Source organism: Capricornis sumatraensis, chromosome 6 (assembly GCF_032405125.1).
Source record: "Capricornis sumatraensis isolate serow.1 chromosome 6, serow.2, whole genome shotgun sequence".
NCBI classification, from domain to species: domain Eukaryota; kingdom Metazoa; phylum Chordata; class Mammalia; order Artiodactyla; family Bovidae; genus Capricornis; species Capricornis sumatraensis.
Genome location: NC_091074.1, coordinates 4,982,194 through 5,125,743, shown reverse-complemented (window position 1 = coordinate 5,125,743; position 143,550 = coordinate 4,982,194).

Below are 143,550 nucleotides of genomic sequence, written 5' to 3'. Positions count from 1 at the left end.
CGATGGTACCGCCCACATCCAGAGGAGCCCCGTTTCCCCCTCGGAGCTCGAGATGAGGGATCCTTTCCCTGCTTTCAACGGGAAAGAATTCCCGGCGTTCCCGACGCATCTCAAGAGGAGGCACTCTCAACAGGAAAGGCGAGAGGAACTCCATGGTCGTACCACCATTCCAAGAGTCCCCCAGATGTCTCAGTCCATTCCAGAGGAACCTCTTTGCCCTGCACTGGCTCATCTTTCACACCGAGGTTCGACTCACACCACGGTGGCATGTGGGACAGCCCTGTGGTAAAGCCTCGAGGGAAAGCCTTGAGGGAAAACCACAGATCCTTTGATCCACGCCACAGGAAGCGTGACATTGCTGCTACAGCCTGGAAGGAAAGCACACGTGCATGCCCCCACTCGAGACGAGGCCTGACTCCCCTGGGGAGACTCCAGAAGTACCCAAAGATCCATGTCAGCCCCTGAGAGGAATCCTCGGTTCCGGCCCTGACTCCACACAAGGTTTTTGGCCCCGGTATCGACGGGAGAGGAATCCCGAGAGGCCCCCTAGCACCTCGCATGGGGACTGGCCTCTCCTGAGGCCACCAGGGCGGGTCCCTGAGGTCCCCATCGTAACTCGAGTACACCTGCCGCAACTCGAGAAAATCCAGGAAGTTCTCCCTTCCAGGCGAGATGAGGCCTATTTCCGATGAGGCGTCTGGAGACTAATGAAACCTAACCTCTGGAACTTCGAAAGGGTCTTTCACACCCTTGCTGCAACTCAAGAAGTTCACCGCCATACCCGTCTCCACTCGAGAGGAAGTACGATGGTCCCGCCCACATCCAGAGGAGCCCCGTTTCCCCCTCGGAGCTCGAGATGAGGGATCCTTTCCCTGCTTTCAACGGGAAAGAATTCCCGGCGTTCCCCTCGCATCTCAAGAGGAGGCACTCTCAACAGGAAAGGCGAGAGGAACTCCATGGTCGTACCACCATTCCAAGAGTCCCCCAGATGTCTCAGTCCATTCCAGAGGAACCTCTTTGCCCTGCACTGGCTCATCTTTCACGCCGAGGATCGACTCACACCACGGTGGCACGTGGGACAGCCCTGTGGGAAAGCCTCGAGGGAAAGCCTCGAGGGAAAACCACAGATCCTTTGATCCACGCCACGGGAAGCGTGACATTGCTGCTACAGCCTGGAAGGAAAGCGCACGTGCATGCCCCCACTCGAGACGAGGCCTGACTCCCCTGGGGAGACTCCAGAAGTACCCAAAGATCCATGTCAGCCCCTGAGAGGAATCCTCGGTTCCGGCCCTGACTCCACACAAGGTTTTTGGCCCCGGTATCGACGGGAGAGGAATCCCGAGAGGCCCCCTAGCAACTCGCATGGGGACTGGCCTCTCCTGAGGCCACCAGGGCGGGTCCCTGAGGTCCCCGTCGTAACTCGAGAACACCTGCCGCAACTCGAGAATATCCAGGAAGTTCTCCCTTCCAGGCGAGATGAGGCCTATTTCCGATGAGGCGTCTGGAGACTAATGACACCTAACCTCTGGAACTTCGAAAGGGTCTTTCACACCCTTGCTGCAACTCAAGAAGTTCACCGCCATACCCGTCTCCACTCGAGAGGAAGCACGATGGTCCCGCCCACATCCAGAGGAGCCCCGTTTCCCCCTCGGAGCTCGAGATGAGGGATCCTTTCCCTACTTTCAACGGGAAAGAATTCCCGGCGTTCCCATCGCATCTCAAGAGGAGGTACTCTCAACAGGAAAGGCGAGAGGAACTCCGTGGTCGTACCACCATTCCAAGAGTCCCCCAGATGTCTCAGTCCATTCCAGAGGAACCTCTTTGCCCTGCACTGGCTCATCTTTCACGCCGAGGATCGACTCACACCACGGTGGCACGTGGGACAGCCCTGTGGGAAAGCCTCGAGGGAAAGCCTCGAGGGAAAACCACAGATCCTTTGATCCGCGCCACGGGAAGCGTGACATTGCTGCTACAGCCTGGAAGGAAAGCGCACGTGCATGCCCCCACTCGAGACGAGGCCTGACTCCCCTGGGGAGACTCCAGAAGTACCCAAAGATCCATGTCAGCCCCTGAGAGGAATCCTCGGTTCCGGCCCTGACTCCACACAAGGTTTTTGGCCCCGGTATCGACGGGAGAGGAATCCCGAGAGGCCCCCTAGCACCTCGCATGGGGACTGGCCTCTCCTGAGGCCACCAGGGCGGGTCCCTGAGGTCCCCGTCGTAACTCGAGAACACCTGCCGCAACTCGAGAAAATCCAGGAAGTTCTCCCTTCCAGGCGAGATGAGGCCTATTTCCGATGAGGCGTCTGGAGACTAATGACACCTAACCTCTGGAACTTAGAAAGGGTCTTTCACACCCTTGCTGCAACTCAAGAAGTTCACCGCCATACCCGTCTCCACTCGAGAGGAAGCACGATGGTCCCTCCCACATCCAGAGGAGCCCCGTTTCCCCCTCGGAGCTCGAGATGAGGGATCCTTTCCCTGCTTTCAACGGGAAAGAATTCCCGGCGTTCCCGTCGCATGTCAAGTGGAGGCACTCTCAACAGGACAGGCGAGAGGAACTCCATGGTCGTACCACCATTCCAAGAGTCCCCCAGATGTCTCAGTCCATTCCAGAGGAACCTCTTTGCCCTGCACTGGCTCATCTTTCAGGCCGAGGATCGACTGTCACCACGGTGACACGTGGGACAGCCCTGTGGGAAAGCCTCGAGGGAAAGCCTCGAGGGAAAAGCACAGATCCTTTGATCCACGCCACAGGAAGCGTGACATTGCTGCTACAGCCTGGAAGGAAAGCGCACGTTCATGCCCCCACTCGAGACGAGGCCTGACTCCCCTGGGGAGACTCCAGAAGTACCCAAAGATCCATGTCAGCCCCTGAGAGGAATCCTCGGTTCCGGCCCTGAGTCCACACAAGGTTTTTGGCCCCGGTATCGACGGGAGAGGAATCCCGAGAGGCCCCCTAGCAACTCGCATGGGGACTGGCCTCTCCTGAGGCCACCAGGGCGGGTCCCTGAGGTCCCCGTCGTAACTCGAGAACACCTACCGCAACTCGAGAATATCCAGGAAGTTCTCCCTTCCAGGCGAGATGAGGCCTATTTCCGATGAGGCGTCTTGAGACTAATGACACCTAACCTCTGGAACTTAGAAAGGGTCTTTCACACCCTTGCTGCAACTCAAGAAGTTCACCGCCATACCCGTCTCCACTCGAGAGGAAGCACGATGGTCCCGCCCACATCCAGAGGAGCCCCGTTTCCCCCTCGGAGCTCGAGATGAGGGATCCTTTCCCTGCTTTCAACGGGAAAGAATTCCCGGCGTTCCCGTCGCATCTCAAGTGGAGGCACTCTCAACAGGAAAGGCGAGAGGAACTCCATGGTCGTACCACCATTCCAAGAGTCCCCCAGATGTCTCAGTCCATTCCAGAGGAACCTCTTTGCCCTGCACTGGGTCATCTTTCACGCCGAGGATCGACTCACAACACGGTGGCACGTGGGACAGCCCTGTGGGAAAGCCTCGAGGGAAAGCCTCGAGGGAAAACCACACATCCTTTGATCCACGCCACGGGAAGCGTGACATTGCTGCTACAGCCTGGCAGGAAAGCGCACGTGCATGCCCCCACTCGAGACGAGGCCTGACTCCCCTGGGGAGACTCCACAAGTACCCAAAGATCCATGTCAGCCTATGAGAGGAATCCTCGGTTCCGGCCCTGACTCCACACAAGGTTTTTGGCCCCGGTATCGACGGGAGAGGAATCCCGAGAGGCCCCCTAGCAACTCGCATGGGGACTGGCCTCTCCTGAGGCCACCAGGGCGGGTCCCTGAGGTCCGCGTCGTAACTCGAGAACACCTGCCGCAACTCGAGAAAATCCAGGAAGTTCTCCCTTCCAGGCGAGATGAGGCCTATTTCCGATGAGGCGTCTGGAGACTAATGACACCTAACCTCTGGAACTTCGAAAGGGTCTTTCACACCCTTGCTGCAACTCAAGAAGTTCACCGCCATACCCGTCTCCACTCGAGAGGAAGCACGATGGTCCCGCCCACATCCAGAGGAGCCCCGTTTCCCCCTCGGAACTTGAGATGAGGGATCCTTTCCCTGCTTTCAACGGGAAAGAATTCCCGGCGTTCCCGTCGCATCTCAAGAGGAGGCACTCTCAACAGGAAAGGCGAGAGGAACTCCATGGTCGTACTACCATTACAAGAGTCCCCCAGATATCTCAGTCCATTCCAGAGGAACCTCTTTGCCCTGCACTGGCTCATCTTTCACGCCGAGGATCGACTCACACCACGGTGGCACGTGGGACAGCCCTGTGGGAAAGCCTCGAGGGAAAGCCTCGAGATAAAAGCACAGATCCTTTGATCCACGCCACAGGAAGCGTGACATTGCTGCTACAGCCTGGAAGGAAAGCTCACGTGCATGCCCCCACTCGAGACGCGGCCTGACTCCCCTGGGGAGACTCCAGAAGTACCCAAAGATCCATGTCAGCCCCTGAGAGGAATCCTCGGTTCCGGCCCTGACTCCACACAAGGATTTTGGCCCCGGTATCGACGGGAGAGGAATCCCGAGAGGCCCCCTAGCAACTCGCATGGGGTCTGGCCTCTCCTGAGGCCACCAGGGCGGGTCCCTGAGGTCCCCGTCGTAACTCGAGAACACTTGCCGCAACTCGAGAAAATCTAGGAAGTTCTCCCTTCCAGGCGAGATGAGGCCTATTTCCGATGAGGCGTCTGGAGACTAATGACACCTAACCTCTGGAACTTCGAAAGGGTCTTTCACACCCTTGCTGCAACTCAAGAAGTTCACCGCCATACCCGTCTCCACTCGAGAGGAAGCACGATGGTCCCGCCCACATCCAGAGGAGCCCCGTTTCCCCCTCGGAGCTCGAGATGAGGGATCCTATCCCTGCTTTCAACGGGAAAGAATTCCCGGCGTTCCCGTCGCATCTCAAGTGGAGGCACTCTCAACAGTAAAGGCGAGAGGAACTCCATGGTCGTACCACCATTCCAAGAGTCCCCCAGATGTCTCAGTCCATTCCAGAGGAACCTCTTTGCCCTGCACTGGCTCATCTTTCACGCCGAGGATCGACTCACACCACGGTGGCACGTGGGACAGCCCTGTGGGAAAGCCTCGAGGGAAAGCCTCGAGGGAAAACCACAGATCCTTTGATCCACGCCACGGGAAGCGTGACATTGCTGCTACAGCCTGGAAGGAAAGCGCACGTGCATGCCCCCACTCGAGACGAGGCCTGACTCCCCTGGGGAGACTCCAGAAGTACCCAAAGATCCATGTCAGCCCCTGAGAGGAATCCTCGGTTCCGGCCCTGACTCCACACAAGGTTTTTGGCCCCGGTATCGACGGGAGAGGAATCCCGAGAGGCCCCCTAGCAACTCGCATGGGGACTGGCCTCTCCTGAGGCCACCAGGGCGGCTCCCTGAGGTGCCCGTCGTAACTCGAGAACACCTGCCCCAACTCGAGAAAATCCAGGAAGTTCTCCCTTCCAGGCGAGATGAGGCCTATTTCCGATGAGGCGTCTGGAGACTAATGACACCTAACCTCTGGAACTTCGAAAGGGTCTTTCACACCCTTGCTGCAACTCAAGATGTTCACCGCCATACCCGTCTCCACTCGAGAGGAAGTACGATGGTCCCGCCCACATCCAGAGGAGCCCCGTTTCCCCCTCGGAGCTCGAGATGAGGGATCCTTTCCCTGCTTTCAACGGGAAAGAATTCCCGGCGTTCCCGTCGCATCTCAAGATGAGGCACTCTCAACAGGAAAGGCGAGAGGAACTCCATGGTCGTACCACCATTCCAAGAGTCCCCCAGATGTCTCAGTCCATTCCAGAGGAACCTCTTTGCCCTGCACTGGCTCATCTTTCACGCCGAGGATCGACTCACACCACGGTGGCACGTGGGACAGCCCTGTGGGAAAGCCTCGAGGGAAAGCCTCGAGGGAAAAGCACAGATCCTTTGATCCACACCACGGGAAGCGTGACATTGCTGCTACAGCCTGGAAGGAAAGCGCACGTGCATGCCCCCACTCGAGACGAGGCCTGACTCCCCTGGGGAGACTCCACAAGTACCCAAAGATCCATGTCAGCCTATGAGAGGAATCCTCGGTTCCGGCCCTGACTCCACACAAGGTTTTTGGCCCCGGTATCGACGGGAGAGGAATCCCGAGAGGCCCCCTAGCAACTCGCATGGGGACTGGCCTCTCCTGAGGCCACCAGGGCGGGTCCCTGAGGTCCGCGTCGTAACTCGAGAACACCTGCCGCAACTCGAGAAAATCCAGGAAGTTCTCCCTTCCAGGCGAGATGAGGCCTATTTCCGATGAGGCGTCTGGAGACTAATGACACCTAACCTCTGGAACTTCGAAAGGGTCTTTCACACCCTTGCTGCAACTCAAGAAGTTCACCGCCATACCCGTCTCCACTCGAGAGGAAGCACGATGGTCCCGCCCACATCCAGAGGAGCCCCGTTTCCCCCTCGGAACTCGAGATGAGGGATCCTTTCCCTGCTTTCAACGGGAAAGAATTCCCGGCGTTCCCGTCGCATCTCAAGAGGAGGCACTCTCAACAGGAAAGGCGAGAGGAACTCCATGGTCGTACTACCATTACAAGAGTCCCCCAGATGTCTCAGTCCATTCCAGAGGAACCTCTTTGCCCTGCACTGGCTCATCTTTCACGCCGAGGATCGACTCACACCACGGTGGCACGTGGGACAGCCCTGTGGGAAAGCCTCGAGGGAAAGCCTCGAGATAAAAGCACAGATCCTTTGATCCACGCCACAGGAAGCGTGACATTGCTGCTACAGCCTGGAAGGAAAGCTCACGTGCATGCCCCCACTCGAGACGCGGCCTGACTCCCCTGGGGAGACTCCAGAAGTACCCAAAGATCCATGTCAGCCCCTGAGAGGAATCCTCGGTTCCGGCCCTGACTCCACACAAGGATTTTGGCCCCGGTATCGACGGGAGAGGAATCCCGAGAGGCCCCCTAGCAACTCGCATGGGGTCTGGCCTCTCCTGAGGCCACCAGGGCGGGTCCCTGAGGTCCGCGTCGTAACTCGAGAACACTTGCCGCAACTCGAGAAAATCTAGGAAGTTCTCCCTTCCAGGCGAGATGAGGCCTATTTCCGATGAGGCGTCTGGAGACTAATGACACCTAACCTCTGGAACTTCGAAAGGGTCTTTCACACCCTTGCTGCAACTCAAGAAGTTCACCGCCATACCCGTCTCCACTCGAGAGGAAGCACGATGGTCCCGCCCACATCCAGAGGAGCCCCGTTTCCCCCTCGGAGCTCGAGATGAGGGATCCTTTCCCTGCTTTCAACGGGAAAGAATTCCCGGCGTTCCCGTCGCATCTCAAGTGGAGGCACTCTCAACAGTAAAGGCGAGAGGAACTCCATGGTCGTACCACCATTCCAAGAGTCCCCCAGATGTCTCAGTCCATTCCAGAGGAACCTCTTTGCCCTGCACTGGCTCATCTTTCACGCCGAGGATCGACTCACACCACGGTGGCACGTGGGACAGCCCTGTGGGAAAGCCTCGAGGGAAAGCCTCGAGGGAAAACCACAGATCCTTTGATCCACGCCACGGGAAGCGTGACATTGCTGCTACAGCCTGGAAGGAAAGCGCACGTGCATGCCCCCACTCGAGACGAGGCCTGACTCCCCTGGGGAGACTCCAGAAGTACCCAAAGATCCATGTCAGCCCCTGAGAGGAATCCTCGGTTCCGGCCCTGACTCCACACAAGGTTTTTGGCCCCGGTATCGACGGGAGAGGAATCCCGAGAGGCCGCCTAGCAACTCGCATGGGGACTGGCCTCTCCTGAGGCCACCAGGGCGGCTCCCTGAGGTGCCCGTCGTAACTCGAGAACACCTGCCCCAACTCGAGAAAATCCAGGAAGTTCTCCCTTCCAGGCGAGATGAGGCCTATTTCCGATGAGGCGTCTGGAGACTAATGACACCTAACCTCTGGAACTTCGAAAGGGTCTTTCACACCCTTGCTGCAACTCAAGATGTTCACCGCCATACCCGTCTCCACTCGAGAGGAAGTACGATGGTCCCGCCCACATCCAGAGGAGCCCCGTTTCCCCCTCGGAGCTCGAGATGAGGGATCCTTTCCCTGCTTTCAACGGGAAAGAATTCCCGGCGTTCCCGTCGCATCTCAAGATGAGGCACTCTCAACAGGAAAGGCGAGAGGAACTCCATGGTCGTACCACCATTCCAAGAGTCCCCCAGATGTCTCAGTCCATTCCAGAGGAACCTCTTTGCCCTGCACTGGCTCATCTTTCACGCCGAGGATCGACTCACACCACGGTGGCACGTGGGACAGCCCTGTGGGAAAGCCTCGAGGGAAAGCCTCGAGGGAAAAGCACAGATCCTTTGATCCACACCACGGGAAGCGTGACATTGCTGTTACAGCCTGGAAGGAAAGCGCACGTGCATGCCCCCACTCGAGACGAGGCCTGACTCCCCTGGGGAGACTCCACAAGTACCCAAAGATCCATGTCAGCCCATGAGAGGAATCCTCGGTTCCGGCCCTGACTCCACACAAGGTTTTTGGCCCCGGTATCGCCGGGAGAGGAATCCCGAGAGGCCCCCTAGCAACTCACATGGGGTCTGGCCTCTCCTGAGGCCACCAGGGCGGGTCCCTGAGGTCCCCGTCGTAACTCGAGAACACCTGCCGCAACTCGAGAAAATCTAGGAAGTTCTCCATTCCAGGCGAGATGAGGCCTATTTCCGATGAGGCGTCTGGAGACTAATGACACCTAACCTCTGGAACTTCGAAAGGGTCTTTCACACCTTTGCTGCAACTCAAGAAGTTCACCGCCATACCCGTCTCCACTCGAGAGGAAGCACGATGGTACCGCCCACATCCAGAGGAGCCCCGTTTCCCCCTCGGAGCTCGAGATGAGGGATCCTTTCCCTGCTTTCAACGGGAAAGAATTCCCGGCGTTCCCGTCGCATCTCAAGAGGAGGCACTCTCAACAGGAAAGGCGAGAGGAACTCCATGGTCGTACCACCATTCCAAGAGTCCCCCAGATGTCTCAGTCCATTCCAGAGGAACCTCTTTGCCCTGCACTGGCTCATCTTTCACACCGAGGTTCGACTCACACCACGGTGGCATGTGGGACAGCCCTGTGGTAAAGCCTCGAGGGAAAGCCTCGAGGGAAAACCACAGATCCTTTGATCCACGGCACAGGAAGCGTGACATTGCTGCTACAGCCTGGAAGGAAAGCACACGTGCATGCCCCCACTCGAGACGAGGCCTGACTCCCCTGGGGAGACTCCAGAAGTACCCAAAGATCCATGTCAGCCCCTGAGAGGAATCCTCGGTTCCGGCCCTGACTCCACACAAGGTTTTTGGCCCCGGTATCGACGGGAGAGGAATCCCGAGAGGCCCCCTAGCACCTCGCATGGGGACTGGCCTCTCCTGAGGCCACCAGGGCGGGTCCCTGAGGTCCCCATCGTAACTCGAGTACACCTGCCGCAACTCGAGAAAATCCAGGAAGTTCTCCCTTCCAGGCGAGATGAGGCCTATTTCCGATGAGGCGTCTGGAGACTAATGACACCTAACCTCTGGAACTTCGAAAGGGTCTTTCACACCCTTGCTGCAACTCAAGAAGTTCACCGCCATACCCGTCTCCACTCGAGAGGAAGCACGATGGTCCCGCCCACATCCAGAGGAGCCCCGATTCCCCCTCGGAGCTCGAGATGAGGGATCCTTTCCCTGCTTTCAACGGGAAAGAATTCCCGGCGTTCCCGTCGCATCTCAAGTGGAGGCACTCTCAACAGGAAAGGCGAGAGGAACTCCATGGTCGTACCACCATTCCAAGAGTCCCCCAGATGTCTCAGTCCATTCCAGAGGAACCTCTTTGCCCTGCACTGGCTCATCTTTCACGCCGAGGATCGACTCACACCACGGTGGCACGTGGGACAGCCCTGTGGGAAAGCCTCGAGGGAAAGCCTCGAGGGAAAACCACAGATCCTTTGATCCACGCCACGGGAAGCGTGACATTGCTGCTACAGCCTGGAAGGAAAGCGCACGTGCATGCCCCCACTCGAGACGAGGCCTGACTCCCCTGGGGAGAATCCACAAGTACCCAAAGATCCATGTCAGCCCCTGAGAGGAATCCTCAGTTCCGGCCCTGACTCCACACAAGGATTTTGGCCCCGGTATCGACGGGAGAGGAATCCCGAGAGGCCCCCTAGCAACTCGCATGGGGAATGGCCTCTCCTGAGGCCACAGGGCGGGTTCCTGAGGTCCCCGTCGTAACTCGAGAACACCTGCCTCAACTCGAGAAAATCCAGGAAGTTCTCCCTTCCAGGCGAGATGAGGCCTATTTCCGATGAGGCGTCTGGAGACTAATGACACCTAACCTCTGGAACTTCGAAAGAGTCTTTCACACCCTTGCTGCAACTCAAGAATTTCACCGCCATACCCGTCTCCACTCGAGAGGAAGCACGATGGTCCCGCCCACATCCAGAGGAGCCCCGTTTCCCCCTCGGAGCTCGAGATGAGGGATCCTTTCCCTGCTTTCAACGGGAAAGAATTCCCGGCGTTCCCGTCGCATCTCAAGATGAGGCACTCTCAACAGGAAAGGCGAGAGGAACTCCATGGTCGTACCACCATTCCAAGAGTCCCCCAGATGTCTCAGTCCATTCCAGAGGAACCTCTTTGCCCTGCACTGGCTCATCTTTCACGCCGAGGATCGACTCACACCACGGTGGCACGTGGGACAGCCCTGTGGGAAAGCCTCGAGGGAAAGCCTCGAGGGAAAAGCACAGATCCTTTGATCCACACCACGGGAAGCGTGACATTGCTGCTACAGCCTGGAAGGAAAGAGCACGTGCATGCCCCCACTCGAGACGAGGCCTGACTCCCCTGGGGAGACTCCACAAGTACCCAAAGATCCATGTCAGCCCATGAGAGGAATCCTCGGTTCCGGCCCTGACTCCACACCAGGTTTTTGGCACCGGTATCGCCGGGAGAGGAATCCCGAGAGGCCCCCTAGCAACTCACATGGGGTCTGGCCTCTCCTGAGGCCACCAGGGCGGGTCCCTGAGGTCCCCGTCGTAACTCGAGAACACTTGCCGCAACTCGAGAAAATCTAGGAAGTTCTCCCTTCCAGGCGAGATGAGGCCTATTTCCGATGAGGCGTCTGGAGACTAATGACACCTAACCTCTGGAACTTCGAAAGGGTCTTTCACACCTTTGCTGCAACTCAAGAAGTTCACCGCCATACCCGTCTCCACTCGAGAGGAAGCACGATGGTACCGCCCACATCCAGAGGAGCCCCGTTTCCCCCTCGGAGCTCGAGATGAGGGATCCTTTCCCTGCTTTCAACGGGAAAGAATTCCCGGCGTTCCCGTCGCATCTCAAGAGGAGGCACTCTCAACAGGAAAGGCGAGAGGAACTCCATGGTCGTACCACCATTCCAAGAGTCCCCCAGATGTCTCAGTCCATTCCAGAGGAACCTCTTTGCCCTGCACTGGCTCATCTTTCACACCGAGGTTCGACTCACACCACGGTGGCATGTGGGACAGCCCTGTGGTAAAGCCTCGAGGGAAAGCCTCGAGGGAAAACCACAGATCCTTTGATCCACGGCACAGGAAGCGTGACATTGCTGCTACAGCCTGGAAGGAAAGCACACGTGCATGCCCCCACTCGAGACGAGGCCTGACTCCCCTGGGGAGACTCCAGAAGTACCCAAAGATCCATGTCAGCCCCTGAGAGGAATCCTCGGTTCCGGCCCTGACTCCACACAAGGTTTTTGGCCCCAGTATCGACGGGAGAGGAATCCCGAGAGGCCCCCTAGCACCTCGCATGGGGACTGGCCTCTCCTGAGGCCACCAGGGCGGGTCCCTGAGGTCCCCATCGTAACTCGAGTACACCTGCCGCAACTCGAGAAAATCCAGGAAGTTCTCCCTTCCAGGCGAGATGAGGCCTATTTCCGATGAGGCGTCTGGAGACTAATGACACCTAACCTCTGGAACTTCGAAAGGGTCTTTCACACCCTTGCTGCAACTCAAGAAGTTCACCGCCATACCCGTCTCCACTCGAGAGGAAGCACGATGGTCCCGCCCACATCCAGAGGAGCCCCGTTTCCCCCTCGGAGCTCGAGATGAGGGATCCTTTCCCTGCTTTCAACGGGAAAGAATTCCCTGCGTTCCCGTCGCATCTCAAGAGGAGGCACTCTCAACAGGAAAGGCGAGAGGAACTCCATGGTCGTACCACCATTCCAAGAGTCCCCCAGATGTCTCAGTCCATTCCAGAGGAACCTCTTTGCCCTGCACTGGCTCATCTTTCAGGCCGAGGATCGACTCACACCACGGTGGCACGTGGGACAGCCCTGTGGGAAAGCCTCGAGGGAAAGCCTAGAGGGAAAAGCCCAGATCCTTTGATCCACGCCACGGGAAGCGTGACATTGCTGCTACAGCCTGGAAGGAAAGCGCACGTGCATGCCCCCACTCGAGACGAGGCCTGACTCCCCTGGGGAGACTCCAGAAGTACCCAAAGATCCATGTCAGCCCCTGAGAGGAATCCTCGGTTCCGGCTCTGACTCCACACAAGGTTTTTGGCCCCGGTATCGACGGGAGAGGAATCCCGAGAGGCCCCCTAGCAACTCGCATGGGGACTGGCCTCTCCTGAGGCCACCAGGGCGGGTCCCTGAGGTCCCCGTCATAACTGGAGAACACCTGCCTCAACTCGAGAAAATCCAGGAAGTTCTCCCTTCCAGGCGTGATGAGCCCTATTTCCGATGAGGCGTCTGGAGACTAATGACACCTAACCTCTGGAACTTCGAAAGGGTCTTTCACACCCTTGCTGCAACTCAAGAAGTTCACCGCCATACCCGTCTCCACTCGAGAGGAAGCACGATGGTCCCGCCCACATCCAGAGGAGCCCCGTTTCCCCCTCGGAGCTCGAGATGAGGGATCCTTTCCCTGCTTTCAACGGGAAAGAATTCCCGGCGTTCCCGTCGCATCTCAAGAGGAGGCACTCTCAACAGGAAAGGCGAGAGGAACTCCATGGTCGTACCACCATTCCAAGAGTCCCCCAGATGTCTCAGTCCATTCCAGAGGAACCTCTTTGCCCTGCACTGGCTCATCTTTCACGCCGAGGATCGACTCACACCACGGTGGCACGTGGGACAGCCCTGTGGGAAAGCCTCGAGGGAAAGCCTCGAGGGAAAACCACAGATCCTTTGATCCACGCCACGGGAAGCGTGACATTGCTGCTACAGCCTGGAAGGAAAGCGCACGTGCATGCCCCCACTCGAGACGAGGCCTGACTCCCCTGGGGAGACTCCAGAAGTACCCAAAGATCCATGTCAGCCCCTGAGAGGAATCCTCGGTTTTGGCCCTGACTCCACACAAGGTTTTTGGCCCCGGTATCGACGGGAGAGGAATCCCGAGAGGCCCCCTAGCAACTCGCATGTGGACTGGCCTCTCCTGAGGCCACCAGGGCGGGTCCCTGAGGTCCCCGTCGTAACTGGAGAACACCTGCCTCAACTCGAGAAAATCCAGGAAGTTCTCCCTTCCAGGCGAGATGAGGCCTATTTCCGATGAGGCGTCTGGAGACTAATGACACCTAACCTCTGGAACTTCGAAAGGATCTTTCACACCCTTGCTGCAACTCAAGAAGTTCACCGCCATACCCGTCTCCACTCGAGAGGAAGCACGATGGTCCCGCCCACATCCAGAGGAGCCCCGTTTCCCCCTCGGAGCTCGAGATGAGGGATCCGTTCCCTGCTTTCAACGGGAAAGAATTCCCGGCGTTCCCGTCGCATCTCAAGAGGAGGCACTCTCAACAGGAAAGGCGAGAGGAACTCCATGGTCGTACCACCATGCCAAGAGTCCCCCAGATGTCTCAGTCCATTCCAGAGGAACCTCTTTGCCCTGCACTGGCTCATCTTTCACGCCGAGGATCGACTCACACCACGGTGGCACGTGGGACAGCCCTGTGGGAAAGCCTCGAGGGAAAAGCCGAGATCCTTTGATCCACGCCACGGGAAGCGTGACATTGCTGCTACAGCCTGGACGGAAAGCGCACGTGCATGCCCCCACTCGAGACGAGGCCTGACTCCCCTGGGGAGACTCCAGAAGTACCCAAAGATCCATGTCTGCCCCTGAGAGGAATCCTCGGTTCCGGCCCTGACTCCACACCAGGTTTTTGGCCCCGGTATCGACGGGAGAGGAATCCCGAGAGGCCCCCTAGCAACTCGCATGGGGACTGGCCTCTCCTGAGGCCACCAGGACGGGTCCCTGAGGTCCCCGTCGTAACTCGAGAACACCTGCCGCAACTCGAGAAAATCCAGGAAGTTCTCCCTTCCAGGCGAGATGAGGCCTATTTCCGATGAGGCGTCTGGAGACTAATGACACCTAACCTCTGGAACTTCGAAAGGGTCTTTCACACCCTTGCTGCAACTCAAGAAGTTCAACTCCATACCCGTCTCCACTCGAGAGGAAGCACGATGGTCCCACCAACATCCAGAGGAGCCCCGTTTCCCCCTCGGAGCTCGAGATGAGGGATCCTTTCCCTGCTTTCAACGGGAAAGAATTCCCTGCGTTCCCGTCGCATCTCAAGAGGAGGCACTCTCAACAGGAAAGGCGAGAGGAACTCCATGGTCGTACCACCATTCCAAGAGTCCCCCAGATGTCTCAGTCCATTCCAGAGGAACCTCTTTGCCCTGCACTGGCTCATCTTTCAGGCCGAGGATCGACTCACACCACGGTGGCACGTGGGACAGCCCTATGGGAAAGCCTCGAGGGAAAGCCTAGAGGGAAAAGCCCAGATCCTTTGATCCACGCCACGGGAAGCGTGACATTGCTGCTACAGCCTGGAAGGAAAGCGCACGTGCATGCCCCCACTCGAGACGAGGCCTGACTCCCCTGGGGAGACTCCAGAAGTACCCAAAGATCCATGTCAGCCCCTGAGAGGAATCCTCGGTTCCGGCTCTGACTCCACACAAGGTTTTTGGCCCCGGTATCGACGGGAGAGGAATCCCGAGAGGCCCCCTAGCAACTCGCATGGGGACTGGCCTCTCCTGAGGCCACCAGGGCGGGTCCCTGAGGTCCCCGTCATAACTGGAGAACACCTGCCTCAACTCGAGAAAATCCAGGAAGTTCTCCCTTCCAGGCGTGATGAGCCCTATTTCCGATGAGGCGTCTGGAGACTAATGACACCTAACCTCTGGAACTTCGAAAGGGTCTTTCACACCCTTGCTGCAACTCAAGAAGTTCACCGCCATACCCGTCTCCACTCGAGAGGAAGCACGAGGGTCCCGCCCACATCCAGAGGAGCCCCGTTTCCCCCTCGGAGCTCGAGATGAGGGATCCTTTCCCTGCTTTCAACGGGAAAGAATTCCCGGCGTTCCCGTCGCATCTCAAGAGGAGGCTCTCTCAACAGAAAAGGCGAGAGGAACTCCATGGTCGTACCACCATTCCAAGAGTCCCCCAGATGTCTCAGTCCATTCCAGAGGAACCTCTTTGCCCTGCACTGGCTCATCTTTCACCCCGAGGACCGACTCACACCACGGTGGCACGTGGGACAGCCCTGTGGGAAAGCCTCGAGGGAAAGCCTCGAGGGAAAACCACAGATCCTTTGATCCACGCCACGGGAAGCGTGACATTGCTGCTACAGCCTGGAAGGAAAGCGCACGTGCATGCCCCCACTCGAGACGAGGCCTGACTCCCCTGGGGAGACTCCAGAAGTACCCAAAGATCCATGTCAGCCCCTGAGAGGAATCCTCGGTTCCGGCTCTGACTCCACACAAGGTTTTTGGCCCCGGTATCGACGGGAGAGGAATCCCGAGAGGCCCCCTAGCAACTCGCATGGGGACTGGCCTCTCCTGAGGCCACCAGGGCGGGTCCCTGAGGTCCCCGTCATAACTGGAGAACACCTGCCTCAACTCGAGAAAATCCAGGAAGTTCTCCCTTCCAGGCGTGATGAGCCCTATTTCCGATGAAGCGTCTGGAGACTAATGACACCTAACCTCTGGAACTTCGAAAGGGTCTTTCACACCCTTGCTGCAACTCAAGAAGTTCACCGCCATACCCGTCTCCACTCGAGAGGAAGCACGATGGTCCCGCCCACATCCAGAGGAGCCCCGTTTCCCCCTCGGAGCTCGAGATGAGGGATCCTTTCCCTGCTTTCAACGGGAAAGAATTCCCGGCGTTCCCGTCGCATCTCAAGAGGAAGCACTCTCAACAGGAAAGGCGAGAGGAACTCCATGGTCGTACCACCATTCCAAGAGTCCCCCAGATGTCTCAGTCCATTCCAGAGGAACCTCTTTGCCCTGCACTGGCTCATCTTTCACCCCGAGGATCGACTCACACCACGGTGGCACGTGGGACAGCCCTGTGGGAAAGCCTCGAGGGAAAGCCTCGAGGGAAAACCACAGATCCTTTGATCCACGCGACGGGAAGCGTGACATTGCTGCTACAGCCTGGAAGGAAAGCGCACGTGCATGCCCCCACTCGAGACGAGGCCTGACTCCCCTGGGGAGACTCCAGAAGTACCCAAAGTTCCATGTCAGCCCCTGAGAGGAATCCTCGGTTCCGGCTCTGACTCCACACAAGGTTTTTGGCCCCGGTATCGACGGGAGAGGAATCCCGAGAGGCCCCCTAGCAACTCGCATGGGGACTGGCCTCTCCTGAGGCCACCAGGGCGGGTCCCTGAGGTCCCCGTCATAACTGGAGAACACCTGCCTCAACTCGAGAAAATCCAGGAAGTTCTCCCTTCCAGGCGTGATGAGCCCTATTTCCGATGAAGCGTCTGGAGACTAATGACACCTAACCTCTGGAACTTCGAAAGGGTCTTTCACACCCTTGCTGCAAATCAAGAAGTTCACCGCCATACCCGTCTCCACTCGAGAGGAAGCACGATGGTCCCGCCCACATCCAGAGGAGCCCCGTTTCCCCCTCGGAGCTCGAGATGAGGGATCCTTTCCCTGCTTTCAACGGGAAAGAATTCCCGGCGTTCCCGTCGCATCTCAAGAGGAGGCACTCTCAACAGGAAAGGCGAGAGGAACTCCATGGTCGTACCACCATTCCAAGAGTCCCCCAGATGTCTCAGTCCATTCCAGAGGAACCTCTTTGCCCTGCACTGGCTCATCTTTCACGCCGAGGATCGACTCACACCACGGTGGCACGTGGGACAGCCCTGTGGGAAAGCCTCGAGGGAAAGCCTCGAGGGAAAACCACAGATCCTTTGATCCACGCCACGGGAAGCGTGACATTGCTGCTACAGCCTGGAAGGAAAGCGCACGTGCATGCCCCCACTCGAGACGAGGCCTGACTCCCCTGGGGAGACTCCAGAAGTACCCAAAGATCCATGTCTGCCCCTGAGAGGAATCCCCGGTTCCGGCCCTGACTGCACACAAGGTTTCTGGCCCCGGTATCGACGGGAGAGGAATCCCGAGAGGCCCCCTAGCAACTCGCATGGGGACTGGCCTCTCCTGAGGCCACCAGGGCGGGTCCCTGAGGTCCCCGTCGTAACTCGAGAACACCTGCCGCAACTCGAGAAAATCCAGGAAGTTCTCCCTTCCAGGCGAGATGAGGCCTATTTCCGATGAGGCGTCTGGAGACTAATGACACCTAACCTCTGGAACTTCGAAAGGGTCTTTCACACCCTTGCTGCAACTCAAGAAGTTCACCGCCATACCCGTCTCCACTCGAGAGGAAGCACGATGGTCCCGCCCACATCCAGAGGAGCCCCGTTTCCCCCTCGGAGCTCGAGATGAGGGATCCTTTCCCTGCTTTCAACGGGAAAGAATTCCCGGCGTTCCCGTCGCATCTCAAGAGGAGGCACTCTCAACAGGAAAGGCGAGAGGAACTCCATGGTCGTACCACCATTCCAAGAGTCCCCCAGATGTCTCAGTCCATTCCAGAGGAACCTCTTTGCCCTGCACTGGCTCATCTTTAAGGCCGAGGATCGACTCACACGACGGTGGCACGTGGGACAGCCCTGTGGGAAAGCCTCGAGGGAAAGCCTAGAGGGAAAAGCCCAGATCCTTTGATCCACGCGACGGGAAGCGTGACATTGCTGCTACAGCCTGGAAGGAAAGCGCACGTGCATGCCCCCACTCGAGACGAGGCCTGACTCCCCTGGGGAGACTCCAGAAGTACCCAAAGATCCATGTCAGCCCCTGAGAGGAATCCTCGGTTCCGGCCCTGACTCCACACAAGGTTTTTGGCCCCGGTATCGACGGGAGAGGAATCCCGAGAGGCCCCCTAGCAACTCGCATGGGGACTGGCCTCTCCTGAGGCCACCAGGGCGGGTCCCTGAGGTCCCCGTCGTAACTGGAGAACACCTGCCTCAACTCGAGAAAATCCAGGAAGTTCTCCCTTCCAGGCGTGATGAGCCCTATTTCCGATGAGGCGTCTGGAGACTAATGACACCTAACCTCTGGAACTTCGAAAGGGTCTTTCACACCCTTGCTGCAACTCAAGAAGTTCACCGCCATACCCGTCTCCACTCGAGAGGAAGCACGATGGTCCCGCCCACATCCAGAGGAGCCCCGTTTCCCCCTCGGAGCTCGAGATGAGGGATCCTTTCCCTGCTTTCAACGGGAAAGAATTCCCGGCGTTCCCGTCGCATCTCAAGTGGAAGCACTCTCAACAGGAAAGGCGAGAGGAACTCCATGGTCGTACCACCATTCCAAGAGTCCCCCAGATGTCTCAGTCCATTCCAGAGGAACCTCTTTGCCCTGCACTGGCTCATCTTTCAGGCCGAGGATCGACTCACACCACGGTGGCACGTGGGACAGCCCTGTGGGAAAGCCTCGAGGGAAAACCACAAATCCTTTGATCCACGCCACGGGAAGCGTGACATTGCTGCTACAGCCTGGAAGGAAAGCGCACGTGCATGCCCCCACTCGAGACGAGGCCTGACTCCCCTGGGGAGACTCCAGAAGTACCCAAAGATCCATGTCTGCCCCTGAGAGGAATCCCCGGTTCCGGCCCTGACTGCACACAAGGTTTCTGGCCCCGGTATCGACGGGAGAGGAATCCCGAGAGGCCCCCTAGCAACTCGCATGGGGACTGGCCTCTCCTGAGGCCACCAGGGCGGGTCCCTGAGGTCCCCGTCGTAACTCGAGAACACCTGCCGCAACTCGAGAAAATCCAGGAAGTTCTCCCTTCCAGGCGAGATGAGGCCTATTTCCGATGAGGCGTCTGGAGACTAATGACACCTAACCTCTGGAACTTCGAAAGGGTCTTTCACACCCTTGCTGCAACTCAAGAAGTTCACCGCCATACCCGTCTCCACTCGAGAGGAAGCACGATGGTCCCGCCCACATCCAGAGGAGCCCCGTTTCCCCCTCGGAGCTCGAGATGAGGGATCCTTTCCCTGCTTTCAACGGGAAAGAATTCCCGGCGTTCCCGTCGCATCTCAAGAGGAGGCACTCTCAACAGGAAAGGCGAGAGGAACTCCATGGTCGTACCACCATTCCAAGAGTCCCCCAGATGTCTCATTCCATTCCAGAGGAACCTCTTTGCCCTGCACTGGCTCATCTTTCAGGCCGAGGATCGACTCACACGACGGTGGCACGTGGGACAGCCCTGTGGGAAAGCCTCGAGGGAAAGCCTAGAGGGAAAAGCCCAGATCCTTTGATCCACGCGACGGGAAGCGTGACATTGCTGCTACAGCCTGGAAGGAAAGCGCACGTGCATGCCCCCACTCGAGACGAGGCCTGACTCCCCTGGGGAGACTCCAGAAGTACCCAAAGATCCATGTCAGCCCCTGAGAGGAATCCTCGGTTCCGGCCCTGACTCCACACAAGGTTTTTGGCCCCGGTATCGACGGGAGAGGAATCCCGAGAGGCCCCCTAGCAACTCGCATGGGGACTGGCCTCTCCTGAGGCCACCAGGGCGGGTCCCTGAGGTCCCCGTCGTAACTGGAGAACACCTGCCTCAACTCGAGAAAATCCAGGAAGTTCTCCCTTCCAGGCGTGATGAGCCCTATTTCCGATGAGGCGTCTGGAGACTAATGACACCTAACCTCTGGAACTTCGAAAGGGTCTTTCACACCCTTGCTGCAACTCAAGAAGTTCACCGCCATACCCGTCTCCACTCGAGAGGAAGCACGATGGTCCCGCCCACATCCAGAGGAGCCCCGTTTCCCCCTCGGAGCTCGAGATGAGGGATCCTTTCCCTGCTTTCAACGGGAAAGAATTCCCGGCGTTCCCGTCGCATCTCAAGAGGAGGCACTCTCAACAGGAAAGGCGAGAGGAACTCCATGGTCGTAACACCATTCCAAGAGTCCCCCAGATGTCTCAGTCCATTCCAGAGGAACCTCTTTGCCCTGCACTGGCTCATCTTTCACGCCGAGGATCGCCTCACACCACGGTGGTACGTGGGACAACCCTGTGGGAAAGCCTCGAGGGAAAGCCTCGAGGGAAAACCACAGATCCTTTGATCCACGCCACGGGAAGCGTGACATTGCTGTTACAGCCTGGAAGGAAAGCGCACGTGCATGCCAACACTCGAGATGAGGCCTGACTCCCCTGGGGAGACTCCAGAAGTACCCAAAGATCCATGTCAGCCCCTGAGAGGAATCCTCGGTTCCGGCCCTGACACCACACAAGGTTTTTGGCCCCGGTATCGACGGGAGAGTAATCCCGAGAGGCCCCCTAGCAACTCGCATGGGGACTGGCCTCTCCTGAGGCCACCAGGGCGGGTCCCTGAGGTCCCCGTCGTTACTTGAGAACACCTGCCGCAACTTGAGAAAATCCAGGAAGTTCTCCCTTCCAGGCGAGATGAGGCCTATTTCCCATGAGGCGTCTGGAGACTAATGACACCTAACCTCTGGAACTTCGAAAGGGTCTTTCACACCCTTGCTGCAACTCAAGAAGTTCACCGCCATACCCGTCTCCACTCGAGAGGAAGTACGATGGTCCCGCCCACATCCAGAGGAGCCCTGTTTCCCCCTCGGAGCTCGAGATGAGGGATCCTTTCCCTGCTTTCAACGGGAAAGAATTTCCGGCGTTCCCGTCGCATCTCAAGAGGAGGCACTCTCAACAGGAAAGGCGAGAGGAACTCCATGGTCGTACCACCATTCCAAGAGTCCCCCAGATGTCTCAGTCCATTCCAGAGGAACCTCTTTGCCCTGCACTGGCTCATCTTTCACGCCGAGGATCGACTCACACCACGGTGGCACGTGGGACAGCCCTGTGGGAAAGCCTCGAGGGAAAGCCTCGAGGGAAAACCACAGATCCTTTGATCCACGCCACAGGAAGCGTGACATTGCTGCTACAGCCTGGAAGGAAAGCGCACGTGCATGCCCCCACTCGAGACGAGGCCTGACTCCCCTGGGGAGACTCCAGAAGTACCCAAAGATCCATGTCAGCCACTGAGAGGAATCCTCGGTTCCGGCCCTGACTGCACACAAGGTTTTTGGCCCCGGTATCGACGGGAGAGGAATCCCGAGAGGCCCCCTAGCACCTCGCATGGGGACTGTCCACTCCTGAGGCCACCAGGGCGGTTCCCTGAGGTCCCCGTCGTAACTCGAGAACACCTGCCGCAACTCAAGAAAATCCAGGAAGTTCTCCCTTCCAGGCGAGATGAGGCCTATTTCCGATGAGATGTCTGGAGACTAATGACACCTAACCTCTGGAAGTTCGAAAGGGTCTTTCACACCCTTGCTGCAACTCAAGAAGTTCACCGCCATACCCGTCTCCACTCGAGAGGAAGCACGATGGTCCCGCCCACATCCAGAGGAGCCCCGTTTCCCCCTCGGAGCTCGAGATGAGGGATCCTTTCCCTGCTTTCAACGGGAAAGAATTCCCTGCGTTCCCGTCGCATCTCAAGAGGAGGCACTCTCAACAGGAAAGGCGAGAGGAACTCCATGGTCGTACCACCATTCCAAGAGTCCCCCAGATGTCTCAGTCCATTCCAGAGGAACCTCTTTGCCCTGCACTGGCTCATCTTTCAGGCCGAGGATCGACTCACACGACGGTGGCACGTGGGACAGCCCTGTGGGAAAGCCTCGAGGGAAAGCCTAGAGGGAAATGCCCAGATCCTTTGATCCACGCCACGGGAAGCGTGACATTGCTGCTACAGCCTGGAAGGAAAGCGCACGTGCATGCCCCCACTCGAGACGAGGCCTGACTCCCCTGGGGAGACTCCAGAAGTACCCAAAGATCCATGTCAGCCCCTGAGAGGAATCCTCGGTTCCGGCTCTGACTCCACACAAGGTTTTTGGCCCCGGTATCGACGGGAGAGGAATCCCGAGAGGCCCCCTAGCAACTCGCATGGGGACTGGCCTCTCCTGAGGCCACCAGGGCGGGTCCCTGAGGTCCCCGTCATAACTGGAGAACACCTGCCTCAACTCGAGAAAATCCAGGAAGTTCTCCCTTCCAGGCGTGATGAGCCCTATTTCCGATGAGGCGTCTGGAGACTAATGACACCTAACCTCTGGAACTTCGAAAGGGTCTTTCACACCCTTGCTGCAACTCAAGAAGTTCACCGCCATACCCGTCTCCACTCGAGAGGAAGCACGATGGTCCCGCCCACATCCAGAGGAGCCCCGTTTCCCCCTCGGAGCTCGAGATGAGGGATCCTTTCCCTGCTTTCAACGGGAAAGAATTCCCGGCGTTCCCGTTGCATCTCAAGAGGAGGCACTCTCAACAGGAAAGGCGAGAGGAACTCCATGGTCGTACCACCATTCCAAGAGTCCCCCAGATGTCTCAGTCCATTCCAGAGGAACCTCTTTGCCCTGCACTGGCTCATCTTTCACCCCGAGGATCGACTCACACCACGGTGGCACGTGGGACAGCCCTGTGGGAAAGCCTCGAGGGAAAGCCTCGAGGGAAAACCACAGATCCTTTGATCCACGCCACGGGAAGCGTGACATTGCTGCTACAGCCTGGAAGGAAAGCGCACGTGCATGCCAACACTCGAGACGAGGCCTGACTACCCTGGGGAGACTCCAGAAGTACCCAAAGATCCATGTCAGCCCCTGAAAGGAATCCTCGGTTCCGGCCCTGACTCCACACAAGGTTTTTGGCCCCGGTATCGACGGGAGTGGAATCCCGAGAGGCCCCCTAGCAACTCGCATGGGGACTGGCCTCACCTGAGGCCACCAGGGCGGGTCCCTGAGGTCCCCGTCGTAACTCGAGAACACCTGCCGCAACTCGAGAAAATCCAGGAAGTTCTCCCTTCCAGGCGAGATGAGGCCTATTTCCGATGAGGCGTCTGGAGACTAATGACACCTAACCTCTGGAACTTCGAAAGGGTCTTTCACACCCTTGCTGCAACTCAAGAAGTTCACCGCCATACCCGTCTCCACTCGAGAGGAAGCACGATGGTCCCGCCCACATCCAGAGGAGCCCCGTTACCCCCTCGGAGCTCGAGATGAGGGATCCTTTCCCTGCTTTCAACGGGAAAGAATTCCCGGCGTTCCCGTCGCGTCTCAAGAGGAGGCACTCTCAACAGGAAAGGCGAGAGGAACTCCATGGTCGTACCACCATTCCAAGAGTCCCCCAGATGTCTCAGTTCATTCCAGAGGAACCTCTTTGCCCTGCACTGGCTCATCTTTCAGGCCGAGGATCGACTCACACGACGGTGGCACGTGGGACAGCCCTGTGGGAAAGCCTCGAGGGAAAGCCTAGAGGGAAAAGCCCAGATCCTTTGATCCACGCGACGGGAAGCGTGACATTGCTGCTACAGCCTGGAAGGAAAGCGAACGTGCGTGCCCCCACTCGAGACGAGGCCTGACTCCCCTGGGGAGACTCCAGAAGTACCCAAAGATCCATGTCAGCCCCTGAGAGGAATCCTCGGTTCCGGCCCTGACTCCACACAAGGTTTTTGGCCCCGGTATCGACGGGAGAGGAATCCCGAGAGGCCCCCTAGCAACTCGCATGGGGACTGGCCTCTCCTGAGGCCACCAGGGCGGGTCCCTGAGGACCCCGTCGTAACTGGAGAACACCTGCCTCAACTCGAGAAAATCCAGGAAGTTCTCCCTTCCAGGCGTGATGAGCCCTATTTCCGATGAGGCGTCTGGAGACTAATGACACCTAACCTCTGGAACTTCGAAAGGGTCTTTCACACCCTTGCTGCAACTCAAGAAGTTCACCGCCATACCCGTCTCCACTCGAGAGGAAGCACGATGGTCCCGCCCACATCCAGAGGAGCCCCGTTTCCCCCTCGGAGCTCGAGATGAGGGATCCTTTCCCTGCTTTCAACGGGAAAGAATTCCCGGCGTTCCCGTCGCATCTCAAGAGGAGGCACTCTCAACAGGAAAGGCGAGAGGAACTCCATGGTCGTACCACCATTCCAAGAGTCCCCCAGATGTCTCAGTCCATTCCAGAGGAACCTCTTTGCCCTGCACTGGCTCATCTTTCACGCCGAGGATCGCCTCACACCACGGTGGTACGTGGGACAACCCTGTGGGAAAGCCTCGAGGGAAAGCCTCGAGGGAAAACCACAGATCCTTTGATCCACGCCACAGGAAGCGTGACATTGCTGCTACAGCCTGGAAGGAAAGCGCACGTGCATGCCAACACTCGAGACGAGGCCTGACTCCCCTGGGGAGACTCCAGAAGTACCCAAAGATCCATGTCAGCCCCTGAGAGGAATCCTCGGTTCCGGCCCTGACTCCACACAAGGTTTTTGGCCCCGGTATCGACGGGAGAGGAATCCCGAGAGGCCCCCTATCAACTCGCATGGGGACTGGCCTCTCCTGAGGCCACCAGGGCGGGTCCCTGAGGTCCCCGTCGTAACTCGAGAACACCTGCCGCAACTCGAGAAAATCCAGGAAGTTCTCCCTTCCAGGCGAGATGAGGCCTATTTCCGATGAGGCGTCTGGAGACTAATGACACCTAACCTCTGGAACTTCGAAAGGGTCTTTCACACCCTTGCTGCAACTCAAGAAGTTCACCGCCATACCCGTCTCCACTCGAGAGGAAGCACGATGGTCCCGCCCACATCCAGAGGAGCCCCGTTTCCCCCTCGGAGCTCGAGATGAGGGATCCTTTCCCTGCTTTCAAAGGGAAAGAATTCCCGGCGTTCCCGTCGCATCTCAAGTGGAGGCACTCTCAACAGGAAAGGCGAGAGGAAGTCCATGGTCGTACCACCAGTCCAAGAGTCCCCCAGATGTCTCAGTCCATTCCAGAGGAACCTCTTTGCCCTGCACTGGCTCATCTTTCACGCCGAGGATCGACTCACACCACGGTGGCACGTGGGACAGCCCTGTGGGAAAGCCTCGAGGGAAAGCCTCGAGGGAAAACCACAGATCCTTTGATCCACGCCACGGGAAGCGTGACATTGCTGCTACAGCCTGGAAGGAAAGCGCACGTGCATGCCCCCACTCGAGACGAGGCCTGACTCCCCTGGGGAGACTCCACAAGTACCCAAAGATCCATGTCAGCCCCTGAGAGGAATCCTCGGTTCCGGCCCTGACTGCACACAAGGTTTTTGGCCCCGGTATCGACGGGAGAGGAATCCCGAGAGGCCCCCTAGCAACTCGCATGGGGACTGGCCTCTCCTGAGGCCACCAGGGCGGGTCCCTGAGGTCCCCGTCGTAACTCGAGAACACCTGCCGAAACTCGAGAAAATCCAGGAAGTTCTCCCTTCCAGGCGAGAAGACGCCTATTTCCGATGAGGCGTCTGGAGACTAATGACACCTAACCTCTGGAACTTCGAAAGGGTCTTTCACACCCTTGCTGCAACTCAAGAAGTTCACCGCCATACCCGTCTCCACTCGAGAGGAAGCACGATGGTCCCGCCCACATCCAGAGGAGCCCCGTTTCCCCCTCGGAGCTCGAGATGAGGGATCCTTTCCCTGCTTTCAACGGGAAAGAATTCCCGGCGTTCCCGTCGCATCTCAAGTGGAGGCACTCTCAACAGTAAAGGCGAGAGGAACTCCATGGTCGTACGACCATTCCAAGAGTCCCCCAGATGTCTCAGTCCATTCCAGAGGAACCTCTTTGCCCTGCACTGGCTCATCTTACACGCCGAGGATCGACTCACACCACGGTGGCACGTGGGACAGCCCTGTGGGAAAGCCTCGAGGGAAAGCCTCGAGGGAAAACCACAGATCCTTTGATCCACGCCACGGGAAGCGTGACATTGCTGCTACAGCCTGGAAGGAAAGCGCACGTGCATGCCCCCACTCGAGACGAGGCCTGACTCCCCTGGGGAGACTCCACAAGTACCCAAAGATCCATGTCAGCCCATGAGAGGAATCCTCGGTTCCGGCCCTGACTCCACACAAGGTTTTTGGCCCCGGTATCGACGGGAGAGGAATCCCGAGAGGCCCCCTAGCAACTCGCATGAGGTCTGGCCTCTCCTGAGGCCACCAGGGCGGGTCCCTGAGGTCCCCGTCGTAACTCGAGAACACTTGCCGCAACTCGAGAAAATCCAGGAAGTTCTCCCTTCCAGGGGAGATGAGGCCTATTTCCGATGAGGCGTCTGGAGACTAATGACACCTAACCTCTGGAACTTCGAAAGGGTCTTTCACACCCTTGCTGCAACTCAAGAAGTTCACCGCCATACCCGTCTCCACTCGAGAGAAGCACGATGGTCCCGCCCACATCCAGAGGAGCCCCGTTTCCCCCTCGGAGCTCGAGATCAGGGATCCTTTCCCTGCTTTCAACGGGAAAGAATTCCCGGCGTTCCCGTCGCATCTCAAGAGGAGGCACTCTCAACAGGAAAGGCGAGAGGAACTCCATGGTCGTACCACCATTCCAAGAGTCCCCCAGATGTCTAAGTCCATTCCAGAGGAACCTCTTTGCCCTGCACTGGCTCATCTTTCACGCCGAGGATCGACTCACACCACGGTGGCACGTGGGACAGCCCTGTGGGAAAGCCTCGAGGGAGAGCCTCGAGGGAAAACCACAGATCCTTTGATCCACGCCACGGGAAGCGTGACATTGCTGCTACAGCCTGGAAGGAAAGCGCACGTGCATGCCACCACTCGAGACGAGGCCTGACTCCCCTGGGGAGACTCCACAAGTACCCAAAGATCCATGTCAGCCCATGAGAGGAATCCTCGGTTCCGGCCCTGACTCCACACAAGGTTTTTGGCCCCGGGATCGACGGGAGAGGAATCCCGAGAGGCCCCCTAGCAACTCGCATGGGGACTGGCCTCTCCTGAGGCCACCAGGGCGGGTCCCTGAGGTCCCCGTCGTAACTCGAGAACACCTGCCGCAACTCGAGAAAATCCAGGAAGTTCTCCCTTCCAGGCGAGATGAGGCCTATTTCCGATGAGGCGTCTGGAGACTAATGACACCTAACCTCTGGAACTTCGAAAGGGTCTTTCACACCCTTGCTGCAACTCAAGAAGTTCACCGCCATACCCGTCGCCACTCGAGAGGAAGCACGATGGTCCCGCCCACATCCAGAGGAGCCCCGTTTCCCCCTCGGAGCTCGAGATGAGGGATCCTTTCCCTGCTTTCAACGGGAAAGAATTCCCGGCGTTCCCGTAGCATCTTAAGAGGAGTCACTCTCAACAGGAAAGGCGAGAGGAACTCCATGGTCGTACTACCATTCCAAGAGTCCCCCAGATGTCTCAGTCCATTCCAGAGGAACCTCTTTGCCCTGCACTGGCTCATCTTTCACGCCGAGGATCGACTCACACCACGGTGGCACGTGGGACAGCCCTGTGGGAAAGCCTCGAGGGAAAGCCTCGAGGGAAAACCACAGATCCTTTGATCCACGCCACAGGAAGCGTGACATTGCTGCTACAGCCTGGAAGGAAAGCTCACGTGCATGCCCCCACTCGAGACGAGGCCTGACTCCCCTGGGAAGACTACAAAAGTACCCAAAGATCCATGTCAGCCCATGAGAGGAATCCTCGGTTCCGGCCCTGACTCCACACAAGGTTTTTGGCCCCGGTATCGACGGGAGAGGAATCCCGAGAGGCCCCCTAGCAACTCGCATGGGGACTGGCCTCTCCTGAGGCCACCAGGGCGGGTCCCTGAGGTCCCCGTCGTAACTGGAGAACACCTGCCTCAACTCGAGAAAATCCAGGAAGTTCTCCCTTCCAGGCGTGATGAGCCCTATTTCCGATTAGGCGTCTGGAGACTAATGACACCTAACCTCTGGAACTTCGAAAGGGTCTTTCACACCCTTGCTGCAACTCAAGAAGTTCACCGCCATACCCGTCTCCACTCGAGAGGAAGCACGATGGTCCCGCCCACATCCAGAGGAGCCCCGTTTCCCCCTCGGAGCTCGAGATGAGGGATCCTTTCCCTGCTTTCAACGGGAAAGAATTCCCGGCGTTCCCGTCGCATCTCAAGAGGAGGCACTCTCAACAGGAAAGGCGAGAGGAACTCCATGGTCGTACCACCATTCCAAGAGTCCCCCAGATGTCTCAGTCCATTCCAGAGGAACCTCTTTGCCCTGCACTGGCTCATCTTTCACGCCGAGGATCGCCTCACACCACGGTGGTACGTGGGACAACCCTGTGGGAAAGCCTCGAGGGAAAGCCTCGAGGGAAAACCACAGATCCTTTGATCCACGCCACAGGAAGCGTGACATTGCTGCTACAGCCTGGAAGGAAAGCGCACGTGCATGCCAACACTCGAGACGAGGCCTGACTCCCCTGGGGAGACTCCAGAAGTACCCAAAGATCCATGTCAGCCCCTGAGAGGAATCCTCGGTTCCGGCCGTGACTCCACACAAGGTTTTTGGCCCCGGTATCGACGGGAGAGGAATCCCGAGAGGCCCCCTATCAATTCGCATGGGGACTGGCCTCTCCTGAGGCCACCAGGGCGGGTCCCTGAGGTCCCCGTCGTAACTCGAGAACACCTGCCGCAACTCGAGAAAATCCAGGAAGTTCTCCCTTCCAGGCGAGATGAGGCCTATTTCCGATGAGGCGTCTGGAGACTAATGACACCTAACCTCTGGAACTTCGAAAGGGTCTTTCACACCCTTGCTGCAACTCAAGAAGTTCACCGCCATACCCATCTCCACTCGAGAGGAAGCACGATGGTCCCGCCCACATCCAGAGGAGCCCCGTTTCCCCCTCGGAGCTCGAGATGAGGGATCCTTTCCCTGCTTTCAAAGGGAAAGAATTCCCGGCGTTCCCGTCGCATCTCAAGTGGAGGCACTCTCAACAGGAAAGGCGAGAGGAAGTCCATGGTCGTACCACCAGTCCAAGAGTCCCCCAGATGTCTCAGTCCATTCCAGAGGAACCTCTTTGCCCTGCACTGGCTCATCTTTCACGCCGAGGATCGACTCACACCACGGTGGCACGTGGGACAGCCCTGTGGGAAAGCCTCGAGGGAAAGCCTCGAGGGAAAACCACAGATCCTTTGATCCACGCCACGGGAAGCGTGACATTGCTGCTACAGCCTGGAAGGAAAGCGCACGTGCATGCCCCCACTCGAGACGAGGCCTGACTCCCCTGGGGAGACTCCACAAGTACCCAAAGATCCATGTCAGCCCCTGAGAGGAATCCTCGGTTCCGGCCCTGACTGCACACAAGGTTTTTGGCCCCGGTATCGACGGGAGAGGAATCCCGAGAGGCCCCCTAGCAACTCGCATGGGGACTGGCCTCTCCTGAGGCCACCAGGGCGGGTCCCTGAGGTCCCCGTCGTAACTCGAGAACACCTGCCGAAACTCGAGAAAATCCAGGAAGTTCTCCCTTCCAGGCGAGAAGACGCCTATTTCCGATGAGGCGTCTGGAGTCTAATGACACCTAACCTCTGGAACTTCGAAAGGGTCTTTCACACCCTTGCTGCAACTCAAGAAGTTCACCGCCATACCCGTCTCCACTCGAGAGGAAGCACGATGGTCCCGCCCACATCCAGAGGAGCCCCGTTTCCCCCTCGGAGCTCGAGATGAGGGATCCTTTCCCTGCTTTCAACGGGAAAGAATTCCCGGCGTTCCCGTCGCACCTCAAGTGGAGGCACTCTCAACAGGAAAGGCGAGAGGACCTCCATGGTCGTACGACCATTCCAAGAGTCCCCCAGATGTCTCAGTCCATTCCAGAGGAACCTCTTTGCCCTGCACTGGCTCATCTTACACGCCGAGGATCGACTCACACCACGGTGGCACGTGGGACAGCCCTGTGGGAAAGCCTCGAGGGAAAGCCTCGAGGGAAAACCACAGATCCTTTGATCCACGCCACGGGAAGCGTGACATTGCTGCTACAGCCTGGAAGGAAAGCGCACGTGCATGCCCCCACTCGAGACGAGGCCTGACTCCCCTGGGGAGACTCCACAAGTACCCAAAGATCCATGTCAGCCCATGAGAGGAATCCTCGGTTCCGGCCCTGACTCCACACAAGGTTTTTGGCCCCGGTATCGACGGGAGAGGAATCCCGAGAGGCCCCCTAGCAACTCGCATGAGGTCTGGCCTCTCCTGAGGCCACCAGGGCGGGTCCCTGAGGTCCCCGTCGTAACTCGAGAACACTTGCCGCAACTCGAGAAAATCCAGGAAGTTCTCCCTTCCAGGGGAGATGAGGCCTATTTCCGATGAGGCGTCTGGAGACTAATGACACCTAACCTCTGGAACTTCGAAAGGGTCTTTCACACCCTTGCTGCAACTCAAGAAGTTCACCGCCATACCCGTCTCCACTCGAGAGAAGCACGATGGTCCCGCCCACATCCAGAGGAGCCCCGTTTCCCCCTCGGAGCTCGAGATCAGGGATCCTTTCCCTGCTTTCAACGGGAAAGAATTCCCGGCGTTCCCGTCGCATCTCAAGAGGAGGCACTCTCAACAGGAAAGGCGAGAGGAACTCCATGGTCGTACCACCATTCCAAGAGTCCCCCAGATGTCTAAGTCCATTCCAGAGGAACCTCTTTGCCCTGCACTGGCTCATCTTTCACGCCGAGGATCGACTCACACCACGGTGGCACGTGGGACAGCCCTGTGGGAAAGCCTCGAGGGAGAGCCTCGAGGGAAAACCACAGATCCTTTGATCCACGCCACGGGAAGCGTGACATTGCTGCTACAGCCTGGAAGGAAAGCGCACGTGCATGCCACCACTCGAGACGAGGCCTGACTCCCCTGGGGAGACTCCACAAGTACCCAAAGATCCATGTCAGCCCATGAGAGGAATCCTCGGTTCCGGCCCTGACTCCACACAAGGTTTTTGGCCCCGGTATCGACGGGAGAGGAATCCCGAGAGGCCCCCTAGCAACTCGCATGGGGACTGGCCTCTCCTGAGGCCACCAGGGCGGGTCCCTGAGGTCCCCGTCGTAACTCGAGAACACCTGCCGCAACTCGAGAAAATCCAGGAAGTTCTCCCTTCCAGGCGAGATGAGGCCTATTTCCGATGAGGCGTCTGGAGACTAATGACACCTAACCTCTGGAACTTCGAAAGGGTCTTTCACACCCTTGCTGCAACTCAAGAAGTTCACCGCCATACCCGTCGCCACTCGAGAGGAAGCACGATGGTCCCGCCCACATCCAGAGGAGCCCCGTTTCCCCCTCGGAGCTCGAGATGAGGGATCCTTTCCCTGCTTTCAACGGGAAAGAATTCCCGGCGTTCCCGTAGCATCTTAAGAGGAGTCACTCTCAACAGGAAAGGCGAGAGGAACTCCATGGTCGTACTACCATTCCAAGAGTCCCCCAGATGTCTCAGTCCATTCCAGAGGAACCTCTTTGCCCTGCACTGGCTCATCTTTCACGCCGAGGATCGACTCACACCACGGTGGCACGTGGGACAGCCCTGTGGGAAAGCCTCGAGGGAAAGCCTCGAGGGAAAACCACAGATCCTTTGATCCACGCCACAGGAAGCGTGACATTGCTGCTACAGCCTGGAAGGAAAGCTCACGTGCATGCCCCCACTCGAGACGAGGCCTGACTCCCCTGGGAAGACTACAAAAGTACCCAAAGATCCATGTCAGCCCATGAGAGGAATCCTCGGTTCCGGCCCTGACTCCACACAAGGTTTTTGGCCCCGGTATCGACGGGAGAGGAATCCCGAGAGGCCCCCTAGCAACTCGCATGGGGTCTGGCCTCTCCTGAGGCCACCAGGGCGGGTCCCTGAGGTCCCCGTCGTAACTCGAGAACACTTGCCGCAACTCGAGAAAATCCAGGAAGTTCTCCCTTCCAGGGGAGATGAGGCCTATTTCCGATGAGGCGTCTGGAGACTAATGACACCTAACCTCTGGAACTTCGAAAGGGTCTTTCACACCCTTGCTGCAACTCAAGAAGTTCACCGCCATACCCGTCTCCACTCGAGAGAAGCACGATGGTCCCGCCCACATCCAGAGGAGCCCCGTTTCCCCCTCGGAGCTCGAGATCAGGGATCCTTTCCCTGCTTTCAACGGGAAAGAATTCCCGGCGTTCCCGTCGCATCTCAAGAGGAGGCACTCTCAACAGGAAAGGCGAGAGGAACTCCATGGTCGTACCACCATTCCAAGAGTCCCCCAGATGTCTGAGTCCATTCCAGAGGAACCTCTTTGCCCTGCACTGGCTCATCTTTCACGCCGAGGATCGACTCACACCACGGTGGCACGTGGGACAGCCCTGTGGGAAAGCCTCGAGGGAAAGCCTCGAGGGAAAACCACAGATCCTTTGATCCACGCCACAGGAAGCGTGACATTGCTGCTACAGCCTGGAAGGAAAGCGCACGTGCATGCCCCCACTCGAGACGAGGACTGACTCCCCTGGGGAGACTCCAGAAGTACCCAAAGATCCATGTCAGCCCCTGAGAGGAATCCTCGGTTCCGGCCCTGACTCCACACAAGGATTTTGGCCTCGGTATCGACGGGAGAGGAATCCCGAGAGGCCCCCTAGCAACTCGCATGGGGACTGGCCACTCCTGAGGCCACCAGGGCGGGTCCCTGAGGTCCCCGTCGTAACTCGAGAACACCTGCCGCAACTCGAGAAAATCCAGGAAGTTCTCCCTTCCAGGCGAAATGAGGCCTATTTCCGATGAGGCGTCTGGAGACTAATGACACCTAACCTCTGGAACTTCGAAAGGGTCTTTCACACCCTTGCTGCAACTCAAGAAGTTCACCGCCATACCCGTCTCCACTCGAGAGGAAGCACGATGGTCCCGCCCACATGCAGAGAAGCCCCGTTTCCCCCTCGGAGCTCGAGATGAGGGATCCTTTCCCTGCTTTCAACGGGAAAGAATTCCCGGCGTTCCCGTCGCATCTCAAGTGGAGGCACTCTCAACAGGAAAGGCGAGAGGAACTCCATGGTCGTACCACCATTCCAAGAGTCCCCCAGATGTCTCAGTCCATTCCAGAGGAACCTCTTTGCCCTGCACTGGCTCATCTTTCACGCCGAGGATCGACTCACACCACGGTGGCACGTGGGACAGCCCTGTGGGAAAGCCTCGAGGGAGAGCCTCGAGGGAAAACCACAGATCCTTTGATCCACGCCACGGGAAGCGTGACATTGCTGCTACAGCCTGGAAGGAAAGCGCACGTGCATGCCCCCACTCGAGACGAGGCCTGACTCCCCTGGGGAGACTCCACAAGTACCCAAAGATCCATGTCAGCCCATGAGAGGAATCCTCGGTTCCGGCCCTGACTCCACACAAGGTTTTTGGCCCCGGTATCGACGGGAGAGGAATCCCGAGAGGCCCCCTAGCAACTCGCATGGGGACTGGCCTCTCCTGAGGCCACCAGGGCGGGTCCCTGAGGTCCCCGTCGTAACTCGAGAACACCTGCCGCAACTCGAGAAAATCCAGGAAGTTCTCCCTTCCAGGCGAGATGAGGCCTATTTCCGATGAGGCGTCTGGAGACTAATGACACCTAACCTCTGGAACTTCGAAAGGGTCTTTCACACCCTTGCTGCAACTCAAGAAGTTCACCGCCATACCCGTCGCCACTCGAGAGGAAGCACGATGGTCCCGCCCACATCCAGAGGAGCCCCGTTTCCCCCTCGGAGCTCGAGATGAGGGATCCTTTCCCTGCTTTCAACGGGAAAGAATTCCCGGCGTTCCCGTCGCATCTTAAGTGGAGTCACTCTCAACAGGAAAGGCGAGAGGAACTCCATGGTCGTACTACCATTCCAAGAGTCCCCCAGATGTCTCAGTCCATTCCAGAGGAACCTCTTTGCCCTGCACTGGCTCATCTTTCACGCCGAGGATCGACTCACACCACGGTGGCACGTGGGACAGCCCTGTGGGAAAGCCTCGAGGGAAAGCCTCGAGGGAAAACCACAGATCCTTTGATCCACGCCACAGGAAGCGTGACATTGCTGCTACAGCCTGGAAGGAAAGCGCACGTGCATGCCACCACTCGAGACGAGGCCTGACTCCCCTGGGGAGACTCCACAAGTACCCAAAGATCCATGTCAGCCCATGAGAGGAATCCTCGGTTCCGGCCCTGACTCCACACAAATTTTTTGGCCCCGGTATCGACGGGAGAGGAATCCCGAGAGGCCCCCTAGCAACTCGCATGGGGACTGGCCTCTCCTGAGGCCACCAGGGCGGGTCCCTGAGGTCCCCGTCGTAACTCGAGAACACCTGCCGCAACTCGAGAAAATCCAGGAAGTTCTCCCTTCCAGGCGAGATGAGGCCTATTTCCGATGAGGCGTCTGGAGACTAATGACACCTAACCTCTGGAACTTCGAAAGTGTCTTTCACACCCTTGCTGCAACTCAAGAAGTTCACCGCCATACCCGTCTCCACTCGAGAGAAGCACGATGGTCCCGCCCACATCCAGAGGAGCCCCGTTTCCCCCTCGGAGCTCGAGATCAGGGATCCTTTCCCTGCTTTCAACGGGAAAGAATTCCCGGCGTTCCCGTCGCTTCTCAAGAGGAGGCACTCTCAACAGGAAAGGCGAGAGGAACTCCATGGTCGTACCACCATTCCAAGAGTCCCCCAGATGTCTCAGTCCATTCCAGAGGAACCTCTTTGCCCTGCACTGGCTCATCTTTCACGCCGAGGATCGACTCACACCACGGTGGCACGTGGGACAGCCCTGTGGGAAAGCCTCGAGGGAAAGCCTCGAGGGAAAACCACAGATCCTTTGATCCACGCCACAGGAAGCGTGACATTGCTGCTACAGCCTGGAAGGAAAGCGCACGTGCATGCCCCCACTCGAGACGAGGCCTGACTCCCCTGGGGAGACTCCACAAGTACCCAAAGATCCATGTCAGCCCCTGAGAGGAATCCTCGGTTCCGGCCCTGACTCCACACAAGGTTTTTGGCCCCGGTATCGACGGGAGAGGAATCCCGAGAGGCCCCCTAGCAACTCGCATGGGGACTGGCCTCTCCTGAGGCCACCAGGGCGGGTCCCTGAGGTCCCCGTCGTAACTCGAGAACACCTGCCGCAACTCGAGAAAATCCAGGAAGTTCTCCCTTCCAGGCGAGATGAGGCCTATTTCCGATGAGGCGTCTGGAGACTAATGACACCTAACCTCTGGAACTTCGAAAGGGTCTTTCACACCCTTGCTGCAACTCAAGAAGTTCACCGCCATACCCGTCGCCACTCGAGAGGAAGCACGATGGTCCCGCCCACATCCAGAGGAGCCCCGTTTCCCCCTCGGAGCTCGAGATGAGGGATCCTTTCCCTGCTTTCAACGGGAAAGAATTCCCGGCGTTCCCGTCGCATCTTAAGAGGAGTCACTCTCAACAGGAAAGGCGAGAGGAACTCCATGGTCGTACTACCATTCCAAGAGTCCCCCAGATGTCTCAGTCCATTCCAGAGGAACCTCTTTGCCCTGCACTGGCTCATCTTTCACGCCGAGGATCGACTCACACCACGGTGGCACGTTGGACAGCCCTGTGGGAAAGCCTCGAGGGAAAGCCTCGAGGGAAAACCACAGATCCTTTGATCCACGCCACAGGAAGCGTGACATTGCTGCTACAGCCTGGAAGGAAAGCTCACGTGCATGCCCCCACTCGAGACGAGGCCTGACTCCCCTGGGAAGACTACAAAAGTACCCAAAGATCCATGTCAGCCCATGAGAGGAATCCTCGGTTCCGGCCCTGACTCCACACAAGGTTTTTGGCCCCGGTATCGACGGGAGAGGAATCCCGAGAGGCCCCCTAGCAACTCGCATGGGGTCTGGCCTCTCCTGAGGCCACCAGGGCGGGTCCCTGAGGTCCCCGTCGTAACTCGAGAACACTTGCCGCAACTCGAGAAAATCCAGGAAGTTCTCCCTTCCAGGCGAGATGAGGCCTATTTCCGATGAGGCGTCTGGAGACTAATGACACCTAACCTCTGGAACTTCGAAAGTGTCTTTCACACCCTTGCTGCAACTCAAGAAGTTCACCGCCATACCCGTCTCCACTCGAGAGAAGCACGATGGTCCCGCCCACATCCAGAGGAGCCCCGTTTCCCCCTCGGAGCTCGAGATCAGGGATCCTTTCCCTGCTTTCAACGGGAAAGAATTCCCGGCGTTCCCGTCGCATCTCAAGAGGAGGCACTCTCAACAGGAAAGGCGAGAGGAACTCCATGGTCGTACCACCATTCCAAGAGTCCCCCAGATGTCTCAGTCCATTCCAGAGGAACCTCTTTGCCCTGCACTGGCTCATCTTTCACGCCGAGGATCGACTCACACCACGGTGGCACGTGGGACAGCCCTGTGGGAAAGCCTCGAGGGAAAGCCTCGAGGGAAAACCACAGATCCTTTGATCCACGCCACAGGAAGCGTGACATTGCAGCTACAGCCTGGAAGGAAAGCGCACGTGCATGCCCCCACTCGAGACGAGGCCTGACTCCCCTGGGGAGACTCCACAAGTACCCAAAGATCCATGTCAGCCCATGAGAGGAATCCTCGGTTCCGGCCCTGACTCCACACAAGGATTTTGGCCCCGGTATCGACGGGAGAGGAATCCCCAGAGGCCCCCTAGCAACTCGCATGGGGACTGGCCTCTCCTGTGGCCACCAGGGCGGGTCCCTGAGGTCCCCGTCCTAACTGGAGAACACCTGCCTCAACTCGAGAAAATCCAGGAAGTTCTCCCTTCCAGGCGAGATGAGGCCTATTTCCGATGAGGCGTCTGGAGACTAATGACACCTAACCTCTGGAACTTCGAAAGGGTCTTTCGCACCCTTGCTGCAACTCAAGAAGTTCACCGCCATACCCGTCTCCACTCGAGAGGAAGCACGATGGTCCCGCCCACATCCAGAGGAGCCCCGTTTCCCCCTCGGAGCTCGAGATGAGGGATCCTTTCCATGCTTTCAACGGGAAAGAATTCCCGGCGTTCCCGTCGCATTTCAAGAGGAGGCACTCTCAACAGGAAAGGCGAGAGGAACTCCATGGTCGTACCACCATTCCAAGAGTCCCCCAGATGTCTCAGTCCATTCCAGAGGAACCTCTTTGCCCTGCACTGGCTCATCTTTCACGCCGAGGATCGACTCACACCACGGTGGCACGTGGGACAGCCCTGTGGGAAAGCCTCGAGGGAAAGCCTCGAGGGAAAACCACAGATCCTTTGATCCACGCCACGGGAAGCGTGACATTGCTGCTACAGCCTGGAAGGAAAGCGCACGTGCATGCCCCCACTCGAGACGAGGCCTGACTCCCCTGGGGAGACTCCACAAGTACCCAAATATCCATGTCAGCCCATGAGAGGAATCCTCGGTTCCGGCCCTGACTCCACACAAGGTTTTTGGCCCCGGTATCGACGGGAGAGGAATCACGAGAGGCCCCCTAGCAACTCGCATGGGGACTGGCCTCTCCTGAGGCCACCAGGGCGGGTCCCTGAGGTCCCCGTCGTAACTCGAGAACACCTGCCGCAACTCGAGAAACTCCAGGAAGTTCTCCCTTCCAGGCGAGATGAGGCCTATTTCCGATGAGGCGTCTGGAGACTAATGACACCTAACCTCTGGAACTTCGAAAGGGTCTTTCACACCCTTGCTGCAACTCAAGAAGTTCACCGCCATACCCGTCTCCACTCGAGAGGAAGCACGATGGTCCCGCCCACATCCAGAGGAGCCCCGTTTCCCCCTCGGAGCTCGAGATGAGGGATCCTTTCCCTGCTTTCAACGGGAAAGAATTCCCGGCGTTCCCGTCGCATCTCAAGAGGAGGCACTCTCAACAGGAAAGGCGAGAGGAACTCCATGGTCGTACCACCATTCCAAGAGTCCCCCAGATGTCTCAGTCCATTCCAGAGGAACCTCTTTGTCCTGCACTGGCTCATCTTACACGCCGAGGATCGACTCACACCACGGAGGCACGTGGGACAGCCCTGTGGGAAAGCCTCGAGGGAAAACCACAGATCCTTTGATCCACGCCACGGGAAGCGTGACATTGCTGCTACAGCCTGGAAGAAAAGCGCACGTGCATGCCCCCACTCGAGACGAGGCCTGACTCCCCTGGGGAGACTCCAGAAGAACCCAAAGATCCATGTCTGCCCCTGAGAGGAATCCTCGCTTCCGGCCCTGACTGCACACAAGGTTTTTGGCCCCGGTATCGACGGGAGAGGAATCCCGAGAGGCCCCCTAGCAACTCGCATGGGGACTGGCCTCTCCTGAGGCCACCAGGGCGGGTCCCTGAGGTCCCCGTCGTAACTCGAGAACACCTGCCGCAACTCGAGAAATTCCAGGAAGTTCTCCCTTCCAGGCGAGATGAGGCCTATTTCCGATGAGGCGTCTGGAGACTAATGACACCTACCCTCTGGAACTTCGAAAGGGTCTTTCACACCCTTGCTGCAACTCAAGAAGTTCACCGCCATACCCGTCTCCACTCGAGAGGAAGCACGATGGTCCCGCCCACATCCAGAGGAGCCCCGTTTCCCCCTCGGAGCTCGAGATGAGGGATCCTTTCCCTGCTTTCAACGGGAAAGAATTCCCGGCGTTCCCGTCGCATCTCAAGAGGAGGCACTCTCAACAGGAAAGGCGAGAGGAACTCCATGGTCGTAGCACCATTCCAAGAGTCCCCCAGATATCTCAGTCCATTCCAGAGGAACCTCTTTGCCCTGCACTGGCTCATCTTTCACGCCGAGGATCGACTCACACCACGGTGGCACGTGGGACAGCCCTGTGGGAAAGCCTCGAGGGAAAGCCTCGAGGGAAAGCCTCGAGGGAAAACCACAGATCCTTTGATCCACGCCACGGAAAGCGTGACATTGCAGCTAGAGCCTGGAAGGAAAGCGCACGTGCATGCCCCCACTCGAGACGAGGCCTGACTCCCCTGGGGAGACTCCAGAAGTACCCAAAGATCCATGTCAGCCCTTGAGAGGAATGGTCGGTTCCGGCCCTGACTCCACACAAGGTTTTTGGCCCCGGTATCGACGGGAGAGGAATCCCGAGAGGCCCCCTAGCAACTCGCATGGGGACTGGCCTCTCCTGAGGCCACCAGGGCGGGTCCCTGAGGTCCCCGTCGTAACTCGAGAACACCTGCCGCAACTCGATAAAATCCAGGAAGTTCTCCCTTCCAGGCGAGATGAGGCCTATTTCCGATGAGGCGTCTGGAGACTAATGACACCTAACCTCTGGAACTTCGAAAGGGTCTTTCACACCCTTGCTGCAACTCAAGAAGTTCACCGCCATACCCGTCTCCACTCGAGAGGAAGCACGATGGTCCCGCCCACATCCAGAGGAGCCCCGTTTCCCCCTCGGAGCTCGAGATGAGGGATCCTTTCCCTGCTTTCAACGGGAAAGAATTCCCGGCGTTCCCGTCGCATCTCAAGAGGAGGCACTCTCAACAGGAAAGGCGAGAGGAACTCCATGGTCGTACCACCATTCCAAGAGTCCCCCAGATGTCTCAGTCCATTCCAGAGGAACCTCTTTGCCCTGCACTGGCTCATCTTTCACGCCGAGGATCGACTCACACCACGGTGGCACGTGGGAAAGCCCTGTGGGAAAGCCTCGAGGGAAAGCCTCGAGGGAAAAACACAGATCCTTTGATCCACGCCACGGGAAGCGTGACATTGCTGCTACAGCCTGGAAGGAAAGCGCACGTGCATGCCCCCACTCGAGACGAGGCCTGACTCCCCTGGGGAGACTCCAGAAGTACCCAAAGTTCCATGTCAGCCCCTGAGAGGAATCCTCGGTTCCGGCCCTGACTCCACACTAGGGTTTTGGCCCCGGTATCGACGGGAGAGGAATCCCGAGTGGCCCCCTAGCAACTCGCATGGGGACTGGCCTCTCCTGTGGCCACCAGGGCGGGTCCCTGAGGTCCCCGTCGTAACTGGAGAACACCTGCCTCAACTCGAGAAAATCCAGGAAGTTCTCCCTTCCAGGCGTGATGAGGCCTATTTCCGATGAGGCGTCTGGAGACTAATGACACCTAACCTCTGGAACTTCGAAAGGGTCTTTCACACCCTTGCTGCAACTCAAGAAGTTCACCGCCATACCCGTCTCCACTCGAGAGGAAGCACGATGGTCCCGCCCACATCCAGAGGAGCCCCGTTTCACCCTCGTAGCTCGAGATGAGGGATCCTTTCCCTGCTTTCAACGGGAAAGAATTCCCGGCGTTCCCGACGCATCTCAAGAGGAGGCACTCTCAACAGGAAAGGCGAGAGGAACTCCATGGTCGTACCACCATTCCAAGAGTCCCCCAGATGTCTCAGTCAATTCCAGAGGAACCTCTTCCCCTGCACTGGCTCATCTTTCACGCCGAGGATCGACTCACACCACGGTGGCACATGGGACAGCCCTGTGGGAAAGCCTCGAGGGAAAGCCTCGAGGGAAAACAACAGATCCTTTGATTCACGCCACGGAAAGCGTGACATTGCTGCTACAGCCTGGAAGGAAAGTGCACGTGCATGCCCCCACTCGAGACGAGGCCTGACTCCCCTGGGGAGACTCCAGAAGTACCCAAAGATCCATGTCAGCCCCTGAGAGGAATGCTCGGTTCCGGCCCTGACTCCACACAAGGTTTTTGGCCCCGGTATCGACGGGAGAGGAATCCCGAGAGGCCCCCTAGCAACTCGCATGGGGACTGGCCTCTCCTGAGGCCACCAGGGCGGGTCCCTGAGGTCCCCATCGTAACTCGAGAACACCTGCCGCAACTCGAGAAAATCCAGGAAGTTCTCCCTTCCAGGCGAGAAGAGGCCTATTTCCGATGAGGCGTCTGGAGACTAATGACACCTAACCTCTGGAACTTCGAAAGGGTCTTTCACACCCTTGCTGCAACTCAAGAAGTTCACCGCCATACCCGTCTCCACTCGAGAGGAAGCACGATGGTCCCGCCCACATCCAGAGGAGCCCCGTTTCCCCCTTGGAGCTCGAGATGAGGGATCCTTTCCCTGCTTACAACGGGAAAGAATTCCCGGTGTTCCCGTCGCATCTCAAGAGGAGGCACTCTCAACAGGAAAGGCGAGAGGAACTCCATGGTCGTACGACCATACCAAGAGTCCCCCAGATGTCTCAGTCCATTCCAGAGGAACCTCTTTGCCCTGCACTGGCTCATCTTTCACGCCGAGGATCGACTCACACCACGGTGGCACGTGGGACAGCCCTGTGGGAAAGCCTCGAGGGAAAGCCTCGAGGGAAAGCCTCGAGGGAAAACCACAGATCCTTTGATCCACGCCACGGAAATCGTGACATTGCTGCTAGAGACTGGAAGGAAAGCGCACGTGCATGCCCCGACTCGAGACGAGGCCTGACTCCCCTGGGGAGACTCCAGAAGTACCCAAAGTTCCATGTCAGCCCCTGAGAGGAATCCTCGGTTCCGGCCCTGACTCCACACAAGGTTTTTGGCCCCGGTATCGACGGGAGAGGAATCCCGAGAGGCCCCCTAGCAACTCGCATGGGGACTGGCCTCTCCTGTGGCCACCAGGGCGGGTCCCTGAGGTCCCCGTCCTAACTGGAGAACACCTGCCTCAACTCGAGAAAATCCAGGAAGTTCTCCCTTCCAGGCGTGATGAGGCCTATTTCCGATGAGGCGTCTGGAGACTAATGACACCTAACCTCTGGAACTTCGAAAGGGTCTTTCACACCCTTGCTGCAACTCAAGAAGTTCACCGCCATACCCGTCTCCACTCGAGAGGAAGCACGATGGTCCCGCCCACATCCAGAGGAGCCCCGTTTCCCCCTCGGAGCTCGAGATGAGGGATCCTTTCCCTGCTTTCAACGGGAAAGAATTCCCGGCGTTCCCGACGCATCTCAAGAGGAGGCACTCTCAACAGGAAAGGCGAGAGGAACTCCATGGTCGTACCACCATTCCAAGAGTCCCCCAGATGTCTCAGTCCATTCCAGAGGAACCTCTTGCCCTGCACTGGCTCATCTTTCACGCCGAGGATCGACTCACACCACGGTGGCACGTGGGACAGCCCTGTGGGAAAGCCTCGAGGGAAAGCCTCGAGGGAAAGCCTCGAGGGAAAACCACAGATCCTTTGATCCACGCCACGGAAAGCGTGACATTGCTGCTACAGCCTGGAAGGAAAGCGCACGTGCATGCCCCCACTCGAGACGAGGCCTGACTCCCCTGGGGAGACTCCAGAAGTACCCAAAGATCCATGTCAGCCCCTGAGAAGAATGCTCGGTTCCTGCCCTGACTCCACACAAGGTTTTTGGCTGCGGTATCGATGGGAGAGGAATCCCGAGAGGCCCCCTAGCAACTCCCATGGGCACTGGCCGTTCCTGAGGCCACCAGGGCGGGTCCCTGAGGTCCCCGTCGTAACTCGAGAACACCTGCCGCAACTCGAGAAAATCCAGGAAGTTCTCCCTTCCAGGTGAGATGAGGCCTATTTCCGATGAGGTGTCTGGAGACTAATGACACCTAACCTCTGGAACTTCGAAAGGGTCTTTCACACCCTTGCTGCATCTCAAGAAGTTCACCGCCATACCCGTCTCCACTCGAGAGGAAGCACGATGGTCCCGCCCACATCCAGAGGAGCCCCGTTTCCCCCTCGGAGCTCGAGATGAGGGATCCTTTCCCTGCTTTCAACGGGAAAGAATTCCCGGCGTTCCCGTCGCATCTCAAGAGGAGGCACTCTCAACAGGAAAGGCGAGAGGAACTCCATGGTCGTACCACCATTCCAAGAGTCCCCCAGATGTCTCAGTCCATTCCAGAGGAACCTCTTTGCCCTGCACTGGCTCATCTTTCACGCCGAGGATCGACTCACACCACGGTGGCACGTGGGACAGCCCTGTGGGAAAGCCTCGAGGGAAAGCATCGAGGGAAACCCACAGATCCTTTGATCCACGCGACGGGAAGCTTGACATTGCTGCTACAGCCTGGAAGGAAAGCGCACGTGCATGCCCCCACTCGAGACGAGGCCTGACTCCCCTGGGGAGACTCCAGAAGTACCCAAAGATCCATGTCAGCCCCTGAGAGGAATCCTCGGTTCCGGCCCTGACTCCACACAAGGTTTTTGGCCCCGGTATCGACGGGAGAGGAATCCCGATAGGCCCCCTAGCAACTCGCATGGGGACTGGCCTCTCCTGAGGCCACCAGGGCGGGTCCCTGAGGTCCCCGTAGTAACTCGAGAACACCTGCCGCAACTCGAGAAAATACAGGAAGTTCTCCCTTCCAGGCGAGATGAGGCCTATTTCCGATGAGGCGTCTGGAGACTAATGACACCTAACCTCTGGAACTTCGAAAGCGTCTTTCACACACTTGCTGCAATTCAAGAAGATCACCGCCATACCCGTCTCCACTCGAGAGGAAGCACGATGGTCCCGCCCACATCCAGAGGAGACCCGTTTCCCCCTCGTAGCTCGAGATGAGGGATCCTTTCCCTGCTTTCAACGGGAAAGAATTCCCGGCATTCCCGTCGCATCTCAAGAGGAGGCACTCTCAACAAGAAAGGCGAGAGGAACTCCATGGTCGTACCACCATGCCAAGAGTCCCCCAGATGTCTCAGTCCATTCCAGAGGAACCTCTTTGCCCTGAACTGGCTCATCTTTCTCGCCGAGGATCGACTCACACCACGGTGGCACGTGGGACAGCCCTTGCGGGATAGCCTTGAGGGAAAGCCTCGAGGGAAAACCACAGACCCATTGATCGACGCGACGGGAAGCGTGACATTGCTGCTACAGCCTGGATGGAAAGCGAACGTGCATGCCCCCACTCGAGACGAAGCCTGACTCCCCTGGGGAGACTCCAGAAGTACCCAAAGATCCATGTCAGACCCTGAGAGGAATCCTCGGTCCCGGCCCTGACTCCACACAAGGTTTTTGGCCCCGGTATCGACGGGAGAGGAATCCCGAGAGGCCACCTAGCACGTCGAATGGGGACTGGACTCTCCTGAGGCCACCAGGGCGGGTCCCTGAGGTCCCCGTCGTAACTCGAGAACACCTGCCGCAACTCGAGAAAATCCAGGAAGTTCTCCCTTCCAGGCGAGATGAGGCCTATTTCCGATGAGGCGTCTGGAGACTAATGACACCTAACCCCTGGAACTTCGAAAGGGTCTTTCACACCCTTGCTGCAACTCAAGAAGTTCACCGCCATACCCGTCTCCACTCGAGAGGAAGCACGATGGTCCCGCCCACATCCAGAGGAGCCCCGTTTCCCCCTCGTAGCCCGAGATGAGGGATCCTTTCCCTGCTTTCAACGGTAAAGAATTCCCTGCGTTCCAGTCGCATCTCAAGAGGATTCACTCTCAACAGGAAAGGCGAGAGGAACTCCATGGTCATACCACCATGCCAAGAGTCCCCCAGATGTCTCAGTCCATTCCAGAGGTACCTCTTTGCCCTGCACTGGCTCATCTTTCAGGCCGAGGATCGACTCACACCACGGTGGCACGTGGGACAGCCCTGTGGGAAAGCCTCGAGGGAAAGCCTCGAGGGAAAACCACAGATCCTTTGATCCACGCGACGGGAAGCGTGACATTGCTGCTACAGCCTGGAAGGAAAGCGCACGTGCATGCCCCCACTCGAGACGAGGCCTGACTCCCCTGGGGAGACTCCAGAAGTACCCAAAGATCCATGTCAGCCCCTGAGAGGAATCCTCGGTTCCGGCCCTGACTCCACACAAGGTTTTTGGCCCCGGTATCGAAGGGAGAGGAATCCCGAGAGGCCCCCTAGCAACTCGCATGGGGACTGGCCTCTTCTGAGGCCACCAGGGCGGGTCCCTGAGGTCCCCGTCGTAACTCGAGAACACCTGCCGCAACTCGAGAAAATCCAGGAAGTTCTCCCTTCCAGGCGAGATGAGGCCTATTTTCGATGAAGCGTCTGGAGACTAATGACACCTAACCTCTGGAACTTCGAAAGGGTCTTTCACACCCGTGCTGCAATTCAAGAAGTTCACTGCCATACCCGTCTCCACTCGAGAGGAAGCACGATGGTCCCGCCCACATCCAGAGGAGCCCCGTTTCCCCCTCGTAGCTCGAGATGAGGGATCCTTTCCCTGCTTTCAACGGGAAAGAATTCCCGGCATTCCCTTCGCATCTTAAGAGGAGGCACTCTCAACAAGAAAGGCGAGAGGAACTCCATGGTAGTACCACCATGCCAAGAGTCCCCCAGATGTCTCAGTCCATTCCAGAGGAAACTCTTTGCCCTGCACTGGCTCATCTTTCACGCCGAGGATCGACTCACACCACGGTGGCACGTGGGACAGCCCTGTGGGAAAGCCTCGAGGGAGAGCCTCGAGGGAAAACCACAGATCCTTTGATCCACGCGACGGGAAGAGTGACATTGCTGCTACAGCCTGGAAGCAAAGCGCACGTGCATGCCCCCAATCTAGACGAGGCCTGACTCCCCTGGGGAGACTGCAGAAGTACCCAAAGATCCATGTCAGCCCCTGAGAGGAATCCTCGGTTCCAGCCCTGACTCCACACAAGGTTTTTGGCCCCAGTATCGACGGGAGAGGAATCCCGAGAGGCCCCCTAGCAACTCGCATGGGGACTGGCCTCTCCTGAGGCAACCAGGGCGGTCCCTGAGGTCCCCGTCGTAACTCGAGAACACCTGCCGCAACTCGAGAAAATCCAGGAAGTTCTCCCTTCCAGGCGAGATGAGGCCTATTTCCGATGAGGCGTCTGGAGACTAATGACACCAAAACTCTGGAACTTCGAAAGCGTCTTTCACACCCTTGCTGCAATTCAAGAAGATCACCGCCATACCCGTCTCCACTCGAGAGGAAGCACGATGGTCCCTCCCACATCCAGAGGAGCCTCGTTTCCCCCTCGTAGCTCGAGATGAGGGATCCTTTCCCTGCTTTCAACGGGAAAGAATTCCCGGCGTTCCCGTCGCATCTCAAGAGGAAGCACTCTCAACAGGAAAGGCGAGAGGAACTCCATGGTCGTACCACCATGCCAAGAGTCCCCCAGATGTCTCAGTCCATTCCAGAGGAACCTCTTTGCCCTGCACTGGCTCATCTTTCACGCCGAGGATCGACTCACACCATGGTGGCACGATGGACAGCCCTGTGGGAAAGCCTCGAGGGAAACCCACAGATCCTTTGATCCACGCGACGGGAAGCGTCACATTGCTGCTACAGCCTGGAAGGAAAGCGCACGTGCATGCCCCCACTCGAGACGAGGCCTGACTCCCCTGGGGAGACTCCAGAAGTACCCAAAGTTCCATGTCAGCTCCTGAGAGGAATCCTCGGTTCCGGCCCTGACTCCACACAAGGTTTTTGGCCGCGGTATCGACGGGAGAGGAATCCCGAGAGGCCCCCTAGCAACTCGCATGGGGACTGGCCTATCCTGAGGCCACCAGGGCGGGTCCCTGAGGTCCCCGTCGTAACTCGAGAACACCTGCCGCAACTCGAGAAAATCCAGGAAGTTCTCCCTTCCAGGCGAGATGAGGCCTATTTCCGATGAGGCGTCTGGAGACTAATGACACCTAACCCCTGAAACTTCGAAAGTGTCTTTCACACCCTTGCTGCAACTCAAGAAGTTCACCGCCATACGCGTCTCCACTCGAGAGGAAGCACGATGGTCCCGCCCACATCCAGAGGAGCCCCGTTTCCCCCTCGTAGCTCGAGATGAGGGATCCTTTCCCTGCTTTCAACGGGAAAGAATTCCCGGCGTTCCCGTCGCATCTCAAGAGGAGGCACTCTCAACAGGAAAGGCGAGAGGAACTCCATGGTCGTACCACCATTGCAAGAGTCCCCCAGATGTCTCAGTCCATTCCAGAGGAACCTCTTTGCCCTGCACTGGCTCATCTTTCACGCCGAGGATCGACTCACACCACAGTGGCACGTGGGACAGCCCTGTGGGAAAGCCTCGAGGGAAAGCATCGAGGGAAACCCACAGATCCTTTGATCCACGCGACGGGAAGCGTGACATTGCTGCTACAGCCTGGAAGGAAAGCGCACGTGCATGCCCCCACTCGAGACGAGGCCTGACTCCCCTGGGGAGACTCCAGAAGTACCCAAAGATCCATGTCAGCCCCTGAGAGGAATCCTCGGTTCCGGCCCTGACTCCACACAAGGTTTTTGGCCCCGGTATCGACGGGAGAGGAATCCCGAGAGGCCCCCTAGCAACTCGCATGGGGACTGGCCTCTCCTGAGGCCACCAGGGCGGGTCCCTGAGGTCCCCGTCGTAACTCGAGAACACCTGCCGCAACTCGAGAAAATCCAGGATGTTCTCCCTTCCAGGCGAGATGAGTCCTATTTCCGATGAGGCGTCTGGAGACTAATGACACCTAACCTCTGGAACTTCGAAAGCGTCTTTCACACCCTTGCTGCAATTCAAGAAGATCACCGCCATACCCGTCTCCACTCGAGAGGAAGCACGATGGTCCCGCCCACATCCAGAGGAGCCCCGTTTCCCCCTCGTAGCTCGAGATGAGGGATCCTTTCCCTGCTTTCAACGGGAAAGAATTCCCGGCATTCCCGTCGCATCTCAAGAGGAGGCACTCTCAACAAGAAAGGCGAGAGGAACTCCATGGTAGTACCACCATGCCAAGAGTCCCCCAGATGTCTCAGTCCATTCCAGAGTAACCTCTTTGCCCTGCACTGGCTCATCTTTCTCGCCGAGGATCGACTCACACCACGGTGGCACGTGGGACAGCCCTGTGGGAAAGCCTCGAGGGAAAGCCTCGAGGGAAAACCACAGACCCTTTGATCGACGCGACGGGAAGCGTGACATTGCTGCTACAGCCTGGAAGGAAAGCGCACGTGCATGCCCCCACTCGAGACGAGGCCTGACTCCCCTGGGGAGATTCCAGAAGTACCCAAAGATCCATGTCAGCCCCTGAGAGGAATCCTCGGTCCCGGCCCTGACTCCACACAAGGTTTTTGGCGCCGGTATCGACGGGAGAGGAATCCCGAGAGGCCACCTAGCAAGTCGCATGGGGACTGGACTCTCCTGAGGCCACCAGGGCGGGTCCCTGAGGTCCCCGTCGTAACTCGAGAACACCTGCCGCAACTCGAGAAAATCCAGGAAGTTCTCCCTTCCAGGCGAGATGAGGCCTATTTCCAATGAGGCGTCTGGAGACTAATGACACCTAACCCCTGGAACTTCGAAAGTGTCTTTCACACCCTTGCTGCAACTCAAGAAGTTCACCGCCATACCCGTCTCCACTCGAGAGGAAGCACGATGGTCCCGCCCACATCCAGAGGAGCCCCGTTTCCCCCTCGTAGCTCGAGATGAGGGATCCTTTCCCTGCTTTCAACGGGAAAGAATTCCCGGCGTTCCCGTCGCATCTCAAGAGGAAGCACTCTCAACAGGAAAGGCGAGAGGAACTCCATGGTCGTACCACCATGCCAAGAGTCCCCCAGATGTCTCAGTCCATTCCAGAGGAACCTCTTTGCCCTGCACTGGCTCATCTTTCACGCCGAGGATCGACTCACACCACGGTGGCACGTGGGACAGCCCTGTGGGAAAGCCTCGAGGGAAAACCACAGATCCTTTGATCCACGCGACGGGAAGCGTGACATTGCTGCTACAGCCTGGAAGGAAAGCGCACGTGCATGCCCCCACTCGAGACGAGGCCTGACTCCCCTGGGGAGACTCCAGAAGTACCCAAAGATCCATGTCAGCCCCTGAGAGGAATCCTTGGTTCCGGCCCTGACTCCACAAAAGGTTTTTGGCTGCGGTATCGACGAGAGAGGAATCCCGAGAGGCCCCCTAGCAACTCGCATGGGGACTGGCCTCTCCTGAGGCCACCAGGGCGGGTCCCTGAGGTCCCCGTCGTAACTCGAGAACACCTGCCGCAACTCGAGAAAATCCAGGAAGTTCTCCCTTCCAGGCGAGATGAGGCCTATTTCCGATGAGGCGTCTGGAGACTAATGACACCTAACCCCTGGAACTTCGAAAGTGTCTATCACACCCTTGCTGCAACTCAAGAAGTTCACCGCCATACGCGTCTCCACTCGAGAGGAAGCACGATGGTCCCGCCCACATCTAGAGGAGCCCCGTTTCCCCCTCGTAGCTCGAGATGAGGGAACCTTTCCCTGCTTTCAACTGGAAAGAATTCCCGGCGTTCCCGTCGCATCTCAAGAGGAGGCACTCTCAACAGGAAAGGCGAGAGGAACTCCATGGTCGTACCCCCATGCCAAGAGTCCCCCAGATGTCTCAGTCCATTCCAGAGGAACCTCTTTGCCCTGCACTGGCTCATCTTTCACGCCGAGGATCGACTCACACCACGGTGGCACCTGGGACAGCCCTGTGGGAAAGCCTCGAGGGAAAACCACAGATCCTTTGATCCACGCGACGGGAAGCGTGACATTGCTGCTACAGCCTGGAAGGAAAGCACACGTGCATGCCCCCTCTCGAGACCAGGCCTGACTCCCCTGGGGAGACACCAGAAGTACCCAAAGATCCATGTCAGCCCCTGAGAGGAATCCTCGGTTCCGGCCCTGACTCCACACAAGTTTTTTGGCCTCGGTATCGACGGGAGAGGAACCACGAGAGGCCCCCTAGCAACTCGCATGGGGACTGGCCTCTCCTGAGGCAACCAGGGCGGGTCCCTGAAGTCCCCGTCGTAACTCGAGAACACCTGCCGCAACTCGAGAAAATCCAGGAAGTTCTCCCTTCCAGGCGAGATGAGGCCAATTTCCGATGAGGCGTCTGGAGACTAATGATACCTAACTTCTGGAACTTCGAAAGGGTCTTTCACACCCTTGCTGCAACTCAAGAAGTTCACCGCCATACCCGTCTCCACTCGAGAGGAAGCACGATGGTCCCGCCCACATCCAGAGGAGCCCCGTTTCCCCCTCGGAGCTCGAGATGAGGGATCCTTTCCCTGCTTTCAACGGGAAAGAATTCCCGGCGTTCCCGACGCATCTCAAGAGGAGGCACTCTCAACAGGAAAGGCGAGAGGAACTCCATGGTCGTACCACCATTCCAAGAGTCCCCCAGATGTCTCAGTCCATTCCAGAGGAACCTCTTGCCCTGCACTGGCTCATCTTTTACGCCGAGGATCGACTCACACCACGGTGGCACGTGGGACAGCCCTGTGGGAAAGCCTCGAGGGAAAGCCTCGAGGGAAAACAACAGATCCTTTGATTCACGCCACGGAAAGCGTGACATTGCTGCTACAGCCTGGAAGGAAAGTGCACGTGCATGCCCCCACTCGAGACGAGGCCTGACTCCCCTGGGGAGACTCCAGAAGTACCCAAAGATCCATGTCAGCCCCTGAGAGGAATGCTCGGTTCCGGCCCTGACTCCACACAAGGTTTTTGGCCCCGGTATCGACGGGAGAGGAATCCCGAGAGGCCCCCTAGCAACTGGCATGGGGACTGGCCTCTCCTGAGGAGACCAGGGCGGGTCCCTGAGGTCCCCATCGTAACTCGAGAACACCTGCCGCAACTCGAGAAAATCCAGGAAGTTCTCCCTTCCAGGCGAGAAGAGGCCTATTTCCGATGAGGCGTCTGGAGACTAATGACACCTAACCTCTGGAACTTCGAAAGGGTCTTTCACACCCTTGCTGCAACTCAAGAAGTTCACCGCCATACCCGTCTCCACTCGAGAGGATGCACGATGGTCCCGCCCACATCCAGAGGAGCCCCGTTTCCCCCTTGGAGCTCGAGATGAGGGATCCTTTCCCTGCTTTCAACGGGAAAGAATTCCCGGTGTTCCCGTCGCATCTCAAGAGGAGGCACTCTCAACAGGAAAGGCGAGAGGAACTCCATGGTCGTACGACCATACGAAGAGTCCCCCAGATGTCTCAGTCCATTCCAGAGGAACCTCTTTGCCCTGCACTGGCTCATCTTTCTCGCCGAGGATCGACTCACACCACGGTGGCACGTGGGACAGCCCTGCGGGAAAGCCTCGAGGGAAAGCCTCGAGGGAAAACCACAGACCCTTTGATCGACGCGACGGGAAGCGTGACATTGCTGCTACAGCCTGGAAGGAAAGCGAACGTGCATGCCCCCACTCGAGACGAGGCCTGACTCCCCTGGGGAGATTCCAGAAGTACCCAAAGATCCATGTCAGCCCCTGAGAGGAATCCTCGGTCCCGGCCCTGACTCCACACAAGGTTTTTGGCGCCGGTATCGACGGGAGCGGAATCCCGAGAGGCCACCTAGCAAGTCGCATGGGGACTGGACTCTCCTGAGGCCACCAGGGCGGGTCCCTGAGGTCCCCGTCGTAACTCGAGAACACCTGCCGCAACTCGAGAAAATCCAGGAAGTTCTCCCTTCCAGGCGAGATGAGGCCTATTTCTGATGAGGCGTCTGGAGACTAATGACACCTAACCCCTGGAACTTCGAAGTGTCTTTCACACCCTTGCTGCGACTCAAGAAGTTCACCGCCATACCCGTCTCCACTCGAGAGGAAGCACGATGGTCCCTCCCACATCCAGAGGAGCCTCGTTTCCCCCTCGTAGCTCGAGATGAGGGATCCTTTCCCTGCTTTCAACGGGAAAGAATTCCCGGCGTTCCCGTCGCATCTCAAGAGGAAGCACTCTCAACAGGAAAGGCGAGAGGAACTCCATGGTCGTACCACCATGCCAAGAGTCCCCCAGATGTCTCAGTCCATTCCAGAGGAACCTCTTTGCCCTGCACTGGCTCATCTTTCACGCCGAGGATCGACTCACACCATGGTGGCACGATGGACAGCCCTGTGGGAAAGCCTCGAGGGAAACCCACAGATCCTTTGATCCACGCGACGGGAAGCGTCACATTGCTGCTACAGCCTGGAAGGAAAGCGCACGTGCATGCCCCCACTCGAGACGAGGCCTGACTCCCCTGGGGAGACTCCAGAAGTACCCAAAGTTCCATGTCAGCTCCTGAGAGGAATCCTCGGTTCCGGCCCTGACTCCACACAAGGTTTTTGGCCGCGGTATCGACGGGAGAGGAATCCCGAGAGGCCCCCTAGCAACTCGCATGGGGACTGGCCTATCCTGAGGCCACCAGGGCGGGTCCCTGAGGTCCCCGTCGTAACTCGAGAACACCTGCCGCAACTCGAGAAAATCCAGGAAGTTCTCCCTTCCAGGCGAGATGAGGCCTATTTCCGATGAGGCGTCTGGAGACTAATGACACCTAACCCCTGGAACTTCGTAAGGGTCTTTCACACCCTTGCTGCAACTCAAGAAGTTCACCGCCATACCCGTCTCCACTCGAGAGGAAGCAAGATGGTCCCGCCCACATCCAGAGGAGCCCGGTTTCCCGCTCGTAGCTCGAGATGAGGGATCCTTTCCCTGCTTTCAACGGGAAAGAATTGCCGGCGTTCCCGTCGCATCTCAAGGGGAGGCACTCTCAACAGGAAAGGCGAGAGGAACTCCATGGTCGTACCACTATGCCAAGAGTCCCCCAGATGTCTCAGTCCATTCCAGAGGAACCTCTTTGCCCTGAACTGGCTCATCTTTCTCGCCGAGGATCGACTCACACCACGGTGGCACGTGGGACAGCCCTTGCGGGATAGCCTCGAGGGAAAGCCTCGAGGGAAAACCACAGACCCTTTGATCGACGCGACGGGAAGCGTGACATTGCTGCTACAGCCTGGAAGGAAAGCGAACGTGCATGCCCCCACTCGAGACGAAGCCTGACTCCCCTGGGGAGACTCCAGAAGTACCCAAAGATCCATGTCAGACCCTGAGAGGAATCCTCGGTCCCGGCCCTGACTCCACACAAGGTTTTTGGCCCCGGTATCGACGGGAGAGGAATCCCGAGAGGCCACCTAGCACGTCGAATGGGGACTGGACTCTCCTGAGGCCACCAGGGCGGGTCCCTGAGGTCCCCGTCGTAACTCGAGAACACCTGCCGCAACTCGAGAAAATCCAGGAAGTTCTCCCTTCCAGGCGAGATGAGGCCTATTTCCGATGAGGCGTTTGGAGACTAATGACACCTAACCCCTGAAACTTCGAAAGTGTCTTTCACACCCTTGCTGCAACTCAAGAAGTTCACCGCCATACGCGTCTCCACTCGAGAGGAAGCACGATGGTCCCGCCCACATCCAGAGGAGCCCCGTTTCCCCCTCGTAGCTCGAGATGAGGGATCCTTTCCCTGCTTTCAACGGGAAAGAATTCCCGGCGTTCCCGTCGCATCTCAAGAGGAGGCACTCTCAACAGGAAAGGCGAGAGGAACTCCATGGTCGTACCACCATTGCAAGAGTCCCCCAGATGTCTCAGTCCATTCCAGAGGAACCTCTTTGCCCTGCACTGGCTCATCTTTCACGCCGAGGATCGACTCACACCACGGTGGCACGTGGGACAGCCCTGTGGGAAAGCCTCGAGGGAAAGCATCGAGGGAAAACCACAGATCCTTTGATCCACGCGACGGGAAGCGTGACATTGCTGCTACAGCCTGGAAGGAAAGCGCACGTGCATGCCCCCACTCGAGACGAGGCCTGACTCCCCTGGGGAGACTCCAGAAGTACCCAAAGATCCATGTCAGCCCCTGAGAGGAATCCTTGGTTCCGGCCCTGACTCCACAAAAGGTTTTTGGCTGCGGTATCGACGAGAGAGGAATCCCGAGAGGCCCCCTAGCAACTCGCATGGGGACTGGCCTCTCCTGAGGCCACCAGGGCGGGTCCCTGAGGTCCCCGTCGTAACTCGAGAACACCTGCCGCAACTCGAGAAAATCCAGGAAGTTCTCCCTTCCAGGCGAGATGAGGCCTATTTCCGATGAGGCGTCTGGAGACTAATGACACCTAACCCCTGGAACTTCGAAAGTGTCTATCACACCCTTGCTGCAACTCAAGAAGTTCACCGCCATACGCGTCTCCACTCGAGAGGAAGCACGATGGTCCCGCCCACATCTAGAGGAGCCCCGTTTCCCCCTCGTAGCTCGAGATGAGGGAACCTTTCCCTGCTTTCAACTGGAAAGAATTCCCGGCGTTCCCGTCGCATCTCAAGAGGAGGCACTCTCAACAGGAAAGGCGAGAGGAACTCCATGGTCGTACCCCCATGCCAAGAGTCCCCCAGATGTCTCAGTCCATTCCAGAGGAACCTCTTTGCCCTGCACTGGCTCATCTTTCACGCCGAGGATCGACTCACACCACGGTGGCACCTGGGACAGCCCTGTGGGAAAGCCTCGAGGGAAAACCACAGATCCTTTGATCCACGCGACGGGAAGCGTGACATTGCTGCTACAGCCTGGAAGGAAAGCACACGTGCATGCCCCCTCTCGAGACCAGGCCTGACTCCCCTGGGGAGACACCAGAAGTACCCAAAGATCCATGTCAGCCCCTGAGAGGAATCCTCGGTTCCGGCCCTGACTCCACACAAGTTTTTTGGCCTCGGTATCGACGGGAGAGGAACCACGAGAGGCCCCCTAGCAACTCGCATGGGGACTGGCCTCTCCTGAGGCAACCAGGGCGGGTCCCTGAGGTCCCCGTCGTAACTCGAGAACACCTGCCGCAACTCGAGAAAATCCAGGAAGTTCTCCCTTCCAGGCGAGATGAGGCCAATTTCCGATGAGGCGTCTGGAGACTAATGATACCTAACTTCTGGAACTTCGAAAGGGTCTTTCACACCCTTGCTGCAACTCAAGAAGTTCACCGCCATACCCGTCTCCACTCGAGAGGAAGCACGATGGTCCCGCCCACATCCAGAGGAGCCCCGTTTCCCCCTCGGAGCTCGAGATGAGGGATCCTTTCCCTGCTTTCAACGGGAAAGAATTCCCGGCGTTCCCGACGCATCTCAAGAGGAGGCACTCTCAACAGGAAAGGCGAGAGGAACTCCATGGTCGTACCACCATTCCAAGAGTCCCCCAGATGTCTCAGTCCATTCCAGAGGAACCTCTTGCCCTGCACTGGCTCATCTTTCACGCCGAGGATCGACTCACACCACGGTGGCACGTGGGACAGCCCTGTGGGAAAGCCTCGAGGGAAAGCCTCGAGGGAAAACAACAGATCCTTTGATTCACGCCACGGAAAGCGTGACATTGCTGCTACAGCCTGGAAGGAAAGTGCACGTGCATGCCCCCACTCGAGACGAGGCCTGACTCCCCTGGGGAGACTCCAGAAGTACCCAAAGATCCATGTCAGCCCCTGAGAGGAATGCTCGGTTCCGGCCCTGACTCCACACAAGGTTTTTGGCCCCGGTATCGACGGGAGAGGAATCCCGAGAGGCCCCCTAGCACCTGGCATGGGGACTGGCCTCTCCTGAGGAGACCAGGGCGGGTCCCTGAGGTCCCCATCGTAACTCGAGAACACCTGCCGCAACTCGAGAAAATCCAGGAAGTTCTCCCTTCCAGGCGAGAAGAGGCCTATTTCCGATGAGGCGTCTGGAGACTAATGACACCTAACCTCTGGAACTTCGAAAGGGTCTTTCACACCCTTGCTGCAACTCAAGAAGTTCACCGCCATACCCGTCTCCACTCGAGAGGATGCACGATGGTCCCGCCCACATCCAGAGGAGCCCCGTTTCCCCCTTGGAGCTCGAGATGAGGGATCCTTTCCCTGCTTTCAACGGGAAAGAATTCCCGGTGTTCCCGTCGCATCTCAAGAGGAGGCACTCTCAACAGGAAAGGCGAGAGGAACTCCATGGTCGTACGACCATACGAAGAGTCCCCCAGATGTCTCAGTCCATTCCAGAGGAACCTCTTTGCCCTGCACTGGCTCATCTTTCTCGCCGAGGATCGACTCACACCACGGTGGCACGTGGAACAGCCCTGCGGGAAAGCCTCGAGGGAAAGCCTCGAGGGAAAACCACAGACCCTTTGATCGACGCGACGGGAAGCGTGACATTGCTGCTACAGCCTGGAAGGAAAGCGAACGTGCATGCCCCCACTCGAGTCGAGGCCTGACTCCCCTGGGGAGATTCCAGAAGTACCCAAAGATCCATGTCAGCCCCTGAGAGGAATCCTCGGTCCCGGCCCTGACTCCACACAAGGTTTTTGGCGCCGGTATCGACGGGAGCGGAATCCCGAGAGGCCACCTAGCAAGTCGCATGGGGACTGGACTCTCCTGAGGCCACCAGGGCGGGTCCCTGAGGTCCCCGTCGTAACTCGAGAACACCTGCCGCAACTCGAGAAAATCCAGGAAGTTCTCCCTTCCAGGCGAGATGAGGCCTATTTCTGATGAGGCGTCTGGAGACTAATGACACCTAACCCCTGGAACTTCGAAGTGTCTTTCACACCCTTGCTGCGACTCAAGAAGTTCACCGCCATACCCGTCTCCACTCGAGAGGAAGCACGATGGTCCCTCCCACATCCAGAGGAGCCTCGTTTCCCCCTCGTAGCTCGAGATGAGGGATCCTTTCCCTGCTTTCAACGGGAAAGAATTCCCGGCGTTCCCGTCGCATCTCAAGAGGAAGCACTCTCAACAGGAAAGGCGAGAGGAACTCCATGGTCGTACCACCATGCCAAGAGTCCCCCAGATGTCTCAGTCCATTCCAGAGGAACCTCTTTGCCCTGCACTGGCTCATCTTTCACGCCGAGGATCGACTCACACCATGGTGGCACGATGGACAGCCCTGTGGGAAAGCCTCGAGGGAAACCCACAGATCCTTTGATCCACGCGACGGGAAGCGTCACATTGCTGCTACAGCCTGGAAGGAAAGCGCACCTGCATGCCCCCACGCGAGACGAGGCCTGACTCCCCTGGGGAGACTCCAGAAGTACCCAAAGATCCATGTCAGCCCCAGAGAGGAATCCTCGGTTCCCGCCCTGACTCCACACAAGGTTTTTGGCCCCGGTATCGACGGGGGAGGAATCCCGAGAGGCCCCCTAGCAACTAGCATGGGGACTGGACTCTGCTGAGGCCACCAGTGCGGGTCCCTGACGTCCCCATCGTAACTCGAGAACACCTGCCGCAACTCGAGAAAATCCAGGAAGTTCTCCCTTCCAGGCGAGATGAGGCCTATTTCCGATGAGGCGTCTGGAGACTAATGACACCTAACCTCTGGAACTTCGAAAGGGCCTTTCACAACATTGCTGCAACTCAAGAAGTTCACTGCCATACCCGTCTCCACTCAAGAGGAAGCACGATGGTCCCGCCCACATCCAGAGGAGCCCCGTTTCCCCCTCGTAGCTCGAGATGAGGTATCCTTTCCCTGCTTTCAACGGGAAAGAATTCCCGGCGTTCCCGTCTCATCTCAAGAGGAGGCACTCTCAACAGGAAAGGCGAGAGGAACTCCATGGTCGTACCACCATGCAAAGAGTCCCCCAGATGTCTCAGTCCATTCCAGAGGAACCTCTTTTCCCTGCACTGGCTCATCTTTCATGCGGAGGATCGACTCACGCCATGGTGGCACGTGAGACAGACCTGTGGGACAGCCCTGTGGGAAAGCCTCGAGGGAAAACCACAGATCCTTTGATCCACGCGACGGGAAGCCTGACGTTGCTGCTACAGCTTGGAAGGAAAGCGCACGTGCATTCCCCCTCTCGAGATGAGGCCTTACTCCCCTGGGGAGACTCCAGAAGTACCCAAAGATCCATGTCAGCCCATAAGAGGAATCCTTGCTTCCGGCCCTGACACCACACAAGGTTTTTGGCCCCGGTATCGACGGCAGAGGAATCCCGAGAGTCCCCCAAGCAAATCGCATGGGGACTGGCCTCTCCTGAGGCTACCAGGGCGGGTCCCTGAGGTCCCCGGCATAACACGAGAACACCTGCCACAACTCGAGAAAATCCAGGAAGTTCTCCCTTCCAGGCGAGATGAGGCCTATTTCCGATGAGGCGTGTGGAGGCTAATGACACCTAACCTCTGGAACTTCGAAAGGGTCTTTCACACCCTTGCTGCAACTCAAGAAGTTCACCACCATACCCGTCTCCACTCGAGAGGAAGAACGATGGTCCCGCCCACATCCAGAGGAGCCCCGTTTCCCCCTCGTAGCTCGAGATAAGGTATCCTTTCCCTGCTTTCAACGGGAAAGAATTCCCGGCGTTCCCGTCGCATCTCAAGAGGAGGCACTCTCAACAGGAAAGGCGAGAGGAACTCCATGGTCGTACCACCATTCGAAGAGTCCCCCAGATGTCTCAGTCCATTCGAAAGGAAACTCTTTTCCCTGCACTGGCTCATCTTTCACGCCGAGGATCGACTCACACCACGGTGGCACGTGGGACAGACCTGTGGGACAGCCCTGTGGGAAAGCCTCGAGGGAAAACCACAGATCCTTTGATCCACGCGACGGGGAGCGAGACATTAGTGCTACAGCCTGGAAGGAAAGCGCACGTGCATGCCCCCACTCGAGACGAGGCCTGACTCCCATGGGGAGACTCCAGAAGTACGCAAAGATCCATGTCAGCCCCTGAGAGGAATCCTCGGTTCAGGCCATGACTCCACACAAGGTTTTTGGCCCCGGTATCGACGGGAGAGGAATCCCGAGAGGCCCCCTAGCAACTCGCATGGGGACTGGCCTTTCCTGAGGCCACCAGGGCGGGTCCCTGAGGTCCCTGTCGTAACTCGAGAACACCTGCCGCAACTCGAGAAAATCCAGGAAGTTCTCCCTTCCAGGCGAGATGAGGCCTATTTCCGATGAGGCGTCTGGAGACTAATGACACCTAACCTCTGGAACTTCGAAAGGGTCTTTCACACCCTTGCTGCAACTCAAGAAGTTCACCGCCATACCCGTCTCCACACGAGAGGAAGCACGATGGTCCCGCCCACATCCAGAGGAGCCCAGTTTCCCCCTCGTACCTCGAGATGAGGGATCCTTTCCCTGCTTTCAACGGGAAAGAATTCCCGGCATTCCCGTCGCATCTCAAGAAGAGGCACTCTCAACAGGAAAGGCGAGAGGAACTCCATGGTCGTACCACCATTCCAAGAGACCCCCAGTTGTCTCAGTCCATTCCAGAGGAACCTCTTTGCCCTGCACTGGCTCATCTTTCACGCCGAGGATCGACTCACACCACGGTGGCACGTGGGACAGCCCTGTAGGAAAGCCTCGAGGGAAAGCCTCCAGGGAAAACCACAGATCCTTTGATCCACACGACAGGAAGCGTGACATTGCTGCTACAGCCTGGAAGGAAAGCGCACGTGCATGCCCCCACTCGAGACGAGGCCTGACTCCCCTGGGGAGACTCCAGAAGTACCCAAAGATCCATGCCAGCCCCTGAGAGGGATCCTCGGTTCAGGCCCTGACTCCACACAAGGTTTTTGGCCCCGGTATCGACGGGAGAGGAATCCCGAGAGGCCCCCTAGCAACTCGCATGGGGACTGGCCTTTCCTGAGGCCACCAGGGCGGGTCCCTGAGGTCCCCGTCGTAACTCGAGTACCCCTGCCGCAACTCGAGAAAATCCAGGAAGTTCTCCCTTCCAGGCGAGATGAGGCCTATTTCCGATGAGGCGTCTGGAGACTAATGACACCTAACCTCTGGAACTTCGAAAGGGTCTTTCACACCCTTGCTGCAACACAAGAAGTTCACCGACATACCCGTCTCCACTCGATGGGAAGCACGATGGTCGCGCCCACATCCAGAGGAGCCCCGTGTCCCCCTCGTAGCTCGAGATGAGGGATCCTTTCCCTGCTTTCCACGGGAAAGATTTCCCGGCGTTCCCGTCGCATCTCAAGAGGAGGCACTCTCAACAGGAAAGGCGAGAGGAACTGCATGGTCGTACCACCATTCCAAGAGTCCCCCAGATGTCTCAGTCCATTCCAGGGGATCCTCTTTGCCCTGCACTGGCTCATCTTTCACGCCCAGGATCAACTCAAACCACGTTGGCACGTGGGACAGCCCTGTGGGAAAGCCTCGAGGGAAAGCCTCGAGGGAAAACCACAGATCCTTTGATTCACGCGACGGGAAGCGTGACAATGCTGCTACAGCCTGGAAGGAAAGCGCACGTTCATGCTCCCACTCGAGTCGAGGCCTGACTCCCCTGGGGCTACTCCAGAAGTACCCAAAGATCCATGTCAGCCCCTGAGAGTAATCCTCGGTTCCGGCCCTGACGCCACACAAGGTTTTTGGCCCCCGAATCGACGGGACAGGAATCACTAGAGGCCCCCTAGCAACTCGCATATGGACTGGCCTCTCCTGAGGCCACCAGGGCGGGTCCCTGAGGTCCCCGTCGTAACTCGAGAACACCTGCCGCAACTCGAGAAAATCCAGGAAGTTCTCCCTTCCAGGCGAGATGAGGCCTATTTCCGATGAGGCGTCTGGACACTAATGACACCTAACCTCTGGAACTTCAAAAGGGTCTTTCACACCCTTGCTGCAACTCAAGAAGTTCACCGCCATACCCGTCTCCACTCGAGAGGAAGCACGATGGTCCCGCCCAAATCCAGAGGAGCCCCGTTTCCCCTTTGTAGCTCGAAATGAGGGATCCTTTCCCTGCTTTCAACGCGACAGAATTCCCGGCGTTCCAGTCGCATCTCAAGAGGAAGCACTCTCAACAGGAAACGCGAGAGGAACTCCATGGTCGTACCACCTTTCCAAGAGTCCCCCAGATGTCTCAGTCCATTCTAGAGGAACCTCTTTTCCCTGCACTGTCTCATGTTCAATGCCGAGGATCGACTCACACCACGGTGGCACGTGGGACAGCCCTGTGGGAAAGCCTCGAGGGAAAGCCTCGAGGGAAAACCACAGATCCTTTGATCCACGGGACGGGAAGTGTGACATTGCTGCTACAGCCTGGAAGGAAAGCGCACGTGCATGCCCCCACTCGAGACGAGGCCTGACTCCCCTGGGGAGACTCCAGAAGTACCCAAAGATCCATGTCAGCCCCTGAGCGGAATCCTCGGTTGCGGCCCTGACTCCACACAAGGTTTTTGGCCCCGGTATCGACGGGAGAGGAATCCCGAGAGGCCCCCTAGCAACTCGCATGGGGACTGGCCTTTCCTGAGGCCACCAGGGCGGGTCCCTGAGGTCCCCGTCGTAACTCGAGTACCCCTGCCGCAACTCGAGAAAATCCAGGAAGTTCTCCCTTCCAGGCGAGATGAGGCCTATTTCCGATGAGGCGTCTGGAGACTAATGACACCTGACCTCTGGAACTTCGAAAGGGTCTTTCACACCCTTGCTGCAACTCAAGAAGTTCACCGCCATACCCGTCTCCACTCGATGGGAAGCACGATGGTCGCGCCCACATCCAGAGGAGCCCCGTGTCCCCCTCGTAGCTCGAGATGAGGGATCCTTTCCCTGCTTTCCACGGGAAAGATTTCCCGGCGTTCCCGTCGCATCTCAAGAGGAGGCACTCTCAACAGGAAAGGCGAGAGGAACTGCATGGTCGTACCACCATTCCAAGAGTCCCCCAGATGTCTCAGTCCATTCCAGGGGATCCTCTTTGCCCTGCACTGGCTCATCTTTCACGCCCAGGATCGACTCACACCACGTTGGCACGTGGGACAGCCCTGTGGGAAAGCCTCGAGGGAAAACCACAGATCCTTTGATCCACGCGACGGGAAGCGTGACAATGCTGCTACAGCCTGGAAGGAAAGCGCACGTGCATGCTCCCACTCGAGTCGAGGCCTGACTCCCCTGGGGCTACTCCAGAAGTACCCAAAGATCCATGTCAGCCCCTGAGAGTAATCCTCGGTTCCGACCCTGACTCCACACAAGGTTTTTGGCCCCGGTATAGATGGGAGAGGAATCCCGAGAGGCCCCCTAGCAACTCGCATGGGGACTGGCCTCTCCTGAGGCCAGCAGGGCGGGTCCCTGAGGTCACCGTCGTAACTCGAGAACACCTGCCGTAATTCGAGAAAATCCAGGAAGTTCTCTCTTCCAGGCGAGATGAGGCCTATTTCCGATGAGGCGTCTGGAGACTAATGACACCTAACCTCTGGAACTTCAAAAGGGTCTTTCACACCCTTGCTGCAACTCAAGAAGTTCACCGCCATACCCGTCTCCACTCGAGAGGAAGCACGATGGTCCCGCCCACATCCAAAGAAGCCCCGTTACCCCCTCGTAGCTCGAGATGAGGAATCCTTTCCCTGCTTTCAACGGGAAAGAATTGCCCGCGTTCCCGTCGCATCTCAAGAGGAGGCACTCTCAACAGGAAAGGCGAGAGGAACTCCATGGTTGTACCACCATGCCAAGAGTCCCCCAGATGTCTCAGTCCATTCCAGTGGAACCTCTTTGCCCTGCACTGGCTCATCTTTCACTCCGAGGATCGACTCACACCACGGTGGCACGTGGGACAGCCCTGTGGGAAAGCCTCGAGGGAAAACCTCGAGGGAAAACCACAGATCCTTTGATCCACGCGACGGAAAGCGTGACATTGCTGATACAGCCTGGAAGGAAAGCGCACGTGCATGCCCCCACTCGAGACGAGGCCTGACTCCCCTGGGGAGACTCCAGAAGTACCCAAAGATCCATGTCAGCCCCTGAGCGGAATCCTCGGTTGCGGCCCTGAATCCACACAAGGTTTTTGGCCCCGGTATCGAAGGGAGAGGAATCCCGAGAGGCCCCCTAGCAACTTGCATGGGGACTGGCCTCTCTTGAGGCCACCAGGGCGGGTCCCTGAGGTCCCCGTCGTAACTCGAGAACACCTGCCGCAACTCGAGAAAATCCAGGAAGTTCTCCCTTCCAGGCGAGATGAGGCCTATTTCTGATGAGGCGTTTGGAGACTAATGACACCTAAACTCTGGAACTTCGAAAGGGTCTTTCACACCCTTGCTGCAACTCAAGAAGTTCACCGCCATACCCGTCTCCACTCGAGAGGAAGCACGATGGTCCCGCTCACATCCAGAGGAGCCCCGTTTCCCCCTCGTAGCTCGAGATGAGGGATCCTTTCCCTGCTTTCAACCGGAAAGAATTCCCGGCGTTCCCGTCGCATCTCAAGTGGAGGCACTCTCAACAGGAAAGGCGAGAGGAACTCCATGGTCTTTCCACCATTCCAAGAGTCCCCCAGATGTCTCAGTCCATTCCAGAGGAACCACTTTGACCTGCACTGGCTCATCTTTCACGCGGAGGATCGACTCACACCACGGTGGCACGTGGGAGAGCCCTGTGGGAAAGCCTCGAGGGAAAGCCTCGAAGGAAAACCACAGATCCCTTGATCCACGCGACAGGAAGTGTGACATTGCTGCTACAGCCTGGAAGGAAAGCGAACGTGCATGCCCCCACTCGAGACGAGTCCTGACTCCCCCGAGGAGACTCCAGAAATACCCAAAGATCCATGTCAGCCCCTGAGAGGAATCCTCGGTTCCGTCCCTGACTCCACACAAGTTTTTTGGCCCCGGTATCGACGGGGGAGGAATCCCGAGAGGCCCCCTAACAACTAGCATGGGGACTGGACTCTGCTGAGGCCACCAGGGCGGGTCCCTGACGTCCCCATCGTAACTCGAGAACACCTGCCGCAACTCGAGAAAATCCAGGAAGTTCTCCCTTCCAAGCGAGATGAGGCCTATTTCCGATGAGGCGTCTGGAGACTAATGACACCTAACCTCTGGAACTTCGAAAGGGCCTTTCACACCCTTGCTGCAACTCAAGAAGTTCACTGCCATACCCGTCTCCACTCAAGAGGAAGCACGATGGTCCCGCCCACATCCAGAGGATCCCCGTTTCCCCCTGGTAGCTCGAGATGAGGGATCCTTTCCCTGCTTTCAACGGGAAAGAATTCCCGGCGATCCCATCGCATCTCAAGAGGAGGCAGTCTCAACAGGAAAAGCGAGAGGAACTCCATGGTCGTACCACCATTCCCAGAGTCCCCCAGATGTCTCAGTCCATTCCAGAGGAACCTCTTTGCCCTGCACTGGCTCATCTTTCACGCCGAGGATCGACTCACACCACGGTGGCACGTGGGACAGCCCTGTGGGAAAGCCTCGAGGGAAAGCCTCGAGGGAAAACCACAGATCCTTTGATCCAGGCGACGGGAAGCGTGACATTGCTGCTACAGCCTGGAAGGAAAGCGCACGTGCATGCCCCCACTCGAGACGAGGCCTGACTCCCCTGGGGAGACTCCAGAAGTACCCAAAGATCCATGCCAGCCCCTGAGAGGAATCCTCGGTTCAGGCCCTGACTCCACACAAGGTTTTTGGCCCCGGTATCGACGGGAGAGGAATCCCGAGAGGCCCCCTAGCAACTCGCATGGGGACTGGCCTTTCCTGAGGCCACCAGGGCGGGTCCCTGAGGTCCCCGTCGTAACTCGAGTACCCCTGCCGCAACTCGAGAAAATCCAGGAAGTTCTCCCTTCCAGGCGAGATGAGGCCTATTTCCGATGAGGCGTCTGGAGACTAATGACACCTGACCTCTGGAACTTCGAAAGGGTCTTTCACACCCTTGCTGCAACTCAAGAAGTTCACCGCCATACCCGTCTCCACTCGATGGGAAGCACGATGGTCGCGCCCACATCCAGAGGAGCCCCGTGTCCCCCTCGTAGCTCGAGATGAGGGATCCTTTCCCTGCTTTCCACGGGAAAGAATTGCCCGCGTTCCCGTCGCCTCTCAAGAGGAGGCACTCTCAACAGGAAAGGCGAGAGGAACTCCATGGTTGTACCACCATGCCAAGAGTCCCCCAGATGTCTCAGTCCATTCCAGTGGAACCTCTTTGCCCTGCACTGGCTCATCTTTCACTCCGAGGATCGACTCACACCACGGTGGCACGTGGGACAGCCCTGTGGGAAAGCCTCGAGGGAAAGCCTCGAGGGAAAACCACAGATCCTTTGATCCACGCGACGGAAAGCGTGACATTGCTGCTACAGCCTGGAAGGAAAGCGCACGTGCATGCCCCCACTCGAGACGAGGCCTGACTCCCCTGGGGAGACTCCAGAAGTACCCAAAGATCCATGTCAGCCCCTGAGCGGAATCCTCGGTTGCGGCCCTGAATGCACACAAGGTTTTTGGCCCCGGTATCGACGGGAGAGGAATCCCGAGAGGCCCCCTAGCAACTTGCATGGGGACTGGCCTCTCCTGAGGCCACCAGGGCGGGTCCCTGAGGTCCCCGTCGTAACTCGAGTACCCCTGCCGCAACTCGAGAAAATCCAGGAAGTTCTCCCTTCCAAGCGAGATGAGGCCTATTTCCGATGAGGCGTCTGGAGACTAATGACACCTAAATTCTGGAACTTCGAAAGAGTCTTTCACACCCTTGCTGCAACTCAAGAAGTTCACCGCCATACCCGTCTCCACTCGATGGGAAGCACGATGGTCGCGCCCACATCCAGAGGAGCCCCGTGTCCCCCTCGTAGCTCGAGTTGAGGGATCCTTTCCCTGCTTTCCACGGGAAAGATTTCCCGGTGTTCCCGTCGCATCTCAAGAGGAGGCACTCTCAACAGGAAAGGCGAGAGGAACTGCATGGTCGTACCACCATTCCAAGAGTCCCCCAGATGTCTCAGTCCATTCCAGGGGATCCTCTTTGCCCTGCACTGGCTCATCTTTCACGCCCAGGATCGACTCACACCACGTTGGCACGTGGGACAGCCCTGTGGGAAAGCCTCGAGGGAAAGCCTCGAGGGAAAACCACAGATCCTTTGATCCACGCCACGGGAAGCGTGACAATGCTGCTACAGCCTGGAAGGAAAGCGCACGTGCATGCTCCCACTCGAGTCGAGGCCTGACTCCCCTTGGGCTACTCCAGAAGTACCCAAAGATCCATGTCAGCCCCTGAGAGTAATCCTCGGTTCCGGCCCTGACGCCACACAAGGTTTTTGGCCCCCGAATCGACGGGAGAGGAATCCCGAGAGGCCCCCTAGCAACTCGCATGGGGACTGGCCTCTCCTGAGGCCACCAGGGCGGGTCCCTGAGGTCCCCGTCGTAACTCGAGAACACCTGCCGCAACTCGAGAAAATCCAGGAAGTTCTCCCTTCCAGGCGAGATGAGGCCTATTTCCGATGAGGCGTTTGGAGACTAATGACACCTAAACTCTGGAACTTCGAAAGGGTCTTTCACACCCTTGCTGCAACTCAAGAAGTTCACCACCATACCCGTCTCCACTCGAGAGGAAGCACGATGGTCCCGCCCACATCCAGAGGAGCCCCGTTTCCCCCTCGTAGCTCGAGATGAGGGATCCTTTCCCTGCTTTCAACCGGAAAGAATTCCCGGCGTTCCCGTCGCATCTCAAGAGGAGGCACTCTCAACAGGAAAGGCGAGAGGAACTCCATGGTCTATCCACCATTCCAAGAGTCCCCCAGATGTCTCAGTCCATTCCAGAGGAACCACTTTGCCCTGCACTGGCTCATCTTTCATGCCGAGGATCGACTCACACCACGGTGGCACGTGGGACAGCCCTGTGGGAAAGCCTCGAGGGAAAGCCTCGAGGGAAAACCGCAGATCCTTTGATCCACGCGACGGGAAGTGTGTCATTGCTGCTACAGCCTGGAAGGAAAGCGCACGTGCATGCCCACACTCGAGACGAGGCCTGACTCCCCTGGGGAGACTCCAGAAGTACCCAAAGATCCATGTCAGCCCCTGAGAGGAATCCTCGGTTCCGGCCCTGACTACACACAAGGTTTTTGGCCCCGGAATTGACGGGAGAGGAACCCCAAGAGGTCCCCTAGCAACTCGCATGGGGACTGGCCTCTCCTGAGGCCACCAGGTCGGGTCCCTGAGGTCACCGTCGTAACTCGAGAACACCTGCCACAACTCGAGAAAATGCAGGAAGTTCTCCCTTCCAGGCGAGATGAGGCCTATCTCCGATGAGGCGTCTGGAGACTAATGACACCTAACCTCTGGAACTTCGAAAGGGTCTTTCACACCCTTGCTGCAACTCAAGAAGTTCACCGCCATACCCGTCTCCACTCGAGAGGAAGCACGATGGTCCCGCCCACATCCAGAGGAGCCCCGTTTCCCCCTCGTAGATCAAGATGAGGGATCCTTTCCCTGCTTTCAACGGGAAAGAATTCCCGGCGTTCCCGTCGCATCTCAAGAGGAGGCACTCTCAACAGGAAAGGCGAGAGGAACTCCATGGTCGTACCACCATTCCAAGAGTCCCCCAGATGTTTCAGTCCATTCCAGAGGAACCTCTTTGCCCTGCACTGGCTCATCTTTCACGCCGAGGATCGACTCACACCACGGTGGCACGTGCGACAGCCCTGTCGGAAAGCCTCGAAGGAAAGTCTCGAGGGAATACCACAGATCCTTTGATCCCCGCCACGGGAAGCGTGACATTGCTGCTACAGCCTCGAAGGAAAGTGCACGTGCATGCCCCCACTCGAGACGAGGCCTGACTCCCCTGGGGAGACTCCAGAAGTACCCAAAAATCCATGTCAGCCCCTGAGAGGAATCCTCGGTTCCGGCCATGACTCCACACAAGGTTTTTGGCCCCGGTATCGACGGGAGAGGAATCCCGAGAGGCCCCCTAGCAACTCGCATGGGGACTGGCCTCTCCTGAGGCCACCAGGGCGGGTTCCTGAGGTCCCCGTCGTAACTCGAGAACACCTGCCGTAACTCGAGAAAATCCAGGAAGTTCTCCCTTCCAGGCGAGATGAGGCCTATTTCCGATGAGGCGTCTGGAGACTAATGACACCTAACCTCTGGAACTTCGAAAGGGTCTTTCACACCCTTGCTGCAACTCAAGAAGTTCTCCGCCATACCCGTCTCCACTCGAGAGGAAGCACGATGGTCCCGCCCACATCCAGAGGAGCCCCGTTTCCCCCTCGTAGCTCGAGATGAGAGATCCTTTCCATGCTTTCAACGGGAAAGAATTCCCGGCGTTCCAGTCGCATCTCAAGAGGAGGCACTCTCAACAGGAAAGGCGAGAGGAACTCCATGGTCGTACCACCATTCCAAGAGTCCCCCAGATGTCTCAGTCCATTCCAGAGGAACCTCTTTGCCCTGCACTGGCTCATCTTTCACGCCGAGGATCGACTCACACCACGGTGGCACGTGGGACAGCCCTGTTGGAAAGCCTCGAGGGAAAGCCTCGAGGGAAAACCACAGATCCTTTGATCCAGGCCACGGGAAGCGTGACATTGCTGCTATAGCCTGGAAGGAAAGCGCACGTGCATGCCCCCACTCGAGACGAGGCCTGACTCCCCTGGGGAGACTCCACAAGTACCCAAAGATCCATGTCAGCCCCTGAGAGGAATCCTCGGTTCCGGCCCTGACTCCACACAAGGTTTTTGTCCCCGGTATCGACGGGAGAGGAATCCCGAGAGGCCCCCTAGCAACTCCCATGGGGACTGGCCGTTCCTGAGGCCACCAGGGCGGGTCCCTGAGGTCCCCGTCGTATCTCGAGAACACCTGCCGCAACTCGAGAAAATCCAGGAAGTTCTCCCTTCTAGGCGAGATGAGGCCTATTTCCGATGAGGCGTCTGGAGACTAATGACACCTAACCTCTGGAACTTCGAAAGGGTCTTTCACACCTTTGCTGCGACTCAAGAAGTTCACCGCCATACCCGTCTCCACTCGAGAGGAAGCACGATGGTCCCGCCCACATCCAGAGGAGCCCCGTTTCCCCCTCGTAGCTCGAGATGAGGGATCCTTTCCCTGCTTTCAACGGGAAAGAATTCCCGGAGTTCCCGTCGCATCTCAAGAGGAGGCATTCTCAACAGGAAAGGCGAGAGGAACCCCATGGTCGTACCACCATTCCAAGAGTCCCCCAGATGTCTCAGTCCATTCCAGAGGAACCTCTTTGCCCTGCACTGGCTCATCTTTCATGCCGAGGATCGACTCACACCACGGTGGCACGTGGGACAGCCCTGTGGGAAAGCCTCGAGGGAAAGCCTCGAGGGAATACCGCAGATCCTTTGATCCACGCGACGGGAAGCGTGACATTGCTGCTACAGCCTGGAAGGAAAGCGCACGTGCATGCCCCCACTCGAGACGAGGCCTGCCTCCCCTGGGGAGACTCCAGAAGTACCCAAAGATCCATGTCAGCCCCTGAGAGGAATCCTCGTTTCCGGCCCTGACTCCACACAAAGTTTTTGGCCCCGGTATCGACGGGAGAGGAATCCCGAGAGGCCCCCTAGCAACTCGCATGGGGACTGGACTCTCCTGAGGCCACCAGAGCGGGTCCCTGAGGTTCCCGTCGTAACTCGAGAGCACCTGCCGCAACTCGAGAAAATCCAGGAAGTTCTCCCTTCCAGGCGAGATGAGGCGTATTTCCGATGAGGCGTCTGGAGACTAATGACAACTAACCTCTGGAACTTCGAAAGGGTCTTTCACACCCTTGCTGCGAATCAAGAAGTTCACCGCCATACCCGTCTCCACTCGAGAGGAAGCACGATGGTCCCGCCCACATCCAGAGGATCCCCGTTTCCCCCTCGTAGCTCGAGATGAGGGATCCTTTCCCTGCTTTCAACGGGAAAGAATTCCCGGCGTTCCCGTCGCATCTCAAGAGGAGGCACTCTCAAAAGGAAAGGCGAGAGGAACTCCATGGTCGTACCACCATTCCAAGAGTCCCCCAGAAGTCTCAGTCCATTCCAGAGGAACCTCTTTGCCCTGCACTGGCTCATCTTTCACTCCGAGGATCGACTCACACCACGGTGGCACGTGGGACAGCCCTGTGGGAAAGCCTCGAGGGAAAGCCTCGAGGGAAAACCACAGATCCTTTGATCCACGCGACGGGAAGCGTGACATTGCTGCTACAGCCTGGAAGGAAAGCGCACGTGCATGCCCCCACTCGAGACGAGGCCTGACTCCCCTGTGGAGACTCCAGAAGTACCCAAAGATCCATGTCAGCCCCTGAGAGGAATCCTCGGTTCCGGCCCTGACTCCACACAAGGTTTTTGGCCCCGGTATGGAAGGGAGAGGAATCCCGAGAGGCCCCCTAGCAACTCGTCTGGGGACTGGCCTCTCCTGAGGCCACCAGGGCGGGTCCCTGAGGTCCCCATCGTAACTCGAGAACACCGGCTGCAACTCGAGAAAATCCAGGAAATTCTCCCTTCCAGGCTAGATGAGGCCTATTTCCGAAGAGGCGTCTGGAGACTAATGACACCTAACCTCTGGAACTTCGAAAGGGTCTTTCACACCCTTGCTGCAACTCAAGAAGTTCATCGCCATACCCATCTCCACTCGCGAGGAAGCACGATGGTCCCTACCAAATCCAGAGGAGCCCCGTTTCCCCCTCGTAGCTCGAGATGAGGGATCCTTTCCCTTCTTTCAACGGGAAAGAATTCCCGGTGTTCCCGTCGCATCTCAAGAGGAGGCACTCTCAACAGGAAAGGCGAGAGGAACTCCATGGTCGTACCACCATTCCAAGAGTCCCCCAGATGTCTCAGTCCATTCCAGAGGAACCTCTTTGCCCTGCACTGGCTCATCTTTCACGCCGAGGATCGACTCACACCACGGTGGCACGTGGGACAGCCCTGTGGGAAAGCCTCGAGGGAAAGCCTCGAGGGAAAACCACAGATCCTTTAATCCACGCGACGGGAAGCGTGACATTGCTGCTACAGCCTGGAAGGAAAGCGCACGTGCATGCCCCCACTCGAGACGAGGCCTGACTCCCCTGGGGAGACTCCAGAAGTACCCAAAGATCCTTGTCAGCCCCTGAGAGGAATCCTCGTTTCCGGCCCTGACTCCACACAAAGTTTTTGGCCCCGGTATCGACGGGAGAGGAATCCCGAGAGGCCCCCTAGCAACTCGTATGGGGACTGGCCTCTCCTGAGGCCACCAGGGCGGGTCCCTGAGGTTCCCGTCCTAACTCGAGAGCACCTGCCGCAACTCGAGAAAATCCAGGAAGTTCTCCCTTCCAGGCGAGATGAGGCGTATTTCCGATGAGGCGTCTGGAGACTAATGACACCTAACCTCTGGAACTTCGAAAGGGTCTTTCACACCCTTGCTGCGACTCAAGAAGTTCACCGCCATACCCGTCTCCACTCGAGAGGAAGCACGATGGTCCCGCCCACATCCAGAGGATCCCCGTTTCCCCCTCGTAGCTCGAGATGAGGGATCCTTTCCCTGCTTTCAACGGGAAAGTATTCCCGGCGTTCCCGTCGCATCTCAAGAGGAGGCACTCTCAACAGGAAAGGCGAGAGGAACTCCATGGTCGTACCACCATTCCAAGAGTCCCCCAGATGTCTCAGTCCATTCCAGAGGAACCTCTTTGCCCTTCACTGGCTCATCTTTCACGCCGAGGATCGACTCACACCACGGTGGCACGTGGGACAGCCCTGTGGGAAAGCCTCGAGGGAAAGCCTCGAGGGAAAACCACAGATTCTTTGATCCACGCCACGGGAAGCGTGACATTGCTGCTACAGCCTCGAGGGAAAGCGCACGTGCATGCCCCCACTCGAGACGAGGCCTGACTCCCCTGGGGAGACTCCAGAAGTACCCAAAGATCCATGTCAGCCCCTGAGAGGAATCCTCGGTTCCGGCCCTGACTCCACACAAGGTTTTTGGCCCCGGTATCGACGAGAGAGAAATCCCGAGAGGCCCCCTAGCAACTCGCAAGGGGACTGGCCTCTCCTGAGGGCACCAGAGCGGGTCCCTGAGGTCCCCGTCGTAACTGGAGAACACCTGCCGCAACTCGAGAAAATCCAGGAAGTTCTCCCTTCCAGGCGAGATGAGGCCTATTTCCGATGAGGCGTCTGGAGACTAATGACACCTAACCTCTGGAACTTCGAAAGGGTCTTTCACACCCTTGCTGCAACTCAAGAAGTTCACCGCCATACCCATCTCCACTCGCGAGGAAGCACGATGGTCCCTACCAAATCCAGAGGAGCCCCGTTTCCCCCTCGTAGCTCGAGATGAGGGATCCTTTCCCTTCTTTCAACGGGAAAGAATTCCCGGCGTTCCCGTCGCATCTCAAGAGGAGGCACTCTCAACAGGAAAGGCGAGAGGAACTCCATGGTCGTACCACCATTCCAAGAGTCCCCCAGATGTCTCAGTCCATTCCAGAGGAACCTCTTTGCCCTGCACTGGCTCATCTTTCACGCCGAGGATCGACTCACACCACGGTGGCACGTGGGACAGCCCTGTGGGAAAGCCTCCAGGGAAAGCCTCGAGGGAAAACCACAGATCCTTTGATCCAGGCCACGGGAAGCGTGACATTGCTGCTACAGCCTGGAAGGAAAGCGCACGTGCATGCCCCCACTCGAGACGAGGCCTGACTCCCGTGTGGAGACTCCACAAGTACCCAAAGATCCATGTCAGCCCCTGAGAGGAATCCTCGGTTCCGGCCCTGACTCCACACAAGGTTTTTGGCCCCGGTATCGAAGGGAGAGGAATCCCGAGAGGCCCCCTAGCAACTCGCCTGGGGACTGGCCTCTCCTGAGGCCACCAGGGCGGGTCCCTGAGGTCCCCATCGTAACTCGAGAACAACGGCTGCAACTCGAGAAAATCCATGAAATTCTCCCTTCCAGGCTAGATGAGGGCTATTTCCGATGAGGCGTCTGGAGACTAATGACACCTAACCTCTGGAACTTCGAAAGGGTCTTTCACACCCTTGCTGCAACTCAAGAAGTTCACCGCCATACCCGTCTCCACTCGCGAGGATGCAGGATGGTCCCTCCCAAATCCAGAGGAGCCCCGTTTCCCCCTCGTAGCTCGAGATGAGGGATCCTTTCCCTGCTTTCAACGGGAAAGAATTCCCGGCGTTCCCGTCGCATCTCAAGAGGAGGCACTCTCAACAGGAAAGGCGAGAGGAACTCCATGGTCGTACCACCATTCCAAGAGTCCCCCAGATGTCTCAGTCCATTCCAGAGGAACCTCTTTGCCCTGCACTGGCTCATCTTTCACGCCGAGGATCGACTCACACCACGGTGGCACGTGCGACAGCCCTGTGGGAAAGCCTCGAGGGAAAACCACAGATCCTTTGATGCACGCGACGGGAAGCGTGACATTGCTGCTACAGCATGGTAGGAAAGCGCACGTGCATGCCCCCACTCGAGACGAGGCCTGACTCCCCTGGGGAGACTCCAGAAGTACCCAAAGATCCATGTCAGCCCCTGAGAGGAATCCTCGGTTCCGGCCCTGACTCCACACAAGGATTTTGGCCCCGGTATCGACGGGAGAGGAAACCCGAGAGGCCCCCTAGCAACTCGCATGGGGACTGGCCTCTCCTGAAGCCACCAGGGCGGGTCCCTGAGGTCCCCGTCGTAACTGGAGAACACCTGCCGCAACTCGAGAAAATCCAGGAAGTTCTCCCTTCCAGGCGAGATGAGGCGTATTTCCGATGAGGCGTCTGGAGACTAATGACACCTAACCTCTGGAACTTCGAAAGGGTCTTTCACACCTTTGCTGCGACTCAAGAAGTTCACCGACATACCCGTCTCCACTCGAGAGGAAGCACGATGGTCCCGACCACATCCAGAGGATCCCCGTTTCCCCCTCGTAGCTCGAGATGAGGGATCCTTTCCCTGCTTTCAATGGGAAAGAATTCCCGGCGTTCCCGTCGCATCTCAAGAGGAGGCACTCTCAACAGGAAAGGCGAGAGGAACTCCATGGTCGTACCACCATTCCAAGAGTCCCCCAGATGTCTCAGTCCATTCCAGAGGAACCTCTTTGCCCTGCACTGGCTCATCTTTCACGCCGAGGATCGACTTACACCACGGTGGCACGTGGGACAGCCCTGTGGGAAAGCCTCGAGGGAAAGCCTCGAGGGAAAACCACAGATCCTTTGATCCACGCCACGGGAAGCGTGACATTGCTGCTACAGCCTCGAAGGAAAGCGCACGTGCATGCCCCCACTCGAGACGAGGCCTGACTCCCCTGGGGAGACTCCAGAAGTACCCAAAGATCCATGTCAGCCCCTGAGAGGAATCCTCGGTTCCGGCCCTGACTCCACACAAGGTTTTTGGCCCCGGTATCGACGAGAGAGAAATCCCGAGAGGCCCCCTAGCAACTCGCAAGGGGACTGGCCTCTCCTGAGGGCACCAGAGCGGGTCCCTGAGGTCCCCGTCGTAACTGGAGAACACCTGCCGCAACTCGAGAAAATCCAGGAAGTTCTCCCTTCCAGGCGAGATGAGGCCTATTTCCGATGAGGCGTCTGGAGACTAATGACACCTAACCTCTGGAACTTCGAAAGGGTCTTTCACACCTTTGCTGCGACTCAAGAAGTTCACCGCCATACCCGTCTCCACTCGAGAGGAAGAACGATGGTCCCGCCCACATCCAGAGGATCCCCGTTTCCCCCTCGTAGCTCGAGATGAGGGATCCTTTCCCTGATTTCAACGGGAAAGAATTCCCGGCGTTCCCGTCGCATCTCAAGAGGAGGCACTCTCAACAGGAAAGGTGAGAGGAACTCCATGGTCGTACCACCATTCCAAGAGTCCCCCAGATGTCTCAGTCCATTCCAGAGGAACCTCTTTGCCCTGCACTGGCTCATCTTTCATGCCGAGGATCGACTCACACCATGGTGGCACGTGGGACAGCCCTGTGGGAAAGCCTCGAGGGAAAGCCTCGAGGGAATACCGCAGATCCTTTGATCCACGTGTCGGGAAGCGTGACATTGCTGCTACAGCCTGGAAGGAAAGCGCACGTGCATGCCCCCACTCGAGACGAGGCCTGACTCCCCTGGGGAGACTCCAGAAGTACCCAAAGATCCATGTCAGCCCCTGAGAGGAATCCTCGGTTCCGGCCCTGACTCCACACAAGGATTTTGGCCCCGGTATCGACGGGAGAGGAAACCCGAGAGGCCCCCTAGCAACTCGCATGGGGACTGGCTTCTCCTGAAGCCACCAGGGCGGGTCCCTGAGGTCCCCGTCGTAACTCGAGAACACCTGCCGCAACTCGAGAAAATCCAGGAAGTTCTCCCTTCCAGGCGAGATGAGGCCTATTTCCGATGAGGGGTCTGGAGACTAATGACACCTAACCTCTGGAACTTCGAAAGGGTCTTTCACACCTTTGCTGCGACTCAAGAAGTTCACCGCCATACCCGTCTCCACTCGAGAGGAAGCACGATGGTCCCGACCACATCTAGATGATCCCCGTTTCCCCCTCGTAGCTCGAGATGAGGGATCCTTTCCCTGCTTTCAACGGGAAAGAATTCCCGGCGTTCCCGTCGCATCTCAAGAGGAGGCACTCTCAACAGGAAAGGCGAGAGGAACTCCATGGTCGTACCACCATTCCAAGAGTCCCCCAGATGTCTCAGTCCATTCCAGAGGAACCTCTTTGCCCTGCACTGGCTCATCTTTCACGCCGAGGATCGACTTACACCACGGTGGCACGTGGGACAGCCCTGTGGGAAAGCCTCGAGGGAAAGCCTCGAGGGAAAACCACAGATCCTTTGATCCACGCCACGGGAAGCGTGACATTGCTGCCACAGCCTCGAAGGAAAGCGCACGTGCATGCCCCCACTCGAGACGAGGCCTGACTCCCCTGGGGAGACTCCAGAAGTACCCAAAGATCCATGTCAGCCCCTGAGAGGAATCCTCGGTTCCGGCCCTGACTCCACACAAGGTTTTTGGCCCCGATATCGACGGGAGAGGAATCCCGAGAGGCCCCATAGCAATTCGCATGGGGACTGGCCTCTCCTGAGGCCACAAGGGCGGGTCCCTGAGGTCCCCGTCGTAACTCGAGAACACCTGCCGCAACTCGAGAAAATCCAGGAAGTTCTCCCTTCCAGGCGAGATGAGGCCTATTTCCGATGAGGCGTCTGGAGACTAATGACACCTAACCTCTGGAACTTCGAAAGGGTCTTTCACACCTTTGCTGCGACTCAAGAAGTTCACCGCCATACCCGTCTCCACTCGAGAGGAAGCACGATGGTCCCGCCCACATCCAGAGGATCCCCGTTTCCCCCTCGTAGCTCGAGATGAGGGATCCTTTCCCTGCTTTCAACGGGAAAGAATTCCCGGCGTTCCCGTCGCATCTCAAGAGGAGGCACTCTCAACAGGAAAGGCGAGAGGAACTCCATGGTCGTACCACCATTCCAAGAGTCCCCCAGATGCCTCAGTCCATTCCAGAGGAACCTCTTTGACCTGCACTGGCTCATCTTTCATGCCGAGGATCGACTCACACCACGGTGGCACGTGGGACAGCCCTGTGTGAAAGCCTCGAGGGAAAGCCTCGTGGGAATACCGCAGATCCTTTGATCCACGCGACGGGAAGCGTGACATTGCTGCTACAGCCTGGAAGGAAAGCGCACGTGCATGCCCCCACTCGAGACGAGGCCTGACTCCCCTGGGGAGACTCCAGAAGTACCCAAAGATCCATGTCAGCCCCTGAGAGGAATCCTGGGTTCCGGCCCTGACTCCACACAAAGTTTTGGGTCCCGGTATCGACGAGAGAGGAATCCCGAGAGGCCCCCTAGCAACTCGCATGGGGACTGGCCTCTCCTGAGGCCACCAGGGCGGGTCCCTGTGGTTCCCGTCGTAACTCGAGAGCACCTGCCGCAACTCGAGAAAATGCAGGAAGTTCTCCCTTCCAGGCGAGATGAGGCGTATTTCCGATGAGGCGTCTGGAGACTAATGACACCTAACCTCTGGAACTTCGAAAGGGTCTTTCACACCCTTGCTGCGACTCAAGAAGTTCACCGCCATACCCGTCTCCACTCGAGAGGAAGCACGATGGTCCCGCCCACATCCAGAGGATCCCCGTTTCCCCCTCGTAGCTCGAGATGAGGGATCCTTTCCCTGCTTTCAACGGGAAAGAATTCCCGGCGTTCCCGTCGCATCTCAAGAGGAGGCACTCTCAACAGGAAAGGCGAGAGGAACTCCATGGTCCTACCACCATTCCAAGAGTCCCCCAGATGTCTCAGTCCATTCCAGAGGAACCTCTGTGCCCTGCACTGGCTCATCTTTCACGCCGAGGATCGACTCACACCACGGTGGCACGTGGGACAGCCCTGTGGGAAAGCATCGAGGGAAAGCCTCGAGGGAAAACCACAGATCCTTTGATCCACGCCTCGGGAAGCGTGACATTGCTGCTACAGCCTGGAAGGAAATCGCACGTGCATGCCCACACTCGAGACGAGGCCTGACTCCCCTGGGGAGACTCCAGAAGTACCCAAAGATCCATGTCAGCCCCTGAGAGGAATCCTCGGTTCGGGCCCTGACTCCACACAAGGTTTCTGGCCCCGGTATCGACGGGAGAGGAATCCCGTGAGGCCCCCTGGCAACTCGCATGGGGACTGGCCTCTCCTGAGGCCACCAGGGCGGGTTCCTGAGGTCCCCGTCGTAACTGGAGAACACCTGCCGCAACTCGAGAAAATCCAGGAAGTTCTCCCTTCCAGGCGGGATGAGGCCTATTTCCGATGAGGCGTCTGGAGACTAATGACACCTAAAATCTGGAACTTCGAAACGGTCTTTCACACCCTTGCTGCAACTCAAGAAGTTCAACTGCCATACCCGTCTCCACTCGAGAGGAAGCACGATGGTCCCGCCCACATCCAGAGGAGCCCCGTTTCCCCCTCGTAGCTCGAGATGAGGGATCCTTTCCCTGCTTTCAGCGGGAAAGAATTCCCGGCGTTCCCGTCGCATCTCAAGAGGAGGCACTCTCAACAGGAAAGGCGAGAGGAACTCCATGGTCGTACCACCATTCCAAGAGTCCCCCAGATGTCTCAGTCCATTCCAGAGGAACCTCTTTGCCCTGCACTGGCTCATCTTTCACGCCGAGGATCGACTCACACCACGGTGGCACGTGGGACAGCCCTGTGGGAAAGCCTCGAGGGAAAACCACAGATCCTTTGATCCACGCGACGGGAAGCGTGACATTGCTGCTACAGCCTTGAAGTAAAGCCCACGTGCATGCCCCCACTCGAGACGAGGCCTGACTCCCCTGGGGAGACTCCAGAAGTACCCAAAGATCCATGTCAGCCCTTGAGAGGAATCCTCGGTTCCGGCCCTGACTCCACACAAGGTTTTTGGCCCCGGTATCGACTGGAGAGGAATCCCGAGAGGCCCCCTAGCAACTCGCATGGGGACTAGCCTCTCCTGAGGCCACCAGGGCGGGTCCCTGAGGTCCCCGTCGTAACTCGAGAACACCTGCCGCAACTCGAGAAAATCCAGGAAGTTCTCCCTTCCAGGCAAGATGAGGCCTATTTCCGATGAGGCGTCTGGAGACTAATGACACCTAACCTCTGGAACGTCGAAAGGGTCTTTCACACCCTTGCTGCAACTCAAGAAGTTCACCGCCATACCCTTCTCGACTCGAGAGGAAGCACAATGGTCCCGCCCACATCCAGAGGAGCCCTCTTTCCCCCTCGTAGCTCGAGATGAGTTATCCTTTCCCTGCTTTCAACGGAAAAGGATTCCCGGCGTTCCCGTCGCATCTCAAGAGGATGCACTCTCAACAGGAAAGGCGAGAGGAACTGCATCGTCGTACCACCATTCCAAGAGTCTCCCAGATGTCTCAGTCCATTCCAGAGGAACCTCTTTGCCCTGCACTGGCTCATCTTTCACGCCGAGGATCGTCTCACACCACGGTGACACGTGGGACAGCCCTGTGGGAAAGCCTCGAGGGAAAGCCTCTAGGGAATACCACAGATCCTTTGATCCACGCGACAGGAAGCGTGACATTGCTGCTACAGCCTGGAAGGAAAGCGCACGTGCATGCCCCCACTCGAGACGAGGCCTGACTCCCCTGGGGAGACTCCAGAAGTATCCAAAGATCCATGTCAGCCCCTGAGAGGAATCCTCGGTTCCGGCCCTGACTCCACACAAGGTTTTTGGCCCCGGTATCGACGGGAGAGGAATCCCGAGAGGCCCCCTAGCAACTCGCATGGGGACTGGCCTCTCCTGAGGCCACCAGGGCGGGTCCCTGAGGTCCCCGTCGTAACTCGAGAACACCTGCCGCAACTCGAGAAAATCCAGGAAGTTCTCCCTTCCAGGCGAGATGAGGCCTATTTCCGATGAGGCGTCTGGAGACTAATGACACCTAACCTCTGGAACTTCGAAAGGGTCTTTCACACCCTTGCTGCAACTCAAGAAGTTCACCGCCATACCCGTCTCCACTCGAGAGGAAGCACGATGGTCCCGCCCACATCCAGAGGAGCCCCGTTTCCCCCTCGGAGCTCGAGATGAGGGATCCTTTCCCTGCTTTCAACGGGAAAGAATTCCCGGCGTTCCCGTCGCATCTCAAGAGGAGGCACTCTCAACAGGAAAGGCGAGAGGAACTCCATGGTCGTACCACCATTCCAAGAGTCCCCCAGATGTCTCAGTCCATTCCAGAGGAACCTCTTTGCCCTGCACTGGCTCATCTTTCACGCCGAGGATCGACTCACACCACGGTGGCACGTGGGACAGCCCTGTGGGAAAGCCTCGAGGGAAAACCACAGATCCTTTGATCCACGCGACGGGAAACGTGACATTGCTGCTACAGCCTTGAAGTAAAGCCCACGTGCATGCCCCCACTCGAGACGAGGCCTGACTCCCCTGGGGAGACTCCAGAAGTACCCAAAGATTCATGTCAGCCCTTGAGAGGAATCCTCGGTTCCGGCCCTGACTCCACACAAGGTTTTTGGCCCCGGTATCGACTGGAGAGGAATCCCGAGAGGCCCCCTAGCAACTCGCATGGGGACTAGCCTCTCCTGAGGCCGCCAGGGCGGGTCCCTGAGGTCCCCGTCGTAACTCGAGAACACCTGCCGCAACTCGAGAAAATCCAGGAAGTTCTCCTTTCCAGGCAAGATGAGGCCTATTTCCGATGAGGCGTCTGGAGACTAATGACACCTAACCTCTGGAAAGTCGAAAGGGTCTTTCACACCCTTGCTGCAACTCAAGAAGTTCACCGCCATACCCGTCTCGACTCGAGAGGAAGCACAATGGTCCCGCCCACATCCAGAGGAGCCCTCTTTCCCCCTCGTAGCTCGAGATGAGTTATCCTTTCCCTGCTTTCAACGGGAAAGGATTCCAGGCGTTCCCGTCGCATCTCAAGAGGATGCACTCTCAACAGGAAAGGCGAGAGGAACTGCATCGTCGTACCACCATTCCAAGAGTCCCCCAGATGTCTCAGTCCATTCCAGAGGAACCTCTTTGCTCTGCACTGGCTCATCTTTCACGCCGAGGATCGACTCACACCACGGTGACACGTGGGACAGCCCTGTGGGAAATCCTCGAGGGAAAGCCTCGAGGGAAAACCACAGATCCTTTGATCCACGCGACGGGAAGCGTGACATTGCTGCTACAGCCTGGAAGGAAAGCGCACGTGCATGCCCCCACTCGAGACTAGGCCTGACTCCCCTGGGGAGACTCCAAAAGTATCCAAAGATCCATGTCAGCCCCTGAGAGGAATCCTCGGTTCCGGCCCTGACTCCACACAAGGTTTTTGGCCCCGGTATCGACGGGAGAGGAATCCCGAGAGGCCCCCTAGCAACTCGCATGGGGAATGGCCTCTCCTGAGGCCACCAGGGCGGGTCCCTGAGGTCCCCGTCGTAACTCGAGAACACCTGCCGCAACTCGAGAAAATCCACGAAGTTCTCCCTTCCAGGCGAGATGAGGCCTATTTCCGATGAGGCGTCTGGAGACTAATGACACCTAACCTCTGGAACTTCGAAAGGGTCTTTCACACCCTTGCTGCAACTCAACAAGTTCACCACAATACCGGTCTCCACTCAAGAGGAAGCACGATGGTCCCGCCCACATCCAGAGGAGCCCCGTTTCCCCCTCGGAGCTCGAGATGAGGGATCCTTTCCCTGCTTTCAACGGGAAAGAATTCCCGGCGTTCCCGTCGCATCTCAAGAGGAGGCACTCTCAACAGGAAAGGCGAGAGGAACTCCATGGTCGTACCACCATTCCAAGAGTCCCCCAGATGTCTCAGTCCATTCCAGAGGAACCTCTTTGCCCTGCACTGGCTCATCTTTCACGCCGAGGATCGACTCACACCACGGTGGCACGTGGGACAGCCCTGTGGGAAAGCCTCGAGGGAAAGCCTCGAGGGAAAACCACAAATCCTTTGATCCACTCGACGGGAAGTGTGACATTGCTGCTACAGGCTGGAAGGAAAGCGCACGTGCATGCCCCCACTCAAGACGAGGCCTGATTCCCCTGGGGAGACTCCAGAAGTACCCAAAGATCCATGTCAGCCCCTGAGAGGAATCCTCGGTTCCGGCCCTGACTCCACACAAGGTTTTTGGCCCCGGTATCGACGGGAGAGAAATCCCGAGAGGCCCCCTAGCAACTCGCATGGGGACTGGCCTCTCCTGAGACCACCAGGGGGGGTCCCTGAGGTCCCCGTTGTAACTCGAGAACACCTGCCGCAACTCGAGAAAATCCAGGAAGTTCTCCCTTCCAGGCGAGATGAGGCCTATTTCCGATGAGGCGTCTGGAGACTAATGACACCTAACCTCTGGAACTTCGAAAGGGTCTTTCACACCCTTGCTGCAACTCAAGAAGTTCACCGCCATACCCGTCTCCACTCGAGAGGAAGCACGATGCTCCCGCCGACATCCAGAGGAGCCCCGTTTCCCCCTCGGAGCTCGAGATGAGGGATCCTTTCCCTGCTTTCAACAGGAAAGAATTCCCGGCGTTCCCGAAGATTCTCAAGAGGAGGCACTCTCAACAGGAAAGGCGAGAGGAACTCCATGGTCGTACCACCGTTCCAAGAGTCCCCCAGATGTCTCAGTCCATTCCAGAGGAAGCTCTTTGCCCTGCACTGGCTCATCTTTCACGCCGAGGATCGACTCACACCACGGTGGCACGTGGGACAGCCCTGTGGCAAAGCCTCGAGGGAAAACCACAGATCCTTTGATCCAAGCCACGGGAAGCGTGACATTGCTTCTACAGCCTGGAAGGAAAGCGCACGTGCATTCCCCCACTCGAGACGAGGCCTGTCTCCCCTGGGAAGACTCCAGAAGTACCCAAAGATCTATATCAGCCCCTGAGAGGAATCCTCGGTTCCGGTCCTGACTCCACACAAGGTTTTTGGCCCCGGTATCGATGGGAGAGGAATCCCGAGAGGCCCCCTAGCAACTCGCATGGGGACTGGCCTCTCCTGAGGCCACCAGGGCGGGTCCCTGAGTTCCCCGTCGTAACTCGAGAACACCTGCCGCAACTCGAGAAAATCCAGGAAGTTCTCCCTTCCAGGCGAGATGAGGCCTATTTCCGATGAGGCGTCTGGAGACTAATGACACCTAACCTCTGGAACTTCGAAAGGGTCTTTCACACCCTTGCTGCAACTCAAGAAGTTCACTGCCATACCCGTCTCCACTCGAAAGGAAGCACGATGGTCCCTCAAACATCCAGAGGAGCCCCGTTTCCCCCTCGTAGCTCGAGATGAGGGATCCTTTCCCTGCTTTCAACGGGAAAGAATTCCCGGCGTTCCCGTCGCATCTCAAGAGGAGGCACTCTCAACATGAAAGGGGAGAGGAACTCCATGGTCGTACCACCATTCCAAGAGTCCTCCAGATGTCTCAGTCCATTCCAGAGGAACCTCTTTGCCCTGCACTGGCTCATCTTTCACGCCGAGGATCGACTCACACCACGGTGGCACGTGGGACAGCCCTGTGGGAAAGCCTCGAGGGAAAGCCTCAAGGGAAAACCGCAGATCCTTTGATCCACGCCACGGGAAGTGTGACATTGCTGCTACAGCCTGGAAGGAAAGCGCACGTGCATGCCCCCACTCGAGAAGAGGCCTGACTCCCCTGGGGAGACTCCAGAAGTACCCAAAGATCCATATCAGCCCCTGAGAGGAATCCTCGGTTCCGGCCCTGACTCCACACAAGGTTTTTGGCCCCGGTATCGACGGGAGAGGAATCCCGAGAGGCCCCCTAGCAATTCGCATGGGGAATGCCCTCTCCTGAGGCCACCAGGGCGGGTCCCTGAGGTCCCCGTCGTAACTCGAGAACACCTGCCGCAACTCGAGAAAATCCAGGAAGTTGTCCCTTCCAGGCGAGATGAGGCCTATTCCCGATGAGGCGTCTGGAGACTAATGACAGCTAACATCTGGAACTTCGAAAGGGTCTTTCACACCCATGCTGCAAATCAAGAAGTTCACCGCCATACCCATCTCCACTCGAGAGGAAGCACGATGGTCCCGCCCACATCCAGAGGTGCCCCGTTACCCCCTCGTAGCTCGAGATGAGGGATCCTTTCCCTGCTTTCAACGGGAAAGAATTCCCGGCGTTCCCGTTGCATCTCAAGAGGAGGCACTCTCAACAGGAAAGGCGAGAGGAACTCCATGGTCGTACCACCATTCCAAGAGTCCCCAAGATGTCTCAGTCCATTCCAGAGGAAGCTCTTTGCCCTGCACTGGCTCATCTTTCACGCCGAGGATCGACTCACACCACAGTGGCACGTGGGACAGCCCTGTGTGACAGCCTCGAGGGAAAACCACAGATCCTTTGATCCAAGCTACGGGAAGCGTGACATTGCTGCTACAGCCTGGAAGGAAAGCGCACGTGCATGCCCCCACTCGAGACGAGGCCTGTCTCCCCTGGGAAGACTCCAGAAGTACCCAAAGATCTATATCAGCCCCTGAGAGGAATCCTCGGTTCCGGCCCTGACTCCACACAAAGTTTTTGGCCCCGGTATCGATGGGAGAGGAATCCCGAGAGGCCCCCTAGCAACTCGCATGGGGACTGGCCTCTCCTGAGGCCACCAGGGCGGGTCCCTGAGGTCCCCGTCGTAACTCGAGAACACCTGCCGCAACTCGAGAAAATCCAGGAAGTTCTCCCTTCCAGGCGAGATGAGGCCTATTTCCGATGAGGCGTCTGGAGACTAATGACACCTAACCTCTGGAAATTCGAAAGGGTCTTTCACACCCTTGCTGCAACTCAAGAAGTTCACTGCCATACCCGTCTCCACTCGAGAGGAAGCACGATGGTCCCGCCCACATCCAGAGGAGCCCCGTTTCCCCCTCGTAGCTCGAGATGAGGGATCCTTTCCCTGCTTTCAACGGGAAAGAATTCCCGGCGTTCCCGTCGCATCTCAAGAGGAGGCACTCTCAACAGGAAAGGCGAGAGGAACTCCATGGTCGTACCACCATTCCAAGAGTCCCCCAGATGTCTCAGTCCATTCCAGAGGAACCTCTTTGCCCTGCACTGGCTCATCTTTCACGTCGAGGATCGACTCACACCACGGTGGCACGTGGGACAGCCCTGTGGGAAAGCCTCGAGGGAAAGCCTCGAGGGAAAACCACAGATCCTTTGATCCACGCCACGGGAAGCGTGACATTGCTGCTACAGCCTGGAAGGAAAGCGCACGTGCATGCCCCCACTCGAGACGAGGCCTGACTCCCCTGGGGAGACTCCAGAAGTACCCAAAGATCCATGTCAGCCCCTGAGAGGAATCCTCGGTTCCGGCCCTGACTCCACACAATGTTTTTGGCCCCGGTATCGACGGGAGAGGAATCCCGAGAGGCCCCCTAGCAACTCGCATGGGGACTGGCCTCTCCTGAGGCCACCAGGGCGGGTCCCTGAGATCCCCGTCGTAACTCGAGAACACCTGCCGCAACTCGAGAAAATCCAGGAAGTTCTCCCTTCCAGGCGAGATGAGGCCTATTTCCGATGAGGCGTCTGGAGACTAATGACACCTAACCTCTGGAACTTCGAAAGGGTCTTTCACACCCTTGCTGCAACTGAAGAAGTTCACCGCCATACCCGTCTCCACTCGAGAGGAAGCACGATGGTCCCGCCCACATCCAGAGGAGACCCGTTCCCCCCTCGTAGCTCGAGATGAGGGATCCTTTCCCTGCTTTCAACGGGAAAGAATTCCCGGCGTTCCCGTCGCATCTCAAGAGGAGGCACTCTCAACAGGAAAGGCGAGAGGAACTCCATGGTCGTACCACCGTTCCAAGAGTCCCCCAGATGTCTCAGTCCATTCCAGAGGAAGCTCTTTGCCCTGCACTGGCTCATCTTTCACGCCGAGGATCGACTCACACCACGGTGGCACGTGGGACAGCCCTGTGGGAAAGCCTCGAGCGAAAGCCTCAAGGGAAAACCGCAGATCCTTTGATCCACGCCACGGGAAGCGTGACATTGCTGCTACAGCCTGCAAGGAAAGCGCACGTGCATGCCCCCACTCGAGACGAGGCCTGACTCCCCTGGGGAGACTCCAGAAGTACCCAAAGATCCATATCAGCCCCTGAGAGGAATCCTCGGTTCCGGCCCTGACTCCACACAAGGGTTTTGGCCCCGGTATCGACGGGAGAGGAATCCCGAGAGGCCCCCTAGCAATTCGCATGGGGAATGGCCTCTCCTGAGGCCACCAGGGCGGGTCCCTGAGGTCCCCGTCGTAACTCGAGAACACCTGCCGCAACTCGAGAAAATCCAGGAAGTTGTCCCTTCCAGGCGAGATGAGGCCTATTCCCGATGAGGCGTCTGGAGACTAATGACAGCTAACATCTGGAACTTCGAAAGGGTCTTTCACACCCTTGCTGCAACTCAAGAAGTTCACCGCCATACCCATCTCCACTCGAGAGGAAGCACGATGGTCCCGCCCACATCCAGAGGTGCCCCGTTTCCCCCTCGTAGCTCGAGATGAGGGATCCTTTCCCTGCTTTCAACGGGAAAGATTTCCCGGCGTTCCCGTTGCATCTCAAGAGGAGGCACTCTCAACAGGAAAGGCGAGAGGAACTCCATGGTCGTACCACCATTCCAAGAGTCCCCCAGATGTCTCAGTCCATTCCAGAGGAAGCTCTTTGCCCTGCACTGGCTCATCTTTCACGCCGAGGATCGACTCACACCACGGTGGCACGTGGGACAGCCCTGCGGGAAAGCCTCGAGGGAAAACCTCAGATCCTTTGATCCAAGCCACGGGAAGCGTGACATTGCTGCTACAGCCTGGAAGGAAAGCGCACGTGCATGCCCCCACTCGAGACGAGGCCTGTCTCCCCTGGGAAGACTCCAGAAGTACCCAAATATCTATATCAGCCCCTGAGAGGAATCCTCGGTTCCGGTCCTGACTCCACACAAGGTTTTTGGCCCCGGTATCGATGGGAGAGGAATCCCGAGAGGCCCCCTAGCAACTCGCATGCGGACTGGCCTCTCCTGAGGCCACCAGGGCGGGTCCCTGAGGTCCCCGTCGTAACTCGAGAACACCTGCCGCAACTCGAGAAAATCCAGGAAGTTCTCCCTTCCAGGCGAGATGAGGCCTATTTCCGATGAGGCGTCTGGAGACTAATGACACCTAACCTCTGGAACTTCGAAAGGGTCTTTCACACCCTTGCTGCAACTCAAGAAGTTCACCGCCATACCCGTCTCCACTCGAGAGGAAGCACGATGGTCCCGCCCACATCCAGAGGAGCCCCGTTTCCCCCTCGTAGCTCGAGATGAGGGATCCTTTCCCTGCTTTCAACGGGAAAGAATTCCCGGCGTTCCCGTCGCATCTCAAGAGGAGGCACTCTCAACAGGAAAGGCGAGAGGAACTCCATGGTCGTACCACCATTCCAAGAGTCCCCCAGATGTCTCAGTCCATTCCAGAGGAAGCTCTTTGCCCTGCACTGGCTCATCTTTCACGCCGAGGATCGACTCACACCACGGTGGCACGTGGGACAGCCCTGTGGGAAAGCCTCGAGGGAAAGCCTCGAGGGAAAACCACAGATCCTTTGATCCACGCCACGGGAAGCGTGACATTGCTGCTACAGCCTGGAAGGAAAGCGCACGTGCATGCCCCCACTCGAGACGAGGCCTGACTCCCCTGGGGAGACTCCAGAAGTACCCAAAGATCCATGTCAGCCCCTGAGAGGAATCCTCGGTTCCGGCCCTGACTCCACACAAGGTTTTTGGCCCCGGTATCGACGGGAGAGGAATCCCGAGAGGCCCCCTAGCAACTCGCATGGGGACTGGCCTCTCCTGAGGCCACCAGGGCGGGTCCCTGATGTCACCGTCGTAACTCGAGAACACCTGCCACAACTCGAGAAAATCCAGGAAGTTCTCCCTTCCAGGCGAGATGAGGCCTTTTTCCGATGAGGCGTCTGGAGACTAATGACACCTAACATCTGGAACTTCGAAAGGGTCTTTCACACCCTTGCTGCAACTCAAGAAGTTCACCGCCATACCCGTCTCCACTCGAGAGGAAGCACGATGGTCCCGCCCACATACAGAGGAGCCCCGATTCCCCCTCGTAGCTCGAGATGAGGGATCCTTTCCCTGCTTTCAACGGGAAAGAATTCCCGGCGTTCCCGTCGCATCTCAAGAGGAGGCACTCTCAACAGGAAAGGCGAGAGGAACTCCATGGTCGTACCACCATTCCAAGAGCCCCCAGATGTCTCAGTCCATTCCAGAGGAAACTCTTAGCCCTGCACTGGCTCATCTTTCACGCCGAGGATCGACTCACACCACGGTGGCACGTGGGACAGCCCTGTGGGAAAGCCTCGAGGGAAAGCCTCGAGGGAAAACCGCAGATCCTTTGATCCACGCGACGGGAAGCGTGACATTGCTGCTACAGCCTGGAAGGAAAGCGAACGTGCATGCCCCCACTCGAGACGAGGCCTGACTCCCCTGGGGAGACTCCAGAAGTACCCAAAGATCCATGTCAGCCCCTGAGAGGAATCCTCAGTTCCGGCCCTGACTCCACACAAGGTTTTTGGCCCCGGTATCGACGGGAGAGGAATCCCGAGAGGCCCCCTAGCAACTCGCATGGGGACTGGCCTCTCCTGAGGCCACCAGGGCGGGTCCCTGAGGTCCCCGTTGTAACTCGAGAACACCTGCCGAAACTCGAGAAAATCCAGGAAGTTCTCCCTTCCAGGCGAGATGAGGCCTATTTCCGATGAGGCGTCTGGAGACTAATGACACCTAACCTCTGGAACGTCGAAAGGGTCTTTCACACCCTTGCTGCACCTCAAGAAGTTCACCGCCATACCCGTCTCCACTCGAGAGGAAGCACGATGGTCCCGCCCACATCCAGAGGAGCCCCGTTTCCCCCTCGTAGCTCGAGATGAGGGATCCTTTCCCTGCTTTCAACGGGAAAGAATTCCCGGCGTTCCCGCCGCATCTCAAGAGGAGGCACCCTCAACAGGAAAGGCGATAGGAACTCCATGGTCGTATAACCATTCCAAGAGTTCCCCAGATGTCTCAGTCCATTCCAGAGGAACCTCTTTGCCCTGCACTGGCTCATCTTTCACGTCGAGGATCGACTCACACCACGGTGGCACGTTGGACAGCCCTGTGGGAAAGCCTCGAGGGAAAACCACAGATCCTTTGATCCACGCCACGGGAAGCGTGACATTGCTGCTACAGCCTGGAAGGAAAGCGCACGTGCATGCCCCCACTCGAGACGAGGCCTGTCTCCCCTGGGGAGACTCCAGAAGTACCCAAAGATCCATATCAGCCCCTGAGAGGAATCCTCGGTTCCGGTCCTGACTCCACACAAGGTTTTTGGCCCCGGTATCGATGGGAGAGGAATCCCGAGAGGCCCCCTAGCAACTCGCATGGGGACTGGCCTCTCCTGAGGCCACCAGGGCGGGTCCCTGAGGTCCCCGTCGTAACTCGAGAACACCTGCCCCAACTCGAGAAAATCCAGGAAGTTCTCCCTTCCAGGCGAGATGAGGCCTATTTCCGATGAGGCGTCTGGAGACTAATGACACCTAACCTCTGGAACTTCGAAAGGGTCTTTCACACCCTTGCTGCAACTCAAGAAGTTCACTGCCATACCCGTCTCCACTCGAGAGGAAGCACGATGGTCCCGCCCACATCCAGAGGAGCCCCGTTTCCCCCTCGTAGCTCGAGATGAGGGATCCTTTCCCTGCTTTCAACAGGAAAGAATTCCCGGCGTTCCCGAAGATTCTCAAGAGGAGGCACTCTCAACAGGAAAGGCGAGAGGAACTCCATGGTCGTACCACCGTTCCAAGAGTCCCCCAGATGTCTCAGTCCATTCCAGAGGAACCTCTTTGCCCTGCACTGGCTCATCTTTCACGCCGAGGATCGACTCACACCACGGTGGCACGTGGGACAGCCCTGTGGCAAAGCCTCGAGGGAAAACCACAGATCCTTTGATCCAAGCCACGGGAAGCGTGACATTGCTTCTACAGCCTGGAAGGAAAGCGCACGTGCATTCCCCCACTCGAGACGAGGCCTGTCTCCCCTGGGAAGACTCCAGAAGTACCCAAAGATCTATATCAGCCCCTGAGAGGAATCCTCGGTTCCGGTCCTGACTCCACACAAGGTTTTTGGCCCCGGTATCGATGGGAGAGGAATCCCGAGAGGCCCCCTAGCAACTCGCATGGGGACTGGCCTCTCCTGAGGCCACCAGGGCGGGTCCCTGAGTTCCCCGTCGTAACTCGAGAACACCTGCCGCAACTCGAGAAAATCCAGGAAGTTCTCCCTTCCAGGCGAGATGAGGCCTATTTCCGATGAGGCGTCTGGAGACTAATGACACCTAACCTCTGGAACTTCGAAAGGGTCTTTCACACCCTTGCTGCAACTCAAGAAGTTCACTGCCATACCCGTCTCCACTCGAAAGGAAGCACGATGGTCCCGCAAACATCCAGAGGAGCCCCGTTTCCCCCTCGTAGCTCGAGATGAGGGATCCTTTCCCTGCTTTCAACGGGAAAGAATTCCCGGCGTTCCCGTCGCATCTCAAGAGGAGGCACTCTCAACATGAAAGGGGAGAGGAACTCCATGGTCGTACCACCATTCCAAGAGTCCTCCAGATGTCTCAGTCCATTCCAGAGGAACCTCTTTGCCCTGCACTGGCTCATCTTTCACGCCGAGGATCGACTCACACCACGGTGGCACGTGGGACAGCCCTGTGGGAAAGCCTCGAGGGAAAGCCTCAAGGGAAAACCGCAGATCCTTTGATCCACGCCACGGGAAGTGTGACATTGCTGCTACAGCCTGGAAGGAAAGCGCACGTGCATGCCCCCACTCGAGACGAGGCCTGACTCCCCTGGGGAGACTCCAGAAGTACCCAAAGATCCATATCAGCCCCTGAGAGGAATCCTCGGTTCCGGCCCTGACTCCACACAAGGTTTTTGGCCCCGGTATCGACGGGAGAGGAATCCCGAGAGGCCCCCTAGCAATTCGCATGGGGAATGCCCTCTCCTGAGGCCACCAGGGCGGGTCCCTGAGGTCCCCGTCGTAACTCGAGAACACCTGCCGCAACTCGAGAAAATCCAGGAAGTTGTCCCTTCCAGGCGAGATGAGGCCTATTCCCGATGAGGCGTCTGGAGACTAATGACAGCTAACATCTGGAACTTCGAAAGGGTCTTTCACACCCTTGCTGCAAATCAAGAAGTTCACCGCCATACCCATCTCCACTCGAGAGGAAGCACGATGGTCCCGCCCACATCCAGAGGTGCCCCGTTTCCCCCTCGTAGCTCGAGATGAGGGATCCTTTCCCTGCTTTCAACGGGAAAGAATTCCCGGCGTTCCCGTTGCATCTCAAGAGGAGGCACTCTCAACAGGAAAGGCGAGAGGAACTCCATGGTCGTACCACCATTCCAAGAGTCCCCAAGATGTCTCAGTCCATTCCAGAGGAAGCTCTTTGCCCTGCACTGGCTCATCTTTCACGCCGAGGATCGACTCACACCACGGTGGCACGTGGGACAGCCCTGTGGGAAAGCCTCGAGGGAAAACCACAGATCCTTTGATCCAAGCTACGGGAAGCGTGACATTGCTGCTACAGCCTGGAAGGAAAGCGCACGTGCATGCCCCCACTCGAGACGAGGCCTGTCTCCCCTGGGAAGACTCCAGAAGTACCCAAAGATCTATATCAGCCCCTGAGAGGAATCCTCGGTTCCGGCCCTGACTCCACACAAAGTTTTTGGCCCCGGTATCGATGGGAGAGGAATCCCGAGAGGCCCCCTAGCAACTCGCATGGGGACTGGCCTCTCCTGAGGCCACCAGGGCGGGTCCCTGAGGTCCCCGTCGTAACTCGAGAACACCTGCCGCAACTCGAGAAAATCCAGGAAGTTCTCCCTTCCAGGCGAGATGAGGCCTATTTCCGATGAGGCGTCTGGAGACTAATGACACCTAACCTCTGGAACTTCGAAAGGGCCTTTCACACCCTTGCTGCAACTCTAGAAGTTCACTGCCATACCCGTCTCCACTCGAGAGGAAGCACGATGGTCCCGCCCACATCCAGAGGAGCCCCGTTTCCCCCTCGTAGCTCGAGATGAGGGATCCTTTCCCTGCTTTCAACGGGAAAGAATTCCCGGCGTTCCCGTCGCATCTCAAGAGGAGGCACTCTCAACAGGAAAGGCGAGAGGAACTCCATGGTCGTACCACCATTCCAAGAGTCCCCCAGATGTCTCAGTCCATTCCAGAGGAACCTCTTTGCCCTGCACTGGCTCATCTTTCACGTCGAGGATCGACTCACACCACGGTGGCACGTGGGACAGCCCTGTGGGAAAGCCTCGAGGGAAAGCCTCGAGGGAAAACCACAGATCCTTTGATCCACGCCACGGGAAGCGTGACATTGCTGCTACAGCCTGCAAGGAAAGCGCACGTGCATGCCCCCACTCGAGACGAGGCCTGACTCCCCTGGGGAGACTCCAGAAGTACCCAAAGATCCATATCAGCCCCTGAGAGGAATCCTCGGTTCCGGCCCTGACTCCACACAAGGGTTTTGGCCCCGGTATCGACGGGAGAGGAATCCCGAGAGGCCCCCTAGCAATTAGCATGGGGAATGGCCTCTCCTGAGGCCACCAGGGCGGGTCCCTGAGGTCCCCGTCGTAACTCGAGAACACCTGCCGCAACTCGAGAAAATCCAGGAAGTTGTCCCTTCCAGGCGAGATGAGGCCTATTCCCGATGAGGCGTCTGGAGACTAATGACAGCTAACATCTGGAACTTCGAAAGGGTCTTTCACACCCTTGCTGCAACTCAAGAAGTTCACCGCCATACCCATCTCCACTCGAGAGGAAGCACGATGGTCCCGCCCACATCCAGAGGTGCCCCGTTTCCCCCTCGTAGCTCGAGATGAGGGATCCTTTCCCTGCTTTCAACGGGAAAGATTTCCCGGCGTTCCCGTTGCATCTCAAGAGGAGGCACTCTCAACAGGAAAGGCGAGAGGAACTCCATGGTCGTACCACCATTCCAAGAGTCCCCCAGATGTCTCAGTCCATTCCAGAGGAAGCTCTTTGCCCTGCACTGGCTCATCTTTCACGCCGAGGATCGACTCACACCACGGTGGCACGTGGGACAGCCCTGTGGGAAAGCCTCGAGGGAAAACCTCAGATCCTTTGATCCAAGCCACGGGAAGCGTGACATTGCTGTTACAGCCTGGAAGGAAAGCGCACGTGCATGCCCCCACTCGAGACGAGGCCTGTCTCCCCTAGGAAGACTCCAGAAGTACCCAAAGATCTATATCAGCCCCTGAGAGGAATCCTCGGTTCCGGCCCTGACTCCACACAAAGTTTTTGGCCCCGGTATCGATGGGAGAGGAATCCCGAGAGGCCCCCTAGCAACTCGCATGGGGACTGGCCTCTCCTGAGGCCACCAGGGCGGGTCCCTGAGGTCCCCGTCGTAACTCGAGAACACCTGCCGCCACTCGAGAAAATCCAGGAAGTTCTCCCTTCCAGGCGAGATGAGGCGTATTTCCGATGAGGCGTCTGGAGACTAATGACACCTAACCTCTGGAACTTCGAAAGGGTCTTTCACACCCTTGCTGCAACTCAAGAAGTTCACTGCCATACCCGTCTCCACTCGAGAGGAAGCACGATGGTCCCGCCCACATCCAGAGGAGCCCCGTTTCCCCCTCGTAGCTCGAGATGAGGGATCCTTTCCCTGCTTTCAACGGGAAAGAATTCCCGGCGTTCCCGTCGCATCTCAAGAGGAGGCACTCTCAACAGGAAAGGCGAGAGGAACTCCATGGTCGTACCACCATTCCAAGAGTCCCCCAGATGTCTCAGTCCATTCCAGAGGAAGCTCTTTGCCCTGCACTGGCTCATCTTTCACGCCGAGGATCGACTCACACCACGGTGGCACGTGGGACAGCCCTGTGGGAAAGCCTCGAGGGAAAACCACAGATCCTTTGATCCAAGCCACGGGAAGCGTGACATTGCTGCTACAGCCTGGAAGGAAAGCGCACGTGCATGCCACCACTCGAGACGAGGCCTGTCTCCCCTGGGAAGACTCCAGAAGTACCCAAATATCTATATCAGCCCCTGAGAGGAATCCTCGGTTCCGGTCCTGACTCCACACAAGGTTTTTGGCCCCGGTATCGATGGGAGAGGAATCCCGAGAGGCCCCCTAGCAACTCGCATGCGGACTGGCCTCTCCTGAGGCCACCAGGGCGGGTCCCTGAGGTCCCCGTCGTAACTCGAGAACACCTGCCGCAACTCGAGAAAATCCAGGAAGTTCTCCCTTCCAGGCGAGATGAGGCCTATTTCCGATGAGGCGTCTGGAGACTAATGACACCTAACCTCTGGAACTTCGAAAGGGTCTTTCACACCCTTGCTGCAACTCAAGAAGTTCACCGCCATACCCGTCTCCACTCGAGAGGAAGCACGATGGTCCCGCCCACATCCAGAGGAGCCCCGTTTCCCCCTCGTAGCTCGAGATGAGGGATCCTTTCCCTGCTTTCAACGGGAAAGAATTCCCGGCGTTCCCGTCGCATCTCAAGAGGAGGCACTCTCAACAGGAAAGGCCAGAGGAACTCCATGGTCGTACCACCATTCCAAGAGTCCCCCAGATGTCTCAGTCCATTCCAGAGGAAGCTCTTTGCCCTGCACTGGCTCATCTTTCACGCCGAGGATCGACTCACACCACGGTGGCACGTGGGACAGCCCTGTGGGAAAGCCTCGAGGGAAAGCCTCGAGGGAAAACCACAGATCCTTTGATCCACGCCACGGGAAGCGTGACATTGCGGCTACAGCCTGGAAGGAAAGCGCACGTGCATGCCCCCACTCGAGACGAGGCCTGACTTCCCTGGGGAAACTTCAGAAATACCCAAAGATCCATGTCAGCCCCTGAGAGGAATCCTCGGTTCCGGCCCTGACTCCACACAAGGTTTTTGGCCCCGGTATGGACGGGAGAGGAATCCCGAGAGGCCCCCTAGAAACTCGCATGGGGACTGGCCTCTCCTGAGGCCACCAGGGCGGGTCCCTGAGGTCCCCGTCGTAACTCGAGAACACCTGCCCCAACTCGAGAAAATCCAGGAAGTTCTCCCTTCCAGGCGAGATGAGGCCTATTTCCGAGGAGGCGTCTGGAGACTAATGACACCTAACCTCTGGAACTTCGAAAGGGTCTTTCACACCCTTGCTGCGACTCAAGAAGTTCACCGCCATACCCGTCTCCACTCGAGAGGAAGCACGATGGGACCGCCCACATCCAGAGGAGCCCCGTTTCCCCCTCGTAGCTCGAGATGAGGGATCCTTTCCCTGCTTTCAACGGGAAAGAATTCCCGGCGTTCCCGAAGCATCTCAAGAGGAGGCACTCTCAACAGGAAAGGCGAGAGGAACTCCATGGTCGTACCACCATTCCAAGAGTCCCCCAGATGTCTCAGTCCATTCCAGAGGAACCTCTTTGCCCTGCACTGGCTCATCTTTCACGCCGAGGATCGACTCACACCACGGTGGCACGTGGGACAGCCCTGTGGGAAAGCCTCGAGGGAAAGCCTCGAGGGAAAACCACATATCCTTTGATCCACGCGACGGGAAGCGTGACATTGCTGCTACAGACTGGAAGGAAAGCGCACGTGCATGCCCCCACTGGAGACGAGGCCTGACTCCCCTGGGGAGACTCCAGAAGTACCCAAAGATCCATGTCAGCCCCTGAGAGGAATCCTCGGTTCCGGCCCTGACTCCACACAAGGTTTTTGGCCCCGGTATCGACGGGAGAGGAATCCCGAGAGGCCCCCTAGCAACTCGCATGGGGACTGGCCTCTCCTGAGGCCACCAGGGCGGGTCCCTGAGATCCCCGTCGTAACTCGAGAACACCTGCCGCAACTCGAGAAAATCCAGGAAGTTCTCCCTTCCAGGCGAGATGAGGCCTATTTCCGATGAGGCGTCTGGAGACTAATGACACCTAACCTCTGGAACTTCCAAAGGGTCTTTCACACCCTTGCTGCAAATCAAGAAGTTCACCGCCATACCCGTCTCCACTCGAGAGGAAGCACGATGGTCCCGCCCACATCCAGATGTGCCCCGTTTCCCCCTCGTAGCTCGAGATGAGGGATCCTTTCCCTGCTTTCAACGGGAAAGAATTCCCGGCGTTCCCGTTGCATCTCAAGAGGAGGCACTCTCAAAAGGAAAGGCGAGAGGAACTCCATGGTCGTACCACCGTTCGCAGAGTCTCCCAGATGTCTCAGTCCATTCCAGAGGAACCTCTTTGCCCTGCAGTGGCTCATCTTTCACGTCGAGGATCGACTCACACCACGGTGGCACGTGGGACAGCCCTGTGGGAAAGCCTCGAGGGAAAACCACAGATCCTTTGATGCACGCCACGGGAAGCGTGACATTTCTGACACAGCCTGGAAGGAAAGCGCACGTGCATGCCCCCACTGGAGACGAGGCCTGACTCCCCTGGGGAGACTCCAGAAGTACCCAAAGATCCATGTCAGCTCCTGAGAGGAATCCTCGGTTCCGGCCCTGACTCCACACAAGGTTTTTGGCACCGGTATCGATGGGAGAGGAATCCCGAGAGGCCCCCTAGCAACTCGCATGGGGACTGGCCTCTCCTGAGGCCACCAGCGCGGGTCCCTGAGGTCCCCTTCGTAACTCGAGAACACCTGCCGCAACTCGAGAAAATCCAGGAAGTTCTCCCTTCCAGGCGAGATGAGGCCTATTTCCGATGAGGCGTCTGGAGACTAATGACACCTAACCTCTGGAACTGCGAAAGGGTCTTTCACACCCTTGCTGCAACTCAAGAAGTTCACCGCCATACCCGTCTCCACTCGAGAGGAAGCACGATGGTCCCGCCCACATCCAGAGGTGCCCCGTTTCCCCCTCGTAGCTCGAGATGAGGGATCCTTTCCCTGCTTTCAACAGGAAAGAATTCCCGGCGTTCCCGTTGCATCTCAAGAGGAGGCACTCTCAAAAGGAAAGGCGAGAGGAACTCCATGGTCGTACCACCGTTCGCAGAGTCTCCCAGATGTCTCAGTCCATTCCAGAGGAACCTCTTTGCCCTGCACTGGCTCATCTTTCACGTCGAGGATCGACTCACACCACGGTGGCACGTGGGACAGCCCTGTGGGGAAGCCTCGAGGGAAAACCACAGATCCTTTGATGCACGCCACGGGAAGCGTGACATTTCTGACACAGCCTGGAAGGAAAGCGCACGTGCATGGCCCCACTGGAGACGAGGCCTGACTCCCCTGGGGAGACTCCAGAAGTACCCAAAGATCCATGTCAGCACCTGAGAGGAATCCTCGGTTCCGGCCCTGACTCCACACAAGGTTTTTGGCCCCGGTATCGACGGGAGAGGAATCCCGAGAGGCCCCCTAGCAACTCGCATGGGGACTGGCCTCTCCTGAGGCCACCAGGGCGGGTCCCTGAGGTCCCCGTCGTAACTCGAGAACACCTGCCGCAACTCGAGAAAATCCAGGAAGTTCTCCCTTCCAGGCGAGATGAGGCCTATTTCCTATGAGGCGTCTGGAGACTAATGACACCTAACCTCTGGAACTTCGAAAGGGTCTTTCACACCCTTGCTGCACCTCAAGAAGTTCACCGCCATACCCGTCTCCACTCGAGAGGAAACACGATGGTCCCGCCCACATCCAGAGGAGCCCCGTTTCCCCCTCGTAGCTCGAGATGAGGGATCCTTTCCCTGCTTTCAACGGGAAAGTATTCCCGGCGTTCCCGTCGCATCTCAAGAGGAGGCACTCTCAACAGGAAAGGCGAGAGGAACTCCATGGTCGTACCACCATTCCAAGAGTCCCCCAGATGTCTCAGTCCATTCCAGAGGAAGCTCTTTGCCCTGCACTGGCTCATCTTTCACGCCGAGGATCGACTCACACCACGGTGGCACGTGGGACAGCCCTGTGGGAAAGCCTCGAGGGAAAGCCTCGAGGGAAAACCGCAGATCCTTTGATCCACGCGACGGGAAGCGTGACATTGCTGCTACAGCCTGGAAGGAAAGGGCACGTGCATGCCCCCACTCGAGAGGAGGTCGGACTCCCCTGGGGAGACTCCAGAAGTACCCAAAGATCCATGTCAGCCCCTGAGAGGAATCCTCGGTTCCGACCCTGACTCCACACAAGGTTTTTGGCACCGGTATCGATGGGAGAGGAATCCCGAGAGGCCCCCTAGCAACTCGCATGGGGACTGGCCTCTCCTGAGGTCACCAGCGCGGGTCCCTGAGGTCCCCTTCGTAACTCGAGAACACCTGCCGCAACTCGAGAAAATCCAGGAAGTTCTCCCTTCCAGGCGAGATGAGGCCTATTTCCGATGAGGCGTCTGGAGACTAATGACACCTAACCTCTGGAACTGCGAAAGGGTCTTTCACACCCTTGCTGCAACTCAAGAAGTTCACCGCCATACCCGTCTCCACTCGAGAGGAAGCACGATGGTCCCGCCCACATCCAGAGGAGCCCCGTTTCCCCCTCGTAGCTCGAGATGAGGGATCCTTTCCCTGCTTTCAACGGGAAAGAATTCCCGGCGTTCCCGTCGCATCTCAAGAGGAGGCACTCTCAACAGGAAAGGCGAGAGGAACTCCATGGTCGTACCACCATTCCAAGAGTCCCCCAGATGTCTCAGTCCATTCCAGAGGAACCCCTTTGCCCTGCACTGGCTCATCTTTCACGCCGAGGATCGACTCACACCACGGTGGCACGTGGGACAGCCCTGTGGGAAAGCCTCGAGGGAAAGCCTCGAGGGAAAACCACAGATCCTTTGATCCTCGCCACGGGAAGCGTGACATTGCTGCTACAGCCTGGAAGGAAAGCGCACGTGCATGCCCCCACTCGAGACGAGGCCTGACTCCCCTGGGGAGACTCCGGAAGTACCCAAAGATCCATGTCAGCCCCTGAGAGGAATCCTCGGTTCCGGCCCTGACTCCACACAAGGTTTTTGGCCCCGGTATCGATGGGAGAGGAATCCCGAAAGGCCCCCTAGCAACTAGCATGGGGACTGGCCTCTTCTGAGGCCACCAGGGCGGGTCCCTGAGGTCCCCGTCGTAACTCGAGAACACCTGCCGCAACTCGAGAAAATCCAGGAAGTTCTCCCTTCCAGGCGAGATGAGGCCTATTTCCGATGAGGCGTCTGGAGACTAATGACAGCTAACCTCTGGAACTTCGAAAGGGTCTTTCACACCCTTGCTGCAACTCAAGAAGTTCACTGCCATACCCGTCTCCACTCGAGAGGAAGCACGATGGTCCCGCCCACATCCAGAGGAGCCCCGTTTCCCCCTTGTAGCTCGAGATGAGGGATCCTTTCCCTGCTTTCAACGGGAAAGAATTCCCGGCGTTCCCGAAGCATCTCAAAAGGAGGCACTCTCAACAGGAAAGGCGAGAGGAACTCCATGGTCGTACCACCATTCCATGAGTCCCCCAGATGACTCAGTCGATTCCAAAGGAACCTCTTTGCGCTGCACTGGCTCATCTTTCACGCCGAGGATCGACTCACACCACGGTGGCACGTGGGACTGCCCTGTGGGAAAGCCTAGAGGGAAAACCACAGATCCTTTGATCCACGCCACGGGAAGCGTGACATTGCTGCTACAGATAGGAAGGAAAGCGCACGTGCATGCCCCCACTCGAGACGAGGCCTGTCTCCCCTGGGGAGACTCCAGAAGTACCCAAAGATCCATATCAGCCCCTGAGAGGAATCCTCGGTTCCGGTCCTGACTCCACACAAGGTTTTTGGCCCCGGTATCGACGGGAGAGGAATCCCGAGAGGCCCCCTAGCAACTCGCATGGGGACTGGCCTCTCCTGAGGCCACCAGGGCGGGTCCCTGAGGTCCCCGTCGTAACTCGAGAACACCTGCCGCAACTCGAGAAAATCCAGGAAGTTCTCCCTTCCAGGCGAGATGAGGCCTATTTCCGATGAGGCGTCTGGAGACTAATGACACCTAACCTCTGGAACTTCGAAAGGGTCTTTCACACCCTTGCTGCAACTCAAGAAGTTCACCGCCATACCCGTCTCCACTCGAGAGGAAGCACGATGGTCCCGCCCACATCCAGAGGTGCCCCGTTTCCCCCTCGTAGCTCGAGATGAGGGATCCTTTCCCTGCTTTCAACGGGAAAGAATTCCCGGCGTTCCCGTCGCATCTCAAGAGGAGGCACTCTCAACAGGAAAGGCGAGAGGAACTCCATGGTCGTACCACCATTCCAAGAGTCCCCCAGATGTCTCAGTCCATTCCAGAGGAACCTCTTTGCCCTGCACTGGCTCATCTTTCACGCCGAGGATCGACTCACACCACGGTGGCACGTGGGACAGCCCTGTGGGAAAGCCTCTAGGGAAAGCCTCGAGGGAAAACCACAGATCCCTTGATCCACGCGACGGGAAGCGTGACATTGCTGCTACAGCCTGGAAGGAAAGCGCACGTGCATGCCCCCACTCGAGACGAGGCCTGACTCCCCTGGGGAGACTCCAGAAGTACCCAAAGATCCATGTCAGCCCCTGAGAGGAATCCTCGGTTCCGGCCCTGACTCCACACAAGGTTTTTGGCCCCGGTATCGACGGGAGAGGAATCCCGAGGTGCCCCCTAGGAACTCGCAAGGGGACTGGCCTCTCCTGAGGCCACCAGGGCGGGTCCCTGAGGTCCCCGTCGTCACTCGAGAACACCTGCCGCAACTCGAGAAAATCCAGGAAGTTCTCCCTTCCAGGCGAGATGAGGCCTATTTCCGATGAGGGGTCTGGAGACTAATGACACCTAACCTCTGGAACTTCGAAAGGGTCTTTCACACCCTTGCTGCAACTGAAGAAGTTCACCGCCATACCCGTCTCCACTCGAGATGAAGCACGATGGTCCCGCCCACATCTAGAGGAGCCCCGTTTCCCCCTCGTAGCTCGAGATGAGGGATCCTTTCCCTGCTTTCCACGGGAAAGAATTCCCGGCGTTCCCGTCGCATCTCAAGAGGAGGCACTCTCAACAGGAAAGGCGAGAGGAACTCCATGGTCGTACCACCATTCCAAGAGTCCCCCAGATGTCTCAGTCCATTCCAGAGAAACCTCTTTGCCCTGCACTGGCTCATCTTTCACGCCGAGGATCGACTCACACCACAGTGGCACGTGGGACAGCCCTGTGGGAAAGCCTCGAGGGAAAGCCTCGAGGGAAAACCACAGATCCTTTGATCCACGCGACGGGAAGCGTGACATTGCTGCTACAGCCTGGAAGGAAAGCGCACGTGCATGCCCCCACTCGAGACGAGGCCTGACTCCCCTGGGGAGACTCCAGAAGTACCCAAAGATCCATGTCACCCCTGAGAGGAATCCTCGGTTCCGGCCCTGACTCCACACAAGGTTTTTGGCCCCGGTATCGACGGGAGAGGAATCCCGAGAGGCCCCCTAGCAACTCGCATGGGGACTGGCCTCTCCTGAGGCCACCAGGGCGGGTCCCTGAGGTCCCCGTCGTAACTCGAGAACACCTGCCGCAACTCGAGAAAATCCAGGAAGTTCTCCCTTCCAGGCGAGATGAGGCCTATTTCCGATGAGGCGTCTGGAGACTAATGACACCTAACCTCTGGAACTTCGAAAGGGTCTTTCACACCCTTGCTGCAACTCAAGAAGTTCACCGCCATACCCGTCTCCACTCGAGAGGAAGCACGATGGTCCCGCCCACATCCAGAGGAGCCCCGTTTCCCCCTCGTAGCTCGAGATGAGGGATCCTTTCCCTGCTTTCAACGGGAAAGAATTCCCGGCGTTCCCGTCGCATCTCAAGAGGAGGCACTCTCAACAGGAAAGGCGAGAGGAACTCCATGGTCGTACCACCATTCCAAGAGTCCCCCAGATGTCTCAGTCCATTCCAGAGGAACCTCTTTGCCCTGCACTGGCTCATCTTTCACGCCGAGGATCGACTCACACCACGGTGGCACGTGGGACAGCCCTGTGGGAAAGCCTCGAGGGAAAGCCTCGAGGGAAAACCACAGATCCTTTGATCCACGCGACGGGAAGCGTGACATTGCTGCTACAGCCTGGAAGGAAAGCGCACGTGCATGCCCCCACTCGAGACGAGGCCTAACTCCCCTGGGGAGACTCCAGAAGTACCCAAAGATCCATGTCAGCCCCTGAGAGGAATCCTCGGTTCCGGCCCTGACTCCACACAAGGTTTTTGGCCCCGGTTTCGACGGGAGAGGAATCCCGAGAGGCTCTCTAGCAACTCGCATGGGGACTGGCCTCTCCTGAGGCCACCAGGGCGGGTCCCTGAGGTCCCCCTTCGTAACTCGAGAACACCTGCCGCAACTCGAGAAAATCCAGGAAGTTCTCCCTTCCAGGCGAGATGAGGCCTATTTCCGATGAGGCATCTGGAGACTAATGACACCTAAACTCTGGAACTTCGAAAGGGTCTTTCACACCCTTGCTGCAACTCAAGAAGTTCACCGCCATACCCGTCTCCACTCGAGAGGAAGCACGATGGTCCCGCCCACATCCAGAGGAGCCCCGTTTCCCCCTCGTAGCTCGAGATGAGGGATCCTCTCCCTGCTTTCAACGGGAAAGAATTCCCGGCGTTCCCGTCGCATCTCAAGAGGAGGCACTCTCAACAGGAAAGGCGAGAGGAACCCCTTGGTCGTACCACCATTCCAAGAGTCCCCCAGATGTCTCAGTCCATTCCAGAGGAACCTCTTTGCCCTGCACAGGCTCATCTTTCACGCCGAGGATCGACTCACACCACGGTGGCACGTGGGACAGCCCTGTGGGAAAGCCTCGAGGGAAAGCCTCGAGGGAAAACCACAGATCCTTTGATCCACGCGACGGGAAGTGTGACATTGCTGCTACAGCCTGGAAGGAAACCGCACGTGCATGCCCCCACCCGAGACGAGGCCTGACTCCGCTGGGGAGACTCCAGAAGTACCCAAAGATCCATGTCAGCCCCTGAGAGGAATCCTCGGTTCCGGCCCTGACTCCACACAAGGTTTTTGGCCCCGGTATCGACGGGAGAGGAATCCCGAGAGGCCCCCTAGCAACTCGCTTGTGGTCTGGCCTCTCCTGAGGCCACCAGGGCGGGTCCCTGAGGTCCCCGTGGTAACTCGAGAACACCTGCCGCAACTCGAGAAAATCCAGGAAGTTCTCCCTTCCAGGCGAGATGAGGCCTATTTCCGATGAGGCGTCTGGAGACTAATGACACCTAACCTCTGGAACTTCGAAAGGGTCTTTCACACCCTTGCTGCAACTCAAGAAGTTCACCGCCATACCTGTCTCCACTCGAGAGGAAGCACGATGGTCCCGCCCACATCCAGAGGAGCCCCGTTTCCCCCTCGTAGCTCGAGATGAGGGATCCTTTCCCTGCTTTCAACGGGAAAGAATTCCCGGCGTTCCCGTCGCATCTCAAGTGGAGGCACTCTCAACAGGAAAGGCGAGAGGAACTCCATGGTCGTACCACCATTCCAAGAGTCCCCCAGATGTCTCAGTCCATTCCAGAGGAACCTCTTTGCCCTGCACTGGCTCATCTTTCACGCCGAGAATCGACTCACACCACGGTGGCACGTGGGACAGCCCTGTGGGAAAGCCTCGAGGGAAAGCCTCGAGGGAAAACCACAGATCCTTTGATCCACGCGACGGGAAGCGTGATATTGCTGCTACAGCCTGGAAGGAAAGCGCACGTGCATGCCCCCACTCGAGACGAGGCCTGACTCCCCTGGGGAGATTCCAGAAGTCCCCAAAGATCCATGTCAGCCCCTGAGAGGAATCCTCGGTTCCGGCCCTGACTCCACACAAGGTTTTTGGCCCCGGTATCGACGGGAGAGGAATCCCGAGAGGCCCCCTAGCAACTCGCATGTGGACTGGCCTCTCCTGAGGCCACCAGGGCGGATCCCTGAGGTCCCCCTCGTAACTCGAGAACACCTGCCGCAACTCGAGAAAATCCAGGAAGTTCTCCCTTCCAGGCGAGATGAGGCCTATTTCCGATGAGGCGTCTGGAGACTAATGACACCTAACCTCTGGAACTTCGAAAGGGTCTTTCACACCCTTGCTGCAACTCAAGAAGTTCACCGCCATACCCGTCTCCACTCGAGAGGAAGCACGATGGTCCCGCCCACATCCAGAGGAGCCCCGTTTCCCCCTCGTAGCTCGAGATGAGGGATCCTTTCCTTGCTTTCAACGGGAAAGAATTCCCGGCGTTCCCATCGCATCTCAAGAGGAGGCACTCTCAACAGGAAAGGCGAGAGGAACTCCATGGTCGTACCACCATTCCAAGAGTCCCCCAGATGTCTCAGTCCATTCCAGAGGAACCTCTTTGCCCTGCACTTGCTGATCTTTCATGCCGAGGATCGACTCACACCACGGTGGCACGTGGGACAGCCCTGTGGGAAAGCCTCGAGGGAAAGCCTCGAGGGAAAACCACAGATCCTTTGATCCACGCGACGGGAAGCGGGACATTGCTGCTACAGCCTGGAAGGAAAGCGCACGTGCATGCCCCCACTCGAGACGAGGCTTGACTCCCCTGGGGAGACTCCAGAAGTACCCAAAGATCCATGTCACCCCTGAGAGGAATCCTCGGTTCCGGCCCTGACTCCACACAAGGTTTTTGGCCCGGTATCGACGGGAGAGGAATCCCGAGAGGCCCCCTAGCAACTCGCATGGGGACTGGCCTCTCCTCAGGCCACCAGGGCTGGTCCCTGAGGTCCCCGTCGTAACTCGAGAACACCTGCCGCAACTCGAGAAAATCCAGGAAGTTCTCCCTTCCAGGCGAGATGAGGCCTATTTCCGATGAGGCGTCTGGAGACTAATGACCCCTAACCTCTGGAACTTCGAAAGGGTCTTTCACACCCTTGCTGCAACTCAAGAAGTTCACCGCCATACCCGTCTCCACTCGAGAGGAAGCATGATGGTCCCGCCCACATCCAGAGGAGCCCCGTTTCCCCCTCGTAGCTCGAGATGAGGGATCCTTTCCCTGCTTTCAACGGGAAAGAATTCCCGGCGTTCCCGTCGCATCTCAAGAGGAGGCACTCTCAACAGGAAAGGCGAGAGGAACTCCATGGTCGTACCACCATTCCAAGAGTCCCCCAGATGTCTCAGTCCATTCCAGAGGAACCTCTTTGCCCTGCACTGGCTCATCTTTCACGCCAAGGATCGACTCACACCACAGTGGCACGTGGGACAGCCCTGTGGGAAAGCCTCGAGGGAAAGCCTCGAGGGAAAACCACAGATCCTTTGATCCACGCGACGGGAAGCGTGACATTGCTGCTACAGCCTGGAAGGAAAGCGCACGTGCATGCCCCCACTCGAGACGAGGCCTGACTCCCCTGGGGAGACTCCAGAAGTACCCAAAGATCCTGTCACCCCTGAGAGGAATCCTCGGTTCCGGCCCTGACTCCACACAAGGTTTTTGGCCCCGGTATCGACGGGAGAGGAATCCCGAGAGGCCCCCTAGCAACTCGCATGGGGACTGGCCTCTCCTGAAGCCACCAGGGCGGGTCCCTGAGGTCCCCGTCGTAACTCGAGAACACCTGCCACAACTCGAGAAAATCCAGGAAGTTCTCCCTTCCAGGCGAGATGAGGCCTATTTCCGATGAGGCGTCTGGAGACTAATGACACCTAACCTCTGGAACTTCGAAAGGGTCTTTCACACCCTTGCTGCAACTCAAGAAGTTCACCGCCATACCCGTCTCCACTCGAGAGGAAGCACGATGGTCCCGCCCACATCCAGAGGAGCCCCGTTTCCCCCTCGTAGCTCGAGATGAGGGATCCTTTCCCTGCTTTCAACGGGAAAGAATTCCCGGCGTTCCCGTCGCATCTCAAGAGGAGGCACTCTCAACAGGTAAGGCGAGAGGAACTCCATGGTCGTACCACCATTCCAAGAGTCCCCCAGATGTCTCAGTCCATTCCAGAGGAACCTCTTTGCCCTGCACTGGCTCATCTTTCACGCCGAGGATCGACTCACACCACGGTGGCACGTGGGACAGCCCTGTGGGAAAGCCTCGAGGGAAAGCCTCGAGGGAAAACCACAGATCCTTTGATCCACGCGACGGGAAGTGTGACATTGCTGCTACAGCCTGGAAGGAAACCGCACGTGCATGCCCCCACCCGAGACGAGGCCTGACTCCGCTGGGGAGACTCCAGAAGTACCCAAAGATCCATGTCAGCCCCTGAGAGGAATCCTCGGTTCCGGCCCTGACTCCACACAAGGTTTTTGGCCCCGGTATCGACGGGAGAGGAATCCCGAGAGGCCCCCTAGCAACTCGCTTGGGGTCTGGCCTCTCCTGAGGCCACCAGGGCGGGTCCCTGAGGTCCCCGTAGTAACTCGAGAACACCTGCCGCAACTCGAGAAAATCCAGGAAGTTCTCCCTTCCAGGCGAGATGAGGCCTATTTCCGATGAGGCGTCTGGAGACTAATGACACCTAACCTCTGGAACTTCGAAAGGGTCTTTCACACCCTTGCTGCAACTCAAGAAGTTCACCGCCATACCCGTCTCCACTCGAGAGGAAGCACGATGGTCCCGCCCACATCCAGAGGAGCCCCGTTTCCCCCTCGTAGCTCGAGATGAGGGATCCTTTCCCTGCTTTCAACGGGAAAGAATTCCCGGCGTTCCTGTCGCGTCTCAAGAGGAGGCACTCTCAACAGGAAAGGCGAGAGGAACTCCATGGTCGTACCACCATTCCAAGAGTCCCCCAGATGTCTCAGTCCATTCCAGAGGAACCTCTTTGCCCTGCACTGGCTCATCTTTCACGCCGAGAATCGACTCACACCACCTTGGCACGTGGGACAGCCCTGTGGGAAAGCCTCGAGGGAAAGCCTCGAGGGAAAACCACAGATCCTTTGATCCACGCGACGGGAAGCGTGACATTGCTGCTACAGCCTGGAAGGAAAGCGCACGTGCATGCCCCCACTCCCGACGAGGCCTGACTCCCCTGGGGAGACTCCAGAAGTCCCCAAAGATCCATGTCAGCCCCTGAGAGGAATCCTCGGTTCCGGCCCTGACTCCACACAAGGTTTTTGGCCCCGGTATCGACGGGAGAGGAATCCCGAGAGGCCCCCTAGCAACTCGCAAGGGGACTGGCCTCTCCTGAGGCCACCAGGGCGGGTCCCTGAGGTCCCCGTCGTAACTCGAGAACACCTGCCGCAACTCGAGAAAATCCAGGAAGTTCTCCCTTCCAGGCGAGATGAGGCCTATTTCCGATGAGGCGTCTGGAGACTAATGACCCCTAACCTCTGGAACTTCGAAAGGGTCTTTCACACCCTTGCTGCAACTCAAGAAGTTCACCGCCATACCCGTCTCCACTCGAGAGGAAGCACGATGGTCCCGCCCACATCCAGAGGAGCCCCGTTTCCCCCTCGTAGCTCGAGATGAGGGATCCTTTCCCTGCTTTCAACGGGAAAGAATTCCCGGCGTTCCCGTCGCATCTCAAGAGGAGGCACTCTCAACAGGAAAGGCGAGAGGAACTCCATGGTCGTACCACCATTCCAAGAGTCCCCCAGATGTCTCAGTCCATTCCAGAGGAAACTCTTTGCCCTGCACTGGCTCATCTTTCACGCCGAGGATCGTCTCACACCACAGTGGCACGTGGGACAGCCCTGTGGGAAAGCCTCGAGGGAAAGCCTCGAGGGAAAACCACAGATCCTTTGATCCACGCGACGGGAAGCGTGACATTGCTGCTACAGCCTGGAATGAAAGCGCACGTGCATGCCCCCACTCGAGACGAGGCCTGATTCACCTGGGGAGACTCCAGAAGTACCCAAAGATCCATGTCACCCCTGAGAGGAATCCTCGGTTCCGGCCCTGACTCCACACAAGGTTTTTGGCCCCGGTATCGACGGGAGAGGAATCCCGAGAGGCCCCCTAGCAACTCGCATGGGGACTGGCCTCTCCTGAGGCCACCAGGGCGGGTCCCTGAGGTCCCCGTCGTAACTCGAGAACACCTGCCACAACTCGAGAAAATCCAGGAAGTTCTCCCTTCCAGGCGAGATGAGGCCTATTTCCGATGAGGCGTCTGGAGACTAATGACACCTAACCTCTGGAACTTCGAAAGGGTCTTTCACACCCTTGCTGCAACTCAAGAAGTTCACCGCCATACCTGTCTCCACTCGAGAGGAAGCACGATGGTCCCGCCCACATCCAGAGGAGCCCCGTTTCCCCCTCGTAGCTCGAGATGAGGGATCCTTTCCCTGCTTTCAACGGGAAAGAATTCCCGGCGTTCCCGTCGCATCTCAAGTGGAGGCACTCTCAACAGGAAAGGCGAGAGGAACTCCATGGTCGTACCACCATTCCAAGAGTCCCCCAGATGTCTCAGTCCATTCCAGAGGAACCTCTTTGCCCTGCACTGGCTCATCTTTCACGCCGAGAATCGACTCACACCACGGTGGCACGTGGGACAGCCCTGTGGGAAAGCCTCGAGGGAAAGCCTCGAGGGAAAACCACAGATCCTTTGATCCACGCGACGGGAAGCGTGATATTGCTGCTACAGCCTGGAAGGAAAGCGCACGTGCATGCCCCCACTCGAGACGAGGCCTGACTCCCCTGGGGAGACTCCAGAAGTACCCAAAGATCCATGTCACCCCTGAGAGGAATCCTCGGTTCCGGCCCTGACTCCACACAAGGTTTTTGGCCCCGGTATCGACGGGAGAGGAATCCCGAGAGGCCCCCTAGCAACTCGCATGTGGACTGGCCTCTCCTGAGGCCACCAGGGCGGATCCCTGAGGTCCCCCTCGTAACTCGAGAACACCTGCCGCAACTCGAGAAAATCCAGGAAGTTCTCCCTTCCAGGCGAGATGAGGCCTATTTCCGATGAGGCGTCTGGAGACTAATGACACCTAACCTCTGGAACTTCGAAAGGGTCTTTCACACCCTTGCTGCAACTCAAGAAGTTCACCGCCATACCCGTCTCCACTCGAGAGGAAGCACGATGGTCCCGCCCACATCCAGAGGAGCCCCGTTTCCCCCTCGTAGCTCGAGATGAGGGATCCTTTCCTTGCTTTCAACGGGAAAGAATTCCCGGCGTTCCCATCGCATCTCAAGAGGAGGCACTCTCAACAGGAAAGGCGAGAGGAACTCCATGGTCGTACCACCATTCCAAGAGTCCCCCAGATGTCTCAGTCCATTCCAGAGGAACCTCTTTGCCCTGCACTTGCTGATCTTTCATGCCGAGGATCGACTCACACCACGGTGGCACGTGGGACAGCCCTGTGGGAAAGCCTCGAGGGAAAGCCTCGAGGGAAAACCACAGATCCTTTGATCCACGCGACGGGAAGCGGGACATTGCTGCTACAGCCTGGAAGGAAAGCGCACGTGCATGCCCCCACTCGAGACGAGGCTTGACTCCCCTGGGGAGACTCCAGAAGTACCCAAAGATCCATGTCACCCCTGAGAGGAATCCTCGGATCCGGCCCTGACTCCACACAAGGTTTTTGGCCCGGTATCGACGGGAGAGGAATCCCGAGAGGCCCCCTAGCAACTCGCATGGGGACTGGCCTCTCCTCAGGCCACCAGGGCTGGTCCCTGAGGTCCCCGTCGTAACTCGAGAACACCTGCCGCAACTCGAGAAAATCCAGGAAGTTCTCCCTTCCAGGCGAGATGAGGCCTATTTCCGATGAGGCGTCTGGAGACTAATGACCCTTAACCTCTGGAACTTCGAAAGGGTCTTTCACACCCTTGCTGCAACTCAAGAAGTTCACCGCCATACCCGTCTCCACTCGAGAGGAAGCATGATGGTCCCGCCCACATCCAGAGGAGCCCCGTTTCCCCCTCGTAGCTCGAGATGAGGGATCCTTTCCCTGCTTTCAACGGGAAAGAATTCCCGGCGTTCCCGTCGCATCTCAAGAGGAGGCACTCTCAACAGGAAAGGCGAGAGGAACTCCATGGTCGTACCACCATTCCAAGAGTCCCCCAGATGTCTCAGTCCATTCCAGAGGAACCTCTTTGCCCTGCACTGGCTCATCTTTCACGCCAAGGATCGACTCACACCACAGTGGCACGTGGGACAGCCCTGTGGGAAAGCCTCGAGGGAAAGCCTCGAGGGAAAACCACAGATCCTTTGATCCACGCGACGGGAAGCGTGACATTGCTGCTACAGCCTGGAAGGAAAGCGCACGTGCATGCCCCCACTCGAGACGAGGCCTGACTCCCCTGGGGAGACTCCAGAAGTACCCAAAGATCCTGTCACCCCTGAGAGGAATCCTCGGTTCCGGCCCTGACTCCACACAAGGTTTTTGGCCCCGGTATCGACGGGAGAGGAATCCCGAGAGGCCCCCTAGCAACTCGCATGGGGACTGGCCTCTCCTGAAGCCACCAGGGCGGGTCCCTGAGGTCCCCGTAGTAACTCGAGAACACCTGCCACAACTCGAGAAAATCCAGGAAGTTCTCCCTTCCAGGCGAGATGAGGCCTATTTCCGATGAGGCGTCTGGAGACTAATGACACCTAACCTCTGGAACTTCGAAAGGGTCTTTCACACCCTTGCTGCAACTCAAGAAGTTCACCGCCATACCCGTCTCCACTCGAGAGGAAGCACGATGGTCCCGCCCACATCCAGAGGAGCCCCGTTTCCCCCTCGTAGCTCGAGATGAGGGATCCTTTCCCTGCTTTCAACGGGAAAGAATTCCCGGCGTTCCCGTCGCATCTCAAGAGGAGGCACTCTCAACAGGTAAGGCGAGAGGAACTCCATGGTCGTACCACCATTCCAAGAGTCCCCCAGATGTCTCAGTCCATTCCAGAGGAACCTCTTTGCCCTGCACTGGCTCATCTTTCACGCCGAGGATCGACTCACACCACGGTGGCACGTGGGACAGCCCTGTGGGAAAGCCTCGAGGGAAAGCCTCGAGGGAAAACCACAGATCCTTTGATCCACGCGACGGGAAGTGTGACATTGCTGCTACAGCCTGGAAGGAAACCGCACGTGCATGCCCCCACCCGAGACGAGGCCTGACTCCGCTGGGGAGACTCCAGAAGTACCCAAAGATCCATGTCAGCCCCTGAGAGGAATCCTCGGTTCCGGCCCTGACTCCGCACAAGGTTTTTGGCCCCGGTATCGACGGGAGAGGAATCCCGAGAGGCCCCCTAGCAACTCGCTTGGGGTCTGGCCTCTCCTGAGGCCACCAGGGCGGGTCCCTGAGGTCCCCGTAGTAACTCGAGAACACCTGCCGCAACTCGAGAAAATCCAGGAAGTTCTCCCTTCCAGGCGAGATGAGGCCTATTTCCGATGAGGCGTCTGGAGACTAATGACACCTAACCTCTGGAACTTCGAAAGGGTCTTTCACACCCTTGCTGCAACTCAAGAAGTTCACCGCCATACCCGTCTCCACTCGAGAGGAAGCACGATGGTCCCGCCCACATCCAGAGGAGCCCCGTTTCCCCCTCGTAGCTCGAGATGAGGGATCCTTTCCCTGCTTTCAACGGGAAAGAATTCCCGGCGTTCCTGTCGCGTCTCAAGAGGAGGCACTCTCAACAGGAAAGGCGAGAGGAACTCCATGGTCGTACCACCATTCCAAGAGTCCCCCAGATGTCTCAGTCCATTCCAGAGGAACCTCTTTGCCCTGCACTGGCTCATCTTTCACGCCGAGAATCGACTCACACCACCTTGGCACGTGGGACAGCCCTGTGGGAAAGCCTCGAGGGAAAGCCTCGAGGGAAAACCACAGATCCTTTGATCCACGCGACGGGAAGCGTGACATTGCTGCTACAGCCTGGAAGGAAAGCGCACGTGCATGCCCCCACTCCCGACGAGGCCTGACTCCCCTGGGGAGACTCCAGAAGTCCCCAAAGATCCATGTCAGCCCCTGAGAGGAATCCTCGGTTCCGGCCCTGACTCCACACAAGGTTTTTGGCCCCGGTATCGACGGGAGAGGAATCCCGAGAGGCCCCCTAGCAACTCGCAAGGGGACTGGCCTCTCCTGAGGCCACCAGGGCGGGTCCCTGAGGTCCCCGTCGTAACTCGAGAACACCTGCCGCAACTCGAGAAAATCCAGGAAGTTCTCCCTTCCAGGCGAGATGAGGCCTATTTCCGATGAGGCGTCTGGAGACTAATGACCCCTAACCTCTGGAACTTCGAAAGGGTCTTTCACACCCTTGCTGCAACTCAAGAAGTTCACCGCCATACCCGTCTCCACTCCAGAGGAAGCACGATGGTCCCGCCCACATCCAGAGGAGCCCCGTTTCCCCCTCGTAGCTCGAGATGAGGGATCCTTTCCCTGCTTTCAACGGGAAAGAATTCCCGGCGTTCCCGTCGCATCTCAAGACGAGGCACTCTCAACAGGAAAGGCGAGAGGAACTCCATGGTCGTACCACCATTCCAAGAGTCCCCCAGATGTCTCAGTCCATTCCAGAGGAAACTCTTTGCCCTGCACTGGCTCATCTTTCACGCCGAGGATCGTCTCACACCACAGTGGCACGTGGGACAGCCCTGTGGGAAAGCCTCGAGGGAAAGCCTCGAGGGAAAACCACAGATCCTTTGATCCACGCGACGGGAAGCGTGACATTGCTGCTACAGCCTGGAATGAAAGCGCACGTGCATGCCCCCACTCGAGACGAGGCCTGATTCACCTGGGGAGACTCCAGAAGTACCCAAAGATCCATGTCACCCCTGAGAGGAATCCTCGGTTCCGGCCCTGACTCCACACAAGGTTTTTGGCCCCGGTATCGACGGGAGAGGAATCCCGAGAGGCCCCCTAGCAACTCGCATGGGGACTGGCCTCTCCTGAGGCCACCAGGGCGGGTCCCTGAGGTCCCCGTCGTAACTCGAGAACACCTGCCACAACTCGAGAAAATCCAGGAAGTTCTCCCTTCCAGGCGAGATGAGGCCTATTTCCGATGAGGCGTCTGGAGACTAATGACACCTAACCTCTGGAACTTCGAAAGGGTCTTTCACACCCTTGCTGCAACTCAAGAAGTTCACCGCCATTCCCGTCTCCACTCGAGAGGAAGCACGATGGTCCCGCCCACATCCAGAGGAGCCCCGTTTCCCCCTCGTAGCTCGAGATGAGGGATCCTTTCCCTGCTTTCAACGGGAAAGAATTCCCGGCGTTCCCGTCGCATCTCAAGAGGAGGCACTCTCAACAGGAAAGGCGAGAGGAACTCCATGGTCGTACCACCATTCCAAGAGTCCCCCAGATGTCTCAGTCCATTCCAGAGGAACCTCTTTGCCCTGCACTGGCTCATCTTTCACGCCGAGGATCGACTCACACCACGGTGGCACGTGGGACAGCCCTGTGGGAAAGCCTCGAGGGAAAGCCTCGAGGGAAAACCACAGATCCTTTGATCCACGCGACGGGAAGCGTGACATTGCTGCTACAGCCTGGAAGGAAAGCGCACGTGCATGCCCCCACTCGAGACGAGGCCTGACTCCCCTGGGGAGACTCCAGAAGTACCCAAAGATCCATGTCAGCCCCTGAGAGGAATCCTCGGTTCCGGCCCTTATTTCACACAAGGATTTTGGCCCCGGTATCGACGGGAGAGGAATCCCGAGAGGCCCCCTAGGAACTCGCATGGGGACTGGCCTCTCCTGAAGCCACCAGGGCGGGTCCCTGAGGTCCCCGTCGTAACTCGAGAACACCTGCCGCAACTCGAGAAAATCCAGGAATTTCTCCCTTCCAGGCGAGATGAGGCCTATTTCCGATGAGGCATCTGGAGACTAATGACACCTAACCTCTGGAACTTCGAAAGGGCCTTTCACACCCTTGCTGCAACTCAAGAAGTTCATAGCCATACCCGTCTCCACTCGAGAGGAAGCACGATGGTCCCGCCCACATCCAGAGGAGCCCCGTTTCCCCCTCGTAGCTCGAGATGAGGGATCCTTTCCCTGCTTTCAACGGGAAAGAATTCCCGGCGTTCCCGTCGCATCTCAAGAGGAGGCACTCTCAACAGGAAAGGCGAGAGGAACTCCATGGTCGTACCACCATTCCAAGAGTCCCCCAAATGTCTCTGTCCATTCCAGAGGAACCTCTTTGCCCTGCACTGGCTCATCTTTCACGCCGAGGATCGACTCACACCACGGTGGCACGTGGGACAGCCCTGTGGGAAAGCCTCGAGGGAAAGCCTCGAGGGAAAACCACAGATCCTTTGATCCACGCGACGGGAAGCGTGACATTGCTGCTACAGCCTGGAAGGAAAGCGCACGTGCATGCCCCCACTCGAGACGAGGCCTGACTCCCCTGGGGAGACTCCAGAAGTACCCAAAGATCCATGTCAGCCCCTGAGAGGAATCCTCGGTTCCGGCCCTGACTCCACACAAGGTTTTTGGCCCCGGTATCGACGGGAGAGGAATCCCGAGAGGCCCCCTAGGAACTCGCATGGGGACTGGCCTCTCCTGAGGCCACCAGGGCGGGTCCCTGAGGTCCCCGTCGTAACTCGAGAACACCTGCCGCAACTCGAGAAAATCCAGGAAGTTCTCCCTTCCAGGCGAGATGAGGCCTATTTCCGATGAGGCATCTGGAGACTAATGACACCTAACCTCTGGAACTTCGAAAGGGCCTTTCACACCCTTGCTGCAACTCAAGAAGTTCACCGCCATACCCGTCTCCACTCGAGAGGAAGCACGATGGTCCCGCCCACATCCAGAGGAGCCCCGTTTCCCCCTCGTAGCTCGAGATGAGGGATCCTTTCCCTGCTTTCAACGGGAAAGAATTCCCGGCGTTCCCGTCGCATCTCAAGAGGAGGCACTCTCAACAGGAAAGGCGAGAGGAACTCCATGGTCGTACCACCATTCCAAGAGTCCCCCAGATGTCTCAGTCCATTCCAGAGGAAACTCTTTGCCCTGCACTGGCTCATCTTTCACGCCGAGAATCGACTCACACCACGGTGGCACGTGGGACAGCCCTGTGGGAAAGCCTCGAGGGAAAGCCTCGAGGGAAAACCACAGATCCTTTGATCCACGCGACGGGAAGCGTGACATTGCTGCTACAGCCTGGAAGGAAAGCGCACGTGCATGCCCCCACTCGAGACGAGGCCTGACTCCCCTGGGGAGACTCCAGAAGTCCCCAAAGATCCATGTCAGCCCCTGAGAGGAATCCTCGGTTCCGGCCCTGACTCCACACAAGGTTTTTGGCCCCGGTATCGACGGGAGAGGAATCCCGAAAGGCCCCCTAGCAACTCGCAAGGGGACTGGCCTCTCCTGAGGCCACCAGGGCGGGTCCCTGAGGTCCCCGTCGTAACTCGAGAACACCTGCCGCAACTCGAGAAAATCCAGGAAGTTCTCCCTTCCAGGCGAGATGAGGCCTATTTCCGATGAGGCGTCTGGAGACTAATGACACCTAACCTCTGGAACTTCGAAAGGGTCTTTGACACCCTTGCTGCAACTCAAGAAGTTCACCGCCATACCCGTCTCCACTCGAGAGGAAGCACGATGGTCCCGCCAACATCCAGAGGAGCCCCGTTTCCCCTCGTAGCTCGAGATGAGGGATCCTTTCCTTGCTTTCAACGGGAAAGAATTCCCGGCGTTCCCGTCGCATCTCAAGAGGAGGCACTCTCAACAGGAAAGGCGAGAGGAACTCCTTGGTCGTACCACCATTCCAAGAGTCCCCCAGATGTCTCAGTCCATTCCAGAGGAACCTCTTTGCCCTGCACTGGCTCATCTTTCACGCCGAGGATCGACTCACACCACGGTGGCACGTGGGACAGCCCTGTGGGAAAGCCTCGAGGGAAAGCCTCGAGGGAAAACCACAGATCCTTTGATCCACGCCACGGGAAGTTTGACATTGCTGCTACAGCCTGGAAGGAAACCGCACGTGCATGCCCCCACCCGAGACGAGGCCTGACTCCGCTGGGGAGACTTCAGAAGTACCCAAAGATCCATGTCAGCCCCTGAGAGGAATCCTCGGTTCCGGCCCTGACTCCACACAAGGTTTTTGGCCCCGGTATCGACGGGAGAGGAATCCCGAGAGGCCCCCTAGCAACTCGCATGGGGACTGGCCTCTCCTGAGGCCACCAGGGCGGGTCCCTGAGGTCACCGTCGTAACTCGAGAACACCTGCCGCAACTCGAGAAAATCCAGGAAGTTCTCCCTTCCAGGCAAGATGAGGCCTATTTCCGATGAGGCGTCTGGAGACTAATGACACCTAACCTCTGGAACTTCCAAAGGGTCTTTCACACCCTTGCTGCAACTCAAGAAGTTCACCGCCATACCCGTCTCCACTCGAGAGGAAACACGATGGTCCCGCCCACATCCAGAGGAGCCCCGTTTCCCCCTCGTTGCTCGAGATGAGGGATCCTTTCCCTGCTTTCAACGGGAAAGAATTCACGGCGTTCCCGTCGCATCTCAAGAGGAGGCACTCTCAACAGGAAAGGCGAGAGGAACTCCATGGTCGTACCACCATTCCAAGAGTCCCCCAGATGTCTCAGTCCATTCCAGAGGAACCTCTTTGCCCTGCACTGGCTCATCTTTCACGCCGAGGATCGACTCACACCACGGTGGCACGTGGGACAGCCCTGTGGGAAAGCCTCGAGGGAAAGCCTCGAGGGAAAACCACAGATCCTTTGATCCACGCGACGGGAAGCGTGACATTGCTGCTACAGCCTGGAAGGAAAGCGCACGTGCATGCCCCCACTCGAGACGAGGCCTGACTCCCCTGGGGAGACTCCAGAAGTACCCAAAGATCCATGTCAGCCCCTGAGAGGAATCCTCGGTTCCGGCCCTGACTCCACACAAGGTTTTTGGCCCCGGTATCGACGGGAGAGGAATCCCGAGAGGCCCCCTAGGAACTCGCATGGGGACTGGCCTCTCCTGAAGCCACCAGGGCGGGTCCCTGAGGTCCCCGTCGTAACTCGAGAACACCTGCCGCAACTCGAGAAAATCCAGGAATTTCTCCCTTCCAGGCGAGATGAGGCCTATTTCCGATGAGGCGTCTGGAGACTAATGACACCTAACCTCTGGAACTTCGAAAGGGCCTTTCACACCCTTGCTGCAACTCAAGAAGTTCACCGCCATACCCGTCTCCACTCGAGAGGAAGCACGATGGTCCCGCCCACATCCAGAGGAGCCCCGTTTCCCCCTCGTAGCTCCAGATGAGGGATCCTTTCCCTGCTTTCAACGGGAAAGAATTCCCGGCGTTCCCCTCGCATCTCAAGAGGAGGCACTCTCAACAGGAAAGGCGAGAGGAACTCCATGGTCGTACCACCATTCCAAGAGTCCCCCAGATGTCTCAGTCCATTCCAGAGGAACTTCTTTGCCCTGCACTGGCTCATCTTTCACGCCGAGGATCGACTCACACCACGGTGGCACGTGGGACAGCCCTGTGGGAAAGCCTCGAGGGAAAGCCTCGAGGGAAAACCACAGATCCTTTGATCCACGCGACGGGAAGCGTGACATTGCTGCTACAGCCTGGAAGGAAAGCGCACGTGCATGCCCCCACCCGAGACGAGGCCTGACTCCCCTGGGGAGACTCCAGAAGTACCCAAAGATCCATGTCAGCCCCTGAGAGGAATCCTCGGTTCCGGCCCAGACTCCACACAAGGTCTTTGGCCCCGGTATCGACGGGAGAGGAATCCCGAGAGGCCCCCTAGGAACTCGCATGGGGACTGGCCTCTCCTGAGGCCACCAGGGCGGGTCCCTGAGGTCCCCGTCGTAACTCGAGAACACCTGCCACAACTCGAGAAAATCCAGGAAGTTCTCCCTTCCAGGCGAGATGAGGCCTATTTCCGATGAGGCGTCTGGAGACTAATGACACCTAACCTCTGGAACTTCCAAAGGGTCTTTCACACCCTTGCTGCAACTCAAGAAGTTCACCGCCATACCCGTCTCCACTCGAGAGGAAACACGATGGTCCCGCCCACATCCAGAGGAGCCCCGTTTCCCCCTCGTAGCTCGAGATGAGGGATCCTTTCCCTGCTTTCAACGGGAAAGAATTCCCGGCGTTCCCGTCGCATCTCAAGAGGAGGCACTCTCAACAGGAAAGGCGAGAGGAACTCCATGGTCGTACCACCATTCCAAGAGTCCCCCAGATGTCTCAGTCCATTCCAGAGGAACCTCTTTGCCCTGCACTGGCTCATCTTTCACGCCGAGGATCGACTCACACCACGGTGGCACGTGGGACAGCCCTGTGGGAAAGCCTCGAGGGAAAGCCTCGAGGGAAAACCACAGATCCTTTGATCCACGCCACGGGAAGCGTGACATTGCTGATACAGCCTGGAAGGAAAGCGCACGTGCATGCCCCCACTCGAGACGAGGCCTGACTCCCCTGGGGAGACTCCAGAAGTACCCAAAGATCCATGTCAGCCCCTGAGAGGAATCCTCGGTTCCGGCCCTGACTCCACACAAGGTTTTTGGCCCCGGTATCGACGGGAGAGGAATCCCGAGAGGCCCCCTAGGAACTCGCATGGGGACTGGCCTCTCCTGAGGCCACCAGGACGGGTCCCTGAGGTCCCCGTCGTAACTCGAGAACACCTGCCGCAACTCGAGAAAATCCAGGAAGTTCTCCCTTCCAGGCGAGATGAGGCCTATTTCCGATGAGGCGTCTGGAGACTAATGACACCTAACCTCTGGAACTTCGAAAGGGTCTTTCACACCCTTGCTGCAACTCAAGAAGTTCACCGCCATACCCGTCTCCACTCGAGAGGAAGCACGATGGTCCCGCCCACATCCAGAGGAGCCCCGTTTCCCCCTCGTAGCTCGAGATGAGGGATCCTTTCCCTGCTTTCAACGGGAAAGAATTCCCGGCGTTCCCGTCGCATCTCAAGAGGAGGCACTCTCAACAGGAAAGGCCAGAGGAACTCCATGGTCGTACCACCATTCCAAGAGTCCCCCAGATGTCTCAGTCCATTCCAGAGGAACCTCTTTGCCCTGCACTGGCTCATCTTTCACGCCGAGGATCGACTCACACCACAGTGGCACGTGGGACAGCCCTGTGGGAAAGCCTCGAGGGAAAGCCTCGAGGGAAAACCACAGATCCTTTGATCCACGCGACGGGAAGCGTGACATTGCTGCTACAGCCTGGAAGGAAAGCGCACGTGCATGCCCCCACTCGAGACGAGGCCTGACTCCCCTGGGGAGACTCCAGAAGTACCCAAAGATCCATGTCACCCCTGAGAGGAATCCTCGGTTCCGGCCCTGACTCCACACAAGGTTTTTGGCCCCGGTATCGACGGGAGAGGAATCCCGAGAGGCCCCCTAGCAACTCGCATGGGGACTGGCCTCTCCTGAGGCCACCAGGGCGGGTCCCTGAGGTCCCCGTCGTAACTCGAGAACACCTGCCACAACTCGAGAAAATCCAGGAAGTTCTCCCTTCCAGGCGAGATGAGGCCTATTTCCGATGAGGCGTCTGGAGACTAATGACACCTAACCTCTGGAACTTCGAAAGGGTCTTTCACACCCTTGCTGCAACTCAAGAAGTTCACCGCCATACCCGTCTCCACTCGAGAGGAAGCACGATGGTCCCGCCCACATCCAGAGGAGCCCCGTTTCCCCCTCGTAGCTCGAGATGAGGGATCCTTTCCCTGCTTTCAACGGGAAAGAATTCCCGGCGTTCCCGTCGCATCTCAAGAGGAGGCACTCTCAACAGGAAAGGCGAGAGGAACTCCATGGACGTACCACCATTCCAAGAGTCCCCCAGATGTCTCAGTCCATTCCAGAGGAACCTCTTTGCCCTGCACTGGCTCATCTTTCACGCCGAGGATCGACTCACACCACGGTGGCACGTGGGACAGCCCTGTGGGAAAGCCTCGAGGGAAAGCCTCGAGGGAAAACCACAGATCCTTTGATCCACGCCACGGGAAGTTTGAAATTGCTGCTACAGCCTGGAAGGAAACCGCACGTGCATGCCCCCACCCGAGACGAGGCCTGACTCCGCTGGGGAGACTCCAGAAGTACCCAAAGATCCATGTCAGCCCCTGAGAGGAATCCTCGGTTCCGGCCCAGACTCCACACAAGGTCTTTGGCCCCGGTATCGACGGGAGAGGAATCCCGAGAGGCCCCCTAGCAACTCGCATGGGGACTGGCCTCTCCTGAGGCCACCAGGGCGGGTCCCTGAGGTCCCCGTCGTAACTCGAGAACACCTGCCGCAACTCGAGAAAATCCAGGAAGTTCTCCCTTCCAGGCGAGATGAGGCCTATTTCCGATGAGGCGTCTGGAGACTAATGACACCTAACCTCTGGACTTCCAAAGGGTCTTTCACACCCTTGCTGCAACTCAAGAAGTTCACCGCCATACCCGTCTCCACTCGAGAGGAAGCACGATGGTCCCGCCCACATCCAGAGGAGCCCCATTTCCCCCTCGTAGCTCGAGATGAGGGATCCTTTCCCTGCTTTCAACGGGAAAGAATTCCCGGCGTTCCCGTCGCATCTCAAGAGGAGGCACTCTCAACAGGAAAGGCGAGAGGAACTCCATGGTCGTACCACCATTCCAAGAGTCCCCCAGATGTCTCAGTCCATTCCAGAGGAACCTCTTTGCCCTGCACTGGCTCATCTTTCACGCCGAGGATCGACTCACACCACAGTGGCACGTGGGACAGCCCTGTGGGAAAGCCTCGAGGGAAAGCCTCGAGGGAAAACCACAGATCCTTTGATCCACGCGACGGGAAGCGTGACATTGCTGCTACGGCCTGGAAGGAAAGCGCACGTGCATGCCCCCACTCGAGACGAGGCCTGACTCCCCTGGGGAGACTCCAGAAGTACCCAAAGATCCATGTCACCCCTGAGAGGAATCCTCGGTTCCGGCCCTGACTCCACACAAGGTTTTTGGCCCCGGTATCGACGGGAGAGGAATCCCGAGAGGCCCCCTAGCAACTCGCATGGGGACTGGCCTCTCCTGAGGCCACCAGGGCGGGTCCCTGAGGTCCCCGTCGTAACTCGAGAACACCTGCCACAACTCGAGAAAATCCAGGAAGTTCTCCCTTCCAGGCGAGATGAGGCCTATTTCCGATGAGGCGTCTGGAGACTAATGACACCTAACCTCTGGAACTTCGAAAGGGTCTTTCACACCCTTGCTGCAACTCAAGAAGTTCACCGCCATACCCGTCTCCACTCGAGAGGAAGCACGATGGTCCCGCCCACATCCAGAGGAGCCCCGTTTCCCCCTCGGAGCTCGAGATGAGGGATCCTTTCCCTGCTTTCAACGGGAAAGAATTCCCGGCGTTCCCGTCACATCTCAAGAGGAGGCACTCTCAACAGGAAAGGCGAGAGGAACTCCATGGTCGTACCACCATTCCAAGAGTCCCCCAGATGTCTCAGTCCATTCCAGAGGAACCTCTTTGCCCTGCACTGGCTCATCTTTCACGCCGAGGATCGACTCACACCACGGTGGCACGTGGGACAGCCCTGTGGGAAAGCCTCGAGGGAAAGCCTCGAGGGAAAACCACAGATCCTTTGATCCACGCGACGGGAAGCGTGACATTGCTGCTACAGCCTGGAAGGAAAGCGCACGTGCATGCCCCCACTCGAGACGAGGCCTGACTCCCCTGGGGAGACTCCAGAAGTACCCAAAGATCCATGTCAGCCCCTGAGAGGAATCCTCGGTTCCGGCCCTGACTCCACACAAGGTTTTTGGCCCCGGTATCGACGGGAGAGGAATCCCGAGAGGCCCCCTAGCAACTCGCATGGGGACTGGCCTCTCCTGAGGCCACTAGGGCGGGTCCCTGAGGTCCCCGTCGTAACTCGAGAACACCTGCCGCAACTCGAGAAAATCCAGGAAGTTCTCCCTTCCAGGCGAGATGAGGCCTATTTCCGATGAGGCGTCTGGAGACTAATGACACCTAACCTCTGGAACTTCGAAAGGGTCTTTGACACCCTTGCTGCAACTCAAGAAGTTCACCGCCATACCCGTCTCCACTCGAGAGGCAGCACGATGGTCCCGCCAACATCCAGAGGAGCCCCGTTTCCCCTCGTAGCTCGAGATGAGGGATCCTTTCCTTGCTTTCAACGGGAAAGAATTCCCGGCGTTCCCGTCGCATCTCAAGAGGAGGCACTCTCAACAGGAAAGGCGAGAGGAACTCCATGGTCGTACCACCATTCCAAGAGTCCCCCAGATGTCTCAGTCCATTCCAGAGGAACCTCTTTGCCCTGCACTGGCTCATCTTTCACGCCGAGGATCGACTCACACCACGGTGGCACGTGGGACAGCCCTGTGGGAAAGCCTCGAGGGAAAGCCTCGAGGGAAAAGCACAGATCCTTTGATCCACGCCACGGGAAGTTTGACATTGCTGCTACAGCCTGGAAGGAAACCGCACGTGCATGCCCCCACCCGAGACGAGGCCTGACTCCGCTGGGGAGACTTCAGAAGTACCCAAAGATCCATGTCAGCCCCTGAGAGGAATCCTCGGTTCCGGCCCTGACTCCACACAAGGTTTTTGGCCCCGGTATCGACGGGAGAGGAATCCCGAGAGGCCCCCTAGCAACTCGCATGGGGACTGGCCTCTCCTGAGGCCACCAGGGCGGGTCCCTGAGGTCCCCGTCGTAACTCGAGAACACCTGCCGCAACTCGAGAAAATCCAGGAAGTTCTCCCTTCCAGGCGAGATGAGGCCTATTTCCGATGAGGCGTCTGGAGACTAATGACACCTAACCTCTGGAACTTCGAAAGGGTCTTTCACACCCTTGCTGCAACTCAAGAAGTTCACCGCCATACCCGTCTCCACTCGAGAGGAAACACGATGGTCCCGCCCACATCCAGAGGAGCCCCGTTTCCCCCTCGTTGCTCGAGATGAGGGATCCTTTCCCTGCTTTCAACGGGAAAGAATTCCTGGCGTTCCCGTCGCATCTCAAGAGGAGGCACTCTCAACAGGAAAGGCGAGAGGAACTCCATGGTCGTACCACCATTCCAAGAGTCCCCCAGATGTCTCAGTCCATTCCAGAGGAACCTCTTTGCCCTGCACTGGCTCATCTTTCACGCCGAGGATCGACTCACACCACGGTGGCACGTGGGACAGCCCTGTGGGAAAGCCTCGAGAGAAAGCCTCGAGGGAAAACCACAGATCCTTTGATCCACGCCACGGGAAGCGTGACATTGCTGATACAGCCTGGAAAGAAAGCGTACGTGCATGCCCCCACTCGAGACGAGGCCGGACTCCCCTGGGGAGACTCCAGAAGTACCCAAAGATCCATGTCAGCCCCTGAGAGGAATCCTCGGTTCCGGCCCTGACTCCACACAAGGTTTTTGGCCCCAGTATCGACGGGAGAGGAATCCCGAGAGGCCCCCTAGGAACTCGCATGGGGACTGGCCTCTCCTGAGGCCACCAGGACGGGTCCCTGAGGTCCCCGTCGTAACTCGAGAACACCTGCCGAAACTCGAGAAAATCCAGGAAGTTCTCCCTTCCAGGCGAGATGAGGCCTATTTCCGATGAGGCGTCTGGAGACTAATGACACCTAACCTCTGGAACTTCGAAAGGGTCTTTCACACCCTTGCTGCAACTCAAGAAGTTCACCGCCATACCCGTCTCCACTCGAGAGGAAGCACGATGGTCCCGCCCACATCCAGAGGAGCCCCGTTTCCCCCTCGTAGCTCGAGATGAGGGATCCTTTCCCTGCTTTCAATGGGAAAGAATTCCCGGCGTTCCCGTCGCATCTCAAGAGGAGGCACTCTCAACAGGAAAGGCGAGAGGAACTCCATGGTCGTACCACCATTCCAAGAGTCCCCCAGATGTCTCAGTCCATTCCAGAGGAACCTCTTTGCCCTGCACTGGCTCATCTTTCACGCCGAGGATCGACTCACACCACGGTGGCACGTGGGACAGCCCTGTGGGAAAGCCTCGAGGGAAAGCCTCGAGGGAAAACCACAGATCCTTTGATCCACGCCACGGGAAGTTTGAAATTGCTGCTACAGCCTGGAAGGAAACCGCTCGTGCATGCCCCCACCCGAGACGAGGCCTGACTCCGCTGGGGAGACTCCAGAAGTACCCAAAGATCCATGTCAGCCCCTGAGAGGAATCCTCGGTTCCGGCCCAGACTCCACACAAGGTCTTTGGCCCCGGTATCGACGGGAGAGGAATCCCGAGAGGCCCCCTAGCAACTCGCATGGGGACTGGCCTCTCCTGAGGCCACCAGGGCGGGTCCCTGAGGTCCCCGTCGTAACTCGAAAACACCTGCCGCAACTCGAGAAAATCCAGGAAGTTCTCCCTTCCAGGCGAGATGAGGCCTATTTCCGATGAGGCGTCTGGAGACTAATGACACCTAACCTCTGGAACTTCCAAAGGGTCTTTCACACCCTTGCTGCAACTCAAGAAGTTCACCGCCATACCCGCCTCCACTCGAGAGGAAACACGATGGTCCCGCCCACATGCAGAGGAGCCCCGTTTCCCCCTCGTAGCTCGAGATGAGGGATCCTTTCCCTGCTTTCAACGGGAAAGAATTCCCGGCGTTCCCGTCGCATCTCAAGAGGAGGCACTCTCAACAGGAAAGGCGAGAGGAACTCCATGGTCGTACCACCATTCCAAGAGTCCCCCAGATGTCTCAGTCCATTCCAGAGGAACCTCTTTGCCCTGCACTGGCTCATCTTTCACGCCGAGGATCGACTCACACCACGGTGGCACGTGGGACAGCCCTGTGGGAAAGCCTCGAGGGAAAGCCTCGAGGGAAAACCACAGATCCTTTGATCCACGCGACGGGAAGCGTGACATTGCTGCTACAGCCTGGAAGGAAAGCGCACGTGCATGCCCCCACTCGAGACGAGGCCTGACTCCCCTGGGGAGACTCCAGAAGTACGCAAAGATCCATGTCAGCCCCTGAGAGGAATCCTCGGTTCCGGCCCTGACTCCACACAAGGTTTTTGGCCCCGGTATCGACGGGAGAGGAATCCCGAGAGGCCCCCTAGGAACTCGCAAGGGGACTGGCCTCTCCTGAGGCCACCAGGGCGGGTCCCTGAGGTCCCCGTCGTAACTCGAGAACACCTGCCGCAACTCGAGAAAATCCAGGAAGTTCTCCCTTCCAGGCGAGATGAGGCCTATTTCCGATGAGGCGTCTGGAGACTAATGACACCTAACCTCTGGAACTTCGAAAGGGTCTTTCACACCCTTGCTGCAACTCAAGAAGTTCACCGCCATACCCGTCTCCACTCGAGAGGAAGCACGATGGTCCCGCCCACATCCAGAGGAGCCCCGTTTCCCCCTCGTAGCTCGAGATGAGGGATCCTTTCCCTGCTTTCAACGGGAAAGAATTCCCGGCGTTCCCGTCGCATCTCAAGAGGAGGCACTCTCAACAGGAAAGGCGAGAGGAACTCCATGGTCATACCACCATTCCAAGAGTCCCCCAGATGTCTCAGTCCATTCCAGAGGAACCTCTTTGCCCTGCACTGGCTCATCTTTCACGCCGAGGATCGACTCACACCACAGTGGCACGTGGGACAGCCCTGTGGGAAAGCCTCGAGGGAAAGCCTCGAGGGAAAACCACAGATCCTTTGATCCACGCAACGGGAAGCGTGACATTGCTGCTACAGCCTGGAAGGAAAGCGCACGTGCATGCCCCCACTCGAGACGAGGCCTGACTCCCCTGGGGAGACTCCAGAAGTACCCAAAGATCCCTGTCACCCCTGAGAGGAATCCTCGGTTCCGGCCCTGACTCCACACAAGGTTTTTGGCCCCGGTATCGACGGGAGAGGAATCCCGAGAGGCCCCCTAGCAACTCGCATGGGGACTGGCCTCTCCTGAAGCCACCAGGGCGGGTCCCTGAGGTCCCCGTCGTAACTCGAGAACACCTGCCACAACTCGAGAAAATCCAGGAAGTTCTCCCTTCCAGGCGAGATGAGGCCTATTTCCGATGAGGCGTCTGGAGACTAATGACACCTAACCTCTGGAACTTCGAAAGGGTCTTTCACACCCTTGCTGCAACTCAAGAAGTTCACCGCCATACCCGTCTCCACTCGAGAGGAAGCACGATGGTCCCGCCCACATCCAGAGGAGCCCCGTTTCCCCCTCGTAGCTCGAGATGAGGGATCCTTTCCCTGCTTTCAACGGGAAAGAATTCCCGGCGTTCCCGTCGCATCTCAAGAGGAGGCACTCTCAACAGGAAAGGCGAGAGGAACTCCATGGTCGTACCACCATTCCAAGAGTCCCCCAGATGTCTCAGTCCATTCCAGAGGAACCTCTTTGCCCTGCACTGGCTCATCTTTCACGCCGAGGATCGACTCACACCACGGTGGCACGTGGGACAGCCCTGTGGGAAAGCCTCGAGGGAAAACCACAGATCCATTGATCCACGCCACGGGAAGTTTGAAATTGCTGCTACAGCCTGGAAGGAAACCCCACGTGCATGCCCCCACCCGAGACGAGGCCTGACTCCGCTGGGGAGACTCCAGAAGTACCCAAAGATCCATGTCAGCCCCTGAGAGGAATCCTCGGTTCCGGCCCTGACTCCACACAAGGTTTTTGGCCCCGGTATCGACGGGAGAGGAATCCCGAGAGGCCCCCTAGGAACTCGCAAGGGGACTGGCCTCTCCTGAGGCCACCAGGGCGGGTCCCTGAGGTCCCCGTCGTAACTCGAGAACACCTGCCGCAACTCGAGAAAATCCAGGAAGTTCTCCCTTCCAGGCGAGATGAGGCCTATTTCCGATGAGGCGTCTGGAGACTAATGACACCTAACCTCTGGAACTTCGAAAGGGTCTTTCACACCCTTGCTGCAACTCAAGAAGTTCACCGCCATACCCGTCTCCACTCGAGAGGAAGCACGATGGTCCCGCCCACATCCAGAGGAGCCCCGTTTTCCCCTCGTAGCTCGAGATGAGGGATCCTTTCCCTGCTTTCAACGGGAAAGATTTCCCGGCGTTCCCGTCGCATCTCAAGAGGAGGCACTCTCAACAGGAAAGGCGAGAGGAACTCCATGGTCGTACCACCATTCCAAGAGTCCCCCAGATGTCTCAGTCCATTCCAGAGGAACCTCTTTGCCCTGCACTGGCTCATCTTTCACGCCGAGGATCGACTCACACCACGGTGGCACGTGGGACAGCCCTGTGGGAAAGCCTCGAGGGAAAGCCTCGAGGGAAAACCACAGATCCTTTGATCCACGCGACGGGAAGCGTGACATTGCTGCTACAGCCTGGAAGGAAAGCGCACGTGCATGCCCCCACCCGAGACGAGGCCTGACTCCGCTGGGGAGACTCCAGAAGTACCCAAAGATCCATGTCAGCCCCTGAGAGGAATCCTCGGTTCCGGCCCAGACTCCACACAAGGTCTTTGGCCCCGGTATCGACGGGAGAGGAATCCCGAGAGGCCCCCTAGGAACTCGCATGGGGACTGGCCTCTCCTGAGGCCACCAGGGCGGGTCCCTGAGGTCCCCGTCGTAACTCGAGAACACCTGCCACAACTCGAGAAAATCCAGGAAGTTCTCCCTTCCAGGCGAGATGAGGCCTATTTCCGATGAGGCGTCTGGAGACTAATGACACCTAACCTCTGGAACTTCCAAAGGGTCTTTCACACCCTTGCTGCAACTCAAGAAGTTCACCGCCATACCCGTCTCCACTCGAGAGGAAACACGATGGTCCCGCCCACATCCAGAGGAGCCCCGTTTCCCCCTCGTAGCTCGAGATGAGGGATCCTTTCCCTGCTTTCAACGGGAAAGAATTCCCGGCGTTCCCGTCGCATCTCAAGAGGAGGCACTCTCAACAGGAAAGGCGAGAGGAACTCCATGGTCGTACCACCATTCCAAGAGTCCCCCAGATGTCTCAGTCCATTCCAGAGGAACCTCTTTGCCCTGCACTGGCTCATCTTTCACGCCGAGGATCGACTCACACCACGGTGGCACGTGGGATAGCCCTGTGGGAAAGCCTCGAGGGAAAGCCTCGAGGGAAAACCACAGATCCTTTGATCCACGCCACGGGAAGCGTGACATTGCTGATACAGCCTGGAAGGAAAGCGCACGTGCATGCCCCCACTCGAGACGAGGCCTGACTCCCCTGGGGAGACTCCAGAAGTACCCAAAGATCCATGTCAGCCCCTGAGAGGAATCCTCGGTTCCGGCCCTGACTCCACACAAGGTTTTTGGCCCCGGTATCGACGGGAGAGGAATCCCGAGAGGCCCCCTAGGAACTCGCATGGGGACTGGCCTCTCCTGAGGCCACCAGGACGGGTCCCTGAGGTCCCCGTCGTAACTCGAGAACACCTGCCGCAACTCGAGAAAATCCAGGAAGTTCTCCCTTCCAGGCGAGATGAGGCCTATTTCCGATGAGGCGTCTGGAGACTAATGACACCTAACCTCTGGAACTTCGAAAGGGTCTTTCACACCCTTGCTGCAACTCAAGAAGTTCACCGCCATACCCGTCTCCACTCGAGAGGAAGCACGATGGTCCCGCCCACATCCAGAGGAGCCCCGTTTCCCCCTCGTAGCTCGAGATGAGGGATCCTTTCCCTGCTTTCAACGGGAAAGAATTCCCGGCGTTCCCGTCGCATCTCAAGAGGAGGCACTCTCAACAGGAAAGGCCAGAGGAACTCCATGGTCGTACCACCATTCCAAGAGTCCCCCAGATGTCTCAGTCCATTCCAGAGGAACCTCTTTGCCCTGCACTGGCTCATCTTTCACGCCGAGGATCGACTCACACCACAGTGGCACGTGGGACAGCCCTGTGGGAAAGCCTCGAGGGAAAGCCTCGAGGGAAAACCACAGATCCTTTGATCCACGCGACGGGAAGCGTGACATTGCTGCTACAGCCTGGAAGGAAAGCGCACGTGCATGCCCCCACTCGAGACGAGGCCTGACTCCCCTGGGGAGACTCCAGAAGTACCCAAAGATCCATGTCACCCCTGAGAGGAATCCTCGGTTCCGGCCCTGACTCCACACAAGGTTTTTGGCCCCGGTATCGACGGGAGAGGAATCCCGAGAGGCCCCCTAGCAACTCGCATGGGGACTGGCCTCTCCTGAGGCCACCAGGGCGGGTCCCTGAGGTCCCCGTCGTAACTCGAGAACACCTGCCACAACTCGAGAAAATCCAGGAAGTTCTCCCTTCCAGGCGAGATGAGGCCTATTTCCGATGAGGCGTCTGGAGACTAATGACACCTAACCTCTGGAACTTCGAAAGGGTCTTTCACACCCTTGCTGCAACTCAAGAAGTTCACCGCCATACCCGTCTCCACTCGAGAGGAAGCACGATGGTCCCGCCCACATCCAGAGGAGCCCCGTTTCCCCCTCGGAGCTCGAGATGAGGGATCCTTTCCCTGCTTTCAACGGGAAAGAATTCCCGGCGTTCCCGTCACATCTCAAGAGGAGGCACTCTCAACAGGAAAGGCGAGAGGAACTCCATGGTCGTACCACCATTCCAAGAGTCCCCCAGATGTCTCAGTCCATTCCAGAGGAACCTCTTTGCCCTGCACTGGCTCATCTTTCACGCCGAGAATCGACTCACACCATGGTGGCACGTGGGACAGCCCTGTGGGAAAGCCTCGAGGGAAAGCCTCGAGGGAAAACCACAGATCCTTTGATCCACGCGACGGGAAGCGTGACATTGCTGCTACAGCCTGGAAGGAAAGCGCACGTGCCTGCCCCCACTCGAGACGAGGCCTGACTCCCCTCAGGAGACTCCAGAAGTCCCCAAAGATCCATGTCAGCCCCTGAGAGGAATCCTCGGTTCCGGCCCTGACTCCACACAAGGTTTTTGGCCCCGGTATCGACGGGAGAGGAATCCCGAGAGGCCCCCTAGCAACTCGCAAGGGGACTGGCCTCTCCTGAGGCCACCAGGGCGGGTCCCTGAGGTCCCCGTCGTAACTCGAGAACACCTGCCGCAACTCGAGAAAATCCAGGAAGTTCTCCCTTCCAGGCGAGATGAGGCCTATTTCCGATGAGGCGTCTGGAGACTAATGACACCTAACCTCTGGAACTTCGAAAGGGTCTTTGACACCCTTGCTGCAACTCAAGAAGTTCACCGCCATACCCGTCTCCACTCGAGAGGAAGCACGATGGTCCCGCCCACATCCAGAGGAGCCCCGTTTCCCCCTCGTAGCTCGAGATGAGGGATCCTTTCCCTGCTTTCAACGGGAAAGAATTCCCGGCGTTCCCGTCGCATCTCAAGAGGAGGCACTCTCAACAGGAAAGGCGAGAGGAACTCCATGGTCGTACCACCATTCCAAGAGTCCCCCAGATGTCTCAGTCCATTCCAGAGGAACCTCTTTGCCCTGCACTGGCTCATCTTTCACGCCGAGGATCGACTCACACCACGGTGGCACGTGGGACAGCCCTGTGGGAAAGCCTCGAGGGAAAGCCTCGAGGGAAAACCACAGATCCTTTGATCCACGCCACGCGAAGCGTGACATTGCTGCTACAGCCTGGAAGGAAAGCGCACGTGCATGCCCCCACTCGAGACGAGGCCGGACTCCCCTGGGGAGACTCCAGAAGTACCCAAAGATCCATGTCAGCCCCTGAGAGGAATCCTCGGTTCCGGCCCTGACTCCACACAAGGTTTTTGGCCCCGGTATCGACGGGAGAGGAATCCCGAGAGGCCCCCTAGGAACTCGCATGGGGACTGGCCTCTCCTGAGGCCACCAGGACGGGTCCCTGAGGTCCCCGTCGTAACTCGAGAACACCTGCCGAAACTCGAGAAAATCCAGGAAGTTCTCCCTTCCAGGCGAGATGAGGCCTATTTCCGATGAGGCGTCTGGAGACTAATGACACCTAACCTCTGGAACTTCGAAAGGGTCTTTCACACCCTTGCTGCAACTCAAGAAGTTCACCGCCATACCCGTCTCCACTCGAGAGGAAGCACGATGGTCCCGCCCACATCCAGAGGAGCCCCGTTTCCCCCTCGTAGCTCGAGATGAGGGATCCTTTCCCTGCTTTCAACGGGAAAGAATTCCCGGCGTTCCCGTCGCATCTCAAGAGGAGGCACTCTCAACAGGAAAGGCGAGAGGAACTCCATGGACGTACCACCATTCCAAGAGTCCCCCAGATGTCTCAGTCCATTCCAGAGGAACCTCTTTGCCCTGCACTGGCTCATCTTTCACGCCGAGGATCGACTCACACCACGGTGGCACGTGGGACAGCCCTGTGGGAAAGCCTCGAGGGAAAGCCTCGAGGGAAAACCACAGATCCTTTGATCCACGCCACGGGAAGTTTGAAATTGCTGCTACAGCCTGGAAGGAAACCGCACGTGCATGCCCCCACCCGAGACGAGGCCTGACTCCGCTGGGGAGACTCCAGAAGTACCCAAAGATCCATGTCAGCCCCTGAGAGGAATCCTCGGTTCCGGCCCAGACTCCACACAAGGTCTTTGGCCCCGGTATCGACGGGAGAGGAATCCCGAGAGGCCCCCTAGCAACTCGCATGGGGACTGGCCTCTCCTGAGGCCACCAGGGCGGGTCCCTGAGGTCCCCGTCGTAACTCGAGAACACCTGCCGCAACTCGAGAAAATCCAGGAAGTTCTCCCTTCCAGGCGAGATGAGGCCTATTTCCGATGAGGCGTCTGGAGACTAATGACACCTAACCTCTGGACTTCCAAAGGGTCTTTCACACCCTTGCTGCAACTCAAGAAGTTCACCGCCATACCCGTCTCCACTCGAGAGGAAGCACGATGGTCCCGCCCACATCCAGAGGAGCCCCATTTCCCCCTCGTAGCTCGAGATGAGGGATCCTTTCCCTGCTTTCAACGGGAAAGAATTCCCGGCGTTCCCGTCGCATCTCAAGAGGAGGCACTCTCAACAGGAAAGGCGAGAGGAACTCCATGGTCGTACCACCATTCCAAGAGTCCCCCAGATGTCTCAGTCCATTCCAGAGGAACCTCTTTGCCCTGCACTGGCTCATCTTTCACGCCGAGGATCGACTCACACCACAGTGGCACGTGGGACAGCCCTGTGGGAAAGCCTCGAGGGAAAGCCTCGAGGGAAAACCACAGATCCTTTGATCCACGCGACGGGAAGCGTGACATTGCTGCTACGGCCTGGAAGGAAAGCGCACGTGCATGCCCCCACTCGAGACGAGGCCTGACTCCCCTGGGGAGACTCCAGAAGTACCCAAAGATCCATGTCACCCCTGAGAGGAATCCTCGGTTCCGGCCCTGACTCCACACAAGGTTTTTGGCCCCGGTATCGACGGGAGAGGAATCCCGAGAGGCCCCCTAGCAACTCGCATGGGGACTGGCCTCTCCTGAGGCCACCAGGGCGGGTCCCTGAGGTCCCCGTCGTAACTCGAGAACACCTGCCACAACTCGAGAAAATCCAGGAAGTTCTCCCTTCCAGGCGAGATGAGGCCTATTTCCGATGAGGCGTCTGGAGACTAATGACACCTAACCTCTGGAACTTCGAAAGGGTCTTTCACACCCTTGCTGCAACTCAAGAAGTTCACCGCCATACCCGTCTCCACTCGAGAGGAAGCACGATGGTCCCGCCCACATCCAGAGGAGCCCCGTTTCCCCCTCGGAGCTCGAGATGAGGGATCCTTTCCCTGCTTTCAACGGGAAAGAATTCCCGGCGTTCCCGTCACATCTCAAGAGGAGGCACTCTCAACAGGAAAGGCGAGAGGAACTCCATGGTCGTACCACCATTCCAAGAGTCCCCCAGATGTCTCAGTCCATTCCAGAGGAACCTCTTTGCCCTGCACTGGCTCATCTTTCACGCCGAGGATCGACTCACACCACGGTGGCACGTGGGACAGCCCTGTGGGAAAGCCTCGAGGGAAAGCCTCGAGGGAAAACCACAGATCCTTTGATCCACGCGACGGGAAGCGTGACATTGCTGCTACAGCCTGGAAGGAAAGCGCACGTGCATGCCCCCACTCGAGACGAGGCCTGACTCCCCTGGGGAGACTCCAGAAGTACCCAAAGATCCATGTCAGCCCCTGAGAGGAATCCTCGGTTCCGGCCCTGACTCCACACAAGGTTTTTGGCCCCGGTATCGACGGGAGAGGAATCCCGAGAGGCCCCCTAGCAACTCGCATGGGGACTGGCCTCTCCTGAGGCCACTACGGCGGGTCCCTGAGGTCCCCGTCGTAACTCGAGAACACCTGCCGCAACTCGAGAAAATCCAGGAAGTTCTCCCTTCCAGGCGAGATGAGGCCTATTTCCGATGAGGCGTCTGGAGACTAATGACACCTAACCTCTGGAACTTCGAAAGGGTCTTTGACACCCTTGCTGCAACTCAAGAAGTTCACCGCCATACCCGTCTCCACTCGAGAGGCAGCACGATGGTCCCGCCAACATCCAGAGGAGCCCCGTTTCCCCTCGTAGCTCGAGATGAGGGATCCTTTCCTTGCTTTCAACGGGAAAGAATTCCCGGCGTTCCCGTCGCATCTCAAGAGGAGGCACTCTCAACAGGAAAGGCGAGAGGAACTCCATGGTCGTACCACCATTCCAAGAGTCCCCCAGATGTCTCAGTCCATTCCAGAGGAACCTCTTTGCCCTGCACTGGCTCATCTTTCACGCCGAGGATCGACTCACACCACGGTGGCACGTGGGACAGCCCTGTGGGAAAGCCTCGAGGGAAAGCCTCGAGGGAAAAGCACAGATCCTTTGATCCACGCCACGGGAAGTTTGACATTGCTGCTACAGCCTGGAAGGAAACCGCACGTGCATGCCCCCACCCGAGACGAGGCCTGACTCCGCTGGGGAGACTTCAGAAGTACCCAAAGATCCATGTCAGCCCCTGAGAGGAATCCTCGGTTCCGGCCCTGACTCCACACAAGGTTTTTGGCCCCGGTATCGACGGGAGAGGAATCCCGAGAGGCCCCCTAGCAACTCGCATGGGGACTGGCCTCTCCTGAGGCCACCAGGGCGGGTCCCTGAGGTCCCCGTCGTAACTCGAGAACACCTGCCGCAACTCGAGAAAATCCAGGAAGTTCTCCCTTCCAGGCGAGATGAGGCCTATTTCCGATGAGGCGTCTGGAGACTAATGACACCTAACCTCTGGAACTTCGAAAGGGTCTTTCACACCCTTGCTGCAACTCAAGAAGTTCACCGCCATACCCGTCTCCACTCGAGAGGAAACACGATGGTCCCGCCCACATCCAGAGGAGCCCCGTTTCCCCCTCGTTGCTCGAGATGAGGGATCCTTTCCCTGCTTTCAACGGGAAAGAATTCCTGGCGTTCCCGTCGCATCTCAAGAGGAGGCACTCTCAACAGGAAAGGCGAGAGGAACTCCATGGTCGTACCACCATTCCAAGAGTCCCCCAGATGTCTCAGTCCATTCCAGAGGAACCTCTTTGCCCTGCACTGGCTCATCTTTCACGCCGAGGATCGACTCACACCACGGTGGCACGTGGGACAGCCCTGTGGGAAAGCCTCGAGAGAAAGCCTCGAGGGAAAACCACAGATCCTTTGATCCACGCCACGGGAAGCGTGACATTGCTGATACAGCCTGGAAAGAAAGCGTACGTGCATGCCCCCACTCGAGACGAGGCCGGACTCCCCTGGGGAGACTCCAGAAGTACCCAAAGATCCATGTCAGCCCCTGAGAGGAATCCTCGGTTCCGGCCCTGACTCCACACAAGGTTTTTGGCCCCAGTATCGACGGGAGAGGAATCCCGAGAGGCCCCCTAGGAACTCGCATGGGGACTGGCCTCTCCTGAGGCCACCAGGACGGGTCCCTGAGGTCCCCGTCGTAACTCGAGAACACCTGCCGAAACTCGAGAAAATCCAGGAAGTTCTCCCTTCCAGGCGAGATGAGGCCTATTTCCGATGAGGCGTCTGGAGACTAATGACACCTAACCTCTGGAACTTCGAAAGGGTCTTTCACACCCTTGCTGCAACTCAAGAAGTTCACCGCCATACCCGTCTCCACTCGAGAGGAAGCACGATGGTCCCGCCCACATCCAGAGGAGCCCCGTTTCCCCCTCGTAGCTCGAGATGAGGGATCCTTTCCCTGCTTTCAATGGGAAAGAATTCCCGGCGTTCCCGTCGCATCTCAAGAGGAGGCACTCTCAACAGGAAAGGCGAGAGGAACTCCATGGTCGTACCACCATTCCAAGAGTCCCCCAGATGTCTCAGTCCATTCCAGAGGAACCTCTTTGCCCTGCACTGGCTCATCTTTCACGCCGAGGATCGACTCACACCACGGTGGCACGTGGGACAGCCCTGTGGGAAAGCCTCGAGGGAAAGCCTCGAGGGAAAACCACAGATCCTTTGATCCACGCCACGGGAAGTTTGAAATTGCTGCTACAGCCTGGAAGGAAACCGCTCGTGCATGCCCCCACCCGAGACGAGGCCTGACTCCGCTGGGGAGACTCCAGAAGTACCCAAAGATCCATGTCAGCCCCTGAGAGGAATCCTCGGTTCCGGCCCAGACTCCACACAAGGTCTTTGGCCCCGGTATCGACGGGAGAGGAATCCCGAGAGGCCCCCTAGCAACTCGCATGGGGACTGGCCTCTCCTGAGGCCACCAGGGCGGGTCCCTGAGGTCCCCGTCGTAACTCGAAAACACCTGCCGCAACTCGAGAAAATCCAGGAAGTTCTCCCTTCCAGGCGAGATGAGGCCTATTTCCGATGAGGCGTCTGGAGACTAATGACACCTAACCTCTGGAACTTCCAAAGGGTCTTTCACACCCTTGCTGCAACTCAAGAAGTTCACCGCCATACCCGCCTCCACTCGAGAGGAAACACGATGGTCCCGCCCACATGCAGAGGAGCCCCGTTTCCCCCTCGTAGCTCGAGATGAGGGATCCTTTCCCTGCTTTCAACGGGAAAGAATTCCCGGCGTTCCCGTCGCATCTCAAGAGGAGGCACTCTCAACAGGAAAGGCGAGAGGAACTCCATGGTCGTACCACCATTCCAAGAGTCCCCCAGATGTCTCAGTCCATTCCAGAGGAACCTCTTTGCCCTGCACTGGCTCATCTTTCACGCCGAGGATCGACTCACACCACGGTGGCACGTGGGACAGCCCTGTGGGAAAGCCTCGAGGGAAAGCCTCGAGGGAAAACCACAGATCCTTTGATCCACGCGACGGGAAGCGTGACATTGCTGCTACAGCCTGGAAGGAAAGCGCACGTGCATGCCCCCACTCGAGACGAGGCCTGACTCCCCTGGGGAGACTCCAGAAGTACGCAAAGATCCATGTCAGCCCCTGAGAGGAATCCTCGGTTCCGGCCCTGACTCCACACAAGGTTTTTGGCCCCGGTATCGACGGGAGAGGAATCCCGAGAGGCCCCCTAGGAACTCGCAAGGGGACTGGCCTCTCCTGAGGCCACCAGGGCGGGTCCCTGAGGTCCCCGTCGTAACTCGAGAACACCTGCCGCAACTCGAGAAAATCCAGGAAGTTCTCCCTTCCAGGCGAGATGAGGCCTATTTCCGATGAGGCGTCTGGAGACTAATGACACCTAACCTCTGGAACTTCGAAAGGGTCTTTCACACCCTTGCTGCAACTCAAGAAGTTCACCGCCATACCCGTCTCCACTCGAGAGGAAGCACGATGGTCCCGCCCACATCCAGAGGAGCCCCGTTTCCCCCTCGTAGCTCGAGATGAGGGATCCTTTCCCTGCTTTCAACGGGAAAGAATTCCCGGCGTTCCCGTCGCATCTCAAGAGGAGGCACTCTCAACAGGAAAGGCGAGAGGAACTCCATGGTCATACCACCATTCCAAGAGTCCCCCAGATGTCTCAGTCCATTCCAGAGGAACCTCTTTGCCCTGCACTGGCTCATCTTTCACGCCGAGGATCGACTCACACCACAGTGGCACGTGGGACAGCCCTGTGGGAAAGCCTCGAGGGAAAGCCTCGAGGGAAAACCACAGATCCTTTGATCCACGCAACGGGAAGCGTGACATTGCTGCTACAGCCTGGAAGGAAAGCGCACGTGCATGCCCCCACTCGAGACGAGGCCTGACTCCCCTGGGGAGACTCCAGAAGTACCCAAAGATCCCTGTCACCCCTGAGAGGAATCCTCGGTTCCGGCCCTGACTCCACACAAGGTTTTTGGCCCCGGTATCGACGGGAGAGGAATCCCGAGAGGCCCCCTAGCAACTCGCATGGGGACTGGCCTCTCCTGAAGCCACCAGGGCGGGTCCCTGAGGTCCCCGTCGTAACTCGAGAACACCTGCCACAACTCGAGAAAATCCAGGAAGTTCTCCCTTCCAGGCGAGATGAGGCCTATTTCCGATGAGGCGTCTGGAGACTAATGACACCTAACCTCTGGAACTTCGAAAGGGTCTTTCACACCCTTGCTGCAACTCAAGAAGTTCACCGCCATACCCGTCTCCACTCGAGAGGAAGCACGATGGTCCCGCCCACATCCAGAGGAGCCCCGTTTCCCCCTCGTAGCTCGAGATGAGGGATCCTTTCCCTGCTTTCAACGGGAAAGAATTCCCGGCGTTCCCGTCGCATCTCAAGAGGAGGCACTCTCAACAGGAAAGGCGAGAGGAACTCCATGGTCGTACCACCATTCCAAGAGTCCCCCAGATGTCTCAGTCCATTCCAGAGGAACCTCTTTGCCCTGCACTGGCTCATCTTTCACGCCGAGGATCGACTCACACCACGGTGGCACGTGGGACAGCCCTGTGGGAAAGCCTCTAGGGAAAACCACGGATCCTTTGATCCACGCGACGGGAAGCGTGACATTGCTGTTACAGCCTGGAAGGAAAGCGCACGTGCATGTCCCCACTCGAGACGAGGCCTGACTCCCCTGGGGAGACTCCAGAAGTACCCAAAGATCCATGTCAGCCCCTGAGAGGAATCCTCGGTTCCGGCCCTGACTCCACACAAGGTTTTTGGCCCCTGTATCGAAGGGAGAGGAATCCCGAGAGGCCCCCTAGCAACTCGCATGGGGACTGGTCTCTCCTGAGGCCACCAGGGCGGGTTCCTGAGGTCTCCGCCGTAACTCGAGAACACCTGCCGCAACTCGAGAAAATCCAGGAAGTTCTCCCTTCCAGGCGAGATGAGGCCTATTTCCGAAGAGGCGTCTGGAGACTAATGACACCTAACCTCTGGAACTTCGAAAGGGTCTTTCACACCCTTGCTGCAACTCAAGAAGTTCTCTGCCATACCCGTCTCCACTCGAGAGGAAGCACGATGGTCCCACCCATATCCAGAGGAGCCCCGTTTCCCCCTCGTAGCTCGAGATGAGGGATCCTTTCCCTGCTTTCAACGGGAAAGAATTCCCGGCGTTCCCGTCGCATCTCAAGAGGAGGCACTCTCAACAGGAAAGGCGAGAGGAACTCCATGATCGTACCACCATTCCAAGAGATCCCTGATGTCTCAGTCCATTCCAGAGGAACCTCTTTGCCCTGCACTGGCTCATCTTTCACGCCGAGGATCGACTCACACCACGGTGGCACGTGGGACAGCTCTGTGGGAAAGCCTCGAGGGAAAGCCTCGAGGGAAAACCACAGATCCTTTGATCCACGCGACGGGAAGCGTGACATTGCTGCTACAGCCTGGAAGGAAAGCGCACGTGCATGCCCCCACTCGAGACGAGGCCTTACTCCCCTGGGGAGACTCCAGAAGTACCCAAAGATCCATGTCAGCCCCTGAGAGGAATCCTCGTTTCCGGCCCTGACTCCACACAAGGTTTTTGGCCCCTGTATCGAAGGGAGAGGAATCCCGAGAGGCACGGTAGCAACTCGCAGGGGGACTGGCCGGTCCTGAGGCCACCAGGGCGGGTCCATGAGGTCCCCGTCGTAACTCGAGAACACCTGCCGCAACTCGAGAAAATCCAGGAAGTTCTCCCTTCCAGGCGAGATGAGGCATATTTCCGATGAGGCTTCTGGAGACTAATGACACCTAACCTCTGGAACTTCGAAAGGGTCTTTCACACCCTTGCTGCAACTCAAGAAGTTCACAGCCATACCCGTCTCCACTCGAGAGTAAGCACGATGGTCCCGCCCAAATCCAGAGGAGCCCCGTTTCCCCCTCGTAGCTCGAGATGAGGGATCCTTTCCCTGCTTTCAACGGGAAAGTATTCCCGGCGTTCCCGTCGCAACTCAACAGGAGGCACTCTCAACAGGAAAGGCGAGAGGAACTCAATGGTCATACCACCATTCCTAGAGATCCCAGATGTCTCAGTCCATTCCAGAGGAACTTCTTTGCCCTGCACTGGCTCATCTTTCACGCCGAGGATCGACTCACACCACGTTGGCACGTGGGAAAGCCTCGAGGGAAAGCCTCGAGGGAAAACCACAGATCCTTTGATCCACGCGACGGGAAGCGTGACATTGCTGTTACAGCCTGGAAGGAAAGTGCACGTGCATGCCCCCACTCGAGACGAGGCCTGACTCCCCTGGGGAGACTCCAGAAGTACCCAAAGATCCATGTCAGCCCCTGAGAGGAATGCTCGGTTCCGGCCCTGTCTCCACACAAGGATTTTGGCCCCGGTATCGACGGGAGAGGAATCCCGAGAGGCCCCCTAGCAACTCGCATGGGCACTGGCTTCTCCTTTGGCCACCAGTGCGGGCCCCTGAGGTCACCGTCGTAACTCGAGAACACCTGCCGCAACTCGAGAAAATCCAGGAAGTTCTCCCTTCCAGGCGAGATGAGACCTATTTCCGATGAGGCGTCTGGAGACTAATGATACCTAACCTCTGGAACTTCGAAAGGGTCTTTCACACCCTTGCTGCAACTCAAGAAGTTCACCGCCATACCCGTCTCCACTCGAGAGGAAGCACGATGGTCCCGCCCACATCCAGAAGAGCCACGTTTTCCCCTGGTAGCTCGATATGAGGGATCATTTCCCTGTTTTCAACGGGAAAGAATTCCCGGCGTTCCCGTCGAATCTCAAGAGGAGGCACTCACAACTGGAAAGGCGAGAGGAACTCCATGGTCGTACCACCATTCCAAGAGTCCCCCAAATGTCTCAGTCCATTCCAGAGGAACCTCTTTGCCCTGCACTGGCTCATCTTTCACGCCGAGGATCGACTCACACCACGGTGGCACGTGGGACAGCCCTGTGGGAAAACCTCGAGAGAAAACCACAGAACCTTTGATCCACGCGACGGGAAGTGTGACATTGCTGCTACAGCCTGGAAGGAAAGCGCACGTGCATGCCCCCACTCGAGACGAGGCCTGACTCCCCTGGGGAGACTCCAGAAGTACCCAAAGATCCATGTCAGCCCCTGAGAGGAATCCTCGGTTCCGGCCCTGACTCCACACAAGGTTTTTGGCCCCGGTATCGACGGGAGAGGAATCCCGAGAGGCCCCCTAGCAACTCGCATGGGGACTGGCCTCTACTGAGGCCACCAGGGCGGGACCCTGTGGTCCCCGTCTTAACTCGAGAATACCTGCCGCAACTCGAGAAAATCCAGGAAGTTCTCCCTTCCAGGCGAGATGAGGCCTATTTCCGATGAGGCGTCTGGAGACTAATGACACCTAACCTCTGGAACTTCGAAAGGGTCTTTCACACCCTTGCTGCAACTCAAGAAGTTCTCTGCCATACCCGTCTCCACTCGAGAGGAAGCACGATGGTCCCGCCCACTTCCAGAGGAGCCCCGTTTCCCCCTCGTAGCTCGAGATGAGGGATCCTTTCCCTGCTTTCAACGGGAAAGAATTCCCGGCGTTCCCATCGCGTCTCAAGTGGAGGCACTCTCAACAGGAAAGGCGAGAGGAACTCCATGGTCGTACCACCATTCCAAGAGATCCCTGATGTCTCAGTCCATTCCAGAGGAACCTCTTTGCCCTGCACTGGCTCATCTTTCAGGCCGAGGATCGACTCACACCACGTTGGCACGTGGGACAGCCCTGTGGGAAAGCCTCGAAGGAAAGCCTCGAGGGAAAACCACAGATCCTTTGATCCACGCGACGGGAAGCGTGACATTGCTGTTACAGCCTGGAAGGAAAGCGCACGTGCATGCCCCCACTCGAGACGAGGCCTGACTCCCTGGGGAGACTCCAGAAGTACCCCAAGATCCATGTCAGCCCCTGAGAGGAATGCTCGGTTCCGGCCCTGTCTCCACACAAGGATTTTGGCCCCGGTATCGACGGGAGATGAATCCCGAGAGGCCCCCTAGCAACTCGCATGGGCACTGGCTTCTCTTTTGGCCACCAGTGCGGGTCCCTGAGGTCCCCGTCGTAACTCGAGAACACCTGCCACAACTCGAGAGAATCCAGGAAGTTCTCTCTTCCAGGCGAGATGAGGCCTATTTCCGATGAGGCGTCTGGAGACTAATGACACCTAACCTCTGGAACTTCGAAAGGGTCTTTCACACCCTTGCTGCAACTCAAGAAGTTCACCACCATACCCGTCTCCACTTGAGAGGAAGCACGATGGTCCCGCCCACATCCAGAGGAGCCCCGTTTCCCCCTCGTAGCTCGAGATGAGGGATCCTTTCCCTGCTTTCAACGGGAAAGAATTCCCGGCGTTCCCGTCGCATCTCAAGAGGAGGCACTCTCAACAGGAAAGGCGAGAGGAACTCCATGGTCGTACCACCATTCCAAGAGTCCCCCAGATGTCTCAGTCCATTCCAGAGGAACCTCTTTGCCCTGCACTGGCTCATCTTTCACGCCGAGGATCGACTCACACCACCGTGGCACGTGGGACAGCCCTGTTGGAAAGCCTCGAGGGAAAGCCTCGAGGGAAAACCACAGATCCTTTGATCCACGCCACGGGAAGCGTGACATTGCTGCTACAGCCTGGAAGGAAAGCGCACGTGCATGCCCCCACTCGAGACGAGGCCTGACTCCCCTGGGGAGACTCCAGAAGTACCCAAAGATCCATGTCAGCCCCTGAGAGGAATCCTCGGTTCCGGCCCTGACTCCACACAAGGTTTTTGCCCCGGTATCGAAGGGAGAGGAATCCCGAGAGGCCCCCTAGGAACTCGCATGGGGACTGGCCTCTCCTGAGGCCACCAGGGCGGGTCCCTGAGGTCCCCGTCGTAACTCGAGAACACCTGCCGCAACTCGAGAAAATCCAGGAAGTTCTCCCTTCCAGGAGAGATGAGGCCTATTTCCGATGAGGCGTCTGGAGACTAATGACACCTAACCTCTGGAACTTCGAAAGGGTCTTTCACACCCTTGCTGCAACTCAAGAAGTTCACCGCCATACCCGTCTCCACTCGAGAGGAAGCACGATGGTCCCGCCCACATCCAGAGAAGCCCCGTTTCCCCCTCGTAGCTCGAGATGAGGGATCCTTTCCCTGCTTTCAACGGGAAAAATTTCCCAGCATTCCCGTCGCATCTCAAGAGGAGGCACTCTCAACAGGAAAGGCGAGAAGAACTCAATGGTTGTACCACCATTCCTAGAGTCCCCTAGATGTCTCAGTCCATTCCAGAGGAACCTCTTTGCCCTGCACTGGCTCATCTTACACGCCGAGGATCGACTCACACCACGGTGGCACGTGGGACAGCCCTGTGGGAAAGCCTCGAGGGAAAGCCTCGAGGGAAAGCCACAGATCCTTTGATAAATGCGACGGGAAGCGTGACATTGCTGCTACAGCCTGGAAGGAAAGCTCACGTGCATGCCCCCACTCGAGACGAGGCCTGACTCCCCTGGGGAGACTCCAGAAGTACCCAAAGATCCATGTCAGCCCTGAGAGGAATCCTCGGTTCCGGCCTTGACTCCACACAAGGGGAAACGGGGCTCCTCTGGATGTGGCGGGACCATCGTGCTTCCTCTCGAGTGGAGACGGGTATGGCGGGGAACTTCTTGAGTTGCAGCAAGGGTGTGAAAGACCCTTTCGAAGTTTCAGAAGTTAGGTGTGATTAGCCTCGAGACGCCTCAGCGGAAATGGGCCTCATCTCGCCTGGAGGGGAGAACCTCCTGGATTTTCTCGAGTTGCGGCTGGTGTTCTCGAGTTATGATGGGGCCCTACGGACCCATTCTGTTGGCCTCAGATAAAGCCAGTCCACATTCGAGTCGCAAGAGGGCTTCTCAGGATACCTCTCCCGTCGATTCCGGTTCCTAAGAACTTGTGTGGAATCGGGGCCAGAACCTGAGGTTTTCTCTCCTGTGTTGACTTGGATTTTGGGGTACTTCTGGAGTCTCCACAGTGGAGCCAGGCCACGTCTCGAGTGGGGGCATGTACCTGCGCTTTCCTCCCGAACTGTAGGAGCAGTGTCACACTTCCCGTATGGTGGATAAAGGGGTCTGTGGCTTTCCCACGAGGTTTTCTCACAGGGCTCTCCCACGGGCCACCGTGGTGTGAGTCGACCCTGGCGTGAAAGACAAGCTAATGCAGGGAAAAGAAGTTCCTCTGGAATGGACTGAGACATCTTGGGGACTCTAGGAGTCGTGGAACTACCCTGGAGTTCCTCTCGCCTTTCCTGTTCAGAGTGCCTCCTCTTGAGATGCGATGGGAACGCCGGGAATTCTTTCTGGATGAAACAGGGAACGGATCCCTCATATCGAGCTACAATGTGGAAACGGGTCTCATGTGGATGTGGGTGGGACACTCCTGCTTCATCTCGAATGGATAGGGGTATGTCGGGAAACATCTTGAGTTGCAGCAAGGGTACGAAGGACCCTTTGCAAGTTCCAAACTTTAGGTTTGATTAGCCAAGAGACGCTTCAGTGGAAATGGGCCTCATCTGGCCTTGAGGGGAGAACCTCCTGGTTTTTCTCGAGTTGAGCCCGGTGTTCTCGAGTTACGACGGAGACCTCAGGGACCCGCCCTGGTGGCCTCAGGAAAAGCCAGTCCCCATGCGAGTTGCTATGGGGCATTGCAGGATAACTCTGCCTTCGATGTGGGGGGCCTAAGACATTGTGTGAAGTCTGGGCCGGAACCTGAGGTTTCCTCTCCAGTGCTGACATAGACCTTGGGGTACTTCTGGAGTCTCCCCTGGGGAGTGAGTCCTCGATTCGAATGGGGACAAGCACGTGTGCATTCCTCCCGTGCTGTAGAAGTAGTGTCACAATTCCCGTCACGTCAATCAAGGGATTTGTTGTTTTCCATCGAGGCATTTCCACGAGGCTTTCCCACAGGGCTGTCCCACGTGCCACCGTGGTGTGAGTCGATCCACGGCGTGAAAAGACAAGCCAGTGCATGGAAAACAGGTTAATCTGAAATAGACTGAGATATCTGGGGGATTCTTGGAATGGTGTCACGACCCTGAAGTTCCTCAATCCTTCCATGTTGAGAGCATCTCCTCTTGAGATATGACGGGAATGCCAGGAATTCTTTACTGAAGAAAAAGGAAAAGGATCCCTCATCTCGAGCTTTGAGGTGGAAACGGGACTCTTTGGATGTGGGCGGGACCCTCGTGCTTCCTTTCGATTGGACGCGGGTATGGCGGTGAACTTGAGTTGCAGCAAAGGTGTGAAGGAACCTTTCGAAGTTCCAGACGTTAGGTTTGTTTAGCCTTGAGAAGCCTCAGCGGAAATGGGCCTCATCTCCCCTGGAGGGGAGACCTCCTGGATTTTTTCGAGTTGCAGCAGGTGTTGCCGAGTTACGAGGGGGTCCTCAGGGATCAGCTCTGGTAGCCTCAGAAAAGGCCAGGCCCTATGTGAGTTGAAATGGGTCAACACGGGAGAACTCTGCCGTCGATGCCCGGGCCTAAGACATTGTGTGGAGTCAGGGCCGGAACCTGAGGATTCCTCTACGGTTCTGACATGGATCTTGGGGTGCTTCTGGAGTCTCCCCAGGGGAGTAAGGCCTCGTCTCGAGTGGGGGCATGCACGTGCGCTTTCCTTCCAGGCTGTAGCGCAAATGTCATGCTTCCCGTCGCGAGGATCAAAGGATCTGTGGTTTTCCCTCGAGGCTTTCCCTCGAGGCTTTCCCACAGGACTGCCCCACGTGCCACCGTGGTGTGAGTCGATCCTCGGCGTGAAAGATGAGCCAGTGCAGGGCAAAGAGGTTCCTCTGGAATGGACTGAGACATCTGGGGGACTCTTGGAATGGTGGTACGACCATGGAGTTCCTCTCGCCTTTCCTGTTGAGAGTGCCTCCTCTTGAGATGCGACGGGAACGCCGGGAATTCTTTCCCGTTGAATGCAGGGAAAGGATCCCTCATCTCGAGCTACGAGGGGGAAACGGGGCTCCTCTGGATGTGGGCGGGACCATCGTGCTTCCTCTCGAGCTGAGACGAGTAAGGCAGTGAACTTCTTGAGTTGCAGCAAGGGTGTGAAAGACCCTTTCGAAGTTCCAGAGGTTAGGTGTCATTAGTCTCCAGACGCCTCATTGGAAATAGCCTCATCTCGCCTGGAAGGGAGAACTTCCTGGTTTTTCTCGAGTTGCGGCAGGTGTTCTCGAGTTACGACGGGGACCTCAGGGACCCGCCCTGGTGGCCTCAGGAAAGGCCAGTCCCCATGCGAGTTGCTAGGGGGCCTCTCGGGATTTCTCTCCC